The 144,179-nt window shown below is 43.2% G+C and overlaps 2 protein-coding genes across 4 annotated transcripts; both read left to right on the top strand.

Annotated features, from left to right (window-relative positions):
- Positions 1–4,487: 4,487 nt before the first annotated feature.
- On the top strand, positions 4,488–83,945 carry LOC144595330 (ferroxidase HEPHL1-like). Of its 3 annotated transcripts, XM_078402714.1 has the most exons (21): positions 4,488–4,800; positions 26,255–26,499; positions 27,655–27,867; positions 33,638–33,817; positions 35,611–35,865; positions 37,205–37,373; positions 39,948–40,087; positions 40,175–40,306; positions 42,316–42,527; positions 48,591–48,741; positions 51,845–52,057; positions 53,307–53,514; positions 58,082–58,221; positions 60,460–60,600; positions 65,401–65,507; positions 66,545–66,767; positions 67,964–68,103; positions 69,350–69,512; positions 70,784–70,834; positions 75,253–75,353; positions 79,306–83,945. In XM_078402714.1, the coding sequence occupies exons 1-21, from the start codon at positions 4,649–4,651 to the stop codon at positions 79,318–79,320; spliced, it is 3,351 nt and encodes a 1,116-aa protein (XP_078258840.1). In that variant the 5' UTR covers positions 4,488–4,648; the 3' UTR covers positions 79,321–83,945. The 3 variants fall into 3 exon arrangements, with proteins under 3 accessions (XP_078258840.1, XP_078258838.1, XP_078258841.1); XM_078402712.1 differs by lacking the exon at positions 79,306–83,945 and having other exon boundaries at positions 75,253–77,212; XM_078402715.1 differs by lacking the exon at positions 79,306–83,945 and having other exon boundaries at positions 4,717–4,804; positions 75,253–77,212.
- Positions 83,946–85,561: 1,616 nt separating this feature from the next.
- On the top strand, positions 85,562–117,298 carry panx1a (pannexin 1a). Its single transcript, XM_078402723.1, has 5 exons — positions 85,562–85,742; positions 102,021–102,157; positions 110,795–111,012; positions 114,235–114,914; positions 117,171–117,298. Exons 1-5 carry the CDS (start codon positions 85,562–85,564, stop codon positions 117,281–117,283), a joined length of 1,329 nt encoding a protein of 442 aa, XP_078258849.1. The 3' UTR covers positions 117,284–117,298.
- The last annotated feature ends 26,881 nt before the right edge of the window (positions 117,299–144,179 follow it).

The following is a 144,179-nucleotide window of genomic DNA, read 5'->3' on the forward strand; positions in this document are numbered from 1 at the left end:
GTAAGTCTGAGGGACTGGGAAGTGTATGTGTATGTGTGTGGGGGAAAGGTTGGGGGGATAGGGTGATGTCAGTGCAGTTGATAGCAAGCAATAAAATGTACCAGTGTATGATTAGTGTAAATGAATGCTTGATGATTGTCATGGGTTTAGTTTAATGGGCTGAAAAACATGCTCCCATGATGTATAACTCCATGACTCTTTGACTGTTTGCATCTTCTGCATAACGTTTAATTTCTTATACTTTACATTACAAAGTGCACCTACGCCTAGCTCCGTAACAATAACTATCTCCACATCTGCTCAGTTGTTCTACTGAGAAGGTTACTTCCAGACTTCGCTTATCCATTCCTGGATGAAGTTGGTGAACTTGGATGAAGTTACCCGAGACGTGGAAATGTGAAGCCAAGGAGTAATTTGAACACAAAGATACAACATTTAAAAATAGGGCACTGATGCCCAGGTGCCAATATAGGTCTGCAAATGTCAGGCTGATGAACAAATTAGATCCGGATTAGAATAGCAGTGCATCTGAAACAAATGCTCTGCTATTGTAATCTTGATCTAATTTGTTCATCAACCTGATACTTCAACAGTTCAACAGAGCTTTATTTGTCATTCGGTATCAAGGTACCGAACGAAACTACATAGCAGTCACACAAAAAAGAACACAAGACACATAACCCCAACACAAACGTCCATCACAGTGACTCCAAACACCCCCTCACCTAAAACTGAACTGGAATGCTCTGCTATTATAATCCGGTTTATCAACGTAATACTTGCACACCTACATTGGCACCTGGATCTCAATGCCTCTTGTTTATACGTTGTACCTTTGTGTTCAAATGCTTCCATGGTTTCACTTTTCACATTTTGGGTAACTTCATCCAGCATTGCATCATCACAAGCAAAAATGTTCCTCAAATACGGGAGGCATATGCATTCCTTTGTCCTTTGTCCTTTGTTCCACCTTTATCAGACATATGTACAATTGAATAATTCAGCTCAGGGCTTCCTTTCACCCTCCATCTCTTTACTTGCTTTAAGATCTTTAAAACACCTATTTAAACAAACTTAAAACTAGCCATTTTCTCCTGTAACTCAATTTTTGCTTCATCTTCTTACTACAAAGTGCTTTAGGTCATAAGGTCATAAGTGACAAGACCAAGTGGACCCGTTGGGCCCAAACCACTCATGCATTGATGCAGCACCCTCTCCCCCCCCACTACCCCCTCCCCCCCACTCCCCTCCCTCCCCTCCATGCCCCCTCTCCCTGCCTCTCTCCCCCTCCCTGCCTCTTTCCCCCTCCCTGCCTCTTTCCCCCTCCCCCTCCCCCTCTCCCTCACACCCCCTCTCCCTCTTCCCCCCTCCCCTCTTCTGCCCCACCCCCCTAGGGTTGCCTCATTAGTGCTGCATTGGTGCAGCACCCTCTCCTTCTCCTCTCCCTCCTCCCCCACTCCCCTCCTCTACTCCCCCCTCCCTGGAGCGGGTGTTTATACAAAATGTTAAATGGTCAGCTCGACATAGATTACCAAATCTACACCAAACCTAAACCTATCAGGAGCAGACAAGGGCTTTCGATTCAATTTGAGATACCAGCTGCCAAGACAGATGTGTATAGCAATTCATTCTTCCCTCGCACAATTAAAGCATGGAATAGTCTTCACCCTACTATAGTTACTCAACCAGACGCAATTAAATTTAAGGCAGCTCTTCTTCTCCATGAAGCCCTTCTTGCTTAAGTCCGTACTCCGTCACCTCCAGTTTCAATTCAATTTGGAATATTTTGGACGACCAAGAACCAAGAACCCAAACATTACATGATCTTGATGCCACCTGCATGCATGAACTGGCCAAATAAAGCTTAACACAGAGTCTAATAATATTTCCCAATGATGAGATCATTTACAATCCTTGTATTTAGTACATTACTGGAAACTGTGAACTCATTGCAACAATTTATCCTTTGGTTGCTTCTTTAAATTCTTCATCTCTATGGTTTCGTCTTGTGTCCTGAACTCCTATTCTGAGTCATTGCAGACACCAGACATTTCCTCTTTTCATACTATCATCTTATGAATCACAAAGTGATCTCCACTAATTTTTCCATTAGGAATTGTCACCGCTTTCAACCCTAACCTGGATTGCTGCATTGAACTCGTATTACGAAGTATATGCCTGGTGCAACATCCTTCAGAGGGTCTTCAGAGCTTTGCAACTGTCTCAACACTGTGATCAGTCTTCTTTCAAAGCATCCATCTCAATATGCACCTATTTCAGACCATTCAGCAATTCTGTAAATGTCATGAGTCTTGCAGCTCTACACCAGAACTCACACAATCTCAGTCTTTGCTAAATTATTGTCTTTGCTAAACTCATCCAAATAATCTCACTGCGGCACCTGTGTCTTTGGATTCTTGTAATAATGCAGCTGTCCTAAGACTTGCATAAATTGACTTTCTTTGAAATGCCTGCTTCTGTGATTGGGGAATGGTTCATCTTGAAATTGCCAGGTCATGCTTCTGAAGTAATGCGTTTGACTTAGTGAACGGTCTTCTATTCCCCAAGAACATGAAAAATCCTTTCAACAATAATGTCCAACCTCATCCAATGCTCTGACCAACTTAATACTTTGTTTGCTGATCAGTTTCTTAGCTTTATTGTCACCCTTTCGGGGTAATCATTGCCTTTTAGACTAGTGCAAAAAATAAGCAGCTGAGGGAACTCAATGGGTGAGGCAATAAAGATGGAGGGAAATGGACAGTCAAAGTCAGGTCACCTGGACTCCATCATTTGTCCTTTTTCCTCGACCATTTGCTACCAGACCTGCTGTTCCTCCAACTATTCACTTTTAGCTTCAGATTCCAGCATTCGTAGACTCTTGTGCCTTAATTTTATTAGTCCACTGCAAAATCTCGTCATAGTATGTACACTTTGGAGAGGCTCTCCTTTGGTCCATATGAAGGATTCTGCCCCAAAAGACTACCTCACCTCCATCCACAAATGTTTTCTGATTCCTTGGATGCAGTTTAATGTGGATAAATGTGAGGTTATCCACTTTGGTGGTAAGAATAGGAAGGCAGATTATTATCTGAATGGTGTCAAGTTAGGAAAAGGGGACGTACAACGAGATCTGGGTTTCCTAGTGCATCAGTCACTGAAAGGAAGCATGCAGGTACAGCAGGCAGTGAAGAAAGCCAATGGAATGTTGGCCTTCATAACAAGAGGAGTTGAGTATAGGAGCAAAGAGGTCCTTCAGCAGTGGCACAGGGCCCTAGTGAGACCACACCTGGAGTACTGTGTGCAGTTTTGGTCTCCAAATTTGAGGAACGATATTCTTGCTATTGAGGGCGTGCAATGTAGGTTTACTAGGTTAATTCCCGGAATGGCGGGACTGTCATATGTTGAAAGACTCGAGTGGCTAGGCTTGTATACACTTGAATTTAGAAGGATGAGAGGGGATCTTATCGAAATATATAAGATTATTAAGGGGTTGGACATGTTAGAGGCAGGAAACATGTTCCCAATGTTGGGGGAGTCCAGAACCAGGGGCCACAGTTTAAGAATAAGGGGTAGCCCATTTAGAACGGAGATGAGGAAAAACTTTTTCAGTCAGAGAGTTGTAAATCTGTGGAATTCTCTGCCTCAGAAGGCAGTGGGGGCCAATTCTCTGAATGCATTCAAGAGAGAGCTAGATAGAGCTCTTAAGGATAGCGGAGTCAGGGGGTATGGGGAGAAGGCAAGAACGGGGTACTGATTGAGAATGATCAGCCATGATCACATTGAATGGTGGTGCTGGCTCGAAGGGCCGAATGGCCTCCTCCTGCACATATTGTCGATTGTCCTTGTAAACATCCTGATAAAGCTATTCTGCACTCTCTGGAAAGCCTCCACAGCCTTCCTGTAATTGGGTGCCCTTCCTGGTTTCTCCAGAGCTCTGTCTCTTTGCGAGAGATAAACAGCAGCACAATAGCCTTGGAGACACAATGATGTGACAAGGTGAAGAAATATTTACTGAACTTCCGAACTTTTTCTCAGTGGTGCATTTGAATTTTATACTGAGAGTGTAATTAGTCTCAGGAACAACAGGTAAGAAGAAGAGTCCCTAGCCTAGTCCTGGTCACTTATCCGTGTTCTCCAGAGATGCTGCCTGACCTGCTGACTGAGTTACTCCTGCACTTTGTGTCCTTTTTTTGTAATTAAACCAGCATCTGCAGTTCCTCGTGTCTGTTCTCCAGATTTGGATGCTAGCCCTTACATATTGGAATGATGGACATAACCATTTTATCGTTTGCATAACTTTTGAAGGTTATACATTTGGAAAGGAAAAACACAACTTGAAAATGTTTTCCACGTGATAATGACTAAAAACTACATGCAATCCCACAACACGTGAACAACATATTTCATGTGTCGCAATAAAATAAATCACATCACCCCTTTCAGTAAATTGAAGCTGATCCAGAATGGTCACGCCAGCACAAAGCCACATCGCAGAGGCCAGCAGACACAAGGATTGGCTGACCCTTCCTGTCGGCGGGCAAGGGACTCTCCAGAAGCCCACATGACTCGCTGACGCGGGGAGAGAGGAGGGGGCAGAGCTCACAGACACATTTGTTTGTGGACGGAGCCTCTGGAGTGAAGTGCGATGGGTCCCGTCCGCATCCTTCTGCTGGTCGGTCTTATCGAGCTGGCAAGTTCTCTCACCCGAACTTACTACATCGCCGTCAAAGAAAGGGTTTGGGACTACGCGCCCGGAGGCACAAACGTGCTGACAGACCAGGACTTGGAGCAGGATGAGTGAGTATGTAGAGGAAGGGCAATCAATGAAGACGCTGTTAGATGCCGCCGCCGCCGCCGCCGCCGCCGAAAGGCAGTAGTTCACTTTTGTGTCTATCTTCGGTTTAAACCAGCATCTGCAGTTACTTCCAACGCAGTTCACTTTTCTAAATCTTTTGGCATTTTGTGTTATTAACGGGGGTCTTCGATTTTCGAGACTTGTTCAGTTTTTACAGATGACTGGTCGAGGGGGCAGGTAATCAGTCCGCTACCCTCGCTGCTCAGTGTCACCTTCCACTTCCCAGTTTGTTTAAGATTTAGTTCAGTGACTTTCCTTTTTGGTTCAGTGTCGCGCGTCTGATCTGTGGGAAGTTACATCGTCTGCCGTGTTTACTTAAATGGTACGTTGTTTGAAAAGGAGCACTGTTATAAGTGTTGCAATGTGTGAACACATGCTCGACTATTGATCCGGTGGCACACAGTGTCAGTGCTGCCTGTGGCTGGTAGAGTTGCTGCCTCTCAGCGCCAGAGGTCCTGGTTCGATCCGGAGCGCGGGTGCTGTGTGTGTGTGTGTGTGTGTGTGTGTGTGTGGTGTTTGTTGTACTTCGTGGTCCGTCTCTGGAAGGACCACGAGTACACATGTTTAAGATGTTATCATGGTGGAGCTTAACTCCAGGCTGTTTATTCCGAGGCCGCCTGGATCCAGAGTGGCCGCCTAATCACACCAATCACTTATATACACAGGCATACAAAGTAGTCCTTGTGACCAACAAAGTAGTCCTAGCAATATCACAACATCCCCCTTGTCTTATATATTACAACAGTGTTTGCACGTCCTCCTTGTGACATCGTGGGGTTGCTCCTGTTTCCTCCCACATCCCAAAGACGTTGCAGTTTGTGGGTTAATTGGGCTCTGCAAATTGTCCCGGGTGTGCAGCGGCAAGAGAAAGCGGGATAACGTAGACTAGTGCGAAGGACCTGTTTCCATGCTTTATCTTCCAATCAATAAATGACTGCCCGATGTATCTGAACGACTTTATTGTGGAAACACCCCCCCCCCCCCCCCTTAGAGTTACCATCTGTCAATTTCTCCCGGACACATCCTGAGTTTCACTGCACATCTTGTATGTGATGGACAAATAAACTTGACTTGAGTGTCTCAGATGCCAATGTCGAGACGTCTGAAGGGTCCCAACCTGAAACGTCGCCTGTCCATTCCCTCCACAGATGCTGCTTGACCTGCTGAGTTCCTCCAACACTTTGTGTTTTACCCCAATTTAGGAACTCTGTTTTGTAAATAACGGCACCTGTTATTTTAAGCAAGTTAATTAACATAATTCCGCGACAATTGTCTAATAACCCAGCAGTTCATTGCCAGGTAGGGAAGTAGAGTTTACACCTTAATGGAAACGGCCCTTTTGTGCAACGCATTGATGCTGATCCAGACGTCTATCTAAGCTAGTCCCATTTGCCTGTGTTTGGCCAACCCCCCCCCCCCCCCCCGACTTTTCTACCCACGTATCTGTCCAAATACCCTTTAACCATTGTAATTGTACCTGTCTCTACAGCTTCCTCTGGCAACTCGTTCCATATGTTCACCACCCTGTATGGTAAAGTTGACCATTTGTTCCCTCTTAAATATTTCCCCCTCACCTTAAATCTATGTTCTCTAGTTTTAAACTCTCTTACCCTGGGGAAAACGATTGCGAACATTCAACAGATCTGTGCCCCTGATAAATTTATGTACCTGTGCAAGTCCTGCCTTGATTTAAGTTTATTATCATGTTAACCGAGGTACAGTGAAACTTTTGTTTTGCATGCTATCCAAACAGATCGGATGTACTGTACATGAATACAATCAATTCAAACTCGAGTACAATAGATAGAGCAAAGGCAAAGAAACAGAATGCAGAATATAGTTCTCAGCACTGTAGTCCATAATTTTCATAGACAAAGTTCACTGTCCACAATCAGGTAGAGGCGAATCCCCCAGACAGGACCCAAGCTTTTGGCAGGACTATTCAGAAGCCTGATAACAGAGGGGAAGAAGCTGTTCCTCAGTTTAGTAGTGCGTGATCTCAAGCTTGTTTTAACTTCTATCAGACGGGAGCAGATTGAAGAAGGAATGAGTGGCTGAGGATGTCTGTGATTATGTTGGCTGCTTCTCCTCGGCAGCATGAAGTGTGGATGGAGTCAATAGTGGGAGGTTTGGTCTTTGTGATTGACTGGGCGACATCTACAACTGCAATCTCTTGCAGTCTTGGGCAGAGCTGCTCTAAAACCAAGCTGCAATGCAACCCAACAGTATGATTTAGATAGTGCATCTGTAGAAATTTGACTTATAAAAATGCAACACTTTGCATTATTCAAATCAATTTCCATCCACTGTTCCTTGGCCCACTTCTCCAGTTCATCTAGATCCTAGATCCTGTTGTAATCTTAGATAACCTTCTTCATTCCTCACCACACCACCAATTTTGGTGTCTTCCGCAAACATACTCACCATGTTAATGACACTGACATGTAAATTATCAATATAGAAGACAAACAACAATGGACCCAGCACTTATCCCTGTGCACACCACTGATCACTGGCTTCCAATCCAAATAAGTCCCCCTCCACAACTACCCTCTGTCTCCTGTACAGGTGTCAGAGGTTCTGGGAAGGCAGGAGTATGGGGTTAGGAAGGAGAGATAGTTCAGCCATGATTGAACGGCAGAGTAGACTTGATGGGCCGAATGGTCAATGACCTAATGACCTACCACTAAGCCAATTGGACTAGTCTGAAGAAGGGTCTTGGCCCGAAACATCACCCATTCCTTCTCTCCAGAGATGCTGCCTGTCCCACTGAGTTACTCCAGCATTTTGTGTCTATGGTTTAAACTAGCATCTGCAGTTTCTTCCTACTCACTTTCTCCTTGGCTATCTCACCCTGTATCACATCTATATACTAAAACTCATTTGTTTGTTTGTTCCTGAACTACAGCCAAAATGGTACACGATAGTGCGACAATTTTAGGCCCACCTTACCGTTGTCCCTTTGGTGCTAATTGAAGAAGTTTAATTGAAATTGGTGTTATTTTTAAAGTTATTCACATTTTAAAGTTTAAATCTACGGGGGAGGGAGGTAGGGGGAGGGAGTGATGGGGGGAGGGGGGTTGAGGGGGATGGAGGGGGGGAAGGGAGGGGAGGGGGATGGAAGGGAGGGGAGGGGAGGGGGATAAGGGGGGTTGAGAGGGATGGAGAGGGGAGGGGAAGGGAGGGGGAGGAGGGGGGATAATGGGGTTTGAGGGGGATGGAGTGGGGGGAGGGGAAGGAGGAGGGAAGGGGGAGTGGGGTGGGGGGGGAGTGGTGGAGGAGAAGGAGATGGTGCTGGAAAGGTTTGGGCCCAACGGGTCCACTTGGTCTAGTACAATCTAAACTTCCTGACAGCCTACGTGCAAGATGTTATCAAGGGCCTTGCTAAAGTCCATGTGGACAATGTCCACTGCCCTGCTCTCATTAATCATCGTTGTCATGTCTTCAAAAATACTCAATCAAATTAGTGATGGATTTCCCCCCAATCAAAGCTATGTTAACTGCCCGTAATCAGTCCTTGCCTTTTCAAATGTTAGTTAATCCTGTCCCTCAGAATAGCTTTTCTTCCATTGATGTTGAGCTCGCTGGCCTGTAGATCCTTTACTTGTCTTTCAGCCTATCTTAAAAGCATATTAGACAACCTCCTGTCTTTGAGTCATAGAGAGTCTTAGAGTGATACAGTGTGGAAACAGGCCCTTTGGCCCAACTTGCCCACACCGGCCAACATGTCCCAGCTACTCTCGTCCCACCTGCCAGCATTTGGTCCACATCCCTCCAAACCTGTCCTCTCCATGTACCTGTCTAACTGTTTCTTAAACGTTGGGATAGTCCCAGCCTCAACTACCTCCTCTGGCAGCTTGTTCCCTTTGTGTGAAAAAGTTCTCCCTCAGATTCCTATTAAATCTTTTCCCCTTCACCTCGAACCTGTCCTCTGGTCCTCGATTCCGCTACTATGGGCAAGAGATTCTGTGCATCCACCCGATCTATTCCTCTCATGATTTTGTACACCTGTCGACTTCACCTGTGGCTAAAGATGGTGCAAGTATTTCTACCAAGACCTCTTTATTATTTTTTTTCCTGAGCTACCCGCAATCGCCAAGAATGCACTTGATCAGGTCTCGGGGATTTATCCACCTGAATAAGTGTCAAGACTGACAGCTCTTCCTCTGTTGCAATGTGAATATGTTCCAATACATCACTCATTTCCCTTAATTTCCTACTTACAGCACCTTGTCATGGTAGATACAGATGAGAAATATCCATTTAACATCTCGCTCAGCTTCTGTTGGTCCACACATAGAAGACAACATTGATCCTTAAGAGGTTCTATTCTCTCTTTTGCTCTTAACATACTTGTAGAATCATTTGAAGAATCCCCTCTACCTTCTCTACCTTCCCCCTTGCACTCCTATGTCTCTTATATTGCTTGTGAAATTTGCTTGATCCCAGATGAATTCTTAGTGTTGTTAGGATCTGTATAAGGCTGTTGCTTTGAACATAATGATGTCTGGAATTTCCTAATAAAGGATAATACTGATCAGAAATTCACAATTGTAACAATTGCACAATGGCTCCTAATATGTACGTACTATCACAATACAGGCTCTCAGCACCAAACTGCATGCCCCTTGGCACCTGGATCTCACAGTACTGATTCCACCATCCCTTTCCCTCCAAACATTCGTAGCACAGGGCTTCAATGTTACATCACTACTCTTTGGCCACAACGCACCTCGACTGTCAAAGTGAGGTCCAATGCAAATTGGAGGAACAGCACCTCATATTTCCCTTGGGCAGCTTACAACCCAGTGGCATGAATCTTGAATTCTCTAACTTCAAGTAATTCTTGCTTTCTCTCTCTCTCCGTCCTCCCCGCATCCCAGTTTACCAACTAGTGCTACTGTCCAAAGATAGACACAAAAAGCGGGCCAGGCAGCATCATTGGAGAGGAATGGGTGACGTTTCAGGTTGAGACCCTTCTTCAGACTGGTTAGGGATAAAGGAAACGGGAGATATAGACAGTGATGTGGAGAGATAAAGAACAATGAATGAAAGATATGCAAAAAAAGTAACGATGATAAAGGAAACGGGCCATTGTAAGCTGTTTGTAGGGTGAAAATGAGAAGCAAGTGTGACTTGAGTGGGGGAGGGATAGAGAGAGAGAGAGGGAATGCTGGGGCTACCTGAAGTGAGATAAATCAATATTAATACCACTGGGCTGTAAGCTGAAATATGAGATACTGTTCCTCCAATTTGCGTTTAGCCTCTGTCAATTGAGGAGACCGAGGACAGAAAGGTCTGTGTAGGAATGGTGAGGAGAATTAAAGTGTCCAGCAACCGGGAGATCAGGTTGGTTCACGCGGGCTGAGCAAAGATGGTCCACGAAACGATCGCCCAGTCTGTGTTTGGTCTCGCCGATGTATAACAGTCAACATCTTAAACAATGGGTACAGTAGATGAGGTTGGAGGAGGTTCGACTCGCCTCCTGATTAAATATTACTGATTGTATGCCTCGTTGTCACCGTCCCCTCAGCTACAATGAACCATTCTACATTTCCTTATTGTAATCTGCTTTGATCTGTCGTTTTCACACCTTCCCCGTCCATATCTCTGGACTCCCCTCTCCCCAACTCTCAGTCTGAAGAAGGCTCTCGACCTGAAAAGTTACCCATTCCTTCTCTCCAGAAGGAATGTCCTGCTAAATTACTCCAGCATTTTGTATCTCTTCGGTGTAAACCAGCATCTACAGTTCCTTCCTACACAGATCCCATTTGGAACTACATCTGTTAGCTACCCTGTCTCCTGAGCCTGGTTTAGAATTGGCTACTGTTCCACTTCAGTTGCGGATAATCTGAAGTCTGCAGTTGGAGCCAACAACAAACATCATTGGTGCATTGCTGTACAAACTATTTAACCCACTCTTAGGTGCACAACAGTTTCTAGGTCAGCCCCCTTAATGTTTAATGATTACATTTATATTTTGGAATAAAGTGCCTGTGTATGGAAACTATATCTTCCTGTACAAAAAAAAACCCATGTGGCATTCAGTTTTGCACCTGAAACTTGTTTGGAATTTTTGAGATTACTCAATAGCTAAATGCAATCAGATTGTTCAAGTATTTCCTTGCAAAACACTCTGCCATATTTGCACAGTCTGTTGAATCTCATTCATTTTGAAAATGGATAGCTTTGCATGTGTATATATACTATTAAAAAAAAATAATTCCAGTTATTTTTGTTGATAAATCACGCTTCATCTAGTTCAATAATTAGATATAATGCAGTTATAATGGGTGACTTTAATCTACATATAGATTGGGTGAACCAAACTGGCAGGGGTGCTGAGGAAGAGGATTTCTTGGAATGTTTGCGAGATGGTTTTCTAAACCAACATGTCGAGGAACCAACGAGAGAGCAGGCCATTCTAGACTGGGTATTGAGTAATGAGGAAGGGTTAGTTAGCAGTCTTGTTGTGCGAGGCCCCTTGGGCAAGAGTGATCATAATATGGTAGAGTTCGTCATTAGGATGGAGAGTGACAAAGTCAATATAGAAACAAGTGTTCTGAACTTAAAGAAAGGTAACTTTGAGGGTATGAGGCGTGAATTGTCCAAGATAGACTGGCAATTGATGCTGAAAGGGTTGACGGTGGACATGCAATGGAAGGCATTTAAAGGTCGCATGGATGAACTACAACAAGTGTTCATCCCAGTTTGGCAAAAGAACAAACCAGGAAATGTAGTGCATCCGTGGCTAACAATGGAAATCAAGGATAGTATTAAAACAAAAGATGAAGCATACAGATTAGCCAGAAAAAGTAGCATACCAGAGGACTGGGAGAAATTCAGAGTCCAGCAGAGGAGGACAAAGGGCTTAATTAGGAAAGGGAAAATAGATTATGAGGGAAAACTGGCAAGGAACATAAAAACTGACTGCAAAAGCTTTTATTGATATGTGAAGAGAAAAAGATTAGTTAAGACAAATGTAGGACCCTTGCAGTCGGAAACAGGTGAATTGATCATAGGGAACAAGGAGATGGCAGACCAATTGAACAAATACTTTGGTTCTGTCTTCACTAAGGAAGACATAAACCGTCTGCCGGAAATAGCGGGGGACCAGGGGTCTAATGAGATGGAGGAACTGAGGGAAATCCAGGTTAGTCGGGAAGTGGTGTTAGGTAAATTAAATGGATTAAAGGCAGATAAATCCCCAAAGCCAGATAGGCTGCATCCCAGAGTGCTTAAGGAGGTAGCCTCAGAAATAGTGGATGCATTAGTGATAATTTTTCAAAACTCCTTAGATTCTGGAGTAGTTCCTGAGGACTGGAGGGTAGCTAATGTAACCCCACTTTTTAAAAAGGGAGGGAGAGAGAAAACGGGGAATTATAGACCATCGGTAGTGGGGAAAATGCTAGAGTCAGTTATTAAAAATGTGATAGCATCACATTTGGAAAGTGGTGAAATCATCGGACAAAGTCAGCATGGATTTACAAAAGGCAAATCATGTCTGACGAATCTTATAGAATTTTTCGAGGATGTAACTAGTAGTGGATAAGGGAGAACCAGTCGATGTGTTATATCTGGACTTTCAGAAGGCCTTCGACAAGGTCCCACATAGGAGATTGGTGTACAAACTTAAAGCACACGGTATTGAGGGTTCAGTGTTGAGGTGGATAGAAAATTGGTTGGCGGACAGGAAGCAAAGAGTCGGAATAAATGGGTCCTTTTCGGAATGGCAGGCAGTGACTAGTGGGGTACCGCAAGGCTCAGTGCTGGGACCCCAGTTATTTACAGTGTATATTAATGATTTGGACGAGGGAATTGAATGCAACATCTCTAAGTTTGCGGATGACACGAAGCTGGGTGGCAGTGTTAGCTGCGAGGAGGATGCTAGGAGGCTGCAGAGTGACTTGGATAGATTAGGCGAGTGGGCAAATGCATGGCAGATGCAATATAATGTGGATAAATGTGAGGTTATCCACTTTGGCGGCAAGAACAGGAAAGCAGAGTATTACCTGAATGGTGAACGATTAGGAGAAGGGGAGATGCAACGTGACCTGGGTGTCATGGTGCACCAGTCATTGAAAGCAAGCGTGCAGGTGCAGCAGGCAGTGAAGAAAGCGAATGGTATGTTGGCATTCATAGCAAGAGGATTTGAGTTTAGGAGCAGGGAGGTTCTACTGCAGTTGTACAGGGCCTTGGTGAGACCGCACCTGGAGTATTGTGTGCAGTTTTGGTCTCCTAATCTGAGGAAAGACGTTCTTGCCTTAGAGGGAGTACAGAGAAGGTTCACTAGATTGATCCCTGGGATGGCGGGACTTTCATATGAAGAAAGACTGGATAGACAGGCTTGTACTCGCTGGAATTTAGAAGACTGAGGGGGGATCTTATAGAAACATATAAAATTCTTAAGGGGTTGGAGAGGCTAGATGCGGGAAGATTGTTCCCGATGTTGGGGGAGTCCAGAACCAGGGGTCACAGCTTAAGGATAAGGGGGAAGTCTTTTAGGACCGAGATGAGAAAACATTTCTTCACACAGAGAGTGGTGAGTCTGTGGAATTCTCTGCCACAGAAGGTAGTTGAGGCCAGTTCATTGGCTATATTTAAGAGGGAGTTAGATGTGGCCCTTTTTGCTAAAGGGATCAGGGGGTATGGAGAGAAGGCAGGTACAGGCTACTGAGCTGGATGCACCTATTTTCTATGTTTCTATGTTTATATGTGTATAGACAAGGAAAAAGGAATGAAAAGGAGGCATAGTGTTCTACAGCTGACAGAAAATATTGTGTGGTATGAAGTTGTCCACGAGCCATCATATTGCTGAGTGGGTAAGAAGGAGCTGCAGATGCTGGTTTACACTGAATTTAGACGCAGACTGCTGGAGTAACTCACTGGGTCAGGCTCTGGAGAAAGGGAATAGGTGGTGTTTCGGGCTGAAAATTTTCTCCAGACGTCTGAAGAAGGTTTTCGACCCGCTGAGTTACTCCGGCATTCTGTGTCTACTATATTGCGAGTGGAATTTTTTTTTGAAAATAGACAGATTCCTTAATTAAAATATGGCTGGTGTGAATATAATATTAAAGTTGGCTGTTTTTAAAAGTTTTTTGTTTAGATATACAGCGTGGAAACAGGCCCTTCGGCCCACTGGGTCCACGCCGACCAGCGATCCCCTGCCAATTAACACTATTCTACACACACACTAAGGACAATTTTTACATTTACCAAGTCAATTTACCTACAAACCTGTATGTCTTTGGAGTGTGTGAGGAAACTGAAGATCTCGGAGAAAACCCACAATGTCACAGGGAGAACGTACAAACTCTGTACAGACAGCACCCGTAGTCAGGATCGAACCCGGGTCTCTGGCACCATGCGCTGTAAGGCAGCAAGTCTACCGCTGCGCCACCATGCCGCCCTTTCACTAACCTTTGTTTTTAGTGTGAGTGATTGTTTTCTTCTTGCAACCCTTAGCACATCAATCATAAATACCGGTTCGGGCAGGTGCACTTAATCTGTTTGAGACAATGAGAGAGTTGGCCGTTGAACAATGAGTGCCACAAGTTTACAATTGTTCTCTGTGAAACACCCACAAATTGTCACCAGCGATTCATCAATTGCCAGTGAAATTCTATACTAATCTTTTACAGGACTCTTAACTACAATTAATCTTAATCAACCACCAGAGCGTTGATGAGACAATACCTGGAGTATTGTGCGCAGTTTTAATCTCCTTCCCCAAGAAACAATATACTTGCCAATGAGGAAGTGCAACGAAGGGTGGTGCGATTGTTAAATGAGGAGAAATTGGGTTGATTAGACCGGCACCCTCTAAAGTTATGGTGAATGGAAATCTAATTGCAATTAAAATAATTTTGTCCAAGCACATCAACTGGATGCAGAGAAGATGTTTCCTTTGGTTGGGGGTTTAGAACTAAGGGCAAACACTCTCAGGGTATGGGTGAAACAATTCAGACTGAGATGAGGGGATGATTCTTCACCCCGAATGTTAAACCTATGGTGAAGACTGTGGAGGCCAAGTCACGAAATATATCTATGAAGGACAGATTTCTGGAGACAAAGGGCATCAAGAAATATGGGAGAGTGCGGGAATATGTTATTGATATGGATGACCTGGCTTCATCAAAATGAATGGCAGGCAGGTTTGAAGGGCTGAATGGCCTACTTCAATTGCATGTTTCTATTTTTTGACAGATTTTTATCATCTGAAAGTGGGTTGTTATGATCTGGAATGCACTAGCTGATCTAGTATTGGAAACAGATACAGTGATAATTTTTAAAGATATTTGTGCATGAAATTTAAAAAAAAAACATTTGGAGGGTAATGGGGAGAAGAGACAACTAAAATGAGGTAATATGGGTACAATGGGTTGAATGGTCATATTTCAATAATACTGCAGTTTTTGTTCTGATGAATGTATTTTAATTTGTTAATGAGATATGAATATTGCTGACGAGGTCAACATTTGTTCATCCCTAATTGCCCCTGAATCAAGTGGCTTTGTTGATCATTTCAGAGATCGGTTAGGAATCAACTATAGAGATGTGTGTAGAATCACCCAAGAACAGACATGAAGGACATTATTGAACCAGATGGGCTTTTGTGACTATCCTATGGTTTCATAGTTGTTTTTACTGGATGGTAGTTGAAAGAAATGGATGTGTACAGGCAATCTCTGGGTTACAACAGGGTACCACCCCTGATAACTGTTTGTAACCTGAAGCCTTTGTAAGTCGGAAATGAACAAAACCAGCACATGGAAGCGGATCGTCGCAAACAGCTATGCAGGAGAGTGAGCAGGCATGGGAAGAGCATCAATGACCGTGTGACTGAGTGAGTCTGCTCAGCGCTCCCAACTCTGCTCCGTTCCACACTGCCCCCGACTGTTGCAGCTCATTGAAATGTCTGGGTTTCCATAAATCAGGTGTTTGTAACTCGGGGAGAGCCAGCACAAGCTTAAAAACATCTTGTTCTTAAAGTAAAGGTCATAAACATATTATTGCTTACACAGGCAAAAATGCGAAAGCGCTAATTAATTCCACCTCGTGCCTTCAGTATTTTCAGTGGAGATTGACTGGTGTGCGAGTGGGAGGTCTTCAAAGCAGGATGCATTAATTTCTTGTACATTCCTGTGAGACTGTGTAACATCAATGACAAACTTCGACAATTCAAAGAATAAAAATTGTGAGATTTGCTTCACTTCCAGGTTATGTTTTTCAAAACAGAAGTGCTTGCGAATCAACTCAACAGGGATGCTTGTAATAATTGTTTTATCAGATTATCAGTCTTGGCTGTGAAAACTCATCCCTGGCACAGTTTATTTTGTGTCAAACCAGTCATGTTTGAATACATAAGCCTTCATAAATTCTAGTGTCACCAGTGTCCATTATGAATACCACTGATTCCTGTGTCAACTCGAGAACTCTTGAAGGTTAGCCATTTTGGATTTGCTGATGGTAAATAGAGTGTTTTGATAGCTATAAAGTCATGCTTTACTAAGATGATTCTTTTTTGATCATGGGTTGTTCCATGGTTGTGACTTCAAATGGCTGCATTGCAAATGAATTGCTAACTTTCCTGATGATTATCGCTTTTCACAAGAATTGCATCCACCAGCTCAAGGTTTCCCAACCTGGGGTAAATTAACCCCAGGGGGTAAATTTCGCCCACCATTATTGTTATTTGAACTTAAAATAATAATGTTAAAAACAGTATTTTTAAATTTCCCCTTTGTCGGTTGCTTTATTATGGTAGATGTGTAAACTCAAATTACTGAACAAAACAGGGTGGGGGTAAATTTACTTTTGAAAAGTTGCCAGGGGTAAACGGGACGGAGAAGGTTGGGAACCCCTGCACTAGCTGCAGTGGCGTAGATCTGACTTTCGTTTCCCTGCATTTGCAGCTGCTTTTCTTGGCTTTGACTCACTTGCACGGATGGGCTAATCCTGCATGTGGGCTATGTCCTGAAGACATGTTTACATGAGTTGTGCAACAATGAGTGCAATTGGCTGCATTCCTAACATTACTGCTTTGTAATTGCATAAGAAAAAAATAAAAGTTGTTATTTGCATCATTTGGACTTTGACATTAACACGTATGACTTTCTTTAGCATTTGCATAAATCAATGTACTTCATCATTGGTGCTTGCCCAGCGAAATGTGGTTTTGCAATGTGTGAGACTTAAATAGTTGGCAAATTTCCTGAAAGTTTCCTAAAGTCGTTATTGTTAAATTGGTAGGAAAGAACTGCAGATGCTGGTTTAAATTGAAGGTAGACACAAAATGCTGGAGTAACTCAGCGGAACAGGCGGAATCTCTCGAAAGAAGGAATGGGTGACGTTTCGAGTCGAGACCCTTCTTCAGACTGATCTTTGGGTCGAGACCCTTCTTCAGACTGAAGAAGGGTCTCGACCCGAAACGTCACCCATTCCTTCTCTCCAGGGATGCTGCCTGTCCCGCTGAGTTACTCCAGCATATTGTTAAATTGTTTTTTGCAGATATGTCATTTATTTAGCTGACAGGTTAAAAAAAATTGTTGATTGCATCCAACCAAACAATTTCTTCAAATCCTACCTTCTTTAACAATGGTTTTGTTTTTTAACAATTCCTTATCAACCTTTGAGACTATTTTCCATAACATGGTGACAGTGGAATGATAAAGTGATTATCACAGACCACAAGATCTGCTGTAAGTGCGACCACGAGTACGCAATATTCTCAGAGGGTGTTGGTTCCACTTCTGCAACTCAACTGTCATTGTGATCAATAACAGAACAAATTGAGGCTGCAACAAAGTAAGATATTGCATTTGTGCACATCTGCTAATGGTGTGTAGAATATGATTAAATATTCGGCTCCTGATGCAAACAGGTTGCTTGCCTCTAAGGTAATTGAACAGACTCGCAATCAACTTGTAATCACATTTATAAAGTTGCCATTAAACTGATACAGATACAAAATAAGAATGTCCAAAATGACAGACTCTGGATGATATTATTCCACAGGCATTAGCAATCTACTTTATGTAGTCTCTCTACCGCTACTCTCTGCGTTCTACCAGGTGGGGAAAGTCAGTTCAGGATCACAGAGCACCACATCTCAGCACTCTTTTTGAAAAATATAATAAAACCCAACCAAAGTCAGTTTTTGCTGCATGTTGAGGTGCAGTCTTGCTGATATCAGAGTGCAGTACTTGTCATTTATTAATTAATTTTAACCTCATCTACTGCAGCAGTGTTCCTGATGTGGCTCGCAGTACATCGGCGAGACCAAGCGTAGACCCGGCGATTATTTTGCCAAATACTTGTGGTTGGTCCGCCCAAGGTGTACTGAATCTTAGTTGCCAACCATTTTAACTCTTGTTCCCATTCCCACACTGACCTCTATTGCCAGAATGAAGCCTCGTGCAAACTGGAAGAACAGCCCCTCATATTTCGCTTTGGCAGCTTACAACCCAATGGTATGAACATTGAGTTCTCCAATACTAGGTAATGTCTTATAACACGCCTCTGTCCCCCACTCCTTTCTCCACCCACCCCTTCTCCCGTGCTTCACCTGAACATGAACCTTCTTCCCTTCTCCACATTCCTTGCTCGTCTTTCACAATTTGCAACTCTTCAATCGTCACACACACACACACACACACACAATCAGTTGAAGAAGGGTCTCGACCCAAAATATTCTCAATGCTATCCATGTTCTCCAGAGATGCTGCCTGACCTGCTGAGTTACTCCAGCATTTGGGTCCTTGCGTGTAAACTTCCCACGGACAGCCGCCAAGGACAAGATCATACATGTTCTAGAACTGTGAGGAAGCGTCACTAACTGCTGTGCCATTGTGTCAGTCCTGATCACCCTTTATCACTCTTGGACACACTTATCAAGGTCTTCATGCTTTTGGTGCCACATCTACATCCGTGCACACGTTGGGTTGCATGTACTGTTGTCATGGGAGAGCAGTTTACTGCAGCCAAACCAATCCTGCCACAGGAGTGTTCAGGTAGCACTGAGGCCCGTGATTCATCCTCTCAGCCTGATCCTACCAAATCAGAGAAGAGAGTCTATTCCTATTTTATATTTGGCCAGGAAGTTCGCTTTGCATCCTTGGTTTATGGCATAGATGACCATAACTACTGGGATTCATTTTGTTATGATTATTAGAGTGCCCTTTGAATTGCATCAGGAAAGGAGGCTGCCTATGGAATTCCTATGGTCTTTTGGAAGCCAAGAGGACACAGTGATCGACAACAACCTTGTAGAAGCATTGGTCTCCAACACATCCATGTGGTAATTGATTTGTGTACCCTGTGACATGGACCTTGCCTCTTTTGATCAGCTATCATCACTGCTGAACATCCTCTTAGCAACTCATGAGGCCTAACTCATTCAGCTTGTTAACATTGCTGGCATTCCCTCATCCTATTCTTCCATCGGATCAAACTAAATAACCAGTGCATCGAGCAAGGGAAGCTAACAATGTATAGCTGTGAAGCAGGAAATAAGAGAATTGCAAGTTGAAGGTATCCTGAGGGAAGAGAAAGTACCCTGAGGGAAGTCATTGCCTTCAGTGAGTAATATGAAAAATATGTTTTCAAAGTCTCTGACAGAGCAGTTCATCATGATCCATGAGGACCTTGCAAACTGTACGATTTCTGCCATTTCATAGAAAAGTTGCCTCAGTCCTAATTGCATGGGAACCTCCTGCATGCATGTGCCACTGATGAATTTGTCTGTCGCCCCTGCTAACTCTGGAACAGCATGATTAGAATGGCCGATGTGAGAATGCTCAGGCTGGAATTGTACGCCACAGCAATTTTACATGGTCAACCCTCCAATCTCCACATACTAGTTCCCGCTGGTCTGATGTTTATAATCCCCCCTTTCGCAAGAATTTATGTGTTCATGAACGTTGGCTTAAGCCACTAAAGGATCGGCAATAAATGTTTGCTTTGCTGTTCCTATGTCTGTTAATAAAATGCAACCCATTGAGGAGGCTCCAGTATTTACGTTCCAGCCATGCCTTGGTATGTATTGGGTGAACATAGACAATAGACAATAGGTGCAGGAGGAGGCCATTCGGCCCTTTGAGCCAGCACCGCCATTCAATGTGATCATGGCTGATCATTCTCAATCAGTACCCAGTTCCTGCCTTCTCCCCGTACCCCCCGACTCTGCTATCCTTAAGAGCTCTATCCAGCTCTCTCTTGAATGCATTCAGAGAATTGGCCTCCACTGCCTTCTGAGGCAGAGAATTCCACAGATTCACAACTCTCTGATTGAAAAAGTTTTTCCTCATCGCAGTTCTAAATGGCCTACCCCTTTATTAAACTGTGGCCCTAAGTGCATCTTAGAGTGCTGAGACAATACACCACGTTTAACTGTAGGTATGGCGTGTTTGTCTCTGAACACAGTCCTGACAATGGGAACTTGAAGTCGTTGCATTCTTGGAAAATCCCTATATTTGGCAAACAGCCTTTGGTTATGTAGGAAAGTTACCAGGCCTAGGTTAATTTGCCTGTCCTTGAGCCTCTTCTGGACCAAGGCAAGGTGATGGTTAATGTAAGAAGATAACTGCAGATGCTAGTACAAATCGAAGGTATTTATTCACAAAATGCTGGAGTAACTCAGCAGGTCAGGCAGCATCTCGGGAGAGAAGGAATGGGTGACGTTTCGGGTCGAGACCCTTCTTCAGTCTGAAGAAGGGTCTCGACCTCAAACGTCACCCATTCCTTCTCTCCTGAGATGCTGCCTGACCTGCTGAGTTACTCCAGCATTTTGTGATGGTTAATGTGCTGCTTGCTTTTTAGGACACACTTTCCCAACTATCTTCCCACCCAGACAGGATCCTGAATTAAGGAACTAGGAAGGAGGAGGTTCCTATGTGCAGTCCCCAAATAATTAGTAGTTACATAAGAGCTTTAGTTACACATTTTTGTTTAATAATTTTATTTTTTAAATTAATTATAATTGTACAATTATACTTAAGCTTTCATTAAACTAAATGTAATGTTTTTTTTTTACTTCATCAAGAACATCTAAGCACTTGAAATGCAAAATATATTGACTTCAATGGAATAGAATGTGCAGACATTTAGTGTAGTTGGCAGTTGATAATCTCACAAGCATTTAGTACAGGGGACTGGTAAATAATTTTCTTTCCAAAACTTTCAGTTGTAAACTTTAAGATGCATGACAAGGTTTATCATGAATGAATGCAGAGATCTGCAGTGTTTGTTGGAAGGAGAAAAGTCACAGTTGTTCATCAGCAGTTGGTTGCTATTGAATTGGGAAAAACATTGTGCTATCCTTCATGCTCTTTTTGGGTATATTCTGTGGCATTTGTGCAGGGCAAAGCTGGTCAATTATGCTGACTGCTGTGAGATATCAGATTGATCAAGTCCACCTGATAAGTTGTCACTCTGTTACTTTACACCCATGAAAACAGAAGATGACAACATGGTGAATTGCTGAATGGAAGAAGCATTTTCAAACAACCATTCTATTCAAGGATACTGTGGTGATTTTGTGGGTTAAGTGTCAATGTATCATTGGCAAGGCAGCAAAGAAGGTAATAAGGATAGGAGTAGAATTAGGCTATTCGGCCCATCAAGTCTACTCCGCCATTCAATCATGGTTGGTTTATCTCTCCCTCCTACCCCCATTCTCCTGCCTTCTCCCCATAACCTATGACACCCATACTAATTAAGGGGAATTGTTCTAGCCTTGAGTATATCGGATGTTCATACTCATGAACTCCCTCAAGATGGCCATGTAATGATGCCATGGCCAGTGGCCTCTGATGGTTAGAGCTGTCTGCCTACCTCATTTTTGTATAATTGCTCTTATTCAACAAGCAAAGAAATAGATGCGAGATCTTGTTAAATTCACACATTTGTTTTTCTCCTTTAATAATGCATCCACTTTCCTGCTGCAATTTCTGAGATTGCGCCATTGTTTCAGATTACTGGGCATAAAGGAGGCAATGGCTTTTAGGGAATAACGTCACATGGAAGCTTGAGAAAGGCATCTTACGAGTAATGTTCAACCAGAATCTCTTACGACAGAAGGGGGAGGAGTTGTACGGTTTGATAGCCACAGGGAAGAAGGATCTCCTGTGGCGTTCTGTCCTGCTGCTTGGTGGAGCCAGTCTGTTGCTGAAGGTACTCCTCGGGTTGACCAGTGAGTCATGGAGGGGGTGAGCTGTATTGTCCAAGATGCTCCGCAGTTTGAGGAGCATCCTCCCCTTCAAGACCACCTCCCATGAATCCAACTCTGCCCCAGGACGGAGCCAGCCTACCTGATGAGTTTGTTAATCCTGTTGGCGTCCGCGGCCTTCGCCCTGCTGCCCGAGCACACGACAGCAAAGAAGATGGTACTGGCTACCACCAATTGGTAGAACATCTGCAGCATCTTACTGCAGACACTGAAGAAGAATTCTAGTCGGAGGCAAGATCCAGACAACAACCAGGCCTTGGATAATGTAGTGCCCAGGCCCTCTTCTGAAATAGCCTCTTTGTTTTTTCTGAGACAGAAACTAGGGAGTTGAGTCGTTTCTGCTGTCAAGGCTTTCACAAATTTAAAACTTTTATAACTCTGACATTCAGAAATAATTAAAAAATATTAAAGTTGAAGTAAATAATTTTAAAAGGTTGCATTAAAAACAAAGTTAATTAAAAACAAATAGTCGCACTTGGAAATAATGTTTAAAAAAAACACTGAAGCATGATGATTAAAAACATAATAACTTTTCTCCCCTTTGGCTCCTGACCTCAAAGCCCCATCCAAATAGCTGCTTGATGAACATTCTTGCTAATTCATCCCTACTTCCAGGGATTGCTAATTCATCCCTACTTCCAGAATCTGCTCTTTGGTTGCATTCCATTCTACTTGGGTCTGCTCCCAGAATGGGAAGTACCTCAAGACCTATTGCTTTTTAAAATGTGCTATTTAAATGAAATCAAGAAAATGCTTTATTTTGATTAAGTTTAACCTCAAAGAAGCAGTTAAACTGGAGGATATCAATTTTCCAACCAGTATCTCCACAAACTGCAATTTTGCATGAAGATCTGAGGATGTCCATTGTAAGTCCAAAGTAAAATGCAGATTAATCTCTAATTGCATCGATCCTAAGCCATAGTTTTTACCTGAGGCTTGAATGGACCATAAATTGTGGTTTCCTAGCCTGGCCGTAGCCATTAGGGCTGGTGATGACAGAATGCAAGTTTCTACATTTTTTAAGGCTTTGTAGTTCATCAGTACTGTTTGAGTTCCCGTAGCATTCTGCGCAGTGAATATTGTACAGCTAATGTCCAGTGCATGTTGCACAACATTGTATTAATAAGGCGATGAGAGGGACAGCAGCAATACCAGGGATTGTCAGGTGAGGAAAACCATGGAAAGGAGATGAATTTCAAGTACATTTCAACTAGAAAAGGCACAGTGCTGGAGTACCTCAGCAGGTCAGGCAGCATCTCTGGAGAACACTGATAGGTGACATTTCACAAGTTATAGTAGAATTGGGCCATTCGGCCCATCGAGTCTACCCTGCCATTCAATCATGGTTGACCTCTGCCTTCTCCCCTTAACCATTGACACCCGTTCTAATCAAGAATTTGGCTATCTCTGCCTTAAAAATATCCACTGACTTGACCTCCACAGCCCTCTGTGACAATCAGTTCCACAGATTAACTACCCTCTGACAAAAGAAGTTCCTCCTCACCTCCTTTCTAAAAGAGCGCCCTTTAATTTTGAGGCTAAGACCTCTGGTCCTAGACTCTCCCAACAGTGGAAACATCCTTTCCACATCCACTCTGTATGCCTTTCATTATTCTGTAAGTATCAATGAGGCCCCCCCTCAATCTTCTAAACTCAATTCTGGGTTGGGACCCTTCAGACCTTCCAGCTAGAGTTGTCAGAGATTTCCTTCTACCCCGTGCTTCTCCTGAGCATCTCCCAGTCCTGTCCTTTGCCATGCCATTCTTCCTTGTTCAAGCAGAATCAAGCACTGCTACAATACTACACTGACCTTCATTGTGTTAGTTGTGATAAAGGCAATTAATTTATTTCAAAACATAATATTGTCAGTCCATTCATGTTTTCTTTTCCTACTTGACGAGTCCCAGAAGTTGTCCTTCGTAGAGCTGGACAATGAACTCTGGCGTCTTGAGTCACTGCAGGCCTGGCTACTGAATGCAGTAATCAGCCTGGTGCAGCCTAACCCCCTGAAAGAGGACAGTATGTTCCTCGACCACGAGCCTTGACCATACTTTTGATCCCAGGCTTATTTCATGTGATGTAGAGTCATAGAGTGTGAAAACAGGCCCTTCGGCCCAACTTGCCCACACCGACCAATATGCCCCATCTAAACTAGTCACATCTGCCTGCTTTTGGCCCATATCCCTCTAAACCTACCCTATCCATATACCGGTCTCAATGTTTCTCAAACGTTGTGATAGAACCTGCAATATGGGGGAATATAATATCACTGAACTCTTTAACACCCACTGTGTGGAACATACAACAGTACAGCACAGCATAGGCACAGGCCCTTCAGCCTACAGTGGCCTTCAGCATTTCTGCCTGCATGTGATCTATGTCCCTCCATTCCCTGCATATGCCTGCTGAGCTGTTTCCTCTGCTGGTGAGCTGCAAACTTTATCAATCTGTAACCCAGCTAAGTGCAGTGCATTATAATTCTGTAGAGGATACCTTACTGCACAGTCTGGAGTGGAGGGCGGCATTGCTATTTCTCGTTGAGACAGAGAGCCCGCTTTGTTTCTTCGGCATAGTTGTCTGTGGAAGCACAGCACAGGGGGATATGTTAAAAGATGTAGATGGAATATTGTGGAAGGAAGAAGGGATGGTAGATAAAGTGAAGTCGATGATCTTGTGTGACTCAGTGTTGGTTGAAATGGTGTATTTGAGAAAAGAATGATACTGTTGCATGGTGTGAGACTGGAAGGGAAGAGGTGCATAGCTGACTCAAGCTTTAGTGGTGTGTTTAATTTGATAGTGAAGGAAGTGATAGTGGGAATAACAAGAGTGGTGTGAGTGGTATACTGTCATACAGTGTTGAGAGGGAAATATAGTCTTACTATCCACATGTGGTGATAAAATCTTGTTATTGAACTTTAGCCCTGCCCTGAGGGTGGCCTTGTGAATGGGTGAATTACTTCCTACCCTCTAGTAGGACCTCCGGCTGTACTTAGGAAGGCAGGCAATGCCATCAGTTGAATTAGAAAATGTGCTGACATTTGAGCAGGCTCCCGCTTCTTTAGGCAATCCCATCCTAACACATGGCATCCCTGTGTGGTACCTCAGCTGCACGGAGGCAGAGAGGAAAGCTCTTCAGCGGGTAGTCCATAGAGCTCAGAGGACCATCGGAACACAGCTACCAGCCTTGGAGAGCATCTACAACACACGATGCCTCAGAAAAGCCACCAGCATCCACAAAGACTCTTCACACCCCTGCAACAGTCTGTTCGAACTCCTTCCATCGGGCAGACGATACAAGGCCTTCTACGCCCGCACCTTCAGACTCAGGAACAGCTTCATCCCCAGGGCCATAGCTGCTTTGAACCGGTCCTGCTGAGCCGGATGGTCACATCGCACAGGGATCCGGCACAGATCTACTTGCACTTTATTCTGTCTTAAAACTGTTGCAATTTGTTTTGTTGGGTTGTTGTTGTTTAAATTAATTAAATTATTGCATCGTACGGGGGCGCATTCCCAATCTCGTTGTACCCCTGTACAATGACAATAAAGATATATTATATTGTATTGTATTCTTGAAATATTTATCAAGCCCGGGAACTAAAATAACCCAGGCCTGAGCTGTCTAAAAGCAGAGTCAAGATGCCACCTTCTGCTCAATCGCCAAGCTAGAGACAGCCTGCCCCGCCCCACCCCACCCATACACAAGTATCACTTGCCAGGCTTTGTTTCAGCCCCATGTTGCTTTTGTCAGGCTATTGTCTCCGCAGATGCAGCCGGACCTGCTCAGTTCCTCTTCCTCCTTCTGTTTTGTTCAAGATTCCAGCATCTGCAGTTCTTCGTGTCTCTAAAGGTCCCTTTCGATCCTTTTGCCAGAATATCTACTTTTATAACCGGCGGTGTAGTGGACTTGCATTTTGAATCCAATACAGTTCAAAAAAGGCCTCCTTTCCAAATATAACTGAGGTTATAATTAAAGACAATTTGAAGTTTTCTTATTTGAAGCTCTTCTTGGCAACTTTGTTCCTTTGTCCTTTTATGCTGAGTGAATGAAATTTGTGCAGAGAATTCAAGCAACCAATATGAGAATGAATGTTTTGACTCTGTGCATTTTATTAACATAATTTTTGTTTGTAAATTTTGCACTCATTCTTCTTCGTGTTTCTACATAGACATGCATCAGTGTTTTTAAAAACTGGCGAGCACAGGATTGGACGTTTGTACAAGAAAGCAGTGTACAAGCAGTTTACGGATGAAACCTATTTGACTGAGATTCGTAAATCGAATTGGCTGGGATTTCTAGGCCCGGTGCTCAAGGCTGAAGTGGAAGATGTGATTATTATTCATTTCAAAAACTTTGCTTTTCGTCCCTACGCTGTGCATCCACATGGAGTCTTCTATGATAAAGATTCTGAAGGTAACGTTGTTTGATTTAAAAAAATTGACTTGGTGAATGTATCACATGATGATGGCAAACTTTGCAGGAGAAAAATCCTTGTTATCTTGCAAATTACATCTCTGGAAATTTGTTCATAAATAATTTGCAAGAGCAATCGGATTTCCTCTGTTAACCAGGTCCTTTAAATAGCAGTTTTAAAGCTAATTGAAGTGAGGTTCATGGCAGGGGTCTGTCAAAATAAATCTTTAATATTCCTGCTGATTCCACTTCTTTCCTGTACAAGAAGGCTGTTGTAAATTTGGGAGTTCTTTGGTCACTTTATCAGGAAATCAGGAATCCTTCCTGTTAATAGCCTTTATTTCACAAACCAATTACATTGTACTTATGTTTATCTGTTGTGCTAAAAGCATTACCATTCTCACAGTCTATTTTCACAAGATTGGCACATGGATAATAAAACTGTACCTTGATGGAATGTACAAGTACTGTAGCAAAGGTCCAGTATGTTTATCGCATGCCTATGGCATCCTTTGTACTATTCTGTACTTGCATAGCTCTTATTGTATGTCACACCAAAACTAGGTTTAGAATACACTTTCCAACCACTTAATTCAGATGGTTATGGAAAAGTATAACTTCTTTAACCTTTCAGAGTACCTTGTGGTTTGAAGTCAGATTGGGAACTAATCTTTGTAAGAAAAATATATTGTTTTAAAATTGTAAAATCGATAATTATCTGCAATCAGAACAGCACTACATTTTTCATCCATCACCTGATTAGAATTTGTCTTTAGTATCTCTGGGTGAAGTTAAATCCCAAAGATTAATGTCAGTTCTTGTCAGAGGATAGAAATACCTGTGAATTGATTATAGATTGATTGGACAATTTAAAATTCTAAAGGCTGTCTTTTTTGATGAAAAGCCAATTCTTTTTGGATAAGAGAGAAAATTGCAGGAAAACAGGAAACAAAATGGTGGCAAATTTCCTCACGAAGAACATTATTGCTTTTGTTATCTGCTGTCTGATCCATAAAGACATCTTTTATTTAAATCTTCCCACATTCACCCACTTTCCTATCTGACAAAGCTCTTGCTTTGTTCAGGGGTTGAACTTTGTTGCCTCCTATAAATATCCCACTTTTTTTGTAGTTTCAGAAAGATTCTTTCTTGCAGGTGCCCTTTATCCTGACCGTACATCAGGCGAGCACAAGATGGATGATGCCGTTCCGCCAGGGGGAAACCACACGTACAGATGGGTAGTCAAGAAGGAGCACGCACCAACCGATGCTGATGCAAATTGCTTAACCTGGGTTTACCATTCCCATATCGATGCTCCAAAGGACATTTCATCAGGTTTGATTGGAGCACTGTTAACATGCAAGAAAGGTACAGTCGAACTTTGCTTAAAAACTAAGTTCCCGGTCTCTGATTAATACTCTGTACCTTGCATTAACTAATTTTTCTAGTGTGGGTTGGAAGAGAAGAATCTCGGGGTGGAAAATATCTACACTAATTTTCTACACTGCCAGCTCCCCAATCCTATTACTACATAAAGCCTTTCACACACAAATATGAGCAATGTCCTCTACTCTGACAGCTGGTCCTCTACTCTGACAGCTGAGCAGTGGGAGGGTTGAACACGGAGTTGGGGTGGAATGAATGAATTAATACTTTATTTCATTTGACAAGTCGCAGTGAAATTCTATGGTTGCATACCTTGGGTATGCAAATAGTCGCCACATGAAGAGCGCTTACAAAGTTACAAAGTTTCCCATGCCAGGTCAACCTTTGTTCTTCCCCCCCCCCCCCCTTCTCACTCTCCCTCATGGCTGTCTCCCCACGCTGGAAGGGTGGGACTGGGAACTCACCAAGGCATCAGGGTGGATATTATTTGTCACTTCATGGGAAGAAGTATGACCAGGGCACTGGGTGGGCATTCAGGGGGCAGGGTGGGTGTGCTGGGGGCCTGATGCAATCAGGTGGCACGAGGTTAAATCTTAAGATTCTCAAGGCAAATCGTGCTTAGGATGGGCAAAATAACTTGCAATTAACATGTACAAGAAAGCTTGGATTTGATTGTATAAAACACAAAAATATGTTGCTGCATGATCAAATTTGTAAGTGGGCTTCCTTTTTATTGTACCACAGCACCACCACCAGGGGTGAGCAGAACTGCAGAGCATTTTCAGGTTTCTGTGAAATTTTGTGTTAAATGAATTATGTCAACATTTCCCCTGAAGCAGGATCCTTCAACATTGTTAGTTCATTTGTGAACAACAGCTGAAGATCGAGTTCCCACATCACAAATGTGATCAAATCCATCTGCAGAGCAATAACAAGCTTATTTTTAACTTGGTACTGAACTATTCCAGAAGGAATTCCACAATCCAATGCTAAATTAATCTCTTGTTTGCCTTTGTTATCAGTTAAGTGATTTAACAATTAATTAAGATGTTACTATCCACAAATAATGTTGGTATTTCGATCATTGCTACTTGCATCAGAAGTTGATGAAAGAAAGCACAAATGGAGTGTAAAAGGCAGTACAGAGTAGTTGTGCTCAATGTCAGTGCCTTAAACTTGGCGTATCTCTAGAAACTATGTTTGGAGAATTACAGATTAAAAATTCCTGTGCATTTAATTCAGGATTCGTAATTACACAGAGGAGTGAGTATCCCCCTTTTTTTTCACCCCAAGAGAATTAATTAGCTTAATGGGGATAAAATTGGGCCACACCTTATTTGTTTCGTTTTTTTTTAGTTTAGTTTAGAGATACAGTGTGGAAATAGGCACCTTGGCCCACCGGGTCCATGCCGACCAACGATCCCCGCACATTAACAATGTCCTACACCCACAAGGGACAATTTTTACATTTGCCAAACCAATTAACCTACAAACCTGTACGTCTTTGGAGTGTGGGAGGAAACCGAAGATCTCGGAGAAAACCCATGGAGATCACGGGGAGAATGTGCAAACTCCTTACAGATAGCACCCGTAGTCGGAATCGAACCCGGGTCTCTGGCACTGCATTCACTGTAAGGCAGCAACTCTACCGCTGCGCCACTGTGACTGCGTGTAGGCAACAAGTTGATAGTAAATTAGCTGTATTACAATTCCTCACCCCCTCTTCCATTTGACACTGGTGGAGAGGAAACTTGAGCTTGGGATAAAGATCGATCTGAACTCATTTGCTCAACTGTTGGTCAGCTTCATATACTCTCTGTCCTGTAATGATGATAACTATACTCTAGAGGCATAACCAATCGCTCTACAGAATAAACGATAGTTTAGTTTAGAGATACAGTATGGAGACTTGCCCTTCGGTCTACCGGGTCCATGCTGGCTATTGGACACCCATTCACACTAGTTCTATGTTATCCCACTTGGAAACTTGGAGTACCTAGAGGAAACCTACGTGGTCACAGGGGGAACACTCAAACTCCACACAGGTAACAGAGGACGGCATCGACCTCATTTAATATTTCCCAGAAAGTGGTGAGGCCTAGAGTTTGAAGAGCACCAGCTTGTTAATTTGATGGTGTGCAGCTGCGAAGTTTAGTTTGAGAGCCAGATGCCGTAAAATGTCATGGCGTTCAGAGGAATGGTATTATAAATTGTGTGAACTCGGGCATTTGCTTTGCTTGCTGCATGGCAGCAGATCATATGAATGTAGCAATTAGTCACCACTCCAGGTCTGAATTTGGGTTATGCCTGTGGAATGTTCTTTGGGAGAGGAATGGGAAGGGGCAATCAGAACATCTGTCAAGGCAGAATTGGGTTCTCAAGGATTGTATTGGATTATTAGGGTAAGGACTGATTAAAATTGGCTGCTTGATAGTGGTAAAGGTAGGACTAAGATAAGACAAAGACAGGTGTGGGAGCAGATAGTATGGAGGAAGCTGGGAGTTGTAAATCTATGGAATTCTCTGCCTCAGAAGGCAGTGGAGGCCAATTCTCTGGATGCTTTCAAGAGAGAGCTAGATAGAGCTCTTAATGATAGCGGAGTCAGGGGATATGGGGAGAAGGCAGGAACGGGTGAATGATCAGCCATGATCACATTGAATGGTGGTGCTGGCTCAAAGGACCAAATGATCTACTCCTGCACCTATTGTCTATTGAGTTTGCATAAGGTCTTGGACAGCTTGGGAGAGTGGGCTGAGAAGTGGCAGAAGGAATATAGTGTAGCAAAGTGTGCGGTCATGCACATTGGTTGTAGGAATACAGGCACCGACAATTTTTTAAATGGGGAGCGAATTCTGAAATCAGAGGTGCAAAGGGACATGGGAGTGCTGGTGCAGGATTTCCAAAAGGCTAATATTGTAGTAAGGAAGGGAAATGCCATGTTAGCATTTATTTCAAGTGGATTAGAATATAACAGAGATGTAATGCTAAGGCTTCATAAGGCACTGGTCAGACCGCATTTGGAGTATTGTGAGCAGTTTTGGACCCCATATCTGAGGAAGGATGTGCTGGTGTTGGAGATTCCAGAAGAGGTTTGCAAGGATGATTCCAGAGATGAATGGGTTAATGTAAGATGAGCGTTTGATGGTACTGGGGCTATATTCACTAGAGTTTAGAAGATGAGGGGGGACCTCGTGAAAACTTACCGAATAGTGAAAGGCCTGGATAGAGTGAATATGAGAGGACGTTGCCACTAGTGGGAGAGTCTATGGTGTTAGTTAGAATGGGTATGTTTGGTTGGAAAAATGTTAGAGGGTTAGGCTCACAATTGGTGTGGGCAGAAATGCAGGATTGTGATCAGAGCAAGAGGCGGGTGCTGCAAATGGGTTGTGGTAGTGAGGCATTTGGGTGTTCCAAGGGGCTGCCATTATGAAGGACCCCTGATCTGCTCAATCTTAGTTCCCTTCCAGTAATGATGAAACAGGCTTACAAGCCTTGTGAAGGCCTGTTTCCATGAATGGTCACTGTGGTCTACAAGCATGTGCTGATGGAACTTTCATTTATTAGCACATCACATGTTGGTAGAATCCAAAAGACCATAGAACTCTAAAAAAAAAATTTGTCTTCCATTACTTTGAAGCATAATTGCACAGGACTCGTAAACATTGTGGTCCATATGTTTCAAAGCCAAGAAATTTTGCACAGAAATATGGAGCCAAGCCATATTAAATATTAGATTTCCAAATTCAAGCTTTGTGTAAAGCGTTATGGCATACACTTTATTTGTTTAGAAAAATTTAATCCCAGTGCTTTAAAATATCTACACTTTCTGCCAATGCTCAGCCTATGTTTCACACTATGGCTCCTGCCAATTGTCAGCTGTAGATACTTGGTGCTTTATATTGAATAGTTGTATTTGTTACAAGGAATTCGTCTGAACCCAAGCTAAAATGTGAATCTGTTATCTGTCCCAAGTATTAATGTTGTTGTTATATATCCTCCCCATTCGGTTATTTTCGGAAAAATGCAAAATGAGTTTAGTTTAGAGATGCAGCATGGAAACAAGCCCTTCGAGCCCATGGAATCCACGCCAACCAGTGATCCCCATGCACGTACTTGCATTATACACAATAGGGCCAATTTACAACCTTTATCGAAGCCAATTAACCTACAAACCTGCACGTCTTTGGAGTGTGGGGGGAATTCGGGAGCACCCAGGGAAACCCAAGCAGTCATGGGGAGAATGTACAAACTCCGTACAGACAGAAACCATCGTCAGGATTGAACCCAGGTCTCTGGCAGCAACTCTACCTCTGCAAGACTGTGTTACCCATCTTTAAACATTACCCAATGACAGTGAACCAGCAGTGGTGATCGTGTACATGTAAGGAACTAATGAATTTGCATCCATGTAAGGCAAGAAATCTTAAAAGGAAAATGGTCCAGTTGTGGAAAGCAACAGAAGTTAAGGATAGTATTTGATCAAAGATTATAGTGTTATCAAAAACACAGCCTGAGATTGGGAACATTTCACAATCTGGCAAAGGAAGATTAATACATTTTTAAGGAAAGGGAAAGCAGAATATAAGAGTAAATTAGAATGTAGCTACAACCGATATGTTAAAAAAAAGATTATCAATAGACAATAGGTGCAGGAGTAGGCCATTCGGCCCTTCGAGACAGCACCAACATTCAATGTGATCATTCTCAATCAGTACCCCGTTCCTGCCTTCTCCCCATACCCCCTGACGCCGCTATCCTTAAGAGCTCTATCTAGCTCTCTCTTGAATGCTAGATCAGAAGTTAATTTGAATCTCTTACTAATTTCTTTAGAAAATGGCAGAGAAAAAAAAAGTCTTTTTTTTTCTTTATGGAAGAAGACACAAAATCTTTCTGGAAATAATGACAGTTAACATGTGGGCAACACTGGCTCAGCGGGAGTGGCACAGCGGTAGAGTTGCTGCCTTACAACATCAGAGACCCAGGTTCTATCCTGACTACAAGTGCTGTCTGTACTGAGTTTGTACATTCTCCCTGTGACCACGAGGGTTTTTTTCTGGGTGAACCAGTTTCCTCCCACATTCCAAAGATGTGCCGGTTTGTAGGTTAATTGGATTTTCTAAATTGTCCCTGGTGTGTAGTATAGAACCAGTGTCTACCTAGTCTAGACTCGGGTCTATGACAAGAGTCATCGCTGGTCGGCCTGGACTTGGTGGGCCACAGCCCCTGTTTCCACGCTGCATCACTAAACTAAACTAAAGGTCTGCAATAAATGATGAGCTGAAAGAAATTAGCATCAATAAAAAACTAATAGTGGAGAAATAAATGGTAGAAAACACTGATAAACCTGATGAGCTGTATCCCAAATTTTTGAAAGAGGTGCTGTGGATCATGCATGTACTGTAGTCTGTTAAAGTCTGTTCTCTGACTTTTTGTACAAAATGTATCCTACAATGTTTGAGGTCCTCAGCACAAAGCTGATGGTATCTAGTTCAAAGTGATATTTCAGAGTTTTGAGATTTGATAAAAGGTTAAAATGTCTGAGCTTCAAGATATTGGAGTGTAATTCATGCTAAACTAAAGAAGGATCTGATACATGGTTGAACATCTTTGATGTTTCTGATCTATGTTACACTGAGATGAATACAAATATTCTGCAAGAAGAATATGCCTTTGACAGAATCTAACATCCTAAACGAACATATCTGGATAAATATCCAACACTGACATATTTGTTCTGTTTATATATTTACAGGCACCTTGGATGAAGGGACTCTGAAACGTAAAGATGTTGATCTGGACTTTGTCTTAATGTTCAGTATTGTGGATGAAAACCTGAGTTGGTATCTAGATGATAACATTAATAATTATTGCACTATGCCATCTACTGTTGATAAAGATGATGAAGACTTCCAAGAAAGCAACAAAATGCATTGTGCGTATTTTTTTACTTGGCTTTCTTCCGACTATGTATTTTGAGCATTGCTGGAATGCTATCTTGCAACTGATGTTCACTGGAGCACACCAAGAACTTATTTGTGGATGTTTATGGTAACTGGGTTTAATGCTGACTAACTGCACCTTTGACATGATCTTGCAGTAGCTTTCCATGAACATCATTTTGGCGGCATGGTCCTGACCACGATCCTGACCATGGGTGCTGTACTGTATGGAGTTTGAACGTTCTCCCCATGACCTGCGTGGGTTTTCTCCGAGATCTTCGGTTTCCTCCCACACTCCAAAGACGTACAGGTATGTAGGTTAATTGGCTGGGCAAATGTAAAAATTGTCCCTAGTGGGTATAGGATAGTGTTAGTGTGCGTGGATCGCTGGGCGGCGCGGACCCGGTGGGCCGAAGGGCCTGCTTCTGCGCTGTATCTCTAAATCGAAATCAAAAATTTTAATTTATTTTGGTTAAGTGCAAATGTGAGTGCATTGATGTGAGTGCAGAATGCAAATAAGGTATATTGATCAGACTAGGGGATCTTCCCAGCTAACTCCACTCAATCTGCAAGACAGCTAGGCTTGAGGTAAGAGGGACGAGATTTAAGGGGGACTGTTGGGTCCATGTTTCATTCATATCTGGGGGGAGCTGCCTGAGAAAGCTGTAGAAACTGATACAATTATCTCTTTTGAAATGCATTTGGACAGGTACTGGTTAGGAAGGGTTTAGATGGATGTGGGTCAAATGCAGGCAAATGCAGTTAGACAAGAATGCCAATGTGGTCAGCATGGAAAAGTTGGGCCAAAGGGCCTGTTTTCATTTTGGTATCCCTCAATTGCAACCTATCTTGGGCCACAGCTTAAATTTTTTTTAAATTCTCAAACTGATCTTTGTTCTATTCCTTCCTACAACAGTATATTATTCTTGTCTTTCTCCAATCAATGTGACAGTCGACATCAAAGATAATAGAGCAGAGCAAGATAGACCACTTGACCCTAAAAACCGTAGTATGTCATGGCGCCATTTTAGTGGGCTGAAACTTGCAGAAACATTTTAAACGAAAAATAACAAAAATCTGTGAATTGATGGATAGGCTATTTGTCCAGTCTAGGCTATTTGTGTTCTAATCTTTGGCTCTTCTGCTATAACTAATTGCACAATATCCTTCAGTCATGGTACAATGACGTATTGGTTTATTATAGTCACATGTACCGACATACAGTGAAAAACTTTTTTGTTTTGCGTGCTATCCAGTCACATTGAACTATATATGAATGCAATCAAGCCATACACGGATCGGGTAAAGAGGAAAACAACCAGAGTACAGGGATTTTTGGATTTTTAGAAAGATTTTTTAGATTTAGAGATACAGCGAGAAACAGGCCCTTCGGCCCACCGGGTCCGCGCCGCCCAGCAATCCCCGCACATTACCACTATCCTACACACACTAGGGACAATTTTTTATTTTATTTTTACATTTATCCAGTCAATTAACCTACAAACCTGTACGTCTTTGGAGTGTGGGAGGAAACCGAAGATCTCGGAGAAAATCCACGCAGGTCACGGGGAGAACGTACAAACTCCGTACAGACGGCGCCCGTAGTCAGGATCGAACCTGAGTCTCCGGCGCTGCATTCGCTGTAAGGCAGCAACTACCGCCGCGCCACCGTGACCGCCCTAGTTTAGTTTGAATCAATTAACAAGTTGGGGGAAAGTACATTTGCATGTTTAATATTTTTACTAATAATTAAATATCTCCTTTTACGTTTATGTTGACTCCACAGCTATCAATGGTTATATGTTTGGCAATTTACCCGGCCTAAAAATGTGTGCCGGTCAGTCTATATCCTGGCACTTGTTTTCAATTGGAAATGAACTTGATGTACACTCTGCATATTTTCATGGCCAGACCTTCATCGACAGAGGTCATAAAGTGGATGTTGTCAGCCTTTTCCCAGCTACCTTTGTCACAGTAGAAATGGTTCCCAGAAATGTTGGAAGATGGTTGCTGAGTTGTCAAGTCAATGACCATCTTAAAGGTGAGAAACTGACTTTCAGAATTGCTTCAACTATCATTCACTTGGGTACTGAATGGAATGTAATTGTTGACTTGTTAAATTGTATTAATTCTCAATTATTTATTTTATTAGCACTCTGGCCAATCGAGAGTTCTGTTGTGTGTAATGCTGAATCTTGTAGACCTCTGTGGATGTGTGGTGCTTCAGAGATAAGGGCACCAAGCTCAGATGTGTAAACAGCAGGAGAGATATCAGATGTTTATCTTTTCAAATCTGAACTTGACTAAAGGTGGAATAAAACCAGTTTCAAATATCTGCGAATAGATCGTGACTTGCAGTGCAATGTAATGATGATTGATAGTTGACAGCTCATTTCCCCATTTTTTTGTATGATGAAGTTAATGTAACGTGTAGGAGGAATATAAAACAAGTTGTTAGCTTGCTATCATCCACTTCACGCATTCTCACAAAAGCAGAATCTGCACTATTCACTTGTTGTGAATGATCTTGAATTTCTACAATAAGTAGCCAATGATTTAAAAAAGTACCTGGACCATACAAAGAATATTTAAAATAATTTACAACTGGTTTTAATCTCAAATGTAGGATTTCATGTATTTACCATGGAATTGCAGAAAATGCTGAAACTAATACGTTGGGCAAAAATGTTCTTTTCGGGATTTGCTTTACAAGAGAGGAATGACAATTTAATGCTAGAGAGGGTATTAGTCACTCCTATGTTGGGAGTATTATCGAAATACGATGCAGGTGCCACCCCCTTTTGACTAGATTTTAAGAGGAATTGTAACTGACTCTTCCCACTGCTTCGAGAGACCTCTGTGAAATTATAATTTTACTTTTCAAGCTAGTGGCCATGAACTTGCACTAGTGTTGGGTAGTCAGTAAGTCCTGGAGGGTTTATTCTCCTGTATGAGATATTCAGTCAGGGTGAAAGAGTTAGTCAATCCAATTAGTTCTGTAGAGGACAGAACACTGCTGTGTATGGACATGTTGGCTTGCGTGGAGATGGATTGCACTTACTGAGTCTAACTGTGCTGCTGAACATAAACAACCTTGGATTGAATTCTCTGGGGAGATTTCTTTGTGAAGTTGGGGTCCTTTTAAGTTGGCTCTAGGTTTGAAGGTATCACTGTGGCACCTCACATCATTGAGTTGTTTCTGAGACAATGAAAAACAACTGTATTGGTGCAGGAACTGTTCATTAGTAAGAAGCAACTTATTTAGTGGAATGGGACAAAACTGGGAAAAAAATATAACACTGGTTTAATTTCTTTTTTAAATTAGCGTCCTTTTAAAATTTGAGGTTCTTCTCCCCAGCTTTATTTTGCTTATCTTCCAGCTGGAATGCAAGCGTTGTTCAATGTGAATGGTTGTGGATACCATCATTCAGAGATTACATTAACTGGTAAAGAGAGAAAATACTTCATTGCAGCTGAATTGGAGCGATGGAATTATGGTCCCACAAAGAAGAACTTATTTAATGATCAGCCACTAGATGCGGAAGGAAGGTAATATTAAAACAAACCAATTTATGATTAATAATACCAGTTAAACATCTATCATCCCTTCTCATTCTTCAGAATTCACCATCTTGTATTCTTTATAGATTGCCTTTTACTCATACAGATCTTGTCAGTAACTTTTGAAGTTGAATGTTTATTGCATCTTTATTGTCAGAATAATTAATATGCTTTTTTTCTAAAGTGCTTAAGCAGCATAGAAAAATATTTTTCTTGAAGTTTTCTGTCCAGCTGAGTTCTCCCATATCATTATGAGCTGAGCTCCAGTACTTCCAACTTTTTCTTTACAAATGGTGGTAAAATATGGCAGCTGTGCATTAGTGGGTTGTGCAAAAGAATTTCACTGTGCTGTGCATTCGTGACATGAAGAACCATTGAACCAAAGGCAAAGTATCTTCTCTTGCCGACATTTCTATATTTAAAAGATACAAATGAATAAATCTAAATGGTGTTTGCTACTGATATATACTGCCCTCTGTTATCAACTTAGTTCAGTAATTTTTCTTTCTTCTTTCCTATGAGTTTAGTTTAGAGATGAAGCGTGGCCCTTTGGCCCATCAAGTCCACGCTGACCAGCGAACACCTGTACACTAGTTCTATTCAACACACTATGGACAATTTACAGAAGTCAATTAACCCTCAGACGTGCACGTCTTTGGAATGTGAGAGGAAACTGGAGCACCTAGGGAAAACCCATGCAGGCACAGGAAGAATGTACAAACACTTGTACAGGTGTACAGACAGCATCCATGCTCAGGATCAAACCTGTTTTTCTGGCGCTGTAACGCACTGTGCCAAATTGATCAAAATGTTAGTGTGTGTATAATATTACACACAAAATAATTTATCCTTTTTGGATTATTTTCTTGAGTATGATCCGGTTCTTGGTTATCCTCTCAATATTGAAAGAATAATAGGATCGGCCAGTGTCAGCATGGGCTTATGAAGAGAAAATGGTTGATTTCATAATCTACTGGCATCCTTTGAGAATGCGACGGTAGAGTAGATGGCAAGGAACCAATAGATATGTGGAAGGTTTCTGATCCACAGGGAAAGCTAGTTAACAAGGTGAGAGCCAATGGAAATTGAGGCGTTACATTGACAAGGCTTGAGAATTAATTGTAGGACCAAAATCAAAGAGTGAAAATTAACAGACCCTTCTCAAGTTGGCAGGTTGTGACAAATGAGGGATCGGTGCTTGGTCGCCAACTGTTCATAATCTGTGTTAACTATTTGTCTGAGGGGACCAAATGTCTTTTTTCCAGGTTTGCTGCTGATAATAAACTAAGAGGGATTGTGAGCATAAAAGAGACTGTGCAACACTTTAAGGGGATATGGACAAGCAAAGTGAATGGATGGAATAGGTTAACCACTTTGATCCATAAAGTAAAAGAGCAAATAACCTTTAAAGTTGTGATAGATTGAATAGCGCTGATATTCAAAAGTCCTGACAACATGTCACTGAAGGCAACATGCAGATCCACAGGTAATCTGTTGGAGGAAGGAAGTCTTACTGCAATTCCATCCGATCTTAGTGAGACTGCACTTGCAATTTTCAATGCAATAACATGCAGATATTTCAACAAAGCCAAGGAAAATTGAGGCAGGGATTGCAGTCTTCAAATAATACCCCCTAGGAATTTGGAATAAGGTGAGGAGAAATTACTTTAACTAGCGGATCATGGCCTTTTGGAATTCTCAAACTCGGAGGGTTGTAGTTCTGTCATTTTCATTCAACTTCGCGATTAAGAGATTTGTGGATATTAAAGGAATCTTAGGATTTGGGGATGGTGGAGGAAAATGGTGTTGAGGTAAAAGATCACCCATGATCTTGATGAATAGCAACGTGGGTTTGAGGGGAAAGATGTCCACTTGGTCCTGCTTCTTATGTCCTTGGTTTTTCAGATAATTCAATTGATACTCTGGCTGCCAAACCATTATCATGGGGAGAGGTTTATTTCAAGGGCAAAGGTTGATTGGAAACAGTAGTTTTGTATCTACCCAATAGTTTATTCTTAAATCTTTTGTGTGGAGAACTTTTGCAAACATTAATTTACTGTCATGAAATCTGCAAAGTAAGTTTCAGTCTGTGATTAGACTAAAATCATATTAATCATCAAAACAAACAAAGTTGTCTTAACTTAATCCAACTGGTTGGTATTGGCCCCCTACATCTCTTTTCAATTATATTGTCTATTGGTTATCCTTGATGGGTCACTTCTACTGCATCTGCCAGCACAGGAAAGACATTGGACATCAATCCATATGCCTGGGATATTAATTATTTCCAATCCAGCCATCTCCTTCCAGTCCTGTGGGTGTAAATACTGAGGGCAAAATTAACCAATCAAAATCTCAACAGGTTTTTACAACTTAATTATTCTTTGAGCTCTTGGGTATAAAATGCATTATTCAAAAATGTCTTCAGGTTTTTGGCAAAAGGTCACAAAGTGCTTGAGTAACTCAGCAGGTCAAGCAGCATGTCTTGAGAACATGGATAGGTGACGTTTCGGGTCGAGTCCTTTCTTCAGTCCCCCTTCACTGTTTTTTAATTCCTTTCAGTGATTCTGAAGTTTTCTTCAAGAATAGTATGGACAGAATTGGAGGAGAATACTGGAAAGCTCGATACGTTGAGTATACTAACGAATCCTTCAGCACAATAAAAAATCGATTACCAGCGGAAAAGCATCTTGGAATACTTGGTACGACGTGTGATTCACTTTTGGAACGTATACTTTTGTTACTTTAAAACTATCAAGGTGACAATATTTTTATTACTTGTCTATTAGGCCCAGTGATCAAAGCTGAAGTTGGAGACACCATTATTGTCACTTTCATGAACAAAGCCGATCGTGCCTACAGCATTCAGCCTCATGGGGTGTATTTTACCAAGGAGTTTGATGCAACAAACTACGTTGATGGTAAATTCATGTATGGTTACCTGTTTGAGAGTTGCTGTCTTTATACATGTGCTTTAATTTTGTACCACTACAGATTAGGATAAAGTTTACAGAATTGATAATTAGCATCAGTCCCCTTCCCCTTGCAATTTTGGGTTGAAATTGAATCTTCTGAAATTTTAGTTTTTAGTTTGGTACAGGCAGGGTGGATTTGTGAAATCAAGCATAAATCAATTCCACCAGACCCTATTAGTTTTGGATCACTCCATTCCTGGGTGATTAGTTCATTTCCCCAATTAAATTTGTGCACTTATGGATAGAATTTGGGATCATAAATGCAGAATACACAGTGTAGCAAGGGAGACACAAAAAGCTGGAGTAACTCAAGGGGTCAGGTGGCATATGTCTGGAGAAAAGGAATAGTTGACGTTTGGGTCGAGACCCTTCTTCAGACTTTCTTCAAAATGTCACCTATTCATTTTTCTCCAGAGATGATGCCTGCCCCACTGAGTTACTCCAGCTTTTTGTGTCCATCATCGGTTAAAACCAGCATCTGCATATTTCTTCCTACACATGTAGCAAGGGACATTTTTTTGCACCTAACAGATGGATATGACGGGGTACTGATGAAGTGCATTCTGGCATGGTTTACAGGTAAAACTGTTCAGACTGGTGTCATTGCATTTGAAGTAGCCTGTGTGTATGCAATGGACATGGGTGTATGGTTTGAGGGATCCAGCCAAACACACATTCATTGTTCAGCCCTCTTTTCCCCACTCCAATCTCCTCCCAGCTATCAGATCTCCTTTCTTCAATTGCTATCGATCTCTTCATACATTAAACTTCAGCATATTAAAAGAAGTTTAATGACCTCTGAACGGGAAAACACAGTCAATGCTCATGGTGGGGATGAAATGGAGTGGTGGTACTCCTAGCTGCTTAACTATATCTTTGCTTGGTGCATAGTTGAACAAGACGAGAGCATTGAGTTCCAAGATATTGAAGAATGATCAATGTTGATTTGCCTTCACTTAGCAATTCACCAACCCTTTCCACAAGTACATCACCTGATGTAACCTAAGTGCAACATTTCAATATCCTTCATGTACATTATTTCTTCCTCAAATCATACCCATTCCATCCAAAGGAAGGCAATATTGAGTTGAATTCCCTGCTGCGAGATTTTTGTTAAAAACATTTTCTCAAATGAACGTGCCTCTTCTGGAAATAAACTGTTACTATTATAGCAAAAAACTAAACTGTGAGCTGTTTTGGTCCCCATATCTGAGGAAGGGTGTGTTGGCATTGGAGAACCTCCTCTGGTTTACGAGAATTATCCCAGGAATGATTGGGCTTACACACGATGAGTGTTTGGCCGTACTGGGTCTGTACTTGCTGGAGTCTAGAAGGATTATCATATCATATCATATATATACAGCCGGAAACAGGCCTTTTCGGCCCTCCAAGTCCGTGCCGCCCAGCGATCCCCGTACATTAACACTATCCTACACCCACTAGGGACAATTTTTACATTTACCCAGCCAATTAACCTACATACCTGTACGTCTTTGGAACTTACTTGGATAATGGCATGGAAGGCCTGGATAAAGTGGTTGTGGAGAGCATGTTTCCACTAGTGGGAGAGTCTAGCACCAGAAGCCATAGCCTCAGAATAAAAGAATGTAGAAATGGAGATAAGGAGGAATTTATTTTGTCGGAAGGTGGGGAATCTGTCGAATTCATTGTCACTGAATTCTTAGGGGCCAAGTCAAAAGATATTTTTAAGGCGGAGATTGACAGATTGTTGATTAGTACGAGTGTCAAGGGTTATAGGGAGAAGGCAGGAGAATGGGATTGAAAGGGAGAGATAGATCAGCCGTGATTGTATGGCGGAGTAGACTTGATGGGCCGAATGACGTAACTCTGCTCCTATAACTTATGAAAACCTGCTGATTGAAACTAATACAAATTTAAATGTATTTGCAGAAAAAGGCTATTTTTTAAAATTGTGTTTGAACTGAAATGTTAAGGTTTTGAAAGAAATGGTGCACGCGTTGAGCCTGGAACATCCTTCACCTACAAATGGACAGTGCCGCAGCATGTGGGACCTACAGTGAATGATCCACCCTGCCTGACCTGGATGTACTACTCAGCCACCAATATTGTGGAGGACACTAATTCTGGCCTTGTCGGACCATTGGTTATCTGCAGGCAGAACACATTGAATCAAGATGATTCACAGGTATTAAATATGCAAACTCTTTAACACTTTTTAGTATGTTTGTTTATCATTTAACCAAATTTATTGGTATAGCTCTTCACCTGTAAGATTTTGATGTTTTGAACATTGCAATTTTTCTTTGACGAATGTTATGCATGTGTTTTAAATGAGTTAATGGCGACATTTATTTAGATGACAGGATCCTGGGCAAACCGAATCACGCACAAGAGAACATGTAAGAGCAAGATACATTGAACAAGCATAAGGAAATCTAAAATAGCTGAATTTTGTGCTTTATATTGTGCTTTATATTGTGCTTTAGCTGAGTTGAGACCAGAGGACATAGGTTTAAGGTGAAGGGCAAAAGATTTAATAGGAATCTGAGGGGTAACTTTTTTACACAAAGGATGGTGGGTGTATGGAACCAGCTGCCAGAGTAGATAGTTGAGGCAGGGACGATACCAACATTTAAGAAGCAGTTAGACAGGTACATGGATAGGACAGGTTTAGACCAAACGTGGGCAGTTGGGACGAGTGTAGCTGGGACATATTGGCCGTTGTGGGCAAGTTGGACCAAAGGGCCTGTTTCCATGCCGTATCACTCTTTGACTCTTTATGTTGCTCTTCATGATTTTACTTTAAACGATGTTGTGGGTAACCCTGCTCTCATTTGTGAAAGTTTGTTTTGCCAGGCAAAATTGTTTTGCCAACAATTTTAGTTGTTTATCTTTTTTTAAATATTTTACCTTGTATGTATCGTTAGCTTTTAGAAATGTTTGAATGGTGCACTGACTGGCTGACATTTTACAATTTCGTTGTACATGGCTCATGTTACAATGACAATAAAGGAACTATTCTATTCTTGTATTGCAGCCATCTTTAGCTTATGCTTGTTTTGGGGGCTAGTCTCCTTCAGTTTTCTCTTCGGCATATAAAAGGCATGCGCAATTGGGTTCAGATTGGGTAATTGACTTGACCACTCAAGAATTGACCATTTTTTAGCTTTGTAAAACTGCTTTGTTGCTTTAACAGTATGTTTGGGATCATTGTCTTGCTGTAGAATGAACTGCCGGCCAATGTGTTTTAGGCCTTTGTTTGAACTTGAGCAGATAGGATGTGTCTATACACTCCAGAATTCATTATGCTACTACCATCAGCAATTGTATAGTCAATGAAGATAAATGAGCCAGTACCTTCAGCAGCCATACATGCTCAGGCCATAACACCCCCACCACCGTGTTTCACAGATGAGGTGATATGCTTTGGATCTTGGGCAGTTCTTTCTCTCCTCCATACTTTGCTCTTGCCATCACTCTGATATAAGTTAATCTTCGTCTCATCTGTCCACAAGACCTTTTTCCAGAACTGTGGTTGCTCTTTTAAGAACTTTTTGGCAAACTGTAACCTGGCCATCCTGTTCTTGCGGCTAACCAGTGGTTTGCATCTTGCAGTGTGGCCTGTGTATTTCTGTTCATGAAGTCTTCTGTGGACAGTGGTTATTGACAAATCGTCACCTGAAGAGTGTTTCTGATCTGGCGGACAGGTGTTTGGGGACCTTTCTTTATAATAAATGCTCTTTATAAAACAATTCTCTTTATAATATTCTTCGGTCATCAGGTGTGGAGGTCTTCTTTGTCCTGCCAGTCCCTTTGCGATTAGTAAGCTCACCGGTGCTCTCTTTCTTAATGATATTCCAAACAGTAGATTTTGGTAAGCCTAAGGTTTGGCTGATGTCTCCAACAGTTTTATTCTTGTTTCTCAGTCTTTTAATGGCTTCTTTGACTTTCATTGGCACAACTTTGGTCCTCGTGTTGATAAACAGCAATAAAAGTTTTCAAAGGTGATGGAAAGACTGGAGGCAAGAATAAGTGCTGAGAGCTCTCTTATAACTGCATTAAGAAGGCAATTAATACACCTGAGCAATTACAAAGGCCTGTCAAGCCATGTGTCCCAAACATTATGGTGCCCTGAAATAGGGGGACAATGTATAAGCACAACTGTAATTTCTACATGGTGAAACCAAAACGTATAAAAATGGCCTTTAATAAAATTTGGCAATGTGCACTTTAACCACATGTGATTCTTTTCTATTACAAATCTCAAATTGTGGAGTACAGAGGTAAATAAATAATTGATGGGTCTTTGTCCCAAACATTATGGAGTGATTTAACTAGGGACAAACTGTTCTTTAAATCTCTGTACATTTAGTCATTTATCAAGTATGTGTCAATCAGATTTGGCAATTCCATGATATGACATATTCATCACAATATTGGAATTGAATGAAATGTCACTTCAGAGAAGGAGTGTAACCTGCCTTCTCCAAAGAGAAGGCATATAACATTGCAATGATTAGTCATAAGATCATGTGACAGGAGCAGAATTAGGCCATTCGCCCCATCAAGTCTACTCTGCCATTCAATCATGACTGATCTATTTCTCCCTCCTAACCCCATTCTCCTGCCTTCTCATAACCCCCAACACCAGTACTAATCAAGAATCTATCTAGCCTTTAAAATATCCAATGGCTTGGCCTTCATAGCCTTCAGTGGCAAAGTATTTCACAGATCATCTGACTAAAGGAATTCCTCCTCATCTACTTCCTACTTTTAGTCTGAGGCTATGGCCTCTGGTGCTAGACTCTCCCACTAGTGGAAACATCCTTCCCACATCCACTCTTTCCAGGCCTTTCACTAGTCAGTAGGTTTCAATTCAATCCCCTCTCATTCTTCTAAACTCCAATGAGTACAGGCCCAGTGCCGTTAAATGCTCATCATATGTTAACCCACTCAGTCCTGGGATCATTCTTGTAAACTTCCTCTGGACCCTTTCCAGAGCCAGCGCATCCTTCCTCGGATATGGTGCCCAAAATTGCTCACAATACTCCAGATGCGGTCTGACCAGTGCCTTATAGAGCCTCGGCATTACATCCCTGTTTTCGTATTCTAGCCCTCTTTAAATAATTGCTAGCATTGCGTTTGCCTTCTCTACTACCAATTCGACTTGCAAATTAACTTTTTGGGAATTCTGCACTGGCACTTCCTTCGCACCTCTGTTTTTTAGATTCTCTCTCCATTTAGAAAAGTCTACTCCTTTATTCCTACTACCAAAATGCATGACTCCACACGTTGCCACACTATATTCCATCTGCCACTTCTCTGCCCACTCTCCCAACCTGTTCAAGTCCTTCTGCAGAGTCTCTGCTTTCTCTATACTACCTGCCCTTCCACCTATTTCCGTATCATCAGCAAACATGTCCACAAAGCCATTAATCCCCTCGTCCAAATCATTAATATACAACGTGAAGAGTAGCAGCCCCAGCACCAACCCCTGCGGAACTCCACTAGTCACTGGGAAGTTTTAAAAATAAAACAACAGAAGGTTACTAAAAAGGCAATGCGGTAAGAAAAGATGAAATATGAAAGTAAGCTAGCCAATAATTTCAAAGAGGATAGTAAATGTTTCTTCAAAGAGTAAGAAAGAGTCATGAGTGGACATTGGACCACTGGAAAGTGATGTTGGGGAAATGATAATGGGGAATAAAGAAATGGCAGATGAATTGGATATATGTTTTGCTTCAGTCTTCACAGTGGAAGACATCAACAACATGCCGGAAATTCAGGAGGGTCGGGGTGGAAGTTAGTGGAGTGGCTATTACTAAGGAGAAGGTGCTTATTACTAAGGAGAAGATGCAGACCAAAAGGTCTGAAGATGGATGTCACCTGGATTGCACCCTAGGGTTCTGCTTTAGAGATTGTGGAGGCATTAGTTGTGATCTTTCGAGAATCACTAGAGTCAGGGGTGGTTCTGGACGATTGGAAAATTGCAAATATTACTCCACTGTTCAAGAAGGGAGCGAAGCAGAAGAATGGAAACTATAGACTGGTTAGCCTGACTTCAGTAGTTGGTAAGATTTTAAAGTCCATTATGAAGGATAAGGTTTCTGAGTACTTAGAAGCACACGATACAATAGGCCGAAGTCAGCATGGCTTTGTGAAAGGGAGATCTTGCCTGACGAACTTGTTGGAAATCTTTATCTGCCCTGCTATTTACTTCCTCAAAGGAGAGTCAGTGGGTGTTGTTTGCCTGGATTATCAGAAAGTTTTTGATAAGGTGCCGCACGTGAGGCTGTTAAAGAAGATGAGACCTCATGTTATCAGAGGGAAGATACTAGCATGGATAGCAGGTTGGCGGAATGGCAGAAGACAGAGTGGCAATGAAGGGGGCATTTTCTGGTTGGCTGCCAGTGACGAGTTGTATTCTGCAGGGGTTGGTGCTGAGGCTGCTACTCTTCACAATGTACATCAATGATTTGGATGGGGGACTCAGCAAAAGGACTTGGACAGGTTGGGAGAGTGGGCTGAGAAGTGGCAGATGGAATACAGCATAGCAAAGTGTGGAGTCACCCAATTTGGTAGTAGGAACAAAGGTGTAGACTATTTTCTAAATGGGGAGAGAATTCAGAAATCGGTGCAAAGGGACTTGGGAGTGCTGGCACAGCATTCCCAGAAAATACATAGACATAGACATAGAAAATAGGTGCAGGAGGAGGCCATTTGGCCCTTCTAGCCAGCACCGCCATTCATTGTGATCATGACTGATCATCCACAATCAGTAAGATTGCCTGCCTTCTCCCCATATTCCTTGATTCCGCTAGCCCCAAGAGCTCTATCTAATTCTCTTCAAATTCATCCAGTGAATTGGCCTCTACTGCCTTCTGTGGCAGAGAATTCCACAAATTCCACAATGTGCACTTTAACCACATGTGAATTTTTTCTATTACAAATCTCAAATTGTGGAGTACAGAGGCAAATAAATAAATGATGGGTCTTTGTCCCAAACATTATGGAGGGCACGGTAAGTGATTTAACTAGGGACAAACTGTTCTTTAAATCTCTGTACATTTAGTCATTTATCAAGTATGTGTGAATCAGATTTGGCAATTCCATGATATGACATATTCATCACAATATTGGAATTGAATGAAATGTCACTTCAGAGAAGGAGTGTAACCTGCCTTCTCCAAAGAGAAGGCATATAACATTGCAATGATTAGTCATAAGATCATGTGACAGGAGCAGAATTAGGCCATTCGCCCCATCAAGTCTACTCTGCCATTCAATCATGGCTGATCTATTTCTCCTTCCTAACCCCATTCTCCTGCCTTCTCATAACCCCCAACACCAGTACTAATCAAGAATCTATCTAGCCTTTAAAATATCCAATGGCTTGGCCTCCACAGCCTTCAGTGGCAAAGTATTCCACAGATTCACCATCCGACTAAAGGAATTCCTCCTCATCTACTTCCTACTTTTAGTCTGAGGCTATGGCCTCTGGTGCTAGACTCTCCCACTAGTGGAAACATCCTTCCCACATCCACTCTTTCCAGGCCTTTCACTAGTCCGTAGGTTTCAATTCAATCCCCTCTCATTCTTCTAAACTCCAATGAGTACAGGCCCAGTGCCGTTAAATGCTCATCATATGTTAACCCACTCAGTCCTGTGATCATTCTTGTAAACTTCCTCTGGACCCTTTCCAGAGTCTCCTTGTTCTTTTACAGTGCGATGTGTTAGGCTATATTGCATGTGATATTGCACACCAGGAATCAGCTCATCAATCGTCATTTTTAAATTATGTTTAATTGTAGATTGTGCATTGCTTTTCACAGTCCCGGCATTCTTTCAAGAGGAGAGGATCTTGTTAAATATGATTCTTAATGTTTCAGGGTTTTGCTCTTTGATTATGATTGTTAACTCTGAAGCTTTTATGATCTTATTTTATGTATATTGAATGAATCAGTCGACTGTTAGGATTTGACGTTTTCTCTCCACAGTGAAATGTGTTAATATTTAAATTACTGCTTTATTACAATGATAAATTTGATTTTTTAAAATCTGTAAATCTGGAGAATCTTCTGCTCTGAATATAATTAATTGTCAAGGGTAGAGCAAATTTCAATTACAATCAGCCCATAATGTCCAGTATCTTTGAATATTTTTGGAGATTTGTAATCTTGATTACTTACTAATTTCCAGAACTTTCAGTACTCTTCCAAAATATAGATATTTACTCTTTCTTTTGTAGAAAAATATTGACCGGGAATTTTACTTGCTGTACACAATCTTTGATGAGAATCTGAGCTGGTATCTCTCAAAAAATTTGAAGACATATATTCAAAATGCTTCTAATGTTGACTTGGAGGATGAAGAATTTCAAGAATCAAACAAAATGCATGGTGCGTGATTATCACAGGATTGCATTGTTATATTTGATACCATGTTGACTTTTGCTATGCCCCTTGTACTAACCTAAACTTTGAGTGTGGTCCCATTTTAAGAACATGTTCATTGAGTATGATCAATATTTCTGGTACCAGTGGATTTAAGCTTCCTGCATCATTACCAATATTTCTGTTGATTGTTGGTGATGCAAGAGGAAACAATCATGTTTTAAGGTATGGTTTCGTCTCAAACTCTCAATGGATGAATGTTCCATGTGATGAGCTACAAAGCCCTGTAGGCACCAAGGTTTATGGTTTACACAAAATGCTGGAGTAACTCAGCGGGGCAGGCAGCATCTCTTCTATCCAAAGATGCTGCCTGTCCCACTAAGTTACTCCAGCATCTTGTGTCTATCTTTGGTGCAAACAAGCATCTGCAGTTCCTTCCTACACATGGTTTATTGTTTATTCCTTTGTGGTTTTGAGATGGTGGCCGTTGAAATGCTTCAGATTCGTGAGTCTTTGGCTGAGAGTGAGAGGAATGGCGGTGTGATGGTGAATTAGTGACCTCTGGTGGACAATACAGATGTAACAGGATCATGTTTCCTGAACACACACAAAATGATTATTCACAAGTTCACAGGTTATAGGAGTAGAATTAGGCCATTTGTCCACTCCACCATTCAATCATGGCTGATCTCGGCCTCCTATTCCCATTTTCCTGCCTTCTCCCCATAACCCTTGACACCCATTCTAATCAAGAATTTGTCCATCTTATCTGTGGCTCTTGTCCAGCTCCAGTGACTTAACGGTGCTTTAAGATGGTGTCCCATTGCTGCCCAGAGGGCAAGCTATATTATTGGATGAAATTTTAGACTAAGCCTCCCCATAATCCCATAAAAATGCTGTGATTCAGATATAGGGGTTGGCCATTTAGGTCTGAGGGGATGAAATATTTCTTCACTCAAAGGATTCTGAATATTTAGAATTTCCCACTCAAAACTGTGGTCACTTGTTGACGAATGTATTAAAAACTGAGATCAAGATAATTTTGTAATGGGAATCGAGGAGGTTGGGTATAGCAATTTAACCGGAAATCAGGAAGGCTAATCATATGTCAAAGTGTCTTTTAAATGTTGTAGTACCTGCCAGAGGAGGTTGTTGAGACAGCTACTATAACAATATTTAAAAGACATTTGGACAGGTACATGTTTAGGAAATGTTTACTGAGAAATGGGCCAAACACATGCAGGTGGGAATTATGCAGGGGCATCTTGGTTAGCATGGGCAAGTTGGACCAAAGGGTCTGTTTCCATGCTGTATGACTGACTCAATGAATATTGGCCTTTATTGTAAACATGCATGGAGAAGTAAAATAGGCAAGCTTTGATGCAAGTTGGTGAAACAGTGCCTTGAGCATTGTGCACATTTTTGGTCTCCAGCATCAGGGAAGGATATATTTCCATTAGTTGTAGTGTAGAAAGGGTTTGCTGGATCGATTCTTGAGATGAAAATTTGATGAGAAAATGAGAAATCTCATGGTGAGATTGATGAATGAATGAATGAATGAATGAGTTTATTGGCCAAGTATGTGCATATACAAGGAATGTGCCTTGGTGCTTCGCTCACAAATGACAACACAAACATACAGTTAACAATTAAGAATAAAGCATAACCACATCAAAACAATAAGGATACAACATTACGGTCTAAACATGTGGGTGAAAATAAACCAGAGCAAAAAAGAGACTACAGACTTATTTGGGCTTATTGGAGTTTTGAAAGTGATCTTATTGACTTTATTTTAGAGAAACAGCGTGGAAACAGGCCCTTCAGCCCACCGAGTCCACACTGACCATTTACAATTAACAGAAACCAATTAACCTACAAACCTGTATGGCTTTGGAGTGTGGAAGGAAACCGGAGCTCCCAGAGAAAACCCACGCAGTGTCAAGGAGAACGTGCATACTCCGTAAAGACAGCACCCATAGTCAGGATTGAACCCGGGACTCTGGCACTGTAAGGCAGCAACTGTACCGCTGGGGCACTGTGCCACCCACAGTGGAATGTACAAGATTCTGAGGGGGATTGACAGAATGGATACAGAGGAATATTTTCCCTCTTGAACTAAGGAACATGGTTTTAGAATGTCCATTTAAGACATGGGTGGGAAGAATTTCTTCTATTTGAGGGTTATGAATGTTTGGAATCCTCTACTCCAAAGAAAGATGTGGATGCAGCATCATTGAATAAACACGATGGAGATAGAGGGATATTTGATGTACAAGGGATCAGAAGAAAGGTAGTACTGAGATTAAAACCGTTCAGCTCCAATCTTGTTGAATGGTGAAGCAAGCTTGAGTGGGCAATTGGCTTATGTTTCTAATATTTATGAAGTTTGGCAATGGTCTTTTGAATTTAAAGCAGGCTCAAAGAGACAGATGGGTTGCCCTTTCATTAAAGTCATGCATCACACAACGCAGTGATTTCCTGCCAAACAGCAGGCACCCGTTTATGCTAAAATCCTACTTTGATCCCATTTTATCCTCTGCATTTACCTATCAACTCCTCACCTACACATGAGGAGGTTTATGGTGGTCAATTAATCTACTTACCCACACATCTCTGGACTATGGGGAAGAAACTGGAGCGACTGCAGGAAACTCGTACAGTTCGAGGGAGAGCATGCAAACTCCACACAGACGATGCCCAAGGTCATGATCGAACCTAGCTTGCTGGAGCTGTGAAGCAGCAGGTCTAGGAATTGTGCCACTATGCCACACTTGTCCTCCCTTGCACTTACTTCATAGATGACTTTTGAGTCAATTTCAAATCTTTGTGGGATTTAGTTCTCCCTCCTTTCCTGAGCGGGTTGCAGGTATTCATTTTGTGTACGTCCCTTTTAATGGCCTGATTCATGGTACTAACCCCCCAATAATAATAGTCTTTACATTGCTTCTGATGGCAAACACTTAAAGAGCGATACAGTGTGGAAACAGGCCCTTCGGCCCAACCTGTCCATGCCGGCCAACAAACTCGTAAATATTACGGAACTTTGTATTGTTTGATACTGTTTAATATCTGTAATGTACATTTATAACATTCTTTTTTCTTTTAGCCATTAATGGTTACATGTACGGTAACCTGCCCGGACTGGTGATGTGCAAGGGTGACAATGTTTCATGGCATTTGATTGGGCTGGGCACTGAAATCGACATTCACGGCATTTACTTTCAAGGCAACACATTCCAAGTGCGGGGGACCACCCGTGACGTGTACAGTGTGTTTCCTCACACCTCTGCAACAGTCTTCATGCTGCCTGATGATGTTGGTAAGAGTTCACTCCTCCCCATCCTCTCCACTCCATTAAACCAGAAGTTTAAACATGCTTTCAATATTTTTAATTAATTAATCTTTGAAACTATTTATTCACAAAATGCTGGAGTAACTCAGCAGGTCAGGCAGCATTTCAGGAGAGAAGGAATGGGTGACGTTTTGGGTCGAGACCCTTCATCAGGCCAGGCAGCATCTCTGGATGAAATGGATAGGTGACTTTTCGGGTCAGGCCCCATCTGAAGAAGGGGACCTGAAACATCACTTACCCATGTTCCCCAGAGATGCTCTCTGACCCAAAATGATGGAGTATCTCAGCGGGACAGGCAACATCTCTGGATAGGAGTGGGTGATGTTTCAGACGAGACCCTTCTCAGATGGAGTGAGAGGGGAAAGCAAGGGTTACTTGAAGGTAGAGAAGTCAATATTCATACCTCTGGGGTGTATGTTGCCCAAGCAGCTCCATCCCTCCCCTTCCCGGTTCTCCAACCAGTCTGACTGTCCCCGATTACATTTTATCTCTATTTGCTTTGTTGTCACCTTCTTATAGCTACCAATGATCCAGGTTACATTTTCCTTGAACTTCATCCCCAATGATGTCTCGTTCTCACACCTTACACCTCCTTATCTCTGTGTCTTCCTCTCCCTTGACTTTCAGTCTGAAGAAGGGTCCCGACCTGAAATGTCAACCATTCCTTCTATCCAGACATGCTGAGTTACTGCAGCATTTTTGTGTCTGTCTTTGGTGTAAACCAGCACCTGCAGTTCTTTCCTAAACATGCTCTCTCACCCGCTGAGTTACTCCAGCACTTTGTGTTTTACTCAAGATTCCAGCATCTGCAGTGCTGTGTGTCTCCTGAAGGTATGGGCTCCTCTCGGGTAATCCAGTAGAATCCAATGACTGAGCAGTGTGATGGGTGTACTGTCGTCCGTTGCCTAACTCTTCCTGGACTGGTTGTGCGTAAGCTAGGGATGAACGTATACGAGAGTGGCTGGATGCCAGTGGTTCCCCTTAGGGTGGAACCGCAGCAGAGTTACTGTCAGAAGGATCGGCAACAGCATCCATTTTGAATGCATGGAGTGGAGAGTAAGGAAATGGGCCAGAATTACACTTTCAATTTTCTATAGCGTCTATCTATATTCTATATCCTGTACTTCCTAGCTTTTGAAGCCAAATGAGATCACACTTTTCAAAACTACCTACTGTTAAAACATTTCAAACTTTTGACCTATGATTTCAAATTTAGGCACCTTTAAGGTAATCTGCCGAACGGCTGATCATTACATGGGTGGAATGAAACACTTGTATCACGTTACAAACTGCAATAAAAGTGTCCCAGCCCAAACAGTTGGGATGATCCGAACATATTACATTGCAGCAGTGGAATTGGAATGGGACTATTCCCCTGACAGGAGTTGGGAGCTGGAATTATTCAACACGACTGCAGAAGAAAGGTGAATTCTTTCATTTAGTTCTTTCATAAAAGTTAGAAAACTCAAATGTTTGCATTGAAATCTGACCCTCTTCTAGCACAATTGAATGTTACTTTTCATCATTATTTTACTTTTACCAGAGTAGTTTTTGTAAAATTATAATCTATTCTCAGTTTATGCTCCAGTTGGTAAATCCGTAAAGCAAATCCTCTCGGATTTGCTTAAACAATATTGTTTTGTGTATGTTTTCAGATTGCATGTGTATGTTTTCTAGGTCGGGGCACTACAGCGAAGTGTGGCAAATGAAACCCAGGTCTTCATAAACACAGACATGGAGTACAAAAACCATGCTAAACCCATATCAGTAATATTTGTCCAGAGGGAGATTTGTGTTCAGTTCCAGGCCCCAGACTTAATGAAGCGCTGATAACTTTGAAAAGATTCGGAATAGATTTACCGGAATGGTTCTGCAGGCAAGGGATTATTTTATGCATGGGCTAAAAAGGCAAGGATTGTTCTCCTTGGAACAGAGTAGGCTAAGAGAAGATTTCAGGAAGGTATTTAAAATCATCAGTTATAGAGATAAATAAGGTGTAATTTACACAGAAATTTATCACCGACTGATAATGCTGAATGCATTTAATAGAGTTGGTGCCTTGTACTCCGTTTTACTGAAGTTTTTTTCAGTGGCAGCCAGAGATGTACAGAGTAAGGAGATCAGGATATGAATCAGAATGCAATTCTCACTTGAAACCCCAGAGTTACCTTGAAACTACGTTCTCTAACCAACTGAATGTGATGTTCAACAGTAAGAGAAACTACCCCCCAATGCTCTTCAAAGAGTTCACTCGGGACTTGGAGGTTTAGATTTTAGATTTTTTTTTTTAGATTTAGATTTAGAGATACAGCGCGGAAACAGGCCCTTCGGCCCACCGAGTCCGCGCCGCCCAGCGATCCCCGCACATTAACACTACCCTACACACACTAGGGACAATTTTTACATTTACCCAGTCAATTAACCTACATACCTGTACGTCTTTGGAGTGTGGGAGGAAACCGAAGATCTCGGAGAAAACCCACGCAGGTCACGGGGAGAACGTACAAACTCCGTACAGACGGCGCCCGTAGTCAGGATCGAACCTGAGTCTCCGGCGCTGCATTTGCTGTAAGGCAGCAACTCTACTGCTGCGCCACCGTGCCGCCCTTTAGACACTTAAATCTTTTAGACATTTTTAAATCTTTGTCATACTTCATTACTCTGGTCTGTTCCCCTGTTCAGTTAAGACCTTGATTATCATAGTGCAGACTTTTTATCTGCAGTTACCACATTTCTCCAGAGACTTTCTGCTATCTCTTGTATCGTGCGTTTGGAGCTATCGGTATTGCCTACATTACTTGAAGCTTCAGGTCTCTATCTCTGCCTACTTTGAAGAAGTTCTCCTCTCTGTAAATAAGTAGAGACAAACCACCCAAAAAACAAGACCGTTGTGGTTTAAGCAACTGAACTAACAAGCTCAGAAACGAGCAGCTCACAGAGATGACCCATGTAGGGGGACCCATATAGGATGTGCCTATAGTCAAAAATGGTTGTGCCCTTTTCTGAAGATTCTGTCTTAACTTGGGCTGAATATACATTGGAGACAAGCTTAGAGATTGTTGTAAAGCTGTTTTCCATATTGTCACAGAGATAGCTCACAGAGATGACTCATGTAGTGGGACCCATATAGGAAATGCCCTTAGACAAATGCCCTTTGGGTAGCACGATGGCGCAGCGGTAGATTTGCTGCCTTACAGCACCAGAGACCCGGGTTTGATCCTGACTACGGGTGCTGTCTGTACGGAGTTTGCACAATCTCCTCGTGACTTGTGTGGGTTTTCTCCGGGTGCTCCAGTTTCCCCTCACACTCCAAAGACGTACGGGTTTGTAGGTTAATTGGCCTCGGTAAAATTTTAAATTGTCCCATGTGTGTGTAGGATAGTGTTAGCGTGCAGAGATCGCTGGTCAATGCGACACGATAGGCCAAATGGCCTGTTTCTGTGCTGTGTCTCTCAACTAAACGAAACGAAACTAAAAGTGGTTGTGTTCCGTTTTAGAGGATTTTGTCTTAACTCGACCATGGATACATTGGAGACATACTTAGAGATTGCTATAAAGCTATTCCTCCATCATCACAGAAATAGCTCTATTATCTCTCAGTACATTAACACAAAGACTGCTATGTTCTTTTTGCCAACATGGGTCATCTCTGCTGCTTGTTTATGAGCTTGTTGGTTCAGTTGCTCAAATCACATCTGTTGTTTTTTTAGGAGTTGAAATTTACTAAGTAACACGTGTGATTTATTTGCACTTACTGGAGACAACCTAAGGAGTAAGCATGAGGCTCTGCATGGTTTTCGGATTCCCTCATCTCCCCACCCGTTGCCTGGTGTGATCCTCTGCAGTCTTTATCAGTATAAACTGGTTTCTCTTCCTCAGTATTCATATAAACGCCCATTATTGTGATTTTCATTTTGATTGAACCATATTCCAACTATTACGCTCAAAGGCCAGATGATTAGGACTATAAACAAGAGTTGAGAGTGTTTTATTGTCATATGTTCCAGATAGAACAAAGACATTCTTACTTGCAGCAGCACAACAGAATATGTAAACATAGTACACTGTAAACAATATAATAAATGAGGAAAAATTGTTCAGTGTATATATACACATACTCACATGTACACATATATATAGATCATTCATACACACACCCACACATACGTACACATAAAAACCCAACAACAGTGCAATAATAACAATAATCGTCTATGTAGTTCAGAACATTAGAGGTTGTAGTTGTTTAATAGCCTAATGGCTCTAGGGATGAAGTTGTAGCTTGTAGCTTAGTCATAGCAACCACTCGTAGCCTGGTCTGTCATTCTGGTCGAGAACAAGTGTGGATTGTAGTTCACAATAATGACCATAGTATTCAAGGAATTTGCACTGGAATTTAGAAGGATGAGAGGGGATCTTATTGAAACATGTAAGATTATTAAGGGATTGGACATGCTAGAGGCAGGAAACATGTTCCCGATGTTGGGGGAGTCCAGAACCAGGGGCCGCAGTTTAAGAATAAGGGGTAGGCCATTTAGAAAGGAGATGAGGAAAACCATTTTCACTCAGAGAGTTGTGAATCTTTGAAATTCTCTGCCTCAGAAGGCAGTGGAGGCCAATTCTCTGGATGCTTTCAAGAGAGAGCTAGATAGAGCTCTTAAAGATAGCGGAGTCAAGGAATATGGGGAGGAGGCAGGATCGGGGTACTGATTGTGGATGATCAGCCATGATCACAGTGAATGGCGGTGCTGGCTCGAAGGGCCGAATGGCCTACTCCTGCACCTATTGTCTATTGAAAACCCTGGTGCAGATCAGCAGTGCCGTTGGCCAGGCTTTTTACATTTTGTACTGGAAACCCCAGCAGTAGTAAGTCTTGTGCTGGTAAATTGGTGAGATGGAGTAATTGACAAAGAGAATGCTGGAAACAGTCAGCAGGTTTATTAGCACCACTGGCGAGAGAAACAGACACAACATTATGCATGTATTTTGAACGGTGAGTAAACTTGTGTTAAATAGTGGGGGACGAAAGGTTAGGGAGACCAAGGATAATGTCAATAATAGGATGCAGATTAAAATTGTCACAGTAACATTACTTCAATAAACAGTAATTCCAATAAACTTCAATAAACAGTAAAACAGTAATCTAAACACTATTCCCTTATCTCCCTTATCAGACTGAAGAAGGGTCTCGACCCGAAACGTCACCCATTCCTTCTCTCCTGAGATGCTGCCTGACCTGCTGAGTTACTCCAGCATTTTGTGAATAAATACCTTCGATTTGTACCAGCATCTGCAGTTATTTTCTTATACTAATTGTAATCATGTATTCTTTTTCTGCTAACTGGTTAGCAAGCACAAAAAGCTTTTCACTGCACCTCGGTACACGTGACAATAAACTAAATTGAGTAATTGGAGATTCAAGATCTGTGGATCAGAGATCCAGATCCGTATAGAGAGAGAACAAGGAAGGTGTGATTTACTTGAAATTGTTGAATTTGCTGTTAAGTTCTGAGGGTTGCAATGGTGCAATGTCCCCAGATGGTCCCCAACTTTTGCTGCTATTCCTCAAGCACAAATGGTGTTTTGAAGGAGCAATGTTGGACGTTAAGGGCAGTGAGGCCAGTGAGAATGAGGCAGAAAATTAAAGGGACTGGATGCTTCACCATCCTTTTGGACTGAATGGCAGTGTCTTCAAAGCGATTGCCCAGTCTAGGTTTGGTTTCTCCAGTGTAAAGGGGAGCACATTCATGAGCATCATGATTAAAATGATGAGCTTGCAGTTTTTTTGTGTGGAAATATTCTAACTAGGTAGGCTGTCCTAAATGTTCCAATTTTTAAGAAAGAAAATTTACGAAATGCAATTCCAAAGAACGTTTTCAGATGCAACTTAAAGTCCACTTTTAGCTTTCATGAAATAATATTGCTTTGCAAATGAAAAATTGAAAATTACCAAAAAGAGATTTGCTAATTATTAATTTCTGTTTCTTTCAGTCCTGGCAATGTGTTTGTTGGTGCAGGGGATGGCAAAATTGGGTCAACGTACAGAAAGGCTGTTTACCAGGAATATACAGATGGAACATTTACCACACAGAAACCAAGATTACCAGAAGAGCAACATTTGGAAATATTAGGTATTGAATATCACCTGTTTAATTTGCCCCCAGATGTGATGTTGTGCAGTCATTTCAAAGATGACCGGAAGGTGGTTTCCAATAATCACTAATTTGGAGATAGACAAAATGTTGGCGTAACTCAGCGGGACAGGCAGCATCTCTGGAGAGAAGGAATAGGTGATGCTTCGGGTCGAGAACGTCTGAAGAAGGGTCTCTACCCGAAACACCACACATTCCTTCTTTCCAGAGATGCTGCCTGTCCCACTGAGTTACTCCGGCATTTCGTGTTTATCTTCAGTTTAAACCAGCATCTGCAGTTCCTTCCTCCACGTCACTAATCTAGATGTTGCAGAGAAATTCTCATCTTCACTTTAAAATGAAAAAAATCTTTAGAGCCTAGCTATTCACTACTTTATAATTGGAGCATCTTCAAATAAGGTTAAAGTAACATTGAATAGTCTTTTTAAGGTTCTTTCTAATAATCATTAATCTGAATACAACACTAACATTCTTCACATCTTGGATTTAAAATGGATTTTTATATTTGGAGGTTAAATGCTCTCTACTTTGTGGTTGGGGTATCTTTTAAGTATAATAGTATGTTGTTACACCTAATAAACTCTTGTAACAAATGAGCCTAATGAATTGTCTGGTGATTACCCTCTTTCCCCAGAGGAGGTGCAATGCCATGAACGCGGCTGACATGGGTTTGCAATTTCTTCCTTGCTCCCTTCACTGCTGAGGTTGCGTTGTGGTTGCAGTGCGATCAGTCAGTGATCTAAAAGGGCACAACAAGCCTCCCCATTGTCAAGAAACTTGCTCATCGTGTGCCTGTGTCAGTGAATCAGAAAGTGGGCGATAACCACTGGCATTATCAGTTATACCCACAAGTTCACCAGTTACAGAAGTAGAAATTGGCCGTTCCGTCCATTGAGTTCACTCTGCCATTCAATCATGGCTGATCTCTGCCTCCTAATCCCATTTTTCTGCCTTCTCCCCATAACCCTTGACACCGGTTCTAATCAAGAATTTGTCTATCTCTGCCTTAAAAATATCCACTGACTTGGCCTCCACAGCCCTCTGTGGCAATGAGTGCCGCAGATTAACTACCCTCTGACTAAAGAAGTTCCTCCTCGACTTTCTATAAGAGTGCCCTTTAATTCTGAGGCTATGACCTCTAGTCCTAGACTCTCCCACCAGTGGAAACATCCTTTCCACATTCATTCTATCTATGCCTTTCATTATTCTGTAAGTTTTAATGAGGTTCCCCCTCAACCTTCTAAACTCCAGCGAGTAGAGGCCCAGTGCTGTCAAACGCTCATCATATGCTAACCCACTCATTCCTGGAATCATTCTTGTAAACCTCGTCTTGACCCTCTCCAGAGCCAGCACATCCTCAGAAATGGGGCCCAAATTTGCTCACAGTACTCCAAATATGGCCTGACCAGCGCCTTATAGAGCCTCAGTTACCCACATCCAGTTAATGATCAAAGGAATGAAAGTTGCCTGCTCTGACGATCAGGGTAGCAATGAGGCCCTCAACACCAAGTCATACTTTTCTCTGTACCTGTACCTTTTAAGCACTACTTCTGTAGAGCATGTTATCCTTTATGACCAGGTTTTCCTCCAATTTAATGAGCCTTTTCTATACTATAAAAATGTTCTCTCTGAGATATCGGGGATTACTTTCACTCCATATTCTGCATTGAGTGGCTTTGCACCCTCAGATTTTGCGACCTCCATCTTAATTCTGGTTTGCTCTTTATCTTTGAGTTTATTAATCAGCAGCAATAACCTCTCCCTTCAAATAAGCAAAATAGTAGCTTGTACACTAACCAATGTCGACACAGTGATTTTAAACAATAATATGCTTGCCGCATTCACATCAATAGGTATTTTTTACTGACTCTGTTTCGGGTAATTTGGACCAAGGTGTCCTTATGGTGGAGCATTAAAGTCAAGACCAAAGGAAGCTTTGATTGCTGTGGGGAAAGAAACATACCACCAAGTGAAACTCCAAGGCGGGAATATAAAAGCGTACATCAGACAGATCGGCCACGATAGAATGGCGGAGTAGAATTGATGGGCCATATGGCCTAATTCTGCTCCTATCACATGATCTTATGATCTTAAAAGAAAGCTTCCTTCAGCAATAGGTGTGGGGTTTTAGTTTAATGAAAATCTCTCATGTAAGTTGTTCTTGCAGAGATCTGGTAATGTAAAACAAATATTTATGGTGTAATCTGATGCATTTAGGTCCTATCATCCGGGCAGAGGTTGGTGATGTTATCCTGGTAATATTTAAGAACTTGGCATCCAGGCCTTACTGTATTCACCCACATGGTGCTGAGGAAGTGAATGGTGGAAAATATCTCAAAGTACCAGTGACTATGCCGGGTGAGTGATATTGCATATTTCTCCATATTCATTCATTTTAATTTAACTTTTTTTCTTCAAATTTGCTTATTTGGAAATAACCATTCACGCATTATATTGAAATCTAGAGTTCCAACTATCTTTTCTGCTTTTTAAAAAAAGAAATATGATTTCCAAACTCCCAATTGGTAATTTTAAGGGTCAAAGAATCTGTCAACCTGTAACATGCAGAGAACAGTTGAAATGTGGAATAACAGCTACATTTCCATTTTCATTATCAGTTATCTCTCTAAGGGCGTGATATTTCTCTGCACTGCTCTTCCTAACAAATTAAAGTAAAAATTATATTGTTGGAATTGGGGCATGAAAAACACGATATTATTCTTCCTTGTGTCTTCCATCATTATTAGAGGATATTTGTTTGATGTTTTTTCTGCTTAATTCTGCTTGAATTGTCAGATAAATATTGATATTAATATAGTAACTTATCATTGTATATGATTTCATGTCAGCAAAGCTAAAATTTTCAAATTTATCATTACATTGTGCAGATAGCTTGATAATCAATTGACGTAAGTAATCTAGTTCTGTTATGGGACTAAACAAGATGTGACAGAGGCTAATGATCTGGAGAAATGAATTTGGATACTTTTTGCTGCTGGAAATTAAGATTAAAATAATTAAATATGGAATATAAACCTCATTACCACTAATTGTGACCAAGTAACCATTGGATTATTATAAGAACCCATAAGGTTCACTAATATTTATTCTGGAATAATATTTCCTATCCTGTCCTTGCATAGCTAGGCCTATATGTGATACCCGACCCACAGTAATGTAGGGGCTGTTTCTTGCGTATTAGAAACTGCCCAGAAAGCAGCTCGGTTGTCAAGAGGGCAACTGAAAGGCAATAGAAATTATAATTTCCAGCAGCAATAAGTATCCAATTTCATTTCTCCAGATGATTAGCCTGTGTCACTTCTTGTTTAGTAGATACGGGCCTTATCAGTAATGGCCACGTCATGTACAAAAGGGAAGCAATATATGGGACCATTCCTTTTTGAATTCTGTATTTCTGTCAAATAAAATTATATACTGTGAAGTTTATTTTGACTGGTGGCAGACCAATTTCCATCTGGGATAAATAAAGTGGTATTGTATTGTATCGTATCCTGAGCACACTTGGTTAAAAGAGTACATAGCTTTTTGCTTCATAATTTTCTTGCGGATATCTATGGAAAGTCTATGGAAGGGTATAACGACAGTGAATAAATGTATTTAATCACTATGTATTCAATGCTGAGTGTCATTTAAGATTATAAACCTTGGCAAAGTTATAACAATATGTATTATATTATTTATGAGGTGATTTAGGAAGTGATGCTTTCAAAATATAATTTTGCAGCATGTATATCATAGCACAGTAAACCCACAGTAACTCAGCGGGTCAGGCAGCATCTCTGGGGAACATGGATAGGTAATGTCAGGAACCTTCGTTTCGCCTTGATACTAGGCTCTGTTGTTGCGGCTCGTGTTGTAGCCCCTGACAGTCAACTCTTTCATCAGGTCGCTGCCAATGACAAGACGTGCTCAGTCACAGTGGGGCTTCCTCCCCTCTCACCAGCTACCCCTTCCTCCTGTCTGCCATTGCTTTGTCCTCTCCACTACCGCTTCCATCTCCATCTCCTTCATGTCGCCGACTCTGGAGGAAGAGAAGGTGGCGGCAGTAGAATGGGGGGAATGAGAGGCTGAATGGACAGAGCGACAGGAGGAGGAGCGGTGGAGCCTGGAGCAGACAAAGGGATGGCCAACTGGAAGAAGTGGCAGCTGGTGAGAGGGGAGGGAGCCCCACAGTGACCAAGTGCGTCCTGTCGGTGGCGGCGGCCTGAAGATAGTGCTGTCCCTTGAGGCTACAACGTGAGCCGCAACAACAGCCGTGTAATCCGAACCATACAGTGGGTGAGGAAGGACTCGCTGGTGCATCCTGCGAGCCTGAAGTGGCGGCGGAAGTCGGGGCTTTGAGTGACCAGGGAGGCGGTACGAGCCAATTGTGGCATCAGCAGGTCCATCAGTTATAACCGTTATAAAGGGGGGCATTAAAACGAGGGGGGTCTGCGCTGTGAACATAACAGGCTCATTCTTTATTGCCACAGCATGGTCATAAACTGTACTTAATATAACAGAATACACAACATCATGGCAATCACTGGAAGTGGGAATAATGGCAGGTTGCACCATCTCCCCGCTAGCCTTCACCATGGCGATGGAAGTGATTATCTGAGCTTCCAAGTGGGTCGGAGGAGGAGAGCGGCTGCAGTCTGGGCAGCGGCTACCTCCTATTCGTGCATACATGGATGACATGACCACCCTGACCTCAACCATTGCATGTACCAAGCGCCTGCTGGAAAAGCTTCATGCGAACATAACATGGGCCCGGATGATGTTGAAACCCAGCAAATCCCGGAGCATATCCATTATTAGAGGAAAAATCGTAGATCACAGATTTCACATTGATGAAACACCCATTCCGATGGTGTCGGAGGTGCCAGTCAAGAGTTTAGGGTGGTGGTACAATGCAAGCCTCAAAGACTCACACCAGCGTGACCAACTGAGGGAAGAAACCATCAAGGGCCTTGCTCGCATAGACAAGACCTTGCTTCCTGGTAAGCTGAAACTGTGGTGCCTGCAGTTTGGATTGCTCCCCCATCTGATGTGGCCTCTGACGGTCTACGAGGTCCCCATCACCAAAGTCGAGAAGCTGGAGAGGACAGCCAGTTCATACATCAAGAAGTGGCTTGGACTCCTGCGTTGCCTCAGCAATATCGGCTTGTATGGACACAGCGCTCTGGAACTGCCTGTCTCTAGCCTCACAGAAGAATACAAATGCATCAAAGTGAGGCTGGACATGACCCTGACCGAGTCTCGAGATGATGCGGTGCTGCTCCCAGACTGGCAACTGGGAGGAAGTGGACCCCATCGGAGGCTGTACAGCAAGCAAAATCTGCTCTCAGGCACAGAGACATTGTAGGACAGGTGCAGCAGGGAAGAGGTGGGATTGGACTCGGGACAAGTCGACCCACATGGCACAAGGCAACATCCATCCAGAGAAGAAAGCTAGTAGTTGCTGAGGTCCGTCAGCAAGAGGAGGCAGAGAGATGCACAAAGGCAGTCTCACAGTCCAAACAGGGCCAGTGGACTACCTGGCAAAACCTGGAGCATCATAGGCTTAACTGGAAGGATCTGTGGGAGATGGAAGGAAGCCTTCTTAGCTTCATCATCAGAGCCACCTACAATGTTCTTCCCACACCCAAGAACCTAAACCAGTGGTTTGGAGAAGATCCATCATGTTCTCTCTGCCAAACCCCAGCAACATTAAGGCACATCCTCACTGGCTGTAAAACCAGTCTTTCACAAGGCCGCTACACATGGAGGCACAATCATGTCCTGCGACAACTGGCGATTACCTTGGACGGTAGGAGGATTACCACCAATGCCCTCCCTACCCCATCACCTGGTTTCTCGAAAACCACCCCTTTTGTAAGAGCAGTACAACTTCCAGAGAAGCCATTTGCAAGAAAGGAACGGACCCTCCTGGACACTGCCCGGGACTGGAAAATGCAGGCTGATCTAGACCAGAAGCTCATCTTTCCACCAGAGATCATCACAACTAATCTCAGGCCGGACCTGATCTTGTGGTCAACCTCACAGAAGTCTCTGTACATCGTGGAGTTAACTGTGCCTTGGGAGGCTGCAGTTGGTGAAGCACATGAGCGCAAATGCCTGAAGTATTCAGACTTAGCAGCCGAGGCAGAACAACGCAGCTGGCGTGCCCAGGTGCTCCCTGTAGAGGTTGGTTGTAGAGGGTTTGTAGTCATGTCAATAACCAAACTCCTGAAGGGAATGGGAGTTCGAGGACAGGCCTTCCGGCAAGCCGTCAGGTCGCTGTCAGAGGCTGCCGAGCGAAGCAGCAACTGGCTGTGGCTGAAGAGGAAGCACTCCAACTGGGCTGCAAAATGACCAGCAACAGGGTAAAAACGGAGGGGAGTGCACCTGGGATGCCAGGTGTCGCTGTTGAGCACTTTGGCGGTGTCAATAGACAATAGGTGCAGGAGGAGGCCATTCGGCCCTTCGAGCCAGCACCACCATTCAATGTGATCATGGCTGATCATTCTCAATCAGTACCCCGTTCCTGCCTTCTCCCCATACCCCCTGACTCCGCTATCCTTAAGAGCTCGATCTCGCTCTCTCTTGAATGCATTCAGAGAATTGGCCTCCACTGCCTTCTGAGGCAGAGAATTCCACAGATTTACAACTTTCTGACTGAAAAAGTTTTTCCTCATCTCTTTTCTAAATGGCCTACCCCTTATTCTTAAACTGTGGCCCCTGGTTCTGGACTTCCCCAACATTGGGAACATGATTCCTGCCTCTAACGTGTCCAACCCCTTATATGTTTCGATAAGATCCCCTCTCATCCTTCTAAATTCCAGTATACAAGCCTAGTCGCTCCAGTCTTTCAACATATGACAGTCCCGCCATTCCGGGAATTAACCTAGTAAACCTACGCTGCACGCCCTCAATAGTGGCCGTGGGCCTATCAACGAAACACCAAGGAAGGATGGCGCTCACCTGATGACCCCAATGAAGTCTTTACCCCGACCCCACTCAAGATATTAAGAAGGTGCCAATTATAGTATGGATTGTAATATCAAGTCCTATAAGAACAACTAACCAACAGAGTATATTTAATCTCTATTGTCTTGCTTCCTTTTTTACCGTGATGTACTTAATGTTTTAATAAAATATTTGATATTATTTAAGGTCAGATCAAGACCTACAGATGGAATGTTCCAGAAAGATCAGGTCCTGGTAAAGGGGACTCGAATTGCAACACTTGGATTTATTATTCTGCAGTAAAATTTGTGAAGGTAACAATTAATTAAAACGGTAAAGCATTGTGGAACTAGATTCTCTGAAGTTTAAGAGCATGTTTGAGTACTGAGGTTTTATGGCAGTACCAATCTTTTCCATTTGCATTCCTAGGCACTGTAACTTTCCCCAGAGGTTAAATAGTGTCTTTTTGAATGTTTCTTGTTTATTTTTCTTATTGAATGGAATAAATAAAACACATGCACTGTTCTCTGATCTTGAATATGAATGCTTGATAGTTTTTGGAATAAACATTTCTTTCTGATTTACATTCGAGCTGATATTAAGTCATTAATCCTGAACTGTTCAAGTCCAAAGAGATTGGGGAACATAAATGTAGCCACCTCATATCCCAAAGACTTTTTTTCTGCTTTTTCTTTGGATGAAAGGGTTATGCAGTTTTGAAAGTGCAATATCTTTTTTTTAATTACTGCTTTCTGCCTGTGCATTTTCACAGCTAACAGCCCAACAGCTTTGACACTAACATTGCAGGAGCTCTGTCACTCCCTTTATTAAACAGCAATGTAATGGAGCTATTATAACTGGTTCTGAGTGCTGAGTTATAATCCCAGTGCTTTCTGGTTAAACAAAGCAGAGCTTTGCTTTTGCAAATTCCCAGAGCTATGCTCACAAGCATTTAAAGTTAAATGGTGATGAACAGCTGACAAGATATTCAGCACATTACTCAAAAACAAATGCATAGAAAATAATTTGGGAACGGATTGGTGTACAGTCACTGCAGAGATGAAGCAGAAAGAGGCTATCCACTTGAGATATGATAATCAATGTGGATTTTAAACCCAATCCATGCTGAATCCAGAGTAAGTACACCGTCACGTGTTGCATTGATGGAATGTAAGTGTAGTCGGCCCTATTTTCTAATAATTTTATGTTCCAAAATTAACTCATTAGTATTTTACTGCATAGCTTATTGTAAAACAACGTATAATGAAAAAAAAGTACTAACTAAAAAAATACTAAAAAGTACTAACTAATGGAAAAAAAAGTACTAACTAGCTAGTATTTTTTATTTCAGGATCTGTACAGTGGGTTGGCTGGTCCTCTGATTACTTGCCGTAAAGGAATACTTGATGAGAACGGCAGGAGGAAAGATGTTGATCGGGAATTTGCCTTATTGTTCCTGGTATATGATGAAAATGAATCCTGGTACCTGAATAGCAACATCAGAACTTACCTTCATGTGGATCCAACAGACTTGAAGAAAACAGAGGAATTTGAAGAAAGCAATAAAATCCATGGTAAGGCTGCATAATAGTTGTGCTAGCACATGACTTGCCAATTACAAATTATATGAGTAAAAAGGAACTGCAGATGCTGGTTTACACCGAAGATAGGCACAAAATGCTGGAGTAACTCAGCGGGAAGGGCAGCATCTCTGGAGAGAAGGAATGGGTGACGTTACGGGTCGAGACCCTTCTTCAGACTGGTTAGAGATGAGGGAAACGAGAGATATAGACGGTGATGTGGAAAGATGAAGAACAGTGAATGAAAGATATGCAAAAAAGTAACGATGATAAAGGAAACAGGCCATTGTTTGCTGTTTGTAGGGTGAGACTGAGAAGCTAGTGCAACTTGGGTGGGGGAGGAATAGAGAGGGAATGCCGGGGCTACCTGAAGTGAGAGAAATCAATATTCATACCACTGGACTCTAAGCTGCCCAAGCGAAATATGAGATGCTGTTCCTCCAATTTATGTTTAGCGTCACTCTGACAATGGAGGAGACTGAGGACAGAAAGGTCTGTGGAGGAATGGGAAGGAGAATTAAAGTGTCCAGCAACCGGGAGATCAGGTTGGTTCATGCAGGCTGAGCGAAGGTGTTTCGCAAAACAATCACCCAGTGTGCGCTTGGTCTCGCCGATGTATAAGAGTCCATAATCTTGAACAACGGATACAGTAGATGAGGTTGGAGGAGGTGCAAGTGATCCTCTGCCTAACCTGAAAGGACTGTCGGGGTCTCTGGACAGAGTCGAGGAAGGAGGTATAGCGACAGGTGTTGCATCTTCTGCGGTTGCAGGGGAAGGTACCTGGGAGGGGGTGGTTTGAGTGGGAAGGGATGAGTTAACCAGGGAGTTGCGGAGGGTACGGTCTCTGCGGAAGGCGGAAAGGGGTGGAGATGGGAAAATGTGGCTAGTGGTGGGATCCCGTTGGAGGTGGCAGAAATTTCAGAGGATTATATGTTGTAAGCGACAGCTGATGGGGTGGAAGGTAAGGACTAGGGGGACTCTGTTGCGACCGGGGGAGGGGTAGCAAGGGTAGAGCTGTGGGGTACCGAGGAGACACGAGTGAAGGCCTCATTTATGATGGGATAGGGGAACCCCCGTTTCCTAAAGAATGAGGACATCTCGGATGTTCCTAGTGTGGAACAACTCATATTGGTTGGACTGTGCAATACTTTACAAATGTGCATGGTAGATTTTACAAGTTTTTATTTCAGCAATTAATGGGAAGGTATATGGAAATCTTCATGGGCTGACCATGGTTAAAGGAGACAAAGTTGACTGGTATTTGTTGGGAATGGGAAATGAAGTGGACATGCACACAGTTCATTTCCATGCCCAGAGCTTTCTCTATAAGGTAAGCAACTTTTAATTGAGACATTAATTGGATTTTTGTTTCAATGCAATTGTCTCTGCATCAAACAGTTCTTGTTGCAATGATGCAAGGCTATTGTCATTTTTAACTGTATGAACTTCAAAGATATTAACTGGAAAGTCAAAATTATTTGTGAGGATATAATTTGGGTGTCAGAGCGGAAAACTGCAGTCAAGCTATTTATGCAGATATACTTGCTTGGTATTGGAGAATATGTCAACTATTTCAGGCAATTATCAAGACTATACTGCGACACTGATTGCTCCATAGAATCCAGCATTGCAGAGCCATCTACATTTATAATGGGCCCCTGCTTAGCATATTTAAAGAGTCAAATATTTGTTTTAACAAGCTACTTGCAATGTCAAAAATAGGTTTCATATTTAGCCATGGGATCAAAGCATGCATCTATTGGGTGCAAGCCATCTGATCCTGTTTCTATCTTGTGTTTTGTGCCTATTTTAAATATGTAATACTGGAAATACTCATGCTAATTTCTTCCTTGGAGAACCAGAAGGCTTGGAACGGTATATATTTGTTTAAATGTAAAAGGTATCATGAGTAAAATATAAGATTCAGGAAAGAGTGACTGTTGAAGGTCATCGAGTGATTTGCTGATGGCCTGGCAGTAATTAAATGGATTATTTACAGTTGCTGAAGATTGAATGAAGAGGGAGAAGATTATGAATTGAAGATTAATGTGAATTGTCAAAGTTGTGATGACTTGTGGGAATGCACGTGAAGGTTAGAGCGTCACACCGTGAATTGAAACAGTCTTGGGCTGGCCACAGATGATAATGAGGACCAGTTTCTCACATGAAGCGGACATTGCAGAGCAAAACGCTGTTGCGTTTCAGACAAGTAGCAGATAGTAATCTCTGAACGATAAGGGTTCAAAGTGCGCACGTTAACAACAGATTAGTGCTATAAAACTTTTCATCAGTAGAGTTTTTTCCACACAAAGGGAGGTGGGTGTATGGAACAAGCTGCCAGAGAAGGTAGTTGAGGCAGGGACTATCCCAATGTTCAAGAAGCAGTTGGACAGGCACATGGGTAGGTTTGGAGGGATATGGACCAAACGCCAGCAGATGGGACTAGTGTAGCTGGGACAGTTGGGCCGAAGGGCCTGTTTCCACGTTGCATCACTCTGACAATGAAAACTGGGTAATTCCTTGGATACCCTTTTTAACAGGGTAATATTTAGATGTTTTGTGTTATTTCCTTTCAGATGAGTAATGATCACAGAGCAGATGTATTTGACCTCTTCCCTGGAACGTTCCAGACAATTGAAATGGTTGCCTCAAACCCTGGAACCTGGCTGGTACATTGCCACGTAACTGATCACATTCATGCTGGCATGGAAACTGTTTATACTATCTTGAACCAGACAGGTAAAAGTCAAGACATGAAAACACTAAATTTAAATTTAATTTCCATTAAATTGTAAACAACACATTTTATGCTCATGTGCTGGGACCTCTGCTGTTTGTGATATGTATAAATGACCTAGACGTAAATGTAGACGGGTTGATGAGTAAGTTTGCTGACGACACCAAAATTGGAGGAGTTGCAAACAGTGAGGAATGCTGTCAGAAGGTACAACGGGATACAGATCAGCTGCAGAAATGGGTGGTGAAATGGAATTTAACCCGAGCAAGTGTGAGCTGTCGCACATTGGGAGGTTGAATGTAAGGAGAGAATGTGCAGTTAATGGCAAGACCCTTAACAGCATTGATGTGCAGAGGGATCTTCGAATCTAAGTTCATAACTCACTTAAGGTGCCAGCACAAGTAGATAGGGTGGTAAGGAAGGCATATGACAGGCTTACCTTCATTACTAGGGGCATTGAATATAGGGGGAGTCCAGAACCAGGGGTCACAGCTTAAGGATAAGGGGGAAGTCTTTTAGGACCGAGATGAGAAAACATTTCTTCACACAGAGAGTGGTGAGTCTGTGGAATTCTCTGCCACAGAAGGTAGTTGAGGCCAGTTCATTGGCTATATTTAAGAGGGAGTTAGATGTGGCCCTTGTGGCTAAAGGGATCAGGGGGTATGGAGAGAAGGCAGGTACAGGTTCCTGAGCTGGATGATCAGCCATGATCATATTGAATGGCGGTGCAGGCTCGAAGGGCCGAATGGCCTACTCCTGCACCTATTTTCTATGTTTCTATTGCGGTAAGGATGTCATGATGCAGCTCTATAGGCCTTTGGTTAGGCCACATTTGGGGCATTGCGTGCAGTTCTGGTCACCCCATTGCAGTAAAGATGTTGAGGGTGAGGAGAGGGTGCAGAGGAGGTTTACCAGAATGCCGCCTAGACGAGAAGGTTTCGGCTACAGGGAGAGATTGGATAGACTTGGATTGTATTCTCCGGAACGTCGAAGGTTGAGGTGAGACTTGATAGTAATATATAAAATTATTAGAGGCAGATAAATTATATCTATAAGTTATAAAATTATACGGGTAGACAGTCAGAACCAGTTTCCCAGGTATGGAAATGTCCAGCACTAGGGGGCATAGCTGTGTGAGAGGGGGAATAGTTTAATGGACAATAATTCTAATGTTTTTCACGTCATTTATTTTTTAAATGTGTTACCTAATTACTTTCAGATTTTTAACAGTAACATAACAGCATTTATTAATTGATATTTTCGTTCTTAATAGATGGTGCAAGGACTACTGTGAAAAATCAGTGTGGGGATTCCACAACCAATGGTGTGTGATTGTAAATGGATGGAGAGAAGTTTTTTTACTCTTTTATAAACTTTGAAAAATGTATGTCCTTCTGGAAGCATTCTGGCTACTCAGCTAGATGGGGTCCCTCTGCATGGCCATAGTGAAATTGGTGAAGATCTAGGAGGGGATAGTTATAACTGTGCAGTCTATGTATGTTTTATGTTAGTAATCCACATCTGGATTAGTAGGTAGTCCCATACCTTGTTGCAAGTGGACTGAGGAGTGGAGATCAGAATCAGAATCCCAAATACTGGGGCAGAATTGCATAACAATATATCTGCAGATGGCTGCTTTGCTTTTAGGCGGATGGGAAGCCTTGAACACATAGAAACATAAATAGGTGCAGGAAGAGGCCATTTAGCCCTTCGAGCCAGCACTGCCATTCATTGCGATCATGGCTGATCATCCACAATCAGTAACCAGTGCCTGCCTTCTCCCCATATCCCTTAATTTCACTAGCCACTAGAGCTCTATCAAACTCATTTGCAGCTTATCTGAAGCATGAAACTCTAAAGTTATAAACTGTGAAGCAGGAAATTTAAAAATATCAGTCCTGAACCCCTCTGTCAGTGGATCATCAACTTCCTGACAGACAGGAAGCAGCATGTGAGGCTGGGAAAGCACATCTCAGACCCGCAGACCCTCAGCATAGGAGCACCTCAAGGCTGCGTACTCTCCCCTCTCCTTTACTCTCTCTACACCAACGTCTGCACCTCCACAGACTCCTCCGTCAAGCTCCTCAAGTTTGCGGATGACACAACCCTGATTGGACTGATCCAGGATGGGGAGGAATCTGCCTACAGACGGGAAGTGACACAGCTGGCGTCCTGGTGCCATTGCAACAACCTGGAGCTCAATGCTCTCAAGACAGTGGAACTAATTGTAGACTTTCGAAGAGCTCCCCCTCCCCTCCCCCCACTCACCATCAACAACACCATAGTCACATCTGTGGTGTCATTTAAGTTCCTTGGAAACATCATCTCCAGGGACATTAAATGGGGACCCACCATCGACTCCACAGTCAAAAAGGCCCAACAGAGGATGTACTTCCTGCGGCAACTGAGGAAACACAATCTGCCACAGGCAATGATGGTCCAATTCTATACTGCTATCATTGAACCCGTCCTCACCTTCTCCATCATGGTCTGGTTTGGCTCAGCCACCAAGCACGACATCCGGAGGCTACAACGGATCGTTCGCTCAGCTGAGAAGGTTATTGGCTGCAACCTTCCCCCATTGACGAACTGTACACTGCATGGGCCAGGAAGCCAGCAGGCGAGATCATCTCACCCTGGGCATCCCTCTCACCCTGGCCACAAACTCTTTGAAGCACTTCCTTCTGGAAGGCGACGCCGGACTGTCAAAGCAGCCACAGCCAGACATAAAAACAGTTTTTTTCTACAAGTAGTAGTGGTAGTGATCCAAAATGGCGGCGCTGCCATAGCAGCTGCGGCTTACCTGCGGTCCATTTGTCTTTGAGTTTTGTTGTTTTTGTGTCTTAATTGTCGATGTGATGTCATGTTTTTGTGTTTGTGTACTATGTGTGGGTGTGGGGGGGAGGGGGGGAACTGTAAAATTGTAAATATGTGTCCCTTCCGAACGGAGACCCGACCTTTGATTTCTGGGTCGGGTCTCCGTTCCTGCTGCGGCCTACCATCGGCCCAACTCCTGGAGCTGGCGGCCTCCAGGGCTCTGGTTCGCAGAGCCCGCGGATCGGACTTACCATCAGCGGAGCAGGCCGTCTTCGGAGGCTGCGGGAGCGGCTGCGACTTGCCTTAGGCTCGGACCGCGTGGATGCCGACATCGGGAGCTCCGGCAGCGGCAGCGTGTTCGCCCGCCCCGGATCGCGGGGCTTGGGTCGCGGACATTTCAAAGTCAAAGTCAAAGTCAACTTAATTGTCAATTTCCAGTTAGTTTACACAGACAGAAAATCGAAATACCGTTTCCCACAATCCCGAGGAATAAAGTGCATTAAATTAAGTTAAAATTAAAAAGGCACAGCAAACAACAATCAATATAAAATATAGTCACTTCAATGAAAAAAAGATGAAAATGAATATATTACAATAAAAATTAAAAAAAAGAACAGTAGTGCAAAGCCTGTCCATAGCAGCGTTAAAAAAACGTCCGGCGCAGCCTAAAATAGGCCACGGGATTTTTCTCTGCTGGGCAGGGGCTTCAATGTCGGGAGCCACGACCGCCCCGACGTGCAGCAACAGCGGCAGCGTGTTCGCCCGCCCCGGATCGCGGGGCATGGGTCGGCCCGCTGCGGACCGTTCGGCGCGGCCTGCAACCACAACAACCTGACCGCGGGAGAAGACGGCAGGGGAAGGGAAAAGACATTGTGGCCTTCCATCACAGTGAGGAGAGGACTGGAGGAGACTCACTGTGATGGATGTTTCTTTTTTTGTGTGTTTATGGGGTTGTGTAATTTGCCTATTTTAATGCTTTATTGTGTAATCTGCCTATTTTAATGCTTTTATTGTTGGACTGTGGGTGACTGAATTTCGTCAAAAAAACTTGTTTTTTGGATGACAAATAAAGCTATGTTGAATCTTGAATCTTCTCAATAACCAAAGTCTTTAGTCTCTTTTTTGTTCTGGTTTATTTTCACTCACATGTTTAGACCCTAATGTTGTATCCTTATTGTTTTGATGTGTTTATGCTTTATTCTTAATTGTTAACTGTATGTTTGTATTGTCATTTGTGAGCGGAGCACCAAGGCACATTCCTTGTATCTGCATACTTGGCCAATAAACTCATTCATTCATTCATTTAGTTTTTTTGCTGTGGGATATAATTGCAGAATCTCCTGTGAGATTAGTTGGAAGTTGCCTATAAATGCAGTTGCATACCCATCTATCTGTGACCTGTAAAATGGCACTGCTGGTTATTATTCTGACCATTTTGTAAGCTTTTGAGTTTGTTTGCTTTTATAATTAGAATGCATACAAGGTTTAGAGAAAGTTTAAATCCACCATTTTCTGACAATCTAGTGACTGGACATTGGAGCTCCTGACTGGAACATTGAAAGGAAGAAAGCATCATTAGCCAGGGTTGTTCCTCATCTGGTCAAAAATGTTTCTGAATCAGCTGGTTAAGAGGCCAATGTCTTCTCTGATGACTATTAGAGTGGAATTATCTGATACCCACAAAAAATACCTTGGTCATGAAACCTAGAAGGATCCTGAACTGGAACACAGTATTTGAAGTTGTGTCCTCAAGTTGAAAATAGGAAGGAAAATGTACTCTTAAGTTGTATTTGTGTTCTTGCATTGTATTTAGATAACTTACATTATTTTCTTTGGTGCTAATCAACGGCAGCAGAGCACCTAGCTGAGCCACTGTTTCTCAGCATCAGAGATCTGGGTTAAATTCTGACCTTGGATGCTATCTATGTGGAATGCATATTCTCCCTGTGACCACTTGGGTTTCCTCTGGATGGTCTAGTTTCCTCCAACACCCAAAGATGTGTGGTTTGTAGGTTAATTGGCCATTGTAAATTGTCCTTGGTGTGTAATTCAGTGGTAGATTCTGGGGTGACTTGATGAGAGTGTTGACAGAATAGAAAAGGGATTAATATAGGATTAGTGTAAATGGGTGTTTTATGGCTCACAACAATCATGTGGACTGATGGGCCTGTTTCCATGCCAAATCTCTGTATGACTCTGACTTTGGAAGTAAGTCAAGTTGAACAAGTTGAAGTTATCTCACTAAAAATGTGAAGTGAGGTGCATCGTAAAATATAATGTACATTTGATATAATATCAAATGTTCATTATATTTTACGATGCACCTCACTTCACATTTTTAGTGAGATAACTTCAACTTGTTCAACTAAGACTTACTTCCAAAGTCAGATGTCAAATGGTGAGGAAAAATCAAGATGGAGTATTATAGATTAGTTAGATGCACGGAGGGTCTTGCCCAGAGTAGGTAAATCGAGGACCATGGGTTTGAAGTGAAGGGAAAAAGATTTAATGGGAATCTGAGGGTTAACTTTTTCACACAAAGGGTGGTGGGTGTATGGAACAAGCTGCCAGAGGAGGTAGTTGAGGCTGGAACTATCCCAACATTTAAGAAACAGTTAGATAGCTACATGGATAGGACAGGTTTGGAGGGATATGGACCAAATGTGGGCAGTTGGGACTAGAGCAGCAGGGACATGTTGGCTCGTGTGGACAAGTTGGGCCAAAGGGCCTGTTTCCACACTGTATCACTCTAATAATTTTGGGTAGAATTTAGCAAAGATTTCTGCTGGCTGTTAAAGAATGGAAAACTTTATTTCGAAATATTTTTTGTACATTAGGACATAACTCATTGAATTATCTCTCCTACTGTTTTGTGGTTAATATGCATAAAAAAAACGACTCAAAATTCATTTTTTAATTTTACAGGTGGCTCTGCATTAACGATAGACTTCTTTGGAAACAAGCTTGATAAAAAAGAAATCAAACTAATGCTCGCATTGCTTCTCATTATTGGGGCCCTGTTATTGGTAATGGTTTTGGCATTTCTCAGTATTATTATTTACCAGCGCAGAAGGAAGTGCTATGGACGAGTTACTCAGTCCTCAATTCCCATGAATAGAATTTGATTTGTTTCACTTGTTACTGCTGTTTATTGATTGTATTTAAGAACTTATTGTTTAATTCTGTGACACAAATGAATGTACATTTAGGTAATATGGTAATATTTTCTATGATAAAAGTTTATTTGGACTAAATCCAATAATTACGATCAGAATTTGGAATAAAATGTTGAAATAGAGACAATATATTTAACCTAAATGAAATTCCTGGGTAAAATTCTGTAAATGAGCAACACTTGAGATGTATATTTTTCTCCAAAATAAGCTCTCTATTAGTAGTGATCCTTTATCTGCTCCATTCTCGCCCCAATCTAAATCACTTTACAAGCCTGTGGTCACTGAACTGCTGAAATATTACTCTTTTGGTCATTTACGGAACCCCTGCCAACACCAAGCATAATGTTCAATAGTACAGTGAAATTATTTTTTTGTACACAATTCTGTAAAATTATTGCCCTACGTATGTACAATACCAGATTAAGTACAGAATGTCCAGAAACAGTCCACTGAGACCAGATGCAAGCCTCCATTGCTGGACGATCCCAATGGAGGTGACAGCAGCCGGCAATAAGGCCCGTTGCAGCTGTCGCCTCCATCGGGATCTTCCAGCGATCCATCATCCCTCTCCTTGCCTTTGTGCTCCGGGGGAAGTCTCCTGCAGTCGTACTTGAGGGCGCAGAAGACAAGATCTCCATGGTGCCTACCAGCCCTTTGTTCTAGCTTTGGTCGACTCCCTCAGCTGGGTTCTTCGGTCCTCGGGGGCGAGCGAGGGGCCGGGCTCGCCGTGTCCCTGGTTCCGCGGCGGGCGAGCCAAGATGCTGCCAGCAGACAGCCACGGCGCTTGGTCCAAAGGGTCCTTTTACCGCGCAGTCCTGACAACCCACTCCACCACTCTTCCTCTGCCCACACACCAGTTAACCTTGATGCTATTCCCGATGCTTATGATGTGAGACAGGCGTAGATTGTGTAGTGAGGCCGAGGTGTGAGAATTGCAGGGCCACCTCCCTTCTCAATATTGGCAAGCACTTCAGGCTCCTTGTGTACCAATTTCAATTCAAGAAAAATCGATCTTACTGATTCAGTTCAAGGACCTTTTATAGCAGCTTCACCATATCTCCTTGCAACACTTGTAATTCCCCATTAATCACATCATCTTTTGAGTACAAACATTAATTTTAATTTTAAGTGTATTTGGGGAGGGCAGGATGAGTGTTGAGTGGGAGTTCTCTAAAGAAAGCTTAATGCAATGCTTGGAGTATTTTAAATCCCAGGATTGATCAGATCTGCTTCCCACCCTGGGGCAGCAGGAGAAGGCAGGAACCAAAGAAATGGTCTCTGCCAAGGTCAATCAAACAGGAGATAGACAATAGGTGCAGGAGGAGGCCATTCGGCCCTTCGAGCCAGCATCGCCATTCAATGTGATCATGGCTGATCATTCTCAATCAGTACCCCGTTCCTGCCTTCTCCCCATACCCCCTGACTCCGCTATCCTTAAGAGCTCTATCCAGCTCTCTCTTGAATGCATTCAGAGAATTGGCCTCCACTGCCTTCTGAGGCAGAGAATTCCACAGATTCACAACTCTCTGACTGAAAAAGTTTTCCCTCATCTCAGTTCTAAATGGCCTACCCCTTATTCTTAAACTGTGGCCCCTTGTTCTGGACTCCCCCAGCATTGGGAACATGTTTCCCGCCTCTAACTTGTCCAACCCCTTAATAATCTTATACGTTTCGATAAGATCTCTCTTCCTTCAAATGGCAATCTGCTGACTGCAAGTGGAGAAATGGTGGGTTGGGAGGGGGAGGGTAGTTGTGTTATGGTGGGAAGGAAACCCTCCTTGGGGTTAATTAATTACCTGAAAAATCCCACCTTTTGCTGCCAAAATGTTTGGCTGATTTAAAAATAATGGGAGCTGGGAATAAGTGGCATAGATTGCCAGCACTACCCCTAACAATTACCATTGTGTCCATCCGTTTCTGTAGCTGATCTGTATACTTTGACTGCCTTCCTCACCGTCCACCTTACTACTCTGCCACAGAAGGTAGTTGAGGCCAGTTCATTGGCTATATTTAAGAGGGAGTTAGATGTGGCCCTTGTGGCTAAAGGGATCAGGGGTATGGAGAGAAGGCAGGTACAGGTTACTGAGCTGGATGATCAGCCATGATCATATTGAATGGCGGTGCAGGCTCGAAGGGCCGAATGGCCTACTCCTGCACCTATTTTCTATGTCCGCAACGTCACCAATTTTAATGTTGTCTGCAAGTTTACTAACCAACCCAGCTGTGTCACGGATTGCAACCTTGCCGTACGTCCACGGTGACAGCTTGTGCTATGTTCTTCATGCTACTGATAACATCTCTGCTACCACTCTGTTTTCTCCTGTACAAAAACTAAGACATCCCAGCTGAGCACCTCTGCTCTTCCAAACATAGTGTTACTCTCTCTGCTCCAACTAGGGTGGGCGCGAGTAGATTTCTCCTGACGCTGCGCAGTAGATACCGGAGATAGGGGGAAGCACGACCGAGGCAAGCAAGCTGTTGGGACTGGGGTGGAGTTCATACTCTGTTGGCAGAAGATAATGCGAGTTCACCAGGGTGGATCAGAATGTGATCCCACCAGATAACACATCTCCCCGTCCCCTCCCTTTTCTACATGCCAAAGGAACCATTACCTCCACAAATCGTTAGTTTGTTGTTTCATTCCACCAACCCCACTTATCTTACGTATCGGATGCAGGAGATGCAACAACTGCCTTTCCGTGCATAACATGCAGGGACTTGCACTCCTTCTGGATGAAGCAACACACCGATGTGATGTGCTGCATTCTGTCCTCTGCATCGGGTGACTGCTTTGCAGAATCTGCAAGGGTGACCGTGAGCTTCCAGCTGCCTTTCACTTAAATTCTGCATTGCACTCCCATTTTTTACCTCTCTGTGCTTGACTTCTTCTCCTGTTCCAGTTAAGCTTGAGGAATAACACTTCATCCTCCAACAAGGCTTAATATAGTTTTCAGGGCTTAAATGTTGAATTCAACAATTTCAGAGAGGCAGCCTTGGCAGTTTGTCTCCAAAATGGGGAATTCCAATAAAAGGCATCGTTGTAACATTTACAGCATACATCTTGATATCAGATTTCCAGAACTGCATTGTTTTGTATTCACATTTTGGGAAATTCTTTTCATCCTTTGCCCTCATTCTTTTGGCAACTCCTCCAGATAAATCAGCTGTGATGAACTAGCCTTCACCTCTCTCAGTTGTGGCACCACCACTTGTGTCACGCAATCCCTTTTCATCTCTACCCTGTCACAGGCATCCCTTTTGTTCTCTCCAACCTCCTCCTTCGCTGCAAGTTATTTCATGTTTTGATTTTTTAATTTTCCTAAGTTCATATGTTCTAGGAGCAGAATTAGGCCAATGGGCCCATCATGTCTACTTCGCCATTCAATCATGGCTGATTCATCTTTTCCTCTCAACCCCATTCTCTTCCCTTCTCCCCATAACCTCTGACATCCTTACTAATCAAGAATCTGTAAATCTCCATCGACTTGGCCTCCACAGCCTTCTGTGGCAATGAATCCCACAGATTCATCACCCTCTGATTAAAGAAATTATTCGTCATCTCCTTTTGAAAGGTACATTCTTTAATTTCCTTATTCAGATGAGAGATCATTATTGTATCCACAAAGGGTGCCTGACCTGATGAATACTTTGGGCATTTTGTTCTTTCTTTTATATTGAAGTAATCGACCAGAAAAATGTGCCTGGTAATAGATTGACACTGCCACTCTATTGTTTACATGAGCTGTTACTCAGCTACTTGACTGGAACTGACAGTGTGTTGAAATTTATCTTGTATTTTCAGCAGAGGCAGTTTTGACTACAGTTGCACAGTGAACGAGCAGTCAAGCCATCCCGTTTGTATATGCAGCTGCCTTGTATATCCCGCGCCTGTGTTGAGCCGTTTGCTGCCATTCCTGTACAGGGTTGAGAAGGGAACAGCAGGAGGTGGCGTTGGCAAATGGCATAGGGAGAATTGCCTGCCCATTAAGATGGCAACTGAAGATTTGCTCCATATTATGAAGTCAAAAGAAAAAAACTTTAAAATCAGAAAGCAAATGAAATTACCAGGGTATTTTAACTTGATTAGCGCTAGATAGCATTGAAGCATTTATATCTGTACTCTCCTCACTTCTTCTGGTAAATGGGATGCATTTAGCACACAGCTGGTGACACATTATGCCCTTTGATCTCTGCTCCACTGTTGCACTTTCGCTGTACTATTGTTTATTATTCTGGAGAGCAAAGGTAACACATGACAATCTTCCTTTTCTTTATCACTTGGGACATCTTTACAGCTGCTTCTGCTTTTGAATTGGTACCTTTTCATGAGCCCAAGCTGTATTCGGAGACAGGTCTGAGGGATTCATAATCTGAAGTGGACAATTACCAATCCAGCTGATGGGGATGGGGTTAAGTAAAATGGAGGATCCAGCGTAGGGAGGGGTGGGTGATGAACGGTTGGAGGAAGGGAAAGAGGTAGTGGGTGACATGGTTGGAGAACCGGAAATAAAGATGTGCAATGCGGTGGGGGAGCTGAGCAAATGAAACTGGGAGGGTGTTTACCTGAAATTGGAGAATTCAATGTTCGTGCCGTGAGGTTGTGGACTACCCAAGCAGAATACGAGGAGTGTTCTTTCAGTTTTGCATGTGATCTCACTGTGGCAGTGGTGGAGGTTGGAATGGAATGAGCTTGAAGTGGCTCGCAATGGCTATCATAAGTGATAGGAGCAGAATTAGGCCATTTAGCCCATCAAGTTTACTCCGCCATTCAATCATGGCTGATCTATCTCTCCCACTCAACCCCATTCTCCTGCCTTCTCCTCAAAACCCGTGACACCCGTTCTAATGAATAGTTCCAGCTAGCCTGAGAGGACAGAGCATAGGTGTTTGGCAAAGCAGTTGCTGAGGATGCCAGATGTGCTGAGTTCTTCCAGCAGTCTGTTTATTGCTCAAGATTCCAGTGTCTGCAGGCTCTTGTGTCTCCATTTTATCCTAGCCGTGGATATGCTGTGCCGAACTTTTAAACGTCTAAGCCGTAAGAGAGCATAATTGGCACTGGGGGATTTTTGTGTTATCAATCCTAACTACTTAGTGACTTTTTTCCCCTCTAATGTGCCCTCTACTTCATGTGACAAACTTAAGGAGATAGTGGAGGGAAATGGTGTAAATCCAGAGTCAATCACAAAAATCTCTGTTTACAGTCAAAAAGTAGTACCATTACAAAAAGAAGCACATAAAATGCAGGATCAGTGACTGAATTTGCACTGTAGCCAATGAGTTCACTGCTAACTTAGAGCACATGAGTTTTTGTTTTTAAGTTTGATAACTTTTCACAGTAATCAAGTAAATAGATGATATCCTGAGCAATTAACTTTATTTTGATAATAATGTGAATGTATTGTTAAATTGCCCTCAGATTGGAGCATGAAATAAATAAATCAAACAACAGATTTAGGCTTGAATAAGTCATAGTGATAATTGTAGGACAGGTTAATTTAATCTCAAAGTACTGGGATCAATATAATCTTGTTATCAGATGTTCTCCAGGCTATCTGTGTAATTATAATTATCTTCCATCAAACCATCCTAGTAGACGCAAGGAACTGAAAGGTGCTGGCTTACAAAAAAAAAGCAGAGCTGGAATAACTCAGCAGGTCAGGCAGCATTTCTGGAAGATATGGGTAGGTAACGCTTCAGTTATGGACCCTTCTTCAGACTCACCCTAGTAAATCTCCTCTTGGTCTGTCCACTCCAAAGGTTTCATAAACTTCCCAAAGTGTGGTGCCTGGAATTGGATGCAATTCTCCCCCAAGAGCCATACCAGTACTTCATGAAAGTTTATGTTCATGGGAAGGAACTTGTCAGGAGCACTAATTACAGAATGTAGTAGCACTGGTGCATTCTGCTTTCAAAATTCTGAAACCAAGTTGCATGCATTGATCAAAGGAACCCCATCAGCTGCTTTGTTAGCCTGTCTTGGCAACTTTTGATTTTTGTGCAGACATCTCCAGGTATCTTTGCTCATACTCTCTTGAAAATTAAGCTTTTCAGCACATTGTCTCTCATCATTCTTCTTGCCAAAATATGGTGCCTCTCACGCTGCTGCAATGAACTTTGCTGCTTATTTGTCTGCTCCTATCCACTTGTCCGTTGGTATTTTCCTCCTTGTTTACTACTATGATTTTTAATTTGTGCCATTAACCTTCAATACCCAAGTGATTAATGTATATTAAAAGACAGCATTATTTATGGTACTGAACCTTGGGGAAGACCACTGTACATCTCCCAGTCCAAAAAGTGACTCTTCACCACAGTCCCCCATGTTATAGCATGTAGCTAATTTTCTAGGCATACTGCTACTGTCTGATTGATTCCATGGATCTCAGAATTATTATCAGGCCCAATTAGTGGTATTTTAAGAGATGTTTTGTATTTTGTTGAAATCATGTAATTTGGACTGTATATTTTTGGACAGACAATTATTGCATTGTTGTCTTTATACTAGGTTATGGCACTTTAAAATAGCACACACATCCTTAACTTCTGAACTAAATTCCTGTGCCAAAATTTTGTTTTTTATTTCATATTTGCATTGATCGCCACCATATGAAAAAAGCAAAATGTGTATGTTGAGCAGCATTCCAAAACTGGTCAGTAATTAGCATTTTCTTTTGTGATTGTGTTTTTGCATTACCCCGTGGAGTGTGCATACACATACTCAATGAGGCATCCACTTTGTGCTTTGAACTCAATGGCCGATGGCAAGCTGGGAATAATAGTCTGGTGGTGGGTATAGTCTGTCCTTCCCCTGGCATTGTCCATCTGAAGTGTTGAGAACACCAGTTTCTGTTTTTTTTAAATTTACCAGTAAGGTGTATACCATGGAACTATGAGAAATTGTTTTTCACAGAATAATTTTGGTCCCTCTCACCAGTTTCCTGCAACTGCAACATGCATTATATTATGACATTAAAATTGTAAAATGTCTCCAGGTACTGCATGGAAGGATTATTAAACAAATCGAAGGTTTTTATTCACAAAATGCTGGAGTAACTCAGCAGGTCAGGCAGCATCTCGGGAGAGAAGGAATGGGTTACGTTTCGGGTCGAGACCCTTCTTCAGACTGATGTGGAGGGCGGGACAAAGGAAGGATATAGGTGGAGACAGGAAGATAGAGGGAGATCTGGGAAGGAGGAGAGGACGGGAGGGACAGAGGAACTATCTAAAGTTGGAGAAGTCGACGTTCATACCACTGGGCTGCAAACTGCCCAGGCGAAATATGAGTTGCTGTTCCTCCAATTTCCGGTGGGCCTCACTATGGCACTGGAGGAGGCCCATGACAGAAAGGTCAGACTGGGAATGGGAGGGGGAGTTGAAGTGCTCGGCCACCGGGAGATCAGTTTGATTAATGCGGACTGAGCGCAACAAAATTTGATACTTAATCATATATGGGCACATCTAAATAGATGGGTTTGGTGGTGTGCCTTTAAGAGGAGGTGAAGTTGTCTAATGAGCTGTTGATAACGGAGGCCTGTACTACAGGAAATTGCAGTGAGCTTATGGAAAATCAGCAATAAATACGAGAACTTTAAAACAAAAGCATTTCTTATCTGGGTCCTTATATAGGTCACCAAGGACTGAGAGAAATATAATTTAGTGTGCATGATAAGTAATTCTACATGTAACAAAAACACGCTTGACAGCTTTCGTGGCAAATGAGTAGAGGCCGAGTAGTATTAGGTGTTGTTACAAAGAAGATAGATGGACTTACTGGTGGAGTGTGTTGTGCCATTTGAAGTAAAAGCTCTAACTACCTACATTAAAGGGTGTTGAGACAGTTGTACAGTGAGGATTCTCTTTTGCCCCAAACATACAAATTGACCAAATGTTACATCTCGGCATGCTTCAAGACCAATGAGCATGATGATGTACATGTAAAGAATGAGCTATGCACAGAAGAAAATGCCAGGACAAGTTGTTATGTATTAGCTGAAGTTTAACCATCTCCTCTGTTCTGAATATCACTTACCTACTTACAAGATTGAAATTCATAGAAAGTAATAATCTCAACAGGTCTGTATTCACTCCAAAATTCCTTACAAAGGACCTGCTGAGTTACTCCAGCATTTTGTGTGCTGCCTGACCTGCTGAGTTACTCCAGCATTTTGTGAATAAATTAATGTCCAGATCACCCAGTTGGGGTGAAACACATTAGTGAACTCTTCAAAATCCAACCAAACCCTTATGTTTTCATGATGATGATTGATCATTTTAACAGGATGACATACCTTGGTGACAACTAACTGGTAATAACAAAATAAAAACAGTGTGAAATGGTGGAATGAAAGGTGGGGGATTGTGTTGGTGGGTGGGGCTGATAGTGAATTCACTTGTATATAGACAGACATGCACAATCACCTGATGTATTTTTACAAATGAAATGTAACAATTGTAATTCAATAAACTCTTGAAGGATTGAGGGTTATTTTTTTTAAGCAAAATGTCAAAATTGAAGAGGGGAAGCAGTAATGGGAGGGACAACTTTAATAATGCAGTAGATTTTGTAGCGAGCAAACAGAAATGCCAGCCTGCTGCCAACCGGTGAAACATGACCCGACCTCACTTGATCCTCCCTTTAAGAACATTTGCAGAAGCCACTAAGTGAAGCCACCAAAGGAGGGTGATTTATATCAGCTGATAAGTCAGGAGGGAAGGCGATGAAGACGAATGGAAGCAGAAAAAAAAGTTATGCTGGAATTGTGTGTTGCAAAACAAGGCAGTTACTGGAAATCTGAAATAAAAATAGCGGAAATACACGCCAGGTAAGTCAGCAAGTGTGTTGAGGGGGAAACGAAACTAACCGCTGAAGTAGTCATATATTGGAAATTGAATTATCTGAAACTGTTCCAGTTTCTCATGGTCCCCGCCCTCAGGCAGGCGACCGTTGTCCTCTCTCCCACCTACAGGCGATCTCTTTCAATGTCTCCACCCTCTGCCGATCCCGCAGCTTAAAACATGACTCATTCATATTTATTTTTATTACCAAAATCTTTTTTCTCTTGAAAGGCGATCCACTTTTGATCTTCACTTTCCATTTGCCATCAATCTCAGATGAGAACCTCACGCGATGGGAAGGCGCAATGAGTGTGGCGTTGCACTGACAGAGTTGCACTGGCAGAGTAGCACTGGCAGAGTAGCACTGGCAGAGTAGCACTGGCAGAGTAGCACTGGCAGAGAGTTGCACTGACACAGAGTAGCACTGACAGAGTTGCACTGGCGGAGTTGCACTGGCAGAGTTGCACTGGCAGAGTTGTACTGGCAGAGCTGCACTGGCAGAGTTGCACTGACAGAGTAGGGAGAGTAGCACTGACAGAGTTGCACTGGCAGAGTTGCACTGACACAGAGTTGCACTGACACAGAGTTGCACTGACAGAGAGTTGCACTGACACAGAGTTGCACTGATACAGAGTTGCACTGACAGAGTTGCACTGACACAGAGTTGCACTGACAGAGTTGCACTGACAGAGAGTGGCACTGACACAGAGTTGCACTGACACAGAGTAGCACTGACACAGCGTTGCACTGCTACAGAGTTGCACTGATACAGAGTTGCACTGACAGAGTTGCACTGACACAGTTGCACTGACAGAATTGCACTGACAAGAGAGTAGCACTGACACAGAGTTGCACTGATACAGAGTTGCACTGACAGAGTTGCACTGACAGCTCTGGTTGTTTCAGTGGGACCACGCCTGGCGGGCAATGCTGCGGTACAACACTGTACCACTCTGCCTTTGTCACTGAGACCTGGACCTCCTCCCGGCAGGACACCAGTTCACAAGAGCCGGGGAGATCCGGAAGTGCAGTTGATGGAAACAAAGTACAAGCCGCTACACGTGAAAGGGAAAGGCCGGGTTGGCAGCGACAAGTGCCGGAGCTGGAGCCGGAGCCGGACCATGCCCCTGTCCCTGGACAGCGCTGTCCCCACGCTCTGCACCGCCCGGCCCATGGCAGCCGCCCCACGTCTCTAGCTCTTGTCTGCTCCGTCAAGGGAGGCGATGGCCATCACCCACGCCGCCGCAGAGTACGTCTTCTCAGACTTTCTCCTGAAGGAGCCGGCAGACTCCAAGCTGAAGGCGGTGAGGCTGGAGCTGGCGGTGGACAAGCTGGTCACACTGGTGTCTGCTGGATTACCGCTCCTGCTCATCTCACTGGCATTCGCGCAAGAAATCTCCATCGGTGAGGCTGCATCCCACCCTCTCCCCCCAAACCCCAACTCTCTCCCTCCTCCAACCCCTCTCCACCCTCCCCTTCTCCCCTCTCTCTCTCCCCCCCTTCTCCTTCTCCACTCTCTCCCTCCCCTCTCCCTCCAAACCCCTCTCCACCCTCTCCCTCCTTCACCCCATCTCCCTCCCCACTCTCTCCCTCCCCTTCTCCACTCTCTCCCTCCCCTTCTCCACTCTCTCCCTCCCCTTCTCCACTCTCTCCCTCCCCCTCTCCACCTCTCTCCCTCCCCCTCTCTCTCTCCCCCTCTCTCTCCATCCCCCCTCTCCCCTCCCCTCTCTCCCCCCTCTCTCTCCCCTCTCTCTCCCCCCCTCTCTCTCCATCCCCCCTCTCCCCTCCCCTCTCTCCCCCCTCTCTCTCCCCTCTCTCTCTCCATCCCCCCTCTCTCCCTCCAAACCCCTCTCCCTCGCCCGCCAGCCAGGGCAATGGGCATTGCGGGCGGGACTCGGTCACTTTTCTTGCTCGCTTTGTTTGGGTGGGATTGCAGGGGGCAATGGTGCGGGGGGGCAGGTGGAGGAGAGGCCGACCCCCTCCCTGCCCGCCCGCCCGCCCGCCCGCCCGCCCGGGGCTACAGAGCAGCGGCCGGGATGCGAGCTGTGCCCGTCCCAAGGGATCTCCAGGGGGCCGGAGCGCAGTCCCCCACCCCCCGCGGTCGGTCGGTCGGTCGGACGGACGGTCGGACGCCAGCCAGGCCTGGCTCATTTGTCACAGTAATAAATCAATGTGGATCTCTCCCCTTTGTTGTTGACTGTATTAACCTCGAAGTTGCCAAGCGTGTGTGTGTGTGTGTGTGTGTGTTTGGTTGTGCCTTTGCTAAGTGCGGGGAGTTGCGAGTTGGGGCCGGAGAGCGGCCTGTCCAACACCAGTGGCCATTAGAGTTAGGGGAATATCTGCTGCTGTGGGCTCCATTTATTCACTGCTGGCGCTGGTCTTCACAACAAACCGGCTGTGATTGTCCTTCCCGACAGAGGACGGTTCAAGCGGATGCGATCTCCGGCCCTCGTGTAGAAAGGGAGAGCCTTATCAGTTTTAGACACACTTCTGAGTCCATCCAGTGAGTGTGCTCATCAATCTACATGTGCCTGACAGGCATGATGGCTGTTTGGATAATACAGCAGGGCAGTGGCTTCATAATTGTAAGCACACCGTATCGTTTCCCCTGATATTAACTATTGAGTTTGAGATATTAATATATTCTTGCCATTTATGTCATTGTTATTTAGACTTCGATTTAGAACTGAGATGAGGAAAAACTTTTTCAGTCAGAGAGTTGTGAATCTGTGGAATTCTCTGCCTCAGAAGGCAGTGGAGGCCAATTCTCTGAATGCATTCAAGAGAGAGCTGGATAGAGCTCTTAAGGATAGCGGAGTCAGGGGGTATGGGGAGAAGGTAGGAACGGGGTACTGATTGAGAATGATCAGCCATGATCACATTGAATGGCGGTGCTGGCTCGAAGGGCCGAATGGCCTCCTCCTGCACCTATTGTCTATTGTCTATTGATATGTTGTGGAATTGCGGGTCGTATTTACAATGTTTTAGTTGTATCAGTTTTGGTTGCAACTCCTCAGGAAGTTCTCTTGAGTATAATTGTACACGGGCTTTTGATATTGAACTTGAACAGTTTTCATGTTTCCCTAAACTGAAGTGTATGTGGGTGGGGCGGGTGTTAACCCAAACTCGTTTAGGGTTGGTACCTCATTATTACATAACTAGCCTTAAATTCGACAGCAAAGAGAAGAGAATACATTGATAAAGTGGATGCCACCCAGGATTGTAGAGGCCAGAAAAGTTGAAATCAGTTGTAGGTAGGACAGTGGAATGTGACACAAGAACATAAGAAAATTGGAGCCACCAGGCCTTGCCATTCAGTATGATCCTGGTTGATCTACCCCAGGCCTCATCTCCTCCTCTGTATCAATTCCACATGACCATTAGTTCGATGATCTTTCAGAGATATATCTGTCCTTTAAGTACCTCCAGTAATCTAACTTTCAGAACCCATTACTCATTGATAGAGCCAGGATTGTGCCATAAGTGCCTTTTCATGCCTTTTTTGATGATTTCAGCAAGATAATGCCCTTTTCACGATCGAGTGCCTAAATCAGCCTTTTTTTGCCGCGTAAACGTAACTTACACTAAAATTTTCACCACCGGGGCGAAACCGGGGATGCCACTGTCGGTTGTTCATTCATGGGTAGTGGACGAGGCCCCAGTCTTTTGCAGTCAGGCTGTACGTGGGTGTTGTGGTGATTGGAGAGGGGTGTGTGGGGAAGGGTCCAGTCTTTTCAAACTGGAGTCAGGCTGTGAGTAGGTGTGAAGCGTTGGTTGGGGAGGGGGGGTACCAGGGTTAAGTTTCTGTTTATCGAACCTGCAGTAGAATTCGTTCAGGTCGTCGGTCAGCTGTCGATTGTCTAAGGGGGTGGGGGGGGGGGGGGTGAAGGGGGGTCCTCTTGTAGCTTGTGATTTCTTGCAAGCCCTTCCAAACTGAAGAAGAGTCATTAGCTGAGAACTTGCTCCTCAACTTCTCAGAGTACCTTCCTTTGGCAGCTGATTCCTCTTCTCAGCTTGTACTTGGCCTGCCGGTAGAGGTCTGCATCCCGGTTCCTGTAGGATATACCCCTGCAAGCGTCAAAATGCCTAAAGTCAAGTCAGTGCCTTGTAAAAAACTGAACGATTTGGTGAGAGTATACGGGAGTGATATATTTTCTACAGACAACTGTGTGCTGTTTTGCAAAGCATGTGAGACAGCAGTGAATCATGAGAATAAATATTTAGTCTCCCCGCATGAACAGACAGTTAAACACAAGTCGGCGGCAGCGAAACTGAAGGCGGGAAATACGCAAGCTTGTCTCCTCACTACATTTACTGCTGGCTCCAGTCGCAAATCTGAGTTTTTGAGTGATCTGTGCAAGGCGTTCATTGATGCTGGAATTCCACTGTGGAAATTGGAAAACAAATCTCTCAGAGGTGTTTTAGAGAAATACACAGAGGAACATATACCGAGCGAGTCATCATTACGGAAAAAGTATGCTGACAGCAACTTGTTGTGCAGAAAATTAGAGATGAAGTTGCATGCAACAAAATATGGATCTCAATAGACAACCGATGCTGTGGGGAGATATGTTGCCAATGTGGTCATCGGTACACTGGAGGCAGGTCAACCATCAAAGGAGTATTTGTTGACATTGGAAGTATTGGAGAAGTCAAACAGCCTCAACTATTGCTCAGTTGTTCACATCTTCATTTGCTGTATTTTGGCCAGAAGGTATAAAACACGAGATTGTTCTTCTGTTGTGACTGATGCAGCTCCGTACATGGAAAAACCTGCTCGTGCTCTTAAAGTTTTATATTCCACAAAATGTTGCATTTGACATGCTTAGCTCACGGACTCCATAGAATTGCCGAGCACATACGTAGCTTGTTTCCAAATGTTGATCGCCTAGTTTCCAATGTCATGAAAATCTTCCTCAAAGCACTGTCACGTGTGCAGTTGTTCAAGGAAATGGCACCCGAGATTCCACTACCTCCTCAGTCCGTGTTGACTTGGTGGGGTACATGACTCTCTGCTGTACTCTACTATGCTGCAAATTTTGAAAAGATAAAATAAATCGTCAACTGTTTTGAAGAAGAAGAATCTGCTGCACAGGATCGTCAGTGAAATCATGCAGAAAACGTCTCTCCACCGTTTATTGCATCCAATTTTTGCAAACTTCCCACAAGCTATCACTTCCCTTGAGAAACGTGGCGAAACGTTAGTGAATAACTTGCAGGTTTTCAACAAAGTAACTGACGATATTCGTAAAGTTTCTGGCGATGTAGGTAAAGACATACAAGGAAAATGTGAGAGAGTGATTTTAGGTAACAAAGATCTTGAAGAAATACAAAACATAGCTAAAGTTCTCAAAGGTAGTTGTTATGCACAAGATATCGACATGAATATAGTCTGTAGCTTGTTTCGGGTATGCGCCAGTGACCTCAGCTGGGGTAGAAATAAGTTTTTCACAACCGAAGCATATTCTGTCTGACAGACGGCATAGTTTAACGCCAGATAATTTGAAAAAAATGCTAGTAATTATGTGCAACCAGGCAACTTTGGTCATTTAATGTAGTATACCTTTATATTATCATTTTTAACCTTATTTTGGTGGTGGAAATACATGCCTTTTTATGCCTTTTTTGTCAATAAATGCCTTTTTCGTGCCTTTTTTGTAATTTTATTGTGCTTATTTTCCTGCCTATTTCAGAGATTTTTGGCACCTAAACATCCTGGCTCTACTCATTGAGGTAGAGAATTCTAGAGACTCACCACCTTCTGTGAGAAGACATTCCTACACCTCAGTTTTAAACAACTGTCCCCCTTATCTAATAATTATATCATGGAATTCTCTGCCTCAGAAGGCAGTGGAGGCCAGTTCGTTGGATGCTTTCAAGAGAGAGCTGGATAGAGCTCTTAAGGATAGCAGAGTCAGGGGGTATGGGGAGAAGGCAGGAACGGGGTACTGATTGAGAGTGATCAGCCATGATCGCATTGAATGGCGGTGCTGGCTCGAAGGGCTGAATGGCCTACTCCTGCACCTATTGTCTATTGTCTATTGTCTATTACTCAAGACCCACTAAATAAAGGCTAATTTATTACTTGCTACACTCCCCCTGCATGATATCTTTGTGTGTTTCATGATCAAGAACACCTAGATCTGTCTCATTTGCTGCCTCTTCCCCAGTTTTTTGCCACTCATTCAAAAGCGTGTGTTTGATATATTGCCTCTCTGTCAGGTGTTTGATATGTTACCTGTCAGATTCTTGAAAGAATGATCCAAGCAGTCAGATTTATTCTGGTGTTCCCCACACCTGCAGCTCAACTGGCAAATTGAGTTTTCAATTGTTTGTTTCCAAAGACATCAGTCATGGTGTTGACATGTGTATTGGTTAGAGGTTGACCTGCAGTGGTTACTGAGGTTATTCTCGCACATGACTTGCCAATTATATGAGTAGGAAGGAACTGTGGATGCTGGTTTACACCGAAGATAGACACAAAATGCTGGAGTAACTCAGTGGGACACGCAGCATCTCTGGAGAGAAGGAATGGGTGACTTTTTGGGTCTTCTTCAGACTATATGACTCAGATGGTCTCAAAAGAGTGAGTGCTCTCTTAACTAACCCACTCATCGATATATTTAGTGTGTGTTTTAGTTCACAGATTCAGGATCTTCAATTAATTTTTAAAAAGTGAATTGGTTCCTGTAATTTCCCATCTTTGATGAATTTTCTGCCACATCATGCCAGATGCAATAAAATTAGCATTGTCATCAATATATCAGCTTATGTATTGTATGCTTGTGATCATTAGGTTGTGATCGTTAGTGCCTGGAACCTTTTATGCTTAAATGTGACATTCTCTAATTCTACAGATGACATGCAAGAAAGTGAAATAGTTGTATTGTGCCTTTCATGATCTTATGCCATCCCAAAGCACTTCTTAGATGAGTACTTCTGATATGTTGCACGACTGGCTTCTTTAGTTTTATTTCCTGTTTTCCTTGAGGTTTTGTGCTTGTGCATTATTTGATGCATTGTTTATTTCCTTTTATATTGTGTAGGAAAGAACTGCAGATAGTGGTTTAAATCAAAGGTAGACACAAAAAGCTGGAGTAACTGTGGGACAGGCAGCATCTCTGGAAAGAAGGCATGGGTGACGTTTCAGGTTGAGACCCTTCTATTTATATTGTCAGCTGCCATGTATTACATTGGTGAGATTTTTCCAGTTTGAATTATTGAGTATCTATTAACAACTACGTTAGCTCATTAAATGTGAAGCATGGTGGGGCATATGACTGTGCTCATGGTCAACAGTCTATTATTACACAGCAAACAACATTTAACCTACTCAGAAAACAGTGTCTGAAAGAGCAGTGGATGGAGAATTTATCTGAAATCATTGTAATTTTTTTCAATAAAGTAATATAATGAGTGGAGAAAAGGTAACTAGAAAATGAAATGCACAAATCCAATCTCAGTCATTTACAGCTAAGTCATCATCACCTTACCTTTCCATAAATGGGCATCTGTGGATAGCCATGACCCAGTATTGTTCATTCCTTATATGGAGTAGTGTACGCTGCAGTTACATTTTCCACAGTTACAGTTGTAATTCAGGCTACGGTACAATACAATACAATACAATATATCTTTATTGTCATTGTACAGGGGTACAATGAGATTGGGAATGCGCCTCCCATACGATGCAATAAATTAATTAGCTAGTCAGTATTAATTTAAACAACCCAATGAAACAAATTAGAACAGTTTTAAAACAGAATAAAGTGCAAGTAGATCTGTGCCGGTTCACTGTGCGATGTGACCATCCGGCTCAACAGGACCGGTTCATAACAGCTTTGGCCCTGGGGATGAAGCTGTTCCTGAGTCTGGAGGTGCGGGCATAGAAGGCCTTGTAACGTCTGCCCGATGGTAGAAGTTCGAACAGACTGTTGCAGGGGTGTGAAGAGTCTTTGTGGATGCTGGTGGCTTTTCTGAGGCATTGTGTGTTGTAGATGCCCTCCAAGGCTGGTAGCTGTGTTCCGATGGTCCTCTGAGCTCTATGGACCACCCGCTGAAGAGCTTTCCTCTCTGCCTCCGTGCAGCTGAGGTACCACACAGGGATGCCATGTGTTAGGATGCTCTCTATGGTGCAGCGGTAGAAGGTCGTCAGCAGCTGTTGGGGTAGACCAGACTTTTTCAGTGTTCTTAGGTAGAACAGTCGTTGCTGTGCCTTCTTGACCAGCACAGCAGTGTTATTGGACCATGTTAGGGCCTCCGAAATGTGAGTGCCCAGAAACTTGAAGCTGGACACTCTCTCCACACTGTCCCCGTTGATAAAGATCGGGGCATATTCCCCGTTTTGTGACCTACGGAAGTTGATGATCAGCTCCTTGGTCTTGGTGGTATTTAGGGACAGGTTGTTATCAGAGCACCAGTCCGCCAGGTTCTGCACCTCCGCTCTGTATTTTGTTTCATCACCGTTGGTGATCAGCTCGATCACCGTTGTGTCGTCTGCAAACTTGACAACGGTGTCGGTGTCGAATGCAGGAACACAGTCGTGTAAAAAGGGAGTAGAGCATGGGGCTCAGAACACAGCCCTGTGGTGTGCCGGTACTCAGGGTGATAGTGGAGGACAGGTGCGGGCCCATTCTCACTGCCTGCGGTCGCTCCAGCAGGAAGTCCAGGATCCAGTCGCATAACGACGAGCTGAGGCCTAGCTGGATCAGATCACACTGTTGACCAGCGCTCTGGTCCTTAAAGAACTGCCAGCTAGGTACGTTGCCCACACCATCTTGTTCAACTTTCCTGCTTCTGCACTGCAGCATTAAAGTAGGGATGTGGGTGCATTTGATCTCCTGCTGTTCTTCAATGGACAACTAAGCCCAGAAGGTGTTATGGAATGACGAGCTGCAGAACCACATTTTGTATCTGGTCCCTCAATTGTACGACTGCCACTTATTGGAATTAAGTCACTGACCTTTATTGAAAAAGGAGAATGGTTTTATCCGTTTTGATGAGAATTTTATTTCATGTCTGAAGGTGAATATATTCCATAATTAAAAAAAAAAACGCTTTTAGAACTTTCTGTGTGTTTCTGCACCCCTCCCAACCCTTCCGAATTTGGCGGAAAGTTTCTGCCATTCCGATTTTGCCTCACATTTTTCCGCTAAACAGTCGGTAATTGCAATTTGTCAATTCAGCTGATAGAGGTCGCTAGGGGTTCCACGAGAAATGCCCTGCGCCCTGGAAGTCTCCCCGAGGCTGGGCAAGGCAGCCAATCTCGACCCCATCGGCACTTCCATGGCCTATCGGTGGGTTGAATTTGCAACCTGTGGCCGGGGCTCTGGAACTCCAGCCCAGCTGGAGCCAGCACATCTATCCCCATAGCCGTCTTTCTTGGCTGGCTGGATAAACCAGCAATGCTCTGGAACCAAGAGTGCCATAAATCAGTGGTGGAACTGTAATGAGTAAATATTAAATTTAAGTACAAGATTAGATAACATATTAATTAATTAAGATGGGGTTAAAATATAAAACACAGCAGAAAAGCCAATTACCACCTTTTTGGGCTGATTATCAATTAATGTGCGAATTTATTTCAACAAGTATGCTTAGTCGAGTCGCATATATCAACTCTTCATAACTTAGTCATACATTTTATGACCATTGTTCTTTTATTCAATACCAAGAAAATTGGGATGTGTAAGGAAAAAGCAAAATAGAAAAAACAAAACAAAACAATTTTTTCTTTGTGTTGCAAAAATGATCTCTGTTCAATAACCTTTCTATAGATAGCAGAATATACTATGATAGGCCTGACATTGCACATGTAGTCCAAGAACTACAGACTGTTGGAAATAATAGTCGTTTTTCAAACATGAATGTAGCACAATGCGTATGCGCATTTGGCGTGCATACCTTTTTGCTGAAAAGTTGCATTATGCGCCATATTATGAATTCGGATGTAAAATTCTGAATTTTGGACATCAAAAATCAAATGTTGGGAGGTCTGTTTCTGAAACAGTGAAGAGGCTGCCAATATAGTTTATGAGTGGGGATTTGCTTTGCCTGAAGCCAGTTTACGAGACTGCAAAAGGTCAATGGGGCCAAAGGACGAGCATGAGAGGCTATGGCTATCGTTGGATTCAGCATGTTCTGTCCCGTTTTTAAGTGGTATCTTGTACGTTTGCAGCTTTTGAAGCATAATTCTTGGAAGTGCATAGTTATGCTTCATAATTAGCATTAATGATTCAAACTAATTTAAATGTCATCTTGTGCATTTTTAGCAGGTAGTGGAGATTGGATGAGTGTGGGTGGGGGTAATTAAGCCAAGACCATTTCACCTAACTACATGGGCATTGAATCTCAGATTTCGTGTATGCCTTTGTCCTCCAATTTTTAACCCTTGAGATGTATTTTAGACATTAAAATCAATGAGGAAGAACATCTACTCAACTCTGGGAATTAAGTTTGTTTGCATCTCCCTTACAGGTTCCCTGTAAGACTCAAAAAGAAAGCAGTAACAAAACTTGTCATTTACTATCCAAGTTATGTAGATCTGCTTTTGCCTTTCCTGCAGCTTTCACATAAATTGCATATCAATAGTTTCAATTTCAAAATGATTGTTTTACCACAGATAACTTGCGTACAGTTCCTTTCAGTGCAAATCATTCATTGTAAATTTACATTCTCATTTGTATCCCTATTTTTCACTTCACTTATACAAATGTGTCTGAAGATTTGATTGGAAATATCATTGCAGTGGTACACTGCCAGAGCATAGGCCATTAGTCCAGTCTGAAGAATGGTCTAAACCCACAACGTCACCCATTCCCTTCTCTCCAGAGATGCTGCCTGTCCCGCTGAGTTACTCCAGCATTTTGTGTCTATCTTTGGTATAAACCAGCATCTGCAGTTCCTTCCTAAACATGCTATTAGGTTTATTTTGTTTTTAAATTCTGCATTTATATTGGACCCTCTAAGATAAAATCTATTTGAGCTTTAACTTATGAAAATTATTCCACAATATTGGCATTAATTTATGTTTTATCCAAACTAATTCCATGATGATGTATCTTTGGAGAATAAATCCTCCTAGGTGCTATTTTTGCAGTGCCTCCTAAAGTGTGCAAGTAATAATCTGTAATAGGATGACATGAACTGTTAATGCCTAATTATATAATAATAATAATAATAATCCATTTATTTTATATAGCACCTTATCACATGCTCAAAGCGCTTTACAAAAACAATTAACATAGAAACAAACAGACAAACTATCCTGACGGAAAAGCGGCGAATACTCAACGCCAGCGTCCTCTCACGTCAGGGTCCGGCAGTAGACATTAAAAAGCACAAGACACACAGATATAATTTTTAACACAAACAGCCATCACAGTGATTGCTCTAGGCATACCCTCACTGTGATGGAAGGCAAAGTCTTATCTCCTCCTCATTCTTCTCCCGTGGTGCCACGAGGTGATCGAGGCTCCCAACTTTTTGAAGCCCCCACCGGGCGATGGAAAGTCCCAGGGCCGAGCCGAGCAGGCCGATGAAAGTCCTGAGCCCCCACCGGGCGATGGAAAGTGCTGCGGCCAGGCCAACGCAGGGCGATGAAGGGCCTGCGGGCGGGTTGATCGTACCTCGCGCTTCGGGGCGGTCGAAGCTGCTACGGCTGGAGCTCCCAAAAACCGGTCGCCAGCCAGGGACCTGCGAACTCCCGATGTTGCGGTCTGCAGGGCCCACGGCCGAAGCCTCCGAGATGGTAAGTCCAGGCCCTGCGACCGGAGTCTTTGAGGTCGATCCCAGCTGGAGGCCGCCAACTCCACGATGTTAGGCTGTAGCGCGAACGGAGATACGACACGGTAAAGGTCGCATCTCCGTTGAGGAGGAGATTTGAAAAAAGGTTTCCCCCAACCCCCCCACCACCCCCCTACATACACAGAATTAAAAATAAAACAAAACGTACATTTAACAACGACAATGACAAAAAAACCAAAAAAAAACGGAGAGACTGCCGGTGAGCCGCAGCTGCAGAACACAGCCACGCCCCCTATATATGCTATATTTTAAAAAAATGTGAAGGGAACAACCCGAGTTAGACAACAACTAAGGAATTCTTCAGATTGGCAGGTCACAGAATGGCATAGAGGATAATTAGGGACCAATGTAATAAAAGTAGAGAGTGCTAGAAATACTCAGTTAAGTCAAGCAGCATCTGTGGAGAGAAGAATAGAGATACTACATCAGGTTAATAACCTTTCAGATGACTTGGGTTCTGATGAAAGTTCATTGACCTGATAACATTATTTGAGAATTTGCAGCATTTTATAGTTTTTTTTCCTGGTTTTGCAACAAATGGTATATCTTGCTTTCGATTAAATCACAGCCTGATAGTGGAGAAAACCCCCGCAAAACAATTTGAGGGATAATGTTTTTTAGTCTGCAGATATTTTTTTAATTGAAAATGCAATTGGTGAATCGGGGTCTTTTGATAAATTAGCAGTTAAACATACCATATTGAATCAAGTGTTCAATCACACTCATGTGTGTAGATCCTGGACGGATAGCACTACCACAAAACTGAGATAAGCCGACAATGAGACAAGCTGGAATCCAACAGTCTGAAAGTGCTGAGATTTCTCAGCATTAGGAGGGAAATGTCTGCCTTTTGACTAGTTTTAATAGCTGCCTACAATTTACACAGCTATTTAATTTATATTACTATTAGCATTTCAGTAAACATTATTTTGTTAAAATTATTAACAGCAATTTCAAGTTTATTACCATCTTCTTTACTATATAGGAGACATTTAAAATCTGATGGCAGCTTTGGCATGAGGTATGATTGTGTTCTCAGACTTTTTTTCCGTTATAAAGCCTGTTCTGGTGAGTGGTCCTTCCCAGTACACCAGCATCGGCTTTGCTAAACCTTGATTTTCGTCTCCCAGCCCTCTGTATCAGCCACAGTAAGCATGGGTGCAGGTAGCAGCATGTCCTGGGAGCATGCTTAATGTAACCATTGGCTGTAGTGAGAGTCAACAGTTTCCTGGACATACACATCTCTGAGGATCTGTCCAGCAATTACAAAGAATGTCGCTCAGACATTTGAGGAGATTTAATGTTGGACCTCTGAATAAATGGGTCCTTTTCAGAATGGCAGGCAGTGACTAGTGGGGTACCGCAAGGCTCAGTGCTGGGACCCCAGCTATTTACAATATATATTAATGATTTGGACGAGGGAATTGAATGCAACATCTCCAAGTTTGCAGATGATACGAAGCTGGGGGGCAGTGTTAGCTGTGAGGAGGATGCTAGGTGGCTGCAACGTGACTTGGATAGATTAGAATGTATTATTGGCGGAGTGCCAATGGCATGATGATCAGGAGGAAAAAATGCAGTTGGCCAACAGGATTGTAAACAATTGGTAATGCAAAAATGGAAACCTAAGCGAAATAACCCCGAGGACTCCTTGTCTGGCATGGCGACCCTGTATAGAAGAGGAGGATGAGGAGTAAATTGGGAAAGTCGGGAATGGTGTAGAACACCTCTCCCATATGCCCCTAGCCACCTGTCCCCAAGAGCAGGAACTGCCCAACTAAGATCCCACGGCTGCCACCAAAATGTTAAATCAAGTTCTTTACCTTCAGTCTGAATAATCACACGTAATACTGGGTGAGCACATCAGATTTATTCTCCCCCGACAATTGTCTGAATTGCTCCGATTTGTCAGGATACCGTTCACATAAGATTTGCAAAGCACTGTTTGTTTCAGTTGTATCCAAACGATTACCTATCTTGCCGACTGATAATTCAACACAGTGCGTTGCAAATGACACAAATTACACAGTCGCGTTCCAAACGTCACAAATCTTAAAATGGAACGTCAGCCGAATGAAGGCCTGTATTGGACTTTTGAGGCATCTTTACTTTTCGTGACTGTTGAAGGACTGTCATCATAAAATGTTACCTTGTTATTGGACTTAATGTAAATTTGATGATGTATGTCCAAGTGCGGGAGGATGGATTCCCATAGAACTATGTCTGGTCGCTCCACTACAGAGATGTAAACGTGATCTCAAGTTTCTCGGAGAAGTCCCAAGAGGTAACTTATTTCTCCGAGCTCACTCAGCTATGTACTCCCCACAGTCAGTTGTTGCTACCCACCCATGACCACAGTACAGGCATTATTCAGCATGACCAGAATGGGACCCCCTAAAGTACCTTATATGTGATAATTGGAGGGAGAAAGCAAAAATAAAGGCACCTAAACCTATCCACCTTATTTATGAACCCTTTACTGCCCCGCCTGCTATTTGTCTCCCGTTACCAAAGGATAATTCACATTCACAGGATGTATGTTTGGTCACAGATATCGCCAAACCGTGCAAATTCACACCCAACGATGACCTCGAGTCATATGAGAATTGTTTCCACCAGGAAAAGGAGGGATGCGTATATGTTAATAACCCGAGCAACATCACATGCTTGATTTATTCACAAAATACTGGAGTAACTCAGCAGGTCAGGCAGCATCTCGGGAGAGAAGGAATGGGTGACGTTTCGGGTCGAGACCCTTCTTCAGACTGAAGAAGGGTCTCGACCCAAAACGTCACCCATTCCTTCTCTCCCGAGATGCTGCCTGACCTGCTGAGTTACTCCAGCATTTTGTGAATAAATCGATTTGTACCAGCATCTGCAGTTATTTTCTTATATCACATGCTTGATGTCGTTTTGTGATAACAGGACCTGTCAGGTCAAAGATGGCCAAGGGAAGTGTAAATGTCACCCCTATACCTGTGTTCCTCTTGCTTTGGGAATCCAATTAGTCTGTGGAATATGCAATAGAACGCATGTGGTGGTGGGAAACTATACGTTCCCACTTACCCAGATGACTAAGGAAAAACTCTCTGAACAGTTTAGGGATTGGATAGAGGGAGGTGAATTAAACATGTATTCGATATGTCATGGCACCTTGTTTTTAACAGATTCAAACCTTTTCTATTTCTTTAATGGTACAGCCACTAATGTCCTGAATCCACCATTCCCGAGGTGGCAATAGGAACCCTGATTCCTATGACAATAACCTGTCCCTCCCAGTGGGTGTCTCGTCAAAGGTTGGTGACTAAAGCTGTTTCAGAAGAATTTTGTTCAAAGTGGAAAGATCCCACATCTCTAGGAACACATGGGAGCTCTGTGGGATAGGGATGGGCGAGCTTCTTTAGTCTAGGCTTCACTGGAGGTTATTTGGCTGCCAATAATCGCAATTACCTCATTTGTGGTCTCACTATCTTGGGTAATGCAACCACGGGGGCCCTCGACATGGTTACCCAGGGACTTACTGAACTTAGGCTCTTTACTATGCAGAACAGATATGCCCTAGATTATTTGTTGGCTCGGGAAGGAGGTGTCTGTGCTATAGTAAAAGGTAGTTGTATGATGGGAGTTAGGGATCAGACAGAGAATATTACTCGTTTTATTATAAAGATAAGGGAGCAAATGGATAACATGAAGGGGTCGAATAGTTGAGGCCAGTTCATTGGCTTTATTTAAGAGGGAGTTAGATGTGGCCCTTGTGGCTAAAGGGATCAGGGGGTATGGAGAGAAGGCAGGTACAGGATACTCAGTTGGATGATCAGCCATGATCATATTGAATGGCGGTGCAGGCTCAAAGGGCCGAATGGCCTACTCCTGCACCTATTTTCTATGTTTCTATGTCCTAACTGGTTGCATCATGGACTGGTTTGATAATGTTCTGGAACTAAGGTGTCAGCATAATGTGACGAACATCATGGGTATTGAACTCTTCACCATCAAAAGGATCAGTTGGAAACGCTGTCTCAAGAAGGCAGTTAATAGCATCAAAGACCCATGCTCTCATCTCGCTGCTACCATCGGGAAGAAGGGACAGGAGCTTGAGAACCATTACCTCCAGGTTCAAGAACAGTTTCTTCCCATCTACCATCAGGCTCTTGAATCACCCTTCACAACTCTGACTACTATGCTGTCTCATTACCGAACTGCTATGGACATTGCAAGACTCAGGATGCACTATGTACTTTGGCTTGCACTGGTTTATGTAGAATAACTGACCATTTATTGTTTATTATTTGTTGTGTTGCTAATGTGCCTGCAAAGCAAGAATTTCATTATTCTGATCCCAGTGCATATGAGAATTAAATATTCTGGACTCATGCCTAATTTGGTTTCTTCAACAATTCCTTTATCTGCAGTCTAATGAATCGGTTGAGATGTTCACAAGGTCATAAATGATAGGAGCAGAATTAGGCCATTCAGCCCATCAAGTCTTCTATGCCATTCCATCATGGCTGATCTATCTCTCCCCCTCAATCCTATTCTCCTGCCTTCACCCCATAACCCCTGACACCCGTACTAATCAAGAATTTATCTATCTCAGCTGTAAAAATATCCATTGACTTGGCCTCCACAGCCGTCTATGGCAATGAATTCCACAGATTTGCCATCCTCTGACTAAAGAAATTCCTCCCCATCTCCTTTCTAAAGGTACGTCCTTTTATTCTGAGGCTATGGTCTCTTGTCCTAGACTCTCCCACTAGGGGAAACATCCCTTCCTCATCCACTCTATCCAGGCAGATTTTCTCGTGATATCCACTTTACATATTTGATGAGGTGACTGATGCAGCCAACATTGAAACCCTGCTGATGCAACATTTTCAGCTTCTCATTTCAACAGGCTGCTGTCCCCATCTGCTTCAAGGAAGTCTCCATTATTCCAGTCCCCAAGGAAAAATAAAGTGACCTGGCTCAATGACCTCTGACCAGTAGTTCTAATATGGACCTAAACGAAGTGCTTTGAAAAATTAGAAATGGCCCACATCTGTGCTAATCTTTCAGACAATTTAGATAGATCCTTTGTCATGGCATACTGGAAAAACAGGTTCACTGAGGACACCCTCTCTTTTATACCACATTTGGCACTGGTTCACCATTATGCAATTCAGCCTTCTACACCATAATAAGTTCATCCCTAAACTTCTTGACCTTGGTCTTGGGGCCTCTATCTGTATTTAACTTCTGGAGTTCCTGACCAGCAGACCACGGGTGGTCATAACATTTCCTCCACCCAGACCCTCAACATTGCTGACCCTTAGGAGTGTATGCTCAGCCCTTTGCTCTACTCCTTGTAGACCCATCAATGTGAGGCCAAGTACAATGACAACTCGATCTTGATGATTCCCCTGACGGGCAGATAAACAACAACGATTAGATGGAGTAGAGGAAAGAGATTAAGAGCCTTGTGTCATGGAGTCAGTACAACTTGGCCCATAACGACATCAAGATGAAAGTCTTGGTTATTGGGATTACATTATGACAATAAGTCTGAATGATGCTGATTAAACTTGTATAGTTGGATGTATCACTTTGTGACCATGAAATGTTGTTCCTAATTTGTTCAAGTGGCCTGCCATAGCATAATCTTAGAAATGAAAATAATCAGTTCAATAAAATTAGTCAGATGTGGATCAACCTTTTATATCTCTCATAATCATTTGGTATTTGGGGAAAAAAACATGTCAGCAATTTGAAGCAGCAATGTTTAAAATTAGTGCTGATCGGAGCAGCAACTGGATGGATCTTCCGCCTATAGTTTAGTTATTTTCTACATCACACCCCTTGTCTTATTTATATTTGCATACATTTATTATTTTATGACAGGTACCCAAATTAGTTGTTTCTCCCCAAGTTCGTTCTCCTGGCGACAAGCAGCTTACGTGGATGCATACTGCTGGGCATCACTGCAGCGGCCTTCCCCAAAGACTGATTCGGAGCGATTACCTCTGTGGCTTCACAAGGTAAAATGTGTTTTCCAATGATTTCTCATTTTATATTACTTGTGACAATAGACAATAGACAATAGACAATAGGTGCAGGAGTAGGCCATTCGGCCCTTCGAGCCAGCACCGCCATTCAATATGATCATGTCTGATCATTCTCAATCAGTACCCCGTTCCTGCTTTCTCCCCATACCCCCTGACTCCGCTATCCTTAAGAGCTCTATCTAGCTGATGTATTCAGAGAATTGGCCTCCACTGCCCTCTGAGGCAGAGAATTCCACAGATTCACAACTCTCTGACTAACAAAGTTTTTCCTCATCTCTGTTCTAAATGGCCTACCCCTTATTCTTAAACTGTGGCCCCTGCTTCTGGACTCCCCCAACATTGGGAACATGTTTCCTGCCTCTAACATGTCCAACCCCTTAATAATCTTATACGTTTCGATAAGATCCCCTCTCATCCTTCTAAATCTGTGGATTCCTTTTTCGGGATCATAAGAGATAGGAGTAGAATTAGGCCATTTGGCCCATCAAGTCTACCCCGCCATTCAATCATGGCTGATCAATTTCTCCCTCCTAACCCCATTCCCCTGCGTTCTCCCCATAACCTCTGACACATTACTAATCAAGAATCTATCGATCTCTACCTTAAATATATCCACTGACTTTGCCTCCCCAGCCTTCAGTGGCAAAGAATTCCACAGATTCACCACCCTCTGACTAAAGAGCTATAACTAAGAGGACTGGCTGTTACAACTGATTGTGTACAATACAATTTTAGTAAGAAGTCCTAATATGACTAGCCAATGCTACTGCTCCCCCTTGGCTGGTATCTGCTATTAGATTAATTCCATTCATTTAGTACATGTCCAAACTGAATTCATCAATTGATGCAGGTTACCTTGATTTCCATCCACCTGCACTGTATCTCTCACTATCACCATTATATGTTTGATTAATGCACTGTGGAATTTTCTTTTCTGTGTGCTGTAACTGAGGAATAATGAGAGCCCACTCATGGGGTCAGGTAGTCAAAATGGATCGATTCCACTATAGGAATTTGTTGTAGTATTTGGGATTACATTATTATAAGTCTGAATGATGCTGATTAAACTTGGATAGTTGGATGTATCATTTTGTTTTTGTTAGACATGTCAAATGGACTCCCATGGTGATTTTTAATTTGCTTGATCTTTAAATGCAACAGTGATATTGTTGGGGATATTCAGACTTTGGCTGCTTGTTTAAGATGAATGACAACAAAATAGCCACAAGGTTTACATGCTGCAACACTTTAACTTTCAAGTCAAAGTATATGTAATAGAACGTAACATTTGGCCAAAATATGAAATGGATCAATGAGGCATATCACTGCTAAAATTCAATTTTACCTCCCTTATCTTCCAATATAAGATTGCAGTAAATTCTGAGTAAACTTGAAAATAATCTCTGCATTGAGGAGAAAAAATGCTCATTATATATTTTAGTTTGAATGAATGAATAAGTTTATTGGCCAAGTATGTGCATATACAAGGATGTGGCAAAAAAAATATAGTAGTAATTATTCAGTAACCATTTATGCTCTGCCACTGGATTACCAAACTCTAGTTTGCAGGATTGTTAGACACATCTGAGCAATTTTGCCACCAACAATGCAACAGTTTATGATGACCAATTTCTAAAGTGATGAAAGTCTCTTAATCTGTTCCAATCCTTCTGCCGTTGTGCTGTGCTTAGATGTTATCAACTCTTTTAAGCAGCTAGGCACAATCCTTGAAGGAAGCGAATAAAAGTTCTTCCTTAAATATACTGATTGGTGCCAGATTACATTATCAGAACGTTACTTTGGCACCTGAGCAGGATGTCTGTGGTTGTTTCTGCCTGACCAGTCCTGTTGGAAACTGTCTCATGGTCAGAGTAGACCCAGGCAGATGATGGTTGTATTCACTTGTTAGGTTTCCTGAATTGCTAATGGTGGATTGAGCAGGGTTAGGGCAGGGTAGTGAGAAATCCTGTGGTAAAGAGGCTAATTTGTTGGGATTGGGCAGGCCTCTTGGTTCTCTCCATTTGGGGCTTTGAGCATAGTACTCCATAGTACCCTCCTTTAAACTTGTGGAACTAAAGGTTATTAATGTCGGTTTACACCATTCCACCGTGTTAAATTTTTCCCCTCTCACCATAAACCTATGCCCCATAGTTCTTGATTCCCTACCATAGGAAAAAGCTTCTGTGTATTCACCCTATCTATTCTGAAGTGTAAAAGCTCATGCTGGATAAGATCACCCCTCGGCCTCCTGTGCTCCAAGGAATAAAGTCTTAGTCTGCCCAATCTCTCTATAGCTCAGGTTCTCAAGTCCTGGTAACAACCTTGTAAATCTTCACTACAGTCTTTCCAACTTAATGGCAATAAAAGATAAGCTTTTAAACTTTTCGTGGTTTTCAGTATTACCACACAATAATTTTAAACAATGTTCCACACTTTAATAAATGAGGATATCATAGCATATCATATCATATCATATCATATCATATCATATCATATCATATCATATCATATATATACAGCCGGAAACAGGCCCTTCGGCCCTCCAAGTCCGTGCCGCCCAGTGATCCCCGTACATTAACACTATCCTACACCCACTAGGGACAATTTTTACATTTACCCAGCCAATTAACCTACATACCTGTACGTCTTTGGATAGTTTATTGTCATTCTACTGTCCTGCCTATTCTTCCCCGATTAAGTAAATGTTTTAAAATTTGGATGTGTTGATGCTGGCTGGGTTTATTGTCCATCCTTAATTGCCTTAGTAAATGTGGATAGACACAAAATGCTGGTGTATCTCAATGGGTCAGGCAGTATCACTGGAGAGAAGGAATGGGTGACGTTTTGGGTAAAGACCCTTCTTCAAGCTGTGGGTCAGGGGAGAGGGAGAAATAGAGACCTGGAAGGGTAAGATGTGAAAACACAGATCAATGATAAGGATTGCTCGGTCCGCATTAACGCAACTGATCTCCCGGTGGCCCAGCACTTCAACTCCCCCTCCCATTCCCAGTCTGACCTCTCTGTCATGGGCCTCCTCCAGTGCCATAGTGAGGCCCGCCGGAAATTGGAGGAGCAGCACCTCATATTTCGCCTGGGCAGTTTGCGGCCCGGTGGTATGAACGTCGACTTCTCCAACTTCAGATAGCTCCTCTGTCCCTCCCTTCCCCTCCTCCTTCCCAGATCTCCCTCTATCTTCCTGCCTCCACCTATATCCTTCCTATGTCCCACCCCCGACATCAGTCTGAAGAAGGGTCTCGACCCGAAACGTAACCCATTCCTTCTCTCCCGAGATGCTGCCTGACCTGCTGAGTTACTCCAGCATTTTGTGAATAAATCGATTTGTACCAGCATCTGCAGTTATTTTCTTATACTCAATGATAAGGATAATGATGATCCATACCTTTACTCCAGCACCCCCACAGGTCTCCACCACCGACTCCCTAATGTGGTCTCAGTTACATTCTCCAGCTGCTACAATTTTTCTTGGGAAGGTATCCCAAGAAAGGATCGCCAGGATTTAGATTTCACAATTATGAAATAATTTCCTAATCAGGGTTGTGAGAGAGGTTTGGGTAGTTGATCTCTGGTGGCTTTATTTCCATTTGTCTGCTGCTCTTGGTGGTAGAGATATGGATTTTTTAATAGATAGTCTAGGAATAGAATAGCAAATTCACAATTCTCAATTCACAATCATATTTTATTAGCCAAGTATGTTTTGCAACATACGAGGAATTTCATTTGCCATACATTTCTTACCAATAAAAAGCAACAGGACACACAAAATACATTTTAACATAACATCCACCACAGCGACTCCTCAGCATTCCTCACTGTGATGGAAGGCAAAAAAATGTTCAATCTCTCCCTTCTTTGTCCTCCAGCGGTCGGGGGTCTCTAACCTTCTGTTGAACTACACTCCCGTAGCCGGCGGTGGGCCTACCTCTTCGGGGCGATCAAGCTCCTGCATCGGGGGATCTCAGCTCCCCCGTGCCAGGTGATCTACCAGGTTGGGGCTTGTCATGCGGCTTTGGAGCACCCAACTTCGGGCTCAACCCGAGACTGCGAGCTCCTTGATGTTAAGAATCTGCATTGGCTTTTGTAAATGGTTCACATTGTATCCGTGGGATACTGGTCGAGGAGTCATTGCCTATTTAGGGTAGGGGATAAAGTACCAATCAAATGGCTGCATTATTTTAGAGCAAGTTTGGTGCAGTACTATCGGCTGATAGTTGTCCTCACAATTCCAAGGACTCGGATTCAAACCTGACCTTGGGTGCTCTCTGTGTGGAGTTTGCATGTTCCCCTGTGACCACATGAATTTCCTGTCAGACATGCTGGCAGCAGGCATATTGGTTACAGAAAATTGCCACCTACCTTGGGATACAACATGGAAACGGGCCCTTCGGCCCATCGAGTCCGCGCCGACCAACGATCCAGGCACATTAACACTATAATATATTAGGGACAATTTAGGCTTATACCAAGTATGCAAACCCAAGCCAATTAACCTACAAACTTGTACATCTTTGGAGTGTGGGAGGAAACCGAATATCTCAGAGAAAACCCATGCGGTCACGGGGAGAACGTACAAACTCCGTACAGACAGCACCCGTAGTCGGGATCGAACTTGCGCTGCAAGTACTGTCAGGCAGCAACTCTACCGCTGCGTGACCGTGCCATGGGTGGTGACAGAATCCCGGGGAATTGATGGGCATGTGAGTGGGAATAGATTATAGCGATATAAGTGAAAATATTGGATTGATGTGAATGTTTTGATAAGTGGCATAGAGTCTCCTATCTTTTAAATAAATATAAAGAATATGATAATCCCATCACAATTCTGGCATGTGCCTTTGTAGGTGGTGGAAAGGATTTGGAGTGTGAAGAAGTGAGTGAATAACCACAGGTCATGCAACCTCTGACTTCCTCTTGCAGCCATGGTATTTATGTGGCCGCACCACTGTTTATCCAGGATGTTGATGGTGTGTGACTTGTGACAGTAATGTGATGAAATATCATGGGTGTGTGGTTAGACAGTCTCTTATTTGAGCTTGGCAAATATGTGGTTTATGTGGTGTAAATATTTGCCAGCTATCAGCCAAACCTTAGTGCTATCTCGGCCTTGTTGCATACATGCGTGGATTGCCACTGCTTTCAGAGAGTCGCAAATGGAAATGAATGTTGTGCAATCTTAAGTGTACATTCTCGCTTCTGGTCTTCTGTTTAAGAAAGATGATCGATATGGCAGCAGAAAATGCTTGGGCACAGGACACAATCCTGCAGTGATGTCCTTGGGCTGGAATGATACACTTCCAGTATATAAACCATTTTTTTAATTATGCATAAATCCAATCAATGAAGTGTGCTCCTCTTGATGACCACACACTTCAGTTTTTTCCAGGGCTCCTTCATGCTCATATTTTGCCTCATCTCAGGAATTAACGTCCTCGTAGCTTTGGGGCAACGAGATCTGGAGCTCTATGCTCCAGGTAGCTTTGGTCAGCAGGTTATTGGAGACTAAGCATGTTAACAACACTGTAATAGCAAATTCCAGACTTTCCCAATGAATTCTTTTCCAATTGCCATTACTACACAGGGAGTCGGAGTGATCTTATGCAAACTCAACCGAACAGCTTCATCATTTTTGTCCAGTTTGATTAGTTGTTCATTGAAGTAGTTGTACAAACAAGGAGATGAACATACCAGGCTTTACTTATTTCGCATACAAGTCGTAGCTGGCTGCTCTGTCCCAGGTCTGCTCACAGGTCTGGTGAGATCTGTATACTCTCCCTCCCTGTATCTGACCACTCCCAGTCCATTATGTGTGTGTGTATATATATATACATATATATATATATATATATATATATATCCATCTGACGGCCACCCCCAAGTGTCCAAAATAAAACGGCAAGGTTTATCTAAACAAAATAATATTATATGCCAACAGTAGCTAGCCTAAACATAAATGTCTCCTACAAACACCTTCCTTCTTTTTATTGGGAATTGTCAGATTAGGTGGGAATTAATTAGGGTGGATTTGAGCAAAATATTCCTGTGCATTTGTAGGTCACTGCTGATATTGCATCTTTACTGGAGCAGTTTGATGAAAGATGTGGGTAATATTGGAATTCAAATGTTATAACCAGGATGTTGTCTGGTCTGTTAGATTTTGTGGCATCCAATAACCACAGCTGTTTTTGCTATCACTTAGAGTGCATGGAGATGGTTGAAGACTGGCTTCTGTGAAAGAGACCTTATGAAGAAGTTGGGATGAATCGGCAAATGGCACCCAGTTGAGTGTTGTCTTCAGCATCATGCTTGGTCTTGTTATTGTCAAAGCTTGGAATGTTCTTGGAGCTTCTGGTAGCTTCTGTTTCTGGTAGCTTTTTAATTGATCACAATTCATGACTAGATATTAAACTGGTGATGGGACCCATTTAGTTCTATCTTTTGCATGTTTTTTTTAGCCAAGACGCCAGTAGTTCTGTGCTGCAGCTTAACCAAGTTGGCAGCTTACTTTCAGATAAATGCAGTGCTGCTTTCAGCATGTCCTTCTGCACTCTTCTTAAACCAGGTCTGATCCACTGTCTTGATAGTAATGTTAGCCGAGGGATATCTTTAGGTTACAGATTGCCACAGTGTACTTTGACTAAGTTTGCATTCTGAATGTTTGTTCTGTGTGGACCCGTTCAGTTTTATTCTATATTTGCCTGGGAAATTTATACGATAATTATATTCTGGATTAGAAATAGCTTCTCATTTGCATTCCGAGTTATTTATCTGGTGTAATAATTTATATCATATTTTTCTCTGATGTTTTATCAGAAACAATGTGATCTGACTTGTGAGTATTTCCAGCATTTTCTGCTGTCATTTGTTTCCAATGTCTGATTGTCACAATGTCTGATTGAGAGAAGCTGTTCTGATGGGTAGAAGGGCCGAGAGCTAGAGGGCATAGACTGACGATGGCGGTCAGAACAAAGTGATATGAGAGATTAGTTTTTGCATAGTAAGTGGCTAGTGTTTGAAAAGCAATGTTGGGGTAATGGTAAGGCGAGCGTTGATTGTGCGATTGAGAAGAGAACTACATGAGGATGGATTTTGCTCTTGCTTTGATGGGCCAAATTGCCGACTTTGAATGTGTTCTGAAATATTCTATTCAAATATTTGCAGTAAAAATATTTTGACGTACCTAAGGTCAGTTGAATTTGAAGTGGTTGTTCTGCTAGTCCAGATGTGAGATTCTGTGTGGACCTCCAAATATCTGCCTATTTGGAGGCAAATAGACTTCCAAATATCTGCTGATACACAGGAACACGTGATAGTACTGAGTGCTGAAGAACTCCAACAGATACACTGGTGTTTACAACAAGGGTATAAGTTTAAACCCAATAATTTTAGGCCTGGCAGTTTAACCTTGTTTAATAATAATGAGGGAATTTGCATTCACTTGTCCATATGCCGATTGATTAAGTAAAATGAGCATGGATTTGTCAAAGACAAAACGAACTACATGTCCTCCCCAGCTTAGGAATTGGCAGCTTGTGTACAATCCTTCCATACAAACTAGGGTTTGGGAGACCGGCAGGGTGGATTTGCCGGTTGCTGTGGGGCTAAGAACATCTTCTGCTCAGAGCCGCATTTCCGACTTGCAAACTGTTGGAGTTATGAACAGTTCACCGGAACAAAACCCTACGGAAACTGTGGGGCGACCTGTACACAGAAACATAGAAACATAGAAAATAGGTGCAGGAGTAGGCCATTCGGCCCTTCGAGTCTGCACCGCCATTCAATATGATCATGGCTGATCATCCAACTCAGTATCCTGTACCTGCCTTCTCTCCATACCCCCTGATCCCTTTAGCCACAAGGGCCCCATCTAACTCCCTCTTAAATATAGCCAATGAACTGGCCTCAACTACCTTCTGTGGCAGAGAATTCCACAGATTCACCACTCTCTGTGTGAAAAAAAACGTTCTCATCTCGATCCTAAAAGACTTCCCCCTTATCCTTAAACTGTGACCCCTTGTTCTGGACTTCCCCAACATCGGGAACAATCTTCCTGCATCTAGCCTGTCCAACCCCTTAAGAATTTTGTAAGTTTCTATAAGATCCCCCCTCAATCTTCTAAATTCCAGTGAGTACAAGCCGAGTCTATCCAGTCTTTCTTCATATGAAAGTCCTGCCATCCCAGGAATCAATCTGGTGAACCTTCTCTGTACTCTATGGCAAGAATGTCTTTCCTCAGATTAGGAGACCAAAACTGTACGCAATACTCCAGGTGTGGTCTCACCAATGCCCTGTACAATTGCAGCAGAACCTCCCTGCTCCTATACTCAAATCCCCTCGCTATGAATGCCAACATACCATTCGCTTTCTTCACTGCCTGCTGCACCTGCATGCCTACTTTCAATGACTGGTATACCATGACACCCAGGTGAACTGTTGGATGAGGTAAAAAGAGAGGGTTAATGAACACAAAGTGCCTGTTGTGAAGTATGCTGACCTAATGAATAAGTCCATCATTTCCTTTTTGTATTTCCATCATGTGCAGTTGTTTGTTTTTGAATTTTCATTACTTCATTTTTTCTCTCTCTCTCCTTGCAGGTTTTTCCATATGTCCTCCTGCTGGTGGCCATTCTTATGTATGTTCCCGCCTTGTTCTGGCGCTTTACTGCAGCACCTCAGCTATACGGCGACTTGACCTTCATCATAGAGGAACTTGATAAGGCTTACAACCGTGGAATCAGATTAGCACAGCACATTGTCAACTCCAGTGGATTTGATGCTAACAGCTGCTTTGAATCCTTTGGAGAACAAAGTGGGTATGTAGATGAACAGCTCTGTGACACATGTATATGGTTGTGAATGTTACAATTAGCCCATGGTCATGAATGTACACCAGAGGTTTGTCCAGAGTCTTGCAGACTTGTGAGCGGAAGCTAATATTTTCTAAATAATTTTCTAATATTTTCTAAAAAATAATGTTATCCCTCATTTCACATTAATCAGAATCAGAATCAGAATTACCTTTATTGTCATCCAAAAAAAGCAAGTCTTTTGGACGAGATTTCGTCACCCACAGTCCAACAGTAAGAGCAATAAAATAAGCAATTACACACACACAACCACAAACCAACACAAAACAAAAAAAGAAACATCCATCATAGTGAGTCTCCTCCAGTCACCTCCTCACTGTGATGGAAGGCCAGAATGTCTTTTCTCTTCCCCTGCCGTCTTCTCCTGCGGTCAGGCTGTTGAAGTTGCCGCGTTTCAGGCCGCGCCGGACGGTGAAAGGTCCGCAAGAGGAAGAATAGCTCTCAAAATGTATTTATTTTTCCCCAAAGAGGCTTTGCCACTTCCATAGTTGCTCACATCACATTGCAGAATTGTTGGAAGTCTTGAAACGTACACATTTGTTAGTAAGGTGAGGAAAGTAACCAATTGATATATTAATAATATTCAGTAGATGCTTCCAAGAAGACATTTCACGAGATTAAACCAGGAACAAAGGTAAATAATTCTGTTGAAGAGCACCGTATTTTTCTAAAGTCTAAACCAGTATAGATTGGATTCTTGCCTCTCAGTCAGAGCCTCTTTCCCCAGACTGGAAATGTGAAAGACTAAAGGGCATAGCTTTAAGGCGAGAGGGACAAAGTGTAAGGGAGATGTATTGTGCAAGCTTTTTCACACAGAGGGTGGTGAGTGCCTGGGACATACTGCTAAAGGTGGTGGAGGAGGCAGATGCGATGGTGGAGTTTAAGTGGCTTTTTGATGGGCACATGGATGTGGAGGGATATGGGTCACCTGCTGGCAGATGTGATTAGTTTATCCTGGCTTTGTGTTTGGTGCAGACATTGTGGGCCGAAGGGCCTGTTCCTTTGCTGCACCTTTCTATGTTCCCAGATGGCATCATAAGTGATAGGAGTAGAATGAGGCCATTCTGCCCATCAATTCAATCACGGCTGATCTATCTCTCCATCCTGACCCCATTCTCCTGCCTTCCCCCCATAACATCTGCCTTTAATATGTCCACTGACTCGGCCTCCTCAGCCTTCTGTGGCAAAGAATTCCACAGATCCACCAACCTCTGACTAAAGAAATTCCTCCTCATCTCCTTCCTAAAAGAACGTCCTTTAATTCTGTGGCTATGACATCTAGTCCTAGACTCTCCCACTAATGGAAACATCCTCTCCATATCCATTCTATCCAAGCTGAGGTATAGTGTCCTCCATTTAGTCCTGGGTCAAGCTTGTTTAGAATGCACTGCAACTTCTGTTCCCAGCATTAATCTGGACCTTCCCACTACCAAATAAGTAAATAACATATAGGCTGCAATAGGATTGTCTGAAAAGATATAGAACTTTGAAAAACTGATTTGACTAAATTTTCATGGGCAAATTCTGATGAATGAAGCAATTGTGGAATTCACCACCCGATTTTCCTTTGCCCCCAACCACAACAATTAATTTAATACCTTCTATTCCCAGTAGCATTGAAATATATTGTAAAAGTTCAGATTCTGTCTTGGCTGAGAGCTATGACTTGCACACAGAAAATATAATCTAAATTTAGGATTACACTATTTCAAATAATCTAATTTACAAACTTGAATGCTTATTATGCTATTGAGGGCGTGCAGCGTAGGTTTACTAGGTTAATTCCCGGAATGGCGGGACTGTCATATGTTGAAAGACTGGAGCGACTAGGTTTGTATACACTGGAATTTGGAAGGATGAGAGGGGATCTTATCGAAACGTATAAGATTATTAAGGGGTTGGACATGTTAGAGGCAGGAAACATGTTCCCAATGTTGGGGGAGTCCAGAACCAGGGGCCACAGTTTAAGAATAAGGGGTAGGCCATTTAGAACAGAGATGAGGAAAAACTTTTTTAGTCAGAGAGTTGTGAATCTGTGGAATTCTCTGCCTCAGAGGGCAGTGGAGGCCAATTCTCTGAATACATTCAAGAGAGAGCTAGATAGAGCTCTTAAGGATAGCGGAGTCAGGGGGTATGGGGAGAAAGCAGGAACGGGGTACTTATTGAGAATGATCAGCCATGATCACATTGAATGGCGGTGCTGGCTCGAAGGGCCGAATGGCCTCCTCCTGCACCTATTGTCTATTGTCTATTATTGGAAATTAGACGTTGATCTTTTTTGGCACATCCATTTTGCAGAAATGTTTTTAATCAATGAAAGCTTAATAGAAACCAATTCAAATTATTAAATATGTACCTTGGCAATAGTAGTTCTGAAGTTATTGGACAATTAGTTAGAAATCCACAATGGTGATTGTGTGCTGGATGACCATTAGGGCATTATAAAGTATTCCATTGATTTCTATCTATTGGCTTTTAATGATTTCTATAACAACCGGAGGTTCAGTTCTTCCATCAGATTACTCTAATTTACTAACAGGGTTACTAATAAAATACTATATTAGCATAAATATCACGGCCACAGTTTTCTGTGGCCAAGATGATGGACCTGTGCATTCCCTCCCCCATCCAAGTCACCAGCTTTTTGTTCTCACCTAGCAAACAGCTAACAATGCCCTGTTTCCTTTATAGTTGTTACTTTTTTGCATATCTTTCATTCATTTGTTCTATATCTGTGTACATCATCGTCTATATCTCTCATTTTCCTTTCCCGTGACTTTCAGTCTGAAGAAGGGTCTTGGCCCGAAATGTCACCCATCCCTTCTCTCCGGAGATCCTGCCTGCCCCGCTGAGTTGCTCCAGCATTTTGTGTCTATCTATGGCCAAGATGATAATTTGGTGCCCTGTATCTATGTCATTCTACCTCACTTTTACAGGGGAGCTGGAAATTCTTGGCTGTAGCGGTCATTTTTGTTGAGCGAAGGAAATTATATAATTATATTCTGTGCAATATTTTTTGATAGCATCACATCTGGATGACATCTTTTCCTGCACATGATGTATTGCTTGCCAAAAGAAATGGGTACAAGTCTGTAATAGCGTCCAGGAAATATAAAGAGCATTGCAACCTATTTTAAGTGGTCCTTACTTTACTTTTTTTCCCCACAGTTCCAAGGAGAAGAAAGAGAATTTTTTTCAGTTTCCGATCGTGGAGCGTTACTTGAAATCAAAGGAAGACTCCTGCAGCATGTTGACAATGTATCTTATCCGCAAAGGGCTCGCTCTCACTTTTCTTGTCTTTGCCTGCATCTATTTGGGATATTACATCTCTCTCACCTTCCTTACCGACGAATTCAAATGCTCAGTCAAAACGGGCATTTTGGGAAATGAAACAAGCATACCAGATTTTTTTCAGTGTAAGCTTATTTCTGTTGGTATTTTTCAACTTCTGAGTATTGTCAACATTGTTGTGTATATCCTCCTCATCCCAGTCACCCTCTACAGTATGTCTTTTCCTTTAAGAAACAACCTCACTTTTCTGAAGGTCTATGAACTACTGCCACAGTTTGAGGTGATAATGTTCACTGGAGGCTGTTGGAATGACTTGAGCCTTTACCTTCTATTTTTGGAAGAAAACATCAGTGAAGTAAAATCACATAAATGTCTCAAAGTATTGGAACACATAAAAGGGAAAGAGTTGTTGGAACCTCCATCAGTGATGGATGTAATGTTGCCTTTAATAGCCCTGGGACAAGTCAAATCTGATATGATAGATGGTCTGACCAAAACCAAGAAAGCGGCGCAGAAATCGGAGTCTGACACAGACCTAAATGCCACACAACTTAAAGGTAAGGTTTTTGATTGTTATTTTTTCCTGTACTTTTCTTTTTTATTAGATCGTGTCAGATTTATTAGATTTTATTAGATCATTTAATAATGCCGAGATTAAAATAGTAGAAAAAAATTAATACCAACACAAGAATCTCCTTGTTGGGAATCATCTCAACTTCTTTAGATTATTAATTGGTGGGAGGTGTCATCTCTGGCAGTGGTGGGCTTTACAGCCTATCCCCAGTTGCCCAACAGAAGCTATCCACGAGTCGCAACCTTGAACCCCTTGCAACCTATGTGATGTAGGAACTCCTACTATACTAGTAGATAGTTGGGGAGATCCTGCATTTTGATCTAGTGATGGTGTAGAGGGCAATATATTTCTAACTTGGGAAAGTGTATTCCTTTATGCCAGCTGCTCTTGTAACCCTGAAGTTGTGACAGTAATAAGAGTGATGGCCACAACATGATAACATTTTTACATTGAGCTTAAGAGCAAATTAGAGAAAAGTATGTTGTTCGATCCAAAAGTAGGCCCTTATATCTAAAATAAAGGGAACCATGCATCAAATAGAGGCAAGTAGAGTGTGTTTCATTAAGGACCTACATTAAAGGGTGTGACAGTGAGCAAGCAATAACTGGTATTTAAAGAAGTGATGATGCGTTTGTTTAAATATATATATTTCTTTTAGGGAAAATAAACTGATGAGAAAAGCAGGAAAGATCAGGTGTAGCAGATAGACTCCAGATTGGCAGACCTTTTCCCCTCAGATGTGCCACAGGGTTTTCTGGATGGGACGAGACTCAGCTGGTGCTTGGAGTCGGAGTGGGGGGAGCAGAGCTCAGCGGCTGCCTGAGGGGTTGACAGGCCAATCTAAGACACATTAATGAGGTAGGAGGGATGATCCAGGCTCCTCACCTCATTTCCTTGTTCATCTACTTATTGGAAGCCACAGGTTAGAGGTCCCTGAATTGGAAGGCACTAAGACTTCTGGTAGAGTTGGAGTGACTGACAGCGCAGGTAGGGCTGGAGTGTAAAGTCACCTAAGCACCTACACTCTTCTGCTCTTGTTGTTATTTGGATCTACAGATGGTTGAGTGAAGAAGATGTAATTGTGAGCTGGGAATAGAGCAGCCATCCATGTGTGCATTGCTCCATTCTAATGCCAGGAAAAAAACAGTGCAGGTGGGCCATCTTATCAGCAGCAGATGTTCCTTCTGCCTACCCCAAATAACTTGGTCATTGTGCGTTACAACTCAATTGTGACAAATAATACACGAGGGAACTTATTGCTGGATAAAACAAATAGTTCAGATTCTTTGCATTAAAGGGAGTAAAACCTTTTGTAACAGAACAATGTTGAGGGATTCTGATTCTTATCTGATTAAAAATTAAATTAAAAAATGTGTTAATGTCTTTGACTCTGTGCAAGATAATAACATCATTGTATGAATATCTATGTATATCTTTGCAGTATCATTTATCATCTTGGTGGCACTTTGAAGGACTATTGCATTGAGGACAATAGTTTTATTTAATTACAGTTTTTATGATTGGTGGCATCCATTGGTCCTGAAGCTTTGCCAGCATGTTTCGTCAGTTTGATGAATGAAATATTGCCAGGATCTCCACAGGATGGTCTAACAAACCTAAACCTGGTGCTCAGAAGTATTTACTTGATGTTCTCTCCAGAGCACCAAAGTATCATATCATATCATATCATATATATACAGCCGGAAATAGGCCTTTTCGGCCCACCAAGTCCGTGCCGCCCAGCGATCCCCGTACATTAACACTGTCCTACACCCACTAGGGACAATTTTTACATTTACCCCGCCAATTAACCTACATACCTGTACGTCTTTGGAGTGTGGGAGGAAACCGAAGATCTCGGAGAAAACCCACGCAGGTCACGGGGAGAACGTACAAACTCCTTACAGTACAGCACCCGTAGTCAGGATCGAACCTGAGTCTCCGGCGCTGCATTCGCTGTAAAGCAGCAACTCTACCGCTGCGCTACCGTGCCGCCCGGATGTAAATTTGGAACTGAGTAATTCCTTGGCTAAATGCTAGTTGGTCCAGGTATCGTGTCCAGTGAAGATAATCTGGAGCAAAGGGACTGAGGAGTTGTATCCAAGAGTTAGGCAAGTGTCGGAAGCCCAAAAATCTTTAAAGTGAAAATGAAAATGAATGCCCCCATAACTGCAGCATGCCTATTTTTGAGGTTTTTTTTTGTTGTTGAGAAGTAAACTTTTTTTTCAATTGTTTCCAGGTAAAACTAAGCCAGATTCTGTGGACGATAGCACCAGATCTGCAGATGAAGATGACTCCTCGGCCGTAAGGCAAAGACTTCTGGAATCTCAGATTTACAGTTCAAATTGTTAGGATGTAAACATAACACACAAAGTAAGGAAATTTGTGTTTGGTAGATTATTTCTTTGTTGTAACAATGCTTCTTGGCAATAAATCTTATACCGTTGGAAAGCCTGTTTATTTCCCTTTTAAATGGTGCCACATTTGTAAGGAACATGCATTTGTGGGATGAGCAGCAGAGCTGAGTATGTGGGTTGCGCCCATGAAAAATTTGCCAAATCTTCTCTGCCAATGCCAAACAGCTTATTCTGCCATTGACTCTTGTTCGGTGTTGTTTGGTGGATTGGATGATTGAAGTCTGAAGAAACAAGACATATTGGCAATTTAACAATTTATTCATTTAATAAACAGGAGCCACAGTAGCGTGTGGAAGAACCATACACAGCCATAACAGCCTGGCACCTCCTCCTCATGCTGGTCACCAGCCTGGTCACACACTGTTGTGGGATGGCATCCCATTCTTGTCAGCACCTGGGGGTACCAGAAGCTCAAAACAAGAGTCAATAGCAACAGCAGAATAAGCTGTTTGGCATTGGCAGAGAAGATTTGGCAAATTTTTCATGGGCGCAACCCATATACTCAGCTCTGCTGCTCATCCCACAAATGCATGTTCCTTACAAATGTGGCACCATTTAAAAGGGAAATAAACAGGTTTTCCAACGGTATAAGATTTATTGCCAAGAAGCATTGTTACAACAAAGAAATAATCTACCAAACACAAATTTCCTTACTTTTTGTGCTATGTTTATGTAATTTGGCTCTGTGCATTCTATTCAAAAGACACACATTCATCATTCGTTTGTGACAGTATTAGCAAACAAACTATTTATTGGAGATTTAATTTTATTCCTGTATTTCTTAATATATTTGTTTAGTCACTGGGAGAGTGATCATTCTCAAAATGGATATTTCATTATTTTTGTATTTCCCACATTTTTATAAGTTTATAATATCAATGTTTTAATAAGAATAATGAAGAAGCTTCAAAAGAATACAGTTCAACAGATCTGATTAAAGTTAATCGGGAAATAGAGAACTTTAATTTAAATTAGACAGTAAGATATTTAAAAATGTGTTGAATTTTTACTGGAGTGAATTAAATTATGTCATTTCTAATTCATGATACTCGGTAGATGGTGAACCTTTACCGTAGTGGTAGAATTCCTATGACTGTAAATAAAATTGAATCACCATTCCCTGGAGATTCTGAGAATAAACTACATGGAATTTGAACATTTTCATAAATGGCTCACACTATAGAGTTGTACAGCACAGAAACTGGCCCTTCAGCCCAACTCGTCCATGCCAACCACTTTGTCTAACTGAGCTTGCCCCACTTGCCTGCGCCCAGCCCATATCCTTACTAAGCTTTCCTATCCGTGTGCCTGTCCAAGTGTCTTTTAAATGTCGTAATTGTACCTGCCCCTACCACTTCCTTTGGCAGCTCGTTCCATATATGCACCACCCTCTGTGAGGAAAAGGTTGCCCCTCAGGTCCCTTTTAAATCTTTCCCATCTCACCATGACCCTATGCCTCCTAGTTTGAGGCTCCCACACCCTGTGGAAAACACTGGCTATTCACCTTATCTAAGCCCCCATGAGTTATAAACCTCAATGTCAACCTTTGGCCTACTACACTCCAGGGGGGAAAAAAGACTGATTTTCTCCTTATTACTCAACCTTTTAGATGGAGCAACATCCTTGTAAATCCTTTTAGCACCTCTTCCAATTCAATGACATCCTTCCAAAGCTGGGCAACCAGAACTCTACACTATACTCCAAATGTGCACTTTCCAACGTCTTGTCCAACTGTAACGTGATGTTCTAACTACTGTGCACAATACTCTGACCACGAAAGCAAACATGCATGATGCCTTCTTCATGACCCTGTCTACCTGTCTTTCCGCTTTCTTGGAACCAGGTCTGTATATTGTACAATACTCCCCAGACCTGCATCATTTACTGCACAAGACCTGTACCTCGTTTATCCTGCCAAAATGCAACACTTCATATTTATCTGAATTAACCCACTTCTGCCATTCTTTGGCCTCTTCGCCCAGTTGACCAAGATCCTGTTGTAATCCCCCAAATGAGACTTGAATTAGAGTCTTCATTGGAAAAGCTACAACAGAAGGACTACATTGTTAATGATGTAGAACAACAAATACAGGGCTTGTACGGTCCTTGAAAGTCCTTGAATTTGAAACTGTTTTCCAAGGCCTTGAAAGTTTTTATGATAAAAGTATTAATTCCTGCAGAGTAATGTGGTGTTTTTTCATCGTTTATAATGTGCATTGTTATTAATAGTCAGGAAACATTGTTAGACATGTTTGTCTTTGTCGCCTATTTTTCCCTCCTCGCTGCCGCCGCTCACCCCGGGGCTTCTGAACAACAACTACAACAATTGTGTTTGTTCTTATTTCGCTGCGCTAGAGGGAGACGGGGTCGGGGAAGAGAGTGGAGGAGCAGCGCAGATCTCACTGGCGCTGGGAGAGAGAGAGGGGAGAGAGCAGCCTTCACAAGTGGCAGCGCTCCTTCACCGGACCCTCTGACCACCCTCCCCGTCCTCGTGCTCCCGCTCTCACCCGCTGCTCCCTCTACCCCCGACTCTCTCTACCCCCGACTCTCTCTACCCCCGACTCTCTCTACCCCGACTCTCTCTACCCCCGACTCTCTCTACCCCCGACTCTCTCTACCCCCGACTCTCTCTACCCCGACTCCCTCTACCCCTGACTCTCTCTACCCCCGACTCTCTCTACCCCCGACTCTCTCTACCCCCGACTCTCTCTACCCCCGACTCTCTCTACCCCCGACTCTCTCTACCCCCGACTCTCTCTACCCCCGCTCTATCTACCCCCGACTGTCTCTACCATCTGAATCGTGTCAAGTTAGGAAATGGGGACGTACAACGAGATCTGGGTGTCCTAGTACATCAGTCACTGAAAGGAAGCATGCAGGTACAGCAGGCAGTGAAGAAAGCCAATGGAATGCTGGCCTTCATAACCAGAGTTGAGTATAGGAGCAAAGAGGTCCTTCTGCAGTTGTACAGGGCCCTAGTGAGACCGCACCTGGAGTACTGTGTGCAGTTCTGGTCTCCAAATTTGAGGAAGGATATTCTTGCTATTGAGGGCGTGCAGCATAGGTTTACTAGGTTAATTCCCGGAATGGCGGGACGGTCATATCTTGAAAGCCTGGAGCGACTGGGCTTGTATACACTGGAATCTAGAAGGATGAGAGGGGATCTTATCGAAACGTATAAGATTATTAAGGGGTTGGACACGTTAAAGGCAGGAAACATGTTCCCAATGTTGGGAGAGTCCAGAACAAGGGGCCACAGTTTAAGAATAAGGGGTAGGCCATTTAGAACTGAGATGAGGAAAAACTTTTTCAGTCAGAGAGTTGTGAATCTGTGGAATTCTCTGCCTCCGAAGGCAGTGGAGGCCAATTCTCTGAATGCATTCAAGAGAGAGCTAGATAGAGCTCTTAAGGATAGTGGAGTCAGGGGGTATGGGGAGAAGGCAGGAACGGGGTACTGATTGAGAATGATCAGCCATGATCACATTGAATGGCGGTGCTGGCTCGAAGGGCCGAATGGCCTCCTCCTGCACCTATTACCCCTGACACTATCTCTACCCCCGACTCTCTCTACCCCCGACTCTCTCTCTACCCCCGACTCTCTCTACCCCCGACTCTCTCTACCCCCGACTCTCTCTACCCTCGACTCTCTCTACCCCCGACTCTCTCTCTACCCCCGACTCTCTCTACCCCCGACTCTCTCTACCCCGACTCTCTCTACCCCCGACTCTCTCTACCCTCGACTCTCTCTACCCCCGACTCTCTCTCTACCCCCGGCTCTCTCTACCCTCGACTCTCTCTACCCCCGACTCTCTCTCTACCCCCGGCTCTCTCTCTACCCCGGCTCTCTCTCTACCCCCGGCTCTCTCTCTACCCCGACTCTCTCTACCCCCGATTCTCCCTACCCCCGACTCTCTACCCCCGACTCTCTCTCTACCCCTGACTCTCTCTCTACCCCCGGCTCTCTCTCTACCCCCGATTCTCCCTACCCCCGACTCTCCTTACCCCCGACTCTCCCTCTACCCCCGACTCCCCCTCTACCCCCTCTCTCTTTCTCTACCCCCCCTCTCTCTCTCTCTACCCCCCTCTCTCTACCCCCTCTCTCTCTCTAGCCCCTCTCTCTCTCTACCCCCTCTCTCTCTCTAGCCCCTCTCTCTCCACCCTCTCTCTCTCTCTCTACCCCCCTCTCCCTCTCTCTCTACCCCCTCTCTCTCTCTCTACCCCCTCTCCCTCCCTCTAGCCCCTCTCTCTCTCCCCCCTCTCTCTCTCTCTACCCCCCCTCTCCCTCTCTCTCTACCCCCTCTCTCTCTCTCTCTCTCTCTCTACCCCCTCTCTCTCCCTCTACCCCCTCTCTCTCTCTACCCCCTCTCTCTCTCTCTCCCAGCGCCAGCGAGATCTGCGCCGCTCCTCCACTCTCTTCCCCGGCCCCGTCTCCCTCTAGCGCAGTGAAATAAGAACAACCACAAGTGTTGTAGTTGTTGTTCAGAAGCCCCGGGGTGAGCGGTGGCGGCGGCGAGGAGGGAAGTTTCCTTGGGTTTGTTGTTTACTAGGGGGCGCTGCGATCTCTCACCTTGCCCCGGTTCTGGGTTTCTGGGTCGGTGGCGATCCACTCTCCGGTGAATCTTTGCCGGCAGCTTCTGCCTCCAGTCCCCACCACCGCAGGTCCAGGGCTCCAAGTCAAAGAGTCGGGGAGAGTTGAGGGGAACTCACCGCATAAAGCAATAAAACCTACAACATCATCGTAGTTTTTACTAATTAATCATATACACCAAATTAACAGTTTTGTAAACAGTATTTTCTTACCTGTATAGAGAAAAACTGGGGAAAATCATCAGTTTGCTGGATTTTGGTCCTTGAAAATTGGATTTTTGGACCTTGAAAGTCCTTGAAAAGTCCTTGAATTTTTTGCTGTTCCAAGTGTATGAACCGTGAAATATTTTTTTGTTTATATTGATCAAAGAAAATGCTCTGTGATATAACTTGCCTATTGGAAGGATTTTGACAAAATCCCTATTAATTACAGGTGTATGAAAGTTCTCATGTCCACTCATGGGGTTAAACTTCACTAACACTTCTAATGTTGCTGCCTTTTTTGCTGAGTTACTCCAGCATTTTGTGTCTACTAACACTTCTAAGATCTTTACAAAGTCTTTCAGTCACAGTCGTCATTTTCCCTGTGCAAATTATTGTTAAGTTTGAGACTTCAGATGCGTACCTTGGCCAGAATTTTTTCTACTCTTACGCTTGCATGAACAGTTCATTTACTGATTATTGTGAATAGCAGACTAAAATGAGTACTACAGAATGAAATACCAATATTGTCAGTAAGTTTTAGTTGGAATGGAATTTACACTTGGAATTTTTTTCCACAAAATTTTATTCCATGATATGTCAACTTTTTCTTGTGTGGCCAGGTTTTATAATCGGTAATTGGAACCAATGGTTTACATAGTAGCTGGCTAAATACAAGTGTTCCCACTGATGATTTACACAGATGGGATGAAAGAAAAACTGGGAAAATAGAAAGTCAGCACTCATTGGTTCTGAAGTTTTAGGTGCTTTGTACATCACATATCTCTGTTTCACCAGTGTTCCTATTTTTTTATTGAATTCAGATTTGCAGTTTTTTTTCTTTATATTTTGAAGATTAGCAATTATCATTGTGGAATTTTCAAGAATGTTCACTGCAGAATTTAGGAAAAAATGTGCAGGCAGTTTTCTATTAAAGAAATGTAACATTCAGCCAGCATTTTTACCAGTTTTGTATTTATTCTTTGTTGTGAGATTGTAGTCTTCAATTGTAGCAGTAATTCACACAACAAAAACATGCACAGCCACTTTTAATTTATTAAGTATTCTAAGATAACATGTATTGACTCTGATAGAGGTAGAGATATGCAAATGTCGGATTTATTAAAGCGATTTTTAAAAAGCACTAGTTATCTTTTAAAAAATGGGCCCGAATTCGTATTTTAGATGAGGACGTGTTCTATTCAGCATGTTGTTCCTGTTATTTCATTTAACTAAATCATGACTTGGCTGATCCCCATTCCATTACCCTGCTGTTATTCCATGTCATTTCATGCCTGCACATGGCCCAGCATTTTGAGGGGTGACATTCCACACTTGCCCTTCATTTTCTAATGAAATGTAGTACAGTTAGATCTTATTTTAGATTTAGAGATACAGCGCGGAAACAGGCCCTTCGGCCCACCGAGTCCGCACCGCCCAGCGATTCCCGCACATTAACACTATCCTACACACACTAGGGACAATTTTTACATTGACCCAGTCAATTAACCTACATACCTGTACGTCTTTGAGTGTGGGAGGAAACCGAAGATCTCGGAGAAAACCCACGCAGGTCAAGGGGAGAACGTACAAATCCGTACAGACGGCGCCCGTAGTCAGGATCGAACCGGAGTCTCCGGCGCTGCATTCGCTGCAAGGCAGCAATTCTACCGCTGCGCCACCGTGCCGCATGTATGTATGTACAAAAATCTAGCTCTCCTGCTGCGTCGTTTAGTTTAGAGATACAGCGCGTAAATAGGCCCTTCGGCCCACTTAGTACGCGCCGACCAGTGATCCCCGCACATTAACACTTTCCTACACACACTAGGGACAATTTACACATACACCAGGCCAATGTACATCTTTGGAGTGTGGGAGGAAACCGGAGATCTCGGAGAAAACACACGCGGTCACGGGGAGAACGTACAAACACCATACAGACAGCAACCAGAGTCGGGATCGAACCCGGGTCTCCGGCGCTGCAAGGGCTCTAAGGCAGCAACTCTACCGCTGCGCCACCGTGCCGCCCTTGGTACTGCGTTGCATTTTTGGTACCAAATAGAATGTAGGAGTGTGAAGAAGCAACCGCATAATAAAGATTTTTTTAGGCAGCTCACTTAACCGCTGGCAGTAAAAGAGGCTGCAATTCAGTGAGCTTTTTGTGAGGGATTGTCACACAGCCTTCAGTCAATAGGTGGATCACTGATGCTGGAGCACAGTGCAAGTTGCGGAGGTCCACGTCTGGTGTAAGTGTGGATTTCCTGAGAGCTGATGGGAAGAAAACATCTTGTTCATTTCATCTGCCTTGCCAAGACACGTTGGCAGCCACTGCCCATGTGCCACCATATCATGGGCCCACCATATGTATTCTTCGTGGGGGGCCAAGATGCAGCCATAATGGTGCTTGTCTGAGGGATTCCAGTGGTGACATCTTCCCTACAAATCTTGACTGAATCATTTCTTGCATTAGTATGGAAATGCATTTTAACCTTTCTCTTCTTAATCCTCATCCTGCCCATCCCCGAAAATCTTGACTTCTGAATTTATTGTGCAAAAATCATAAATATTTTTATATCATATTTGATTTTAATTTTTATAAATAATGAATGTCACTTACTGTGGAGCGCTGTGTTGCTGTCACTTGCTGTGTTGGTCAGCAGTTCCACACTGGCATTCCGAAGAATGATCTCGATATGAAACATCACCTACCCATGTTCTCCAGAGATGCTGCTTGATCTGCTGAGTTACTCCAGCACTCTGTGTCCTTTTATGTATTAACCAGCAACTGCAGTTGGTTGTTTCTACTACTTAACAATAATAGTACAATCACAGCGGACAATGGACACCATTCCGCCCCCTCCCCCCCCCCCCCCCATGGTCTTATAACGAGGGTTTACTGTGAATATAGACATTGGAGGATCGTGCAATGGAATAAACAGTTGACAGATGGCACGGTAGATCTAGAGTTCTGGGGAAGATGGAATGTGCACAGGACATGACATGTGGATTGCACCTCAATAGGACTGGAAAAGTTGTTCTTGCATATAAATTCGCCAGTGGTTTTGAGGAAGGGGTTAAACCAACTTGGCCGAGGACAGGGATGCTGAGTTGCAAAAGCAGAATTGAAAATGGAAAGTGAAAAAATAATGAGCATTTCAAAGGCAGAGGAACTTGTGGTTTAATTTTAAAAAGCCAAAATAGGTGCTTGCTGAGCTCATGGTAAATCCCGAAAAGCAAGAAGTACAGTAAATAAGGCAAATGATTTGTGGGGTACTAAGAGACATGGAGCTGTGATTATTGCTACTAATGCAAATTAGTGGATAGGACTGACATCTTAACATTCCTGGTTACAGGGATTTCAAATGAGTTAAAGAGGCATATAAAAAAGTGGTGGAAATATTAATTATTGTGATGGATCATCAAAAAAAGCTACTACAGTTGAACTAAGGAACAAATCAGAAGTGTACTGTGGAGCTCTGTAAAATGTCCGAGGGAGGGGGAAGAACAGGCTCCATAAACTACTTACTGACAAGTGCAAAAGTTCCAGGGCATTAATAATGGAGAAAATTCAGTTATGGTCTGTGTAAAAGATACAGGAGGCACAGAATTCCTGAGTTATACTCAGGAGTACTTTTATGCTTTAGCCAAAAAATGTACAAAGACTACAGGGTGAAAGGGGGATTGGGGAAAGGACTTAGTTTTCGGGCGAGCAGTGGGGCAGATGGCAAGAGTATCAATGGGCCAGCATCTGTGGTAATGATCATAATGCAGTTTAATTTTACATTAGTTGAGAGAAGGACAACGATAACAAGCTAAGGTTCTAATTTGGGGAATGACTCATTTTATTAGACCATGATTCACCAAAAGTGGACTGGAAACGGCTGCTTGCAGATATGCATCTTTGGGGAGCTTTAATCTGCAGTAGTGTAGATCAGGTACTCGAAGATGTGATGAGGCTAGAGAATACCTGGTACGGGCATGGGGACTGAGTGGTGTTCTCTGCTGTAAATTTTCTATGATAAAAGGCTGGTCAATAAGGAAGGAAAAATGAAAATCTGCGATCAAAACTCTTTCTGAAGATCACACGTATACTATCCCTTACACGGTGATTGATGGTTACCCCAGTCAGCGAAAGTTTAATTTGCTGCCATAGGGATGCAGCAACTTAGCAAATGCCACAGAAGATGGCAGTGTTACACAGTGAATGGTCTCTCAGAACAGAGTCATCGAATACACAATTATAGTTCTGCCCTTGCATGAGTTAGCCAATTGAAATAATTAATTTATGAAAATAGGATCAAATCTTTTCACTATATTAAGAAATCTAAAAGAAATTAAACCTGAGTCCCACCCTGAGGCTGCCCATGGAGCTGGACTGGAAAATAACATGATTACTTTCCAGTCCAGCTTCAGGAAAGTAATCATGTTATTTTCCTCTGCAATCTTTAGAAAATGAGTTTTGGGGATATATTTAGCTCTGCACGTGAGCAAGTGCATTGTGCCAGGCTCCTCTAAGTTAAACATTATTGTCGAACATTAGGACAGTAGTTGGCTGATAGTAAATCTGCTTTGATCAACTCTTGGGATCAATGTGGAAGCTTCAAGCTCTTCCATTGATAGGGCAGGGTATGCCTGCTGGAAAAGGATGGGGATTAATTTGCGAAGGGGAATGTTGATTCTGTCAGAGCCTCGGTGTGCTTGGCATTAAGGTTTGCAATGCCATCACAAATGCTCCTTTGTTGCTTTGAGCGGTCGTGGGTCAGAGGTTAGACTAAGTCAATGGAGCTATAAATTTCTTCAAGAGGGCTTTGAGTTAATTGAGTCATACTGCAGAGAAATGGGCCCTTCAGCACAATTTGCCACTGTCGACCAAGATGTCCATCTACATAGTTCCACGTTTGGCCCACATATCAAACTCAAAATAACTGTTTCTGAGTCTGGTATCTGGAACGCGGCTGCCGTGGCCTGGCCAATGTAGTCAACTGAATGTAGCCTTGACTTCAGTGCTCGGGCTGTTATCCATGGGAGGACATTCATTTTTGATCATTTGAGGTTGAAAAGTTTGCCAATTTGCATTGGTGGTGTTTTTCCTGCACCTTGAAATGCTTGCTGTAGGTGGTCAGTCTCCGAAGCATATAGAAACATAGAAAATAGGTGCATGAGTTGGCCATTCGGCCCTTCAATATGATCATGGCTGATCATCCAAAATCAGTACCCCGTTCCTGCTTCTTTCCCATATCCCTTGATTCCGTTAGCCCTAAGAGTAAAATCTAACTCTCTCTTGAAAACATCCAGTGAATTGGCCACCACTGCCTTCTGTGGCAGAGAATTCCACAGATTCGCAACTCTGGGTGAAAAAGTATTTCCTCATCTCGGTCCTAAATGGCCTACCCCTTATTCTTAAACTGACCCCTGGTTCTGGATTCCCCCAACATGGGGAACATTTTTCCTGCATCAAGCCTGTCCAATCCCTTAAGTATTTTATATGTTTCTATAAGATCCCCTCTCATCCTTCTAAATTCCAGTGATTACAAGTCCAGTCGACCCATTCTTTCATCATATGTCAGTCAGCCATCCCAGGAATTAACCTGGTGAACCTACGCTGCACTCCCTCAATAGCAAGAATGTCTTTTCTCAAATTAGGTGACCAAAACTGCACACAGTATTCCAGATGTGGTCTCATCAGGGCCCAGTACAACTGCAGTAGGACCTCTTTGCTCCTATACTCAAATCCTCTCGCTATGAAGGTCAACATGCCATTAGCTTTCTTCACTGCCTGTTGTTACCTGCATGCTTACTTTCAGTTACTGATGTGCAAGGACACCCAGGTCTCATTGCACTCCCCCTTCTCTTATTCTGACACCATTCAGATAATAATTTGCCTTCTTGTTCTTGCCACCAAAGAGTGGGGAGTGTACAAGAAAGTGGGGCTAAGGCCAAGCCAAATCAGTCACGATTTTATTAAGCAGCTCTGAACCATTTATGCTGTTAGAGATACCGCGCAGAAACAGGCACCTCGGCCCACTGAGTCCGCACATCCAACAATCCCCGCACATTAACACTATCACTAGGGACAATCTTACATTGATACCAAGCCAATTAACTTATAAACCTGTACGTCTTTGGAGTGTGGGAGGAAACCAAACATCTCAGCGAAAACCTACGCGGTCATGGGGAGAATGTACAAACTCCGTACAGACAGCACCTGTAGTCGGGATCGAATGAGGATCTCTGGTGCTGTGAGCGCTGTAAGGCAGCAACTCTATTACTCTATTACTGCAGTCTGAGGAAGGGTCTCGACCCGAAACGTCACCCATTCCTTCTCCCCAGAGATGCTGCCTGTCCCGCTGAGTTACTCCAGCATTTTGTGTCTACCTTCGAATTAAACCAGCATCTGGAGTTCTTTCCTGCAAACTATATTACTGCACCACTGTGCCATTCTCTTTATGCATGGATTAGAAAATGAAGTACAGAAGTCTATATGTTGTGAATACACAACTACAGCAGACAAAAAGAAAGCACAGAAAGCCCCATTTGTCAGAGACTCCTTCTACCACGCCAACTAAGTATGAAATAGGCACAGAGATGAAGACTTTCTGGGTACAGCTTTGAGAAAGCAATTAGTGGCTCCATTTCAAAAGTACTGCATTAGATGTAAACTGTACTGGGGTATTGCTGGGTAGTTAAAGGTAACCAGTAAGTAAGTCTTTCCTGTTCAGGCTAGAACTACGAAGGGGGTTGTAAAATAAAAAGGAATATAAGGCACTGAAATTAAAGTTGTGATCTAAATAGGAGAAATTCTCCCAATTAACTGGACAGAACAATGTGCTGTGATTTGAGTGAGCTAAAGCTGGCATTGCCGTTTCATTCTGCTTCAAGAGCCCTCAACCAAAGGTCCTGTATGAATTGCTTGCAGCTCTGGCACTGGGTAGAACTCCGTACAGACAGCAACTGTAGTCGGGATCGAATGAGGGACATTTGGGGTGAGTAAAGCTTCATTGATACATGACTTTAAATACCATCCATTTTCCTGCACCAGAAATCAAATAGATTAATTAAAATGATGGTGTGCGTGGAAGACATAGACACATTATCCATCCTTTTTCTCACTGTGTGGGTGTGGGGGCATGGGAATAAAAAATAATGCTTTGCTTTTATTCTCTAGCACCACTGCCACTACATTACTCACCGGCCCACCCATCCCCCCAAGATCATTGTTCTCCCATGGGCATTATATATTCCATTGTGCCCAAGAAAACACTTGCAAAAATATTGCTTCACTTTTCTTTTGCAAAGTGCCTTTTGAAATGCAAAGCGAAACACAGAATCGTACATGTTACTAAATCATTGTCACACAGTAAAGGTTGACTGCAGAGATGGAGGCTAATTGTAGCTGCACCGTGCCATTATGGAAAGCAAGCTTGCACCTGATCTTGGCCATCAAACAATCCACTTGCCTGACCTGAATCCCAGCTGCAGCAGGTACGGCAGTTTCACAGAGAACACAACAGTAATCACTGAAAAACAATTCTGATACAGCAGCTGGGGAAGGTTTGTCTGCATTTGCATACTGATTAAGCTGTTGTTCTCAACCCAAGCTCACTGAACTACTGATTTTTAAAGAACTTCTATATTGAGGGTGTACATGTCACTGAGCAAGCCAGCCTGATATAATTGATTGGGGTTCTTGTCCAATTCAAGATGCATTTAGGGTCAACCAAGCCAATGTAGACCTGAAGTTGTAAATATTCTGATCCACCTCCATACAGGACAGAGGCAAAACATAGAAACATAGAAAATAGGTGCAGGAGTAGGCCATTCGGCCCTTCGAGCCTGCACCGCCATTCAATATGATCATGGCTGATCATCCAGCTCAGTAACCTGTACCTGCCTTCTCTCCATACCCCCTGATCCCTTTAGCCACAAGGGCCACATCTAACACCCTCTTAAATATAGCCAATGAACTGGCCTAAACTACCTTCTGTGGCAGAGAATTCCACAGACTCACCACTCTCTGTGTGAAGAAATGTTTTCTCATCTCGGTCCCAAAAGACTTCCCCCTTATCCTTAAGCTGTGACCCCTAGTTCTGGACTTCCCCAATATCGGGAACAATCTTCCCGCATCTAGCCTCTCCAACCCCTTAAGAATTTTATATGTTTCTATAAGATCCCCCCTCAGTCTTCTAAATTCCAGCGAGTACAAGCCTAGTCTATCCAGTCTTTCTTCATATGAAAGTCCTGCCATCCCAGGAATCAATCTGGTGAACCTTCTCTGTACTCCCTCTATGGCAAGAATGTCTTTCCTCAGATTAGGAGACCAAAACAGTACGCAATACTCCAGGTGCGGTCTCACCAAGGCCCTGTACAACTGCAGCAGAACCTCCCTGCTCCTATACTCAAATCCTCTTGCTATGAATGTTAACATACCTTTCAAAACTATTGACTTTTCACTGCAATTCGTCGGCTTAACTGGAATTAATATCCAAAAAAAATTTCCTGATGTTTTTTGAGCTGAAATCGGAATCACTGTGCAGCTTTGCATGGTTCTGACATATCCCTTGGACTAGAACATAGTTCCCTGGTAGTAGGGAGAACAGGGAAAGAAAACTGGAAGCGAAGAAAGGCAAGACATCAGGGCCGGCAACAGATGGCCTCAGGAGAGGATGTTCCCCAAGAGGCAGATTGTTGGATAGAGATAGGTATGAGCCAAGAGGAATACAGAGTTGTGAACTGTGAAGCTCGTTAACAGGCTTTTAGTGGAGGTGGGGCAAGGTCAGCCAAGGTTCAGGTAAAGGGAGTGGGGGGGGGGGGGGGGGATAAGGGGAACGGGGGGAATGTTGGTTGGGGAAAAAGGGGAGGAGGAAGATGGTGTTAGTAGAAGCAACCTAAAATTGGAGAATTCAGTGTTCAGGTTGTAATGAATTCTAGGTTGTAAGCTACCAATGCAATATATGAGGTGCTGTTCCTCTAATTTTCTTGTGGCCTGATTCTGGCAATGGAGAAAGCCCAAGGCAGAAAGGTTTCTATGGGAATAGGAAGGGGAATTACTGTGAGTAGCGACCGGGAGATTCAATAGGCCTTAATGCAGGGAGCGCAAGTGTTCAGCGGAACAGTGGCCAAGTCTGCGCTTGTTCTCGCCAATGTACAGGAGCCCACATCGGGAACACCGGATGCAGTAGCTGAGGTTAGTGGAGGTGCATGTGAACCTCTGTCTCACCTGGAAGAACTTCTGTGGTCCCTGGAAGGAGTCAAGGTAGGAGGTATAACAACAGGTGTTACATCTCCTGTGGTTGCAGGGATAAGTACCTGGGAAGGGGGTGGGAAAGGATGAGTGAACCAAGGAATTGTGGATGGAGCGGTCTCTTCTGAAGGCAGAAAAGGGGTGGAGGGGGGAGACTGGAAGATCTAATTAGTGGTGGGATCATGTTGGAGGTGACGGAAAGCATCCTTCATGCCTTTCTTCGCTTCCAGTTTTTTATCCTCTTGCACCCTACTACAATCGGTCTGAAGAATGGTCCTGACCTGGAACGTCACCTATCCATTTTCTCCAGAGATACTGCCTGATCCACTGAGTGACTCTAGCATTTTGTATCTATCTTTGTTATAAACCAGCATCTGCTATTCATTTTTATTATATTGTACATGTGTAATATTGGTTAATTTGAGATTGCCACCCCATTCAGAACTTTGTTCCGTAACTAATTGCTGTCTGAGTTACAGTGGTATTTTGTGGAAAGCTCCAGTCAGTCTGTGCTTCTGTTATCTTGTCTGCAAATGTGGAATTCAGCAAGAGTTTAAGAAGTTACTGAATATACATATTTTGCAATGCTTTCAACAGATTATCCACAATCATACAATTTTAAAGTATAAAATCAGGGGGCTTTTATTTACAATTCCCATGTTAGTCATACCACTGAGGACTACACAGGCTTCAATACTAATTTCCTTTGACCATTTCATTCCATGCTTATCATTCAATAAAACAGAGTAGACATAAATACCCACAAAGCAACAAGTAGGTAACAATTCCAGTGAAGTGCATAAAGTCCATCCAACAACACATAGCAAGCCCCACAAAGATGGAGCATTCCTCCTTTATTTTAGGAAATTAGTTTGAGTTTATATTATTGCCACATGTACCAAGGTACAGTGAAAAGCCTTTGTTGCATGTTAACCAGTCAGCGGAAAGACAATACATGATTACAATCGAGCCATCCACAGTTTACAGATATATAATAAAGGGAATCACGTGAATAACATTTAGTGCAAGATAAAGTCCAGTAAAGTGCAGTCAAAGATAGCCCAAGGGTCTCCAGGTAGACAGTAGCTCAGGACTGCTCTCTAGGCATTGGTAGGATGGTTTAGTTGTTTGATAATAGCTGGGAAGAAACTGTCCCTGAATCTGGAGGCGTGTGTTTTCACACCTATACCTTTTGCCCGATGCAAAAGGGGAGAAGAGGGAATTGCCGAGGTGGGACTCAGCCTTGATTATGCTGGTGACTTTGCCGAGGCAGCGTGATGTATAAATAAAGTCAATGCAAGGGAGGTTGGTTTGTGTGATGGTCTGGGCTGCGTCCACTATTCTCAGCAATTTCTGGATGGAGCTGTGCTCAAACCATGCTGTGATGCATCCCGATAAAATGCTTTCTTCGACACCTCTGTAGAAGCATAGGCAGGTAGAAGCACAGAACACACAGCATTCTCTCACTTCTTCGAGGTAAGTCAGTCTAGTCTTAACTTTGTCAGTCTAAGTTCATCCAGCATGCTTTGCACAGACTGCATATTAGCCAGCAGTATGCTAGGCAGGGGGGTCTTAAATCACCATTGTTGTGGACCAAACTCAGATCCTGGGGGGGACAGGGCTTTCTCCATCGCTGCTCCCACCCTCTGGAACTCACTACCCCAAACCATCAGAGACTCCTCCTCACTCACCACATTCAATACATCACTTAAGACTCACCTGTTCAACACTGCCTTCAACCACTCACCGTCGCTTCTCCTTAGCCTTCCTTTTTTGTTCGTTTATTTATTTATTTTAATGTCTTACTTACTCTGTAAAGCGTCTTTGAGTTTCCAGAAAAGCGCTATACAAATGAAATGTATTATTATTATTATTATTATTATTATTGTATTGGATGTGGTAATGGCAAGAGCAAGAGACATTTTGAGGTCAGGTTTTGTTCGATTTATTATAGTTATGGAAAAGGACAAAGATTGTCCGGCAGTAAATTCTATCCTGGGATAATGGCAGTTTTACCAAGCTGAGATGAACCAACAACTGGAAATATCTGGGTGAAGGCAAATCACATCAGAGTAGTAGGAGATACGCATGGATGAAATAGTGAAGAATTAGATGTCAAGGGTGTTCAAAAGTGGAAAACCAGCTTCTCCCAAGTCTAGATTCCAATGGACTGCAAGAACAGAGGGGATATTGCTGTGATATTTGTCACAATGTTCTTACTGAGCTCAAGCACGTTGTAATGCATGGGGCTATTAGTCAGGAATACGATGGTGTGCATTTTGCTGGGAGCTGATCATTCTTTGTGGACCCGCTGGCAAGCTGTCAGTGCAATCTGACTCATTGATTAAATTGCTTTATACTTCCAATATCAAAGGAAAAACTGCCAAGGGCTGAACAGCTTCACGTTCTGTAAAGGGAAAAATGGGAGAAGTTCCTGCAAAAAAACAAGCAAAACACTGAGACAGCCTTTCAATCACAGATGAAGGTCTCCCTCACGTTCATAACCACACTCCGATAGTTAAAATATAATGGACGTAAGGAGGGGAGCAGAGGGAGGAAGATTTCAACAAGAAGCTTCCTTCATCCAGAGTAATTCCTTTGCAATATTTTCAAAAGAAGACACAGGAAACACTTTGCCAAAAGGAGCCTAGGGTAGGTGCTGGATGAAAGAAGCATTTCCTGATTGTTTCCCAGTTCGATCATCTTTATTTCAATGGGCTTGAACTGAAAGCAATCTCCCTGGGAAACATAGGTTAGCTGGATAAATAGATGTTAGGCCAGCATCATTTACAAGTTCACAAATTATAGGAGTTGAATTAGGCCGTTCGGCCCATCAAGTCCACTCCGCCATTCAATCATGGCTGATCTCTCCCTCCTAATCCCATTTTCCTACCTTCTCCCCATAACCCTTGACACGGGTTCTAATCAAGAATTTGTCTAACTCTGTCTTAAAAATATCCACTGACTTGACCTCCACAGCCCTCTGTGGCAATGAGTTCCACAGATTCACCACTCTCTGACTACAGATGTTCCTCCTCACCTCCTTTTTAAAAGAGTGTCCTTTAATTCTGAGGCTAAGACCTCTGGTCTTAGACTCTCCCACCAATGCAAACATCCTTTCCACATCCACTCTATCTATGCCTTTCATTACTCTTGCATTATTTAGCGAAGACTTCCTCAATGGAGGAAGTCACAGGGTCTCCCCACAACTGTAACAAGCAGATAGCTGGGACTTCTATACTAGAAACACAGAAACAGAGAAAATAGTTGCAGGAGTAGGCCATTCGGCCCTCTGAGCCAGCACCGCCATTCAATATAAACATGGCTGATCATCCAAAATCAGTACTCCATTCCTGCTTTCTCCCTATATCCCTTGATTCCATTAGCCATAAGACCTATATCCAACTCTCTCTTGAATACATCTAGCGAATTGGCCTCCACTACCTTCGATGGCAGAGAATCCCACAGATTCACAATTCTCTGGGAGAAAACATTTTTCCTCATCTCAGTCCTAAATGATCGACCCCTTATTCTTAAACTGTGACCCCCTGGATCTGGACTCCCCCAACATCGGGAACATTTTTCCTGCATCTACTATATCCTGTCCAATCCCTTAAGAATTTTATTCTTCAGGGATTGGACAGGCTAGATGCAGGAAAAATGTTACTAGTAGCTCTTCAGGTCATAATGGTCATCGTAAAACATGTGTGCGCAGTTCCCCTGCCTCTAACGGAGTCCATTGCAGACCATCCGAATGCCAGGAGGTTAAACAAGATGTACGTAGTTTATACAGTTATTCGTACACTATCTTTGTAGACGAGTGTTGTTGGAGACCAGGGATCAGATAGTCACATGACATAACGCTTAAAGTGGTGATGGCCTGGAAGTAACAATCATTGTTTCTAACCATTGTTGCACATTTTTAACCGACTGGGCTTTGTCTTGCAATTTAATTAAAAGGAAAAACTTCAACTGACTTAACATATTTACAGATGTAACACTTTTTTAGTTGAGTCACAAGGTGCAGCACTAATGTTACTTGAGTTGAAGTCAGAGTTGAGCTTACCAGGAATTGTCATCAATTCATTCATCCCTGCATTAATATCTTCCACCTGGGTGCATGTTAAAAACATTGCATGGTAACTCCCCTTGAGACAAAGGAGCAATTCACAAACATGTTCACTTTCACAGTCTTCAGAATAACTTTGCAGAGTAACTCTAGTTTTTACAAGATTGTTCCAAGATCTCTGTAGCTCCACTATCTCTCCAGGATCCCATCTCTGACCTTATTTTTAGTTTAGTTTAGCGATACAGCACAGAAACAGGCCCTTCGGCCCATTGAGCCCATGCCAACCAGGGATCCCCGCACACTAAAACATTATCCTGCACACACTAGGGATAATTTACAATTTTACCAAGCCAATTAACCTACAAACCTGTACATCGTTGGAGTGTGGAAGGAGCTCCTGGAGAAAACCCAAGCAGGTCACAGGGAGAACATACAAACTCCATACAGACAGCACCCATATTCAGGATCGAACCCAGGTCTCTGGTGCTCTACCACTGTGCCACCATAGCCCTGTTGGGAGTACAACAGGGTATGAACTCGGTCTTGCAGATAGAAGCTCTTTTCAGCTTGTATCACGGTGGGTTTTTTGTTTTAATCACCTCTCCTCTGTTCCCATTCCAATTTGGGTTGAATGAGACTCTGGAGAGTTCCGAGAGTGAAACCTAGCACAGAAAACATCACAGCTACTGCCGAGATGGAAGGAACCAAGGACAAGATGATACAAGTTTGCGAAGGCTAATCCAGCACTTGAATTCTTTCATCCCTCAAGTGTTCGAACATATAGCAAACCTGAGAGAACAATTAGAAGAATATACTGAATATTAATGGTCACAATCCAATGAAGCAATTCCAATATACTCTTGGAAACGGTGTTGGCAGAAACAAGCCCAACAAGAAAGAAACTGCCACTTTACTAATAGATGCTTGCATTGAAAGCCTGGGATCAGCTCTCATGCAAACTGGCAAGTATTTTCACGTGTGAAGTATTCGCATCAGCAGAGGCAAATGATATTAATTTAGAAAAATAACTATCTGAACAAGGGTCTCGACCCCAAAACATCACCCATTTCTTCTCTCCAGAGATGCTGCCTGTCCCGCTGAGTTACTCCAGCATTTTGTGTCCATCAAATGGATTGTGTGGATGTGGAAAATTTCACCCTAGCATCCATGGGAGGAAACCTGAAGTGGTACCTGACATGAACCCGGAGAGCAAATCTACAAGGAAAACCGGTGGAGAGGTGCAAATGAGACTGGAACAATTACACTCAGGTCATCAGAGTTGTTATGTTAACAAATCAGGAAAAGAAATGCCAACAGCCAAGTCACCAAACTGAAGATTATAGTCTGTCATATTAGGGATAGAATTTAAGATATGTTTAAGATAAGGGAATCATCCTTATAAGAAAGAAAATCGCTTTTTGATTAAAGATCTGTTGTGTTATTTTAAATATTATATTACTGTACTATTTAATAAGTATTTTCACATATCTTGGATGAATATCTGCAACTTTATCATATCATATCATATCATATATCTACAGCCGGAAACAGGCCTTTTCGGCCCTCCAAGTCCGTGCCGCCCAGTGATCCCCGTACATTAACACTATCCTACACCCACTAGGGACAATTTTTACATTTACCCAGCCAATTAACCTACATACCTGTACGTCTTTGGAGTGTGGGAGGAAACCGAAGATCTCGGAGAAAACCCACGCAGGTCACGGGGAGAACGTACAAACTCCTTACAGTGCAGCACCCGTAGTCAGGATCGAACCTGTGTCTCCGGCGCTGCATTCGCTGTAAAGCAGCATACTGAATTACTCACTAGTTCACCATGTGTAAAATCTGCATACAAAGATGGCACAATGGTGAAAGGGCAGCCCAATGATGCAGCAGATAGAGCCACAGTTTCACAGCACTAAAGACAAGTTCACAAGTTATAGGAGTAGAATTATGCCATTTGGCCCATCGTGTCCACTCTGCCATTCAATCATGGCTGATCTCTGCCTCCTAATCCAATTTTCCTGCCTTCTCTCCATAATTTGGGTTGCTGGGTTCACCTTGACCTGGGTTCAATCTTGACTATGGGTCTTTGTGGAGTTTGCACATTCTCGATGTGGCCCTTTGGGTTTCCTCCAGTTCCCATGTCCCAAAAGGTTAATTGGCCACTGTAAATTGTCCCTAGTGTGTGGGTGAGGGATATGATCTGGCTGGGGGAGTTGATGGAAATGTGGGGACATTAAAATGTGGGGATTAGTAGGTGGTCAGCGAGGACTCGATAGGCTGAAGGACCTGATTCTGGGTTTTTTTCTCCCCCCACTCCTCCCTCTCCTCCCTCTCCTCCCTCTCCTCCCTCTCCTCCCTCTCTCTCCCTCCCCCTCTCTCCTCTCTCTCTCCTCTCTCTCTCTCCTCTCTCCTCTCTCTCTCCTCTCTCTCTCCTCTCTCTCTCCTCTCTCTCTCCTCTCTCTCTCCTCTCTCTCTCCTCTCTCTCTCCTCTCTCTCTCCTCTCTCTCTCCTCTCCCTCCTCTCTCTCCTCTCTCTCTCTCCTCTCTCTCCTCTCTCTTATTTTGTACACAGCAGGTAAAAATCAAAGACAGATCAATCTATATTTTTATTAGAGTAGATTGGTTACACCACACTGATTTCTGATAATTGGGCAGTTTGCAGTTAATTAAAGATCATTCACTGTAACTTTTATTTGATATATTTTTAATGAGTATAACTGGGTAAAAATAATCAAGGACATCTTTTGCATAAATTTGCCAGGATTATTAGTTATCTTAAATAATCATCACAATTTTTGTGATTGCAACTGGATTGTCACCCAGGATATAGAGTTTGCGCATTTATCATATTTCCAATTAATGTTCACCAAATAATTTATTTTGTTTCTCTTGTGTGACCTCATCTAGGCTAATAAATTCTCTGGCTGCTCACTGTAAGAACCAACAGGAGTGTGCTTTCCTCAATCTTCCTATATAAAGGTTAAATTCTAAAAATGGAATTGTCAGAGAGGTGATGTATTAGAAGTAATGACTGGACAGTAAATTACTGAAAATAATGGAAAAGCAAGAGGAGCAGATTACATTAAAATGCAGAGTCAGTTAAATAAATTTCATTTAAAAATGTTGCACTTATCTGATTAAATTTAGCTATGCATGATTTTAGCCTGTAATTTGCCCTGATAATTTATTCAAGTATGTAATTCGTGAATGTAATTAAGGCTTCAATACTAAGATATATTGCCCAGAGTCAGTTTGCCAATCTCACAAGAGAAATTGAAGTATTTTGCAGAGGCAGCATTTGGAATGGTGCTCTGTTGCTTTGATTCACAGAGGATCAATAGACAATAGATAATAGGTGCAGGAGCAGGCCATTCGGCCCTTCGAGCCAGCACCGCCATTCAATGTGATCATGGCTGATCATTCTCAATCAGTACCCCGTTCCTGCCTTCTCCCCATACCCCCTGACTCCACTATCCTTAAGAGCTCTATCTGTTGTGATATTGCCTGGGACTACTTTGTGTATCCCAAGGACTACTTTGTTTGCATGTGCAGGAGTGCGTATATAAGAGGTTGGTGTGATTGGGTGGTCACTCTGGATCCAGATGACCACGGAATAAACAGCCTGGAGTTGAGCTCCAGCATTGTAACCTTTTATACACGTGTACTTGTGGTCCGTCCAGAGTCACTAAAGGTACAACAGGTACCGGACCACGAAGTACAACTTGGTGGCAGCGGTTTGGTGATTTGCCTAGAAAGGTAAAGAGAAACCCAAGCGGAAAAGGTTCACAAGTCAAAAAAAAATATTTTTTTTTTTGGTGAAAACTATACTACGAAAATAATTAAACTAGTGCCCTAGGGGAAAGAAACAGAAATAAAGAGTAGTTTCCAGCTCGTACGGGACGCTGGATTGCCTCTCGACAGGGCCTACCGTGTATGTGCACTTACCTGATCTGCAGTCAGCGCTGAGCTGCCGACGGGACGTTGCAAGCTGCTGAGGGAGGTGTGTGAAGGCCCACACCGACGACGACACCGTCACCGACAGGGACCGGTGAGACCCGACATCGCGGGGGAGTGCAGAGACCGGTGAGACCCGACATCGCGGGGGAGTTCGGCGACCGGAGGGACCGACCACCCACGGAGGCGCGACGACCGGTAAGGTCGAGGCACTGCATCCTTACCCAGGCGCGGCGACCGGTGAGTCGGGAAGGCCCTGGGCCCGAGGCAGCGGCAGCACGCGTCGACTGAGTAGCAGCGGCCGGGAGCACCTGTGGGCGGGGCCAACGCGCACCGCAGCCGAGGCCCGATCGCAACGCGGTTACAGCAGCTGGGAGCTGCATCGTTGCGAGCCCATCGTTGCGGGCCCATCGTTGCGGGCCCATCGTTGCGAGCCCATCGTTGCGGGCCCATCGTTGCGAGCCCATCGTTGCGGGCCCATCGTTGCGAGCCCATCGTTGCGAGCCCATCGTTGCGGGCCCATCGTTGCGAGCCTATCGTTGCGAGCCCATCGTTGCGGGCCCATCGTTGCGGGCCCATCGTTGCGGGCCCATCGTTGCGAGGCAGATCATCGCAGTGGAGCAGCGACCTTCACCCATCTAGAGCCTACGCTACGCTGATCTACACGGCCAGTCTGCTTCTTGAAGGGAAGATTTGGACATTGCTTTGTGTGCTTATCTGTGTGTAATACTGCAAGATTACTGTTTGCATTTGATACTATGGTATATGTATGTTTATTTCTGTGAATGCATATAGTGCTATAGATTTGCTGATAGCAAGGGTTGGGGTCCTGTGATACGGTTGTTTTTGGTTTTATTTATAATTGTTCAAGTTACCGTGTTTCCGCCATATAGTGCAAATAATATGTCTCGGTTACCTGAAATGAACTGGCAAGTGCTGGACATCCCCACTGAGTTCTCCCTGTTCAAGGAAAGGTTGCAACTGTGCCTGGAAGACTTAGAAGTTGCATCGGAATCTAAGCAGGCCACGAAGATAAAAATCGCTTTGGGAGTGGAAGGCCTTCGTCGTTTGAATGCGTCAGGTCTGAGTGTGGAGGATCGGAGCAAACCGGAGTGCATATGGGCATTTTTTGAGGACCAGCTGAGGACGAAGGTAAATTTCAGGGTCCACAGGTTGGAGTTGATGCGGTATCGCCAGAAGCCGGGGGAGTTGCTTGCTCAGTTTGTGACCCGGTGTCGCGAAAAAAGCCTCCAGTGTGACTTCACTGAGCAGGAGCTCACTGACAGAGTCATGGAGTTGGTAATCACGTCCACGCCCCATGAAGGTCTACAGCGAGAGCTTATACAGAAGCCTAAAGGTCACACCATTCCAGAGGTGCTTACGTTAGGCAGGCAGTATGAGGCCATTGCAGCGGGCAGACAGCGCATTGCAAATTTAGAGCCCGGGTCTAGCCATATTGATGCTGTCAAGACACGAGGGTCGACGAAACAGAAGTCGCAGGATGAGAGACAAAACCCTTGTGGCTACTGTGATTTGCTTCATAAGCCCAGGCAATGCCCGGCGTATCGCGACACATGCAAGAAGTGTGGCAAGAAAGGGCATTGGGCAAAATGCTGTAGGAATAAAGTGGATCCTGTGCGCCCATCTAAATGGTCCAGGGGCAAATACAAGCGAGTTGACGAGGTGCAGCAGCAGTCCCATGACGGTGATGCATCGTGCTGTGACAGTCAAGAGGAAGGATCGGATATGTATGTCCATAATATCACCATTTCAGGTATGGACAGGATGCCTCCAATGGGTGATGAGGCATTTGCGGTGTTGAACATCAAATGCCCGTCAATGAAGGGGCAACATCGACTGAAGGTGAAGATAGACACCGGGGCTGGAGGAAATACTCTTCCCCTTCGGATCATACGAGACATGTATCCCAATGACAAATACAAGCAGCACCTACGACCATGCAAAGTCCGTCTGACAGCATATAATGGGACGGAAATCATGTGTGTTGGCACTATATCCGTTTCGTGCCGATACCAAGGGTCGATGTGGTGTCCTCAGGAATTTTTCGTGGTAGACGTGGCAGGATCCGCTGTCATCGGCCTCCCAGGTATTAAGCAACTTCAGGTTGTCACGATACATGCTATGGGAACAGAGGAGCACCCATCAGATGCTCGGAAGGAGCAAGACAGTTTCAACTCGGTGGGGGACCTAATGAAGAGGTGGCCTAATCAGTTTGATAGGATTGGCAACTTCAAGGGGCCAGCCACCCTTCATCTCAAGGAGGAGGCCACACCACACATTGATGCGCCAAGGAAATGTAGTATCCATCTCAAAGACAAGTTGCGGGCTGAGTTGGATGATGGAGTCATCCGAAAGGTGACTCACCATACGGACTGGTGCAGTTCAATAACCACCTCCGTTAAGAAGGATGGGTCAATCAGGGTATGCCTAGACCCGAAGCGTTTGAATGCAAGTCTCAAACGTTGCCCGCACAAGATCCAGACACTTGAGGAGATCAATCCGGCTTTTGCCAATGGGAAATTGTTCTCCAAACTCGATGCTAAAGCGGGTTATTGGTCTGTCCGACTTGATGAGGCTAGCCAGGAACTTACCACGTTCCGCACGCCTTTTGGCAGGAATTGCTATCGGAGGTTGCCTTTCGGTTTGTCGGTGAGTCAGGATATATTCCAGCAGCGTATGGACACGATCATGGAACAGGTTCCTGGATGCGTCTGCATTGCGGATGATATTGTCATAGTGGGATCCACAGCGCAAGAACATGATTATAATCTACAGAAGCTGTTAGAGGCAGCGTCCCGGGAAGGGCTAGCTTTCAACAGTGCTAAGTGCGTAGTGAAGGCTAACTCCATCAACTTCTTCGGGACAATGTATTCAGACACAGGCATTCGGCCAGATCTTGGTAAGGTGCAGGACATTCATAAGATGCCAACACCACAAGATAAGGAAGATTTACAACGGTTCCTGGGGATGATGAATTTTTTATCGCCCTACATCCCAAAGTATGCTGACCTGGTCGCCATTTTGAGGGATTTGTTGAAGAAAGATGTCCCATTCTTGTGGCAAGAAGACCACCAAACGGCGTTCTGTAACCTGAAGAGCTGCATACAGGGGGAATCTGTCCTCCAGTACTATCGCCCTGATGCTCCTGTCACCCTTGAGGTAGATGCGTCAATGAAAGGAGTGGGAGCATGCCTTTCGCAGGAAGGACGGCCTGTTGCGTACGCTTCGAAGGCACTGTCTTCATGCCAGTCCAACTACTCCAATATTGAACGCGAGACCCTTGCATTGGTTTTTGGCATCACAAGGTTTCATACATACCTATTTGGGCGGGATTTTAAGGTGCTGACTGACCACAAGCCTCTTGTCACTATCTGTGGCAAACCACTCACGAGTGCCCCACCCCGACTGCAGCGGTTGCTCATTAAGGTGCAAGGATACAACTTCACCATAGAGCACAGACCTGGGGCTGAGATGATCATTGCTGACACTCTCAGCAGGCTGCCCAATCCGGAGAAGACAGAGAGCATAGATCTCGATGTACATGTAGAGAGCATCTTCTTCGACAACATCGAGGACACGCTAGGTGTCGACTTGATACACTTCGGCAAACTCCAAAGGGTGGAGCTACAGACAGAAACTTGTCGTGACCCTATACTGCATAGGGTTATGCAGTATGTCCATTCCGGATGGCCGGCGACCCTACAGGAGATACCTACCGACCTGCGGCCCTACTGGTCTTTTCGAGATGAGTTGGGCATGTCAAATGGGGCCATTTTCAAAGGACGGCAAGTAGTCATTCCTGAGTCGATGAGACAGGATGTATTGCAGCAACTTCATGTTGGCCACCAAGGCATTGAGAAGACGAGACTTCTAGCGAGACAAATGGTCTATTGGCCCAACATGAACCAACACATTGATGACCTTGTCCGAAGGTGTAGTCCGTGCCAGATGCACATGCCAGAGCAAATGAGGGAAACACTCATGCCACATGAGATACCAGTCACACCTTGGACCAAAATAGCAATGGACATGTTTGAAATTGACAACGTTCAATATCTTGTCATGGTGGATTACCATTCCAAGTTTCCGGTGGTCAACCGACTGACTAGCACCACGAGTGCCATGGTTACTAATATGGTGACTGGAATGTTTGGTCTGCTAGGAGCACCGACGGAGATCATCTCCGACAATGGTCCACAATTTGTGGGTGAAGCTTTCCAGTCCATGTGCAAGCAATGGGGAATCACCCATACAACGTCGTCGCCTAGGTACCCTCAGTCGAATGGGCTGGCTGAGCGCATGGTACGAACGGTGAAGTCTGTTATCAAGAAGTCCTTGGCAACGAGACAGAGTGTAGCAGCAGCTTTACTCAACTTGCGCACTACACCGATTGATTCCAAGTTACCGTCACCGGCGGAGATGATGTTTGGAAGACAGATTCGGACGCCTCTCCCCACGAACCTTGACATGAACAAGGCATACGAAGGGCAGAGGACCTTTGAGCGACTTGAGGAGCGTAAGCAGAATATGAAGGCACAGTTTGACAGTTCGGTCAAGAGACATGACTTGTTGCCATTGCACGCTGGACAGAAGGTCCGGGTTCTGGATAAAGCGAATCAGGTCTGGGTTCCAGCAGAAGTGAGATCGGTCTGCGACGAACCCCAGTCAAGGTCTTACATTATTGAGACGCCGAATGGAAATCGGTTCAGGAGGAATCGAGTGCAGTTGAGAGATCTTCCACTGGAGAAGCCAG

This window comes from Rhinoraja longicauda, chromosome 7 (assembly GCF_053455715.1).
Source record: "Rhinoraja longicauda isolate Sanriku21f chromosome 7, sRhiLon1.1, whole genome shotgun sequence".
NCBI lineage: Eukaryota > Metazoa > Chordata > Chondrichthyes > Rajiformes > Arhynchobatidae > Rhinoraja > Rhinoraja longicauda.

Bases quoted from the DNA above. Each gene is read 5' to 3' on its own strand.
- panx1a (XM_078402723.1), top strand. From the start codon at position 85,562: ATGGCCATCACCCACGCCGCCGCAGAGTACGTCTTCTCAGACTTTCTC. The intron at 111,013-114,234 runs GTATGTAGATGA...TTTTCCCCACAG, and splicing joins TCCTTTGGAGAACAAAGTGG to TTCCAAGGAGAAGAAAGAGA. The intron at 114,915-117,170 runs GTAAGGTTTTTG...AATTGTTTCCAG, and splicing joins AAATGCCACACAACTTAAAG to GTAAAACTAAGCCAGATTCT.
- LOC144595330 (XM_078402712.1), top strand. From the start codon at position 4,649: ATGGGTCCCGTCCGCATCCTTCTGCTGGTCGGTCTTATCGAGCTGGCA. The intron at 35,866-37,204 runs GTGAGAAACTGA...CTTATCTTCCAG, and splicing joins AGTCAATGACCATCTTAAAG to CTGGAATGCAAGCGTTGTTC. The intron at 65,508-66,544 runs GTAACAATTAAT...TTTTTATTTCAG, and splicing joins CTGCAGTAAAATTTGTGAAG to GATCTGTACAGTGGGTTGGC.